At 56.1% G+C, this 141226-nt stretch overlaps 1 protein-coding gene and 1 pseudogene across 1 annotated transcript; one reads left to right on the top strand and one right to left on the bottom strand.

Annotated features, from left to right (window-relative positions):
* Positions 1-61460: 61460 nt before the first annotated feature.
* NECTIN1 (nectin cell adhesion molecule 1) lies at positions 61461-125127 on the top strand. Its single transcript, XM_025893648.2, has 6 exons — positions 61461-62078; positions 109041-109391; positions 109902-110204; positions 110755-110872; positions 112183-112334; positions 120846-125127. The coding sequence occupies exons 1-6, from the start codon at positions 62000-62002 to the stop codon at positions 121391-121393; spliced, it is 1551 nt and encodes a 516-aa protein (XP_025749433.1). The 5' UTR covers positions 61461-61999; the 3' UTR covers positions 121394-125127.
* Positions 125128-132563: 7436 nt separating this feature from the next.
* LOC112840319 (acyl-CoA-binding protein pseudogene) lies at positions 132564-133193 on the bottom strand (annotated as a pseudogene).
* Between the last annotated feature and the right edge of the window lie 8033 nt (positions 133194-141226).

Genomic DNA, 141226 nt, shown 5'->3' with positions numbered 1-141226 from the left:
CACTAAGTTGTGCACGCTCCTGCACACACTGACCCCAGCACCTTAACTCATGCACAGACACACTCCGTGCATCCCTACAGAGCTCAGTCAGAATCTCAAAATCCCTTTCACAAAGTCGCACACACACCCTCACACCCTACCTGGCACGCAGGTGCACGCCAGCATGCAGTCACACTCAAACACGGAGCCCACACTCCCAGACTCTCGGCAACAGCCAAGGGCTCCTCTGAGGAGCCTCCTCTTCTTATTCAGCGCAAATCCACATCTGAGCCGACACAGTCACACCCACATTCCGACATCCACCCCACCCCGAACACACTGCAGACATTGCCATCCCCGTGACTCACACCACTCCACACTTGGGACGCACGCAGGAAGGCTCGCTCTGCCTTTTCCCTCTATTCATTTAGAAACCCTGGAAAACTATGGATATGTTTTCTGGCCTCCAAAGCATTCATGTAGATTAGCTTACTTCTTCCCCGCCAGAGCCCTGAGAAGTGGCATTATTATTGTTGTTGTTACTGTTTGCTAGGAGATCTAATGGGTTGTGTGTAGCCCAGATGGGCCCGGATCCCAGCCTGTCTGACTCCAAATATTCGGCTTCTCTTCATAGACTTGTTACTAGTCTACGGGACACCTTCGAGCAAACTAGGAAAAGCTGCCCCCTCCAGGCAGACATAGCCTTGGGGGCAGGGTGTCTGAGCTGGCAACCAGGCGTGGGTTCAAGGTCAGGCCTCACTCACCCCCTGGCTGGGTGCCTGTGTGCTGATGGGCACCTGGACAACATACCGGGCAGCCCTGCTCTGCTCCCCGCCCCAGCCCTCTCTTTCCACTGCTCCCCCTCCCCAAACCACCTCTGACGTTCAGGTCCTCACTTGACTTTGACCCCAAACCACTGGCCCTGGCCCCCGGATGCTGAGGAAGCCCCCGGGGCCCCAAGGGCAGTTCCCGCAATCGGCCCCAAGACCCACCGGCCCTTCCCCGCCCCTCACACCGGCCTGGCTCCCTACTCCCCTTCCCACACGGCGCCAGTGTCGGCACACAGAGACAGCCTCACCCCTTCCAAGCCCCCCTAACTTCAACTCCCTCTCTCTTTCTGGGAGCTTTCTGGGGCTCTGCATGCTGTTTGGTAAATAAATCGAGAGCAGCGGGAATAATATACCTGTCAAACAGCATCCAGCTTCCAATTTCCGCTGTCAGCCCTGCCTGGCTGACACGCTGCCACAAGCAATACATTTCCCCAGGCCCCGCAGGCGGGGGGCAGGCCATTACCGGGGGACTCCCCACCAGTCAGTGTGTGCTGCAGGGCAGACCTGAAGAACTTCCCACGCGAGACCCGATGGGAAGAGGGGCTGAGATAAGGTGGGCTGTGTGGGAGGCGGGGGAGGCAGAGGAGAGAGGGGTATGAGAATGACCCTTGGGGCCCCTCTCCCCAGGAGGGGGTCAGGAAGGGCCGGCGTACCCCATCACTACAGGAATATCTCCCCAACACTGATCTTTCCTGAGATCAGGCAGGCTGAGGTCCTAGGACCTGGGGGATGGATAGGATCCCGGGGGAGGGGGAGGAAGAGGTCCTGGATTCCAGCCCCCGGCCCCTGGCTGAGCTGCCACTGCAGGTGTCTTCCTTCCAGAAAAAGCAGCACCCAGTTCGGCCACGAGGAGCATTTTAGTTAGGAAGTCCTTTCTCCTGTCTAAACTTGCTACTGTTGCCTCACACCACCTCCCCTGCTCTGATCTTGAGGAACTCGTCAGCGAAGACTTCACCTTCCGGGGGTTCCAAGCAAGGTGTCTCCCTCACTGCCCGCTCCCTCACTCCAGGTCAATTCAGGTAGAAGATGCCCTGGAAATTGGACTTGGGGGCTGCGGCTGGGAAGCAGAGATGCCCCAGGCAGGCAACACCCTGAAGAGTGCTCATCCCTCTGGGTCTAGAGCCCTAAAAGTTGGAGTCGGGACCCTCAGGGCGGATCGGTGATGTAGTATCCAGGATCAAATATGTCTACTTCTTCTCCTGGAGCACTCTGTTGTTAATCCAAGGATGACAGAACCTCCTCTGAGCCGCAGAGCCTGACCTCCGCCAAGGGCAAGCCACTGAGCCGTGTCCCAGACTCAAAACGCTGCTACCCTTTCCCTGCAGCCCCTCCTGTGCCCACTTCAATAGGCCAAGCACTGGGCATGTGTGTGTACCCCAGGGAAGTTCTCCCTCCAAATCCCACGCCCTCAGCCTAGACCACGAGGGATGGAAGGGCTTGGAGAGCCTCTAATCTAACTCCTCATCTCTACAGAGGAGGAAACTGAGGCCAACGAGGGTATAGGACCTGCTGAGCAAGTGAAGGGATCTCAGGCAAAGCACTGGCCCTTTCTGAGCCTCCCTTCCCTCATCTGTAAAATGGTGAAGGATTATGTATGTCATAGGGGCCAAAAGAAAAGTACACTCCATGGGGATAAGGATTTTTCTTTGCTGTTCCCGCGGTACTCCCAGTGCCAAGAATGAGAGTAGGTATTTTTTTAATTGAAATATATTTGACATATAACACTGCATAGATTTACATTTTATGGCATGGTAGTTTGATACATTTATATATTGTAACATGATTGCCATTGCAGTGATAATTAGCACTCCCATCATGTTATATGATTATCATTTTAGAGTAGGTATTTTTGATAGTAAAGGTATCTTTGAAGTGAAAGAACAGAAGTACTTAGTAGGTGCTCATTACCTGCTAGCCTTGTTATTCAAGATCACAGCCAAGTTAGCAGGAGACCCAGGTCTCCCGACTCCTGGCGCCAGGCGCTTTCCACTCCTTCTCTGCCCACCTATATGGCTTCTCTCCCCCTGCCACCCCTCAACCCTGCACCCCAGCCCCTGACCTTTCCTGCACTGGGGCAGGAGAGCGGGAACATCTCCACAAAGGAAGGGGCAGGCCTGAGCCAAGCTACCACCCCCACGTCCCCACCCCATGTCACCACCCCCCCATGTCACCACCCCATGAAGAACAGAGACAGAGCAGCAGGATCAAGCACATTTGTTTCCATGTTGTGCAGAGGAACCAAAATAAACACAAACAAATTTGGCAACACAAGCCCAGGGTGGGCCGGGCCCCCTCTACCCTCCCTGCTGAGCTGCTGCTGTTTGCTCTTGGTTATGAGGATGAGTAACTCCTAGCCACCCACTGAGCTGGGAAGCCATCCCAGCCCCAGCCTCCAGCGCAGACCCAGGGGGCCTGGGAGGCAGGAGACCCACACTCTTGCTCCTTGTTCTGGGCCATAAAGCCTCCAGGGGAAAGGCCTTCCCTGGCTGTGGCATGCAGGGTTTAGGTCAGCTCTGTGAAGGCCTCCTGGCCCCTCCGTTTGCTACCCATGCATCCGGAGAGGTTCTGGAGCATCTGTTGGTGGGCAACAGGAGTAGGGGCATCTGGTGGATTTTTTACCACTGGGGGATGGTCAAAAAGCTGTCCTGCTGGTGGCTATGGCTCTGAGTTAGCTTCTCGGGGCGAGGCTGAACCTGGGAGTGCAGCCAAGCAGAGCTCCCAAGCCCACCCAGTCTAGACCAGGGCAAGGGACAGGGAAAACAGGGGTGCTGGTCCAGCATCTATGTTGTCCGGTGCTTGCAACCAGGACGCTTCCCCCTGGAGCATCCCCCACACCCTTCCCATTTCCCTCTCCCTTTTGCAAGCACACACACACACATACAGAGACACAGCAGGATCAACTTCCCCAGAGCAGGAAGCTGGTTGCTGCCCAGGGAACAGGGGTGGGACCTGCTGGGGATCAAGAGTGCCCAGGGGGTCAGCTGGGCAGATGTTGGGACAGTGGCCTGCAATCTAGAGCTCCATGCACTGCCCCCACCACTGCCCCAGTGGGGGACATGAAAACTCTGGCTGTGAGAAGCCGGGGGGACCAAGCAGGGCGCTTCCAATGTTGTCCACACATATGTCCTTGAGCACCCCAAGGGTGGGAACCCCCGTGAACTTGGACGCCATAGTTCCCACACATGTGCCTGTCCTAACCCCAGGTCCTTCCCGCATGTGCACACACACCATGCCAAGGAAGAGGAGGAGCTGGATTAGACAAACAAGGAATCGAAGCTGGAAGAGAATCAAGCAGGGCCCAGAGCAGGGCTGTCCAAGATGCGCTTTTGTGTCATGCACACAAAGATGGGCTCTACTCAGCTGCAGCCCTGGGTATGGCAATCCTCTCCAATTCCTAGGGATCCTGCTGAAATGCTGCCTCCTCCAGGAAGCCTCCCTGGATCCCCCTCTCTCCCCCTCCGTGCAGGGCAAAGCTGAAGTACCACACATGGTATGGAATCTACTCGGAACCTCTTTCAGTCTTCAGGAGAATCATACACTCACAATACACACGTATGCAGACACGGACGCACGCCCGCGCTCGTGCATATTCTCACACACACCCACAGGGCGTGTTCTGCCTTCCCACTGAAGCCAGATCCGGTCTACTGACCTGTCAGCGTCCGCGTGAGGGCACTAGCTTGTGAGGTGACCAAGTGTGGCCTCGGTCATCCCCTGCTGTTCACACACAGGCTCCTGGGACCAGGTGTGATTAAGGGCAGAGATGGGAGAGCAGAAAGCCTGGGTCTCCTTTGCCCGACAACTTCTAGCTGTGAGATTTGGGGTCTGTCCCTGCATCTCTGGGCTTGGGATCCTCGTCTGTCTCTGGGACAGTAGCAGGAGTCACTGCAGAGCATGGTACAAGAATTAAATGAGATCATGGCGCCCAGCAAGATGACAGTTACTTTCATTATTGTCCCTTTGCAAAGGGATTCAGAAGATGATGCAGACAATGGCAGATTCCAGCTCAAGAAATCAGGAGGCGTTTTTGGTTTTGGGGTTTGTTTTTTTGTTTTGTTTTGTTTTGTTTTGTTTTGTTTTCATTTTTTTCAAAATATCCAGGCAAAGTCATCCTCTAACTCAGGGCGGGACAGGAGAAGCCTGGATAAGCTCTGTCTTGCCAAGACCTGGGACGTACCTAGGACAGTGACAGTCCCCACACCAGCGTGCTCCAGCTCCTGCAAAGAGCCCCTCCTCGTGCGGCGCACAGAGCAAACAGTTCCAGTAGGCCTCTGCTTGGCCTCGCCCCACAAATGCACACCATGTGGCCTGTGGGACATTTGGTGGGGCACTGGGAATGAGCGTGAGGGGGCTGGAGGGGGGTGTAGCTGTAAAGAGAGGCAGCCTGGGTGGCAGACGCCAGGGCCCCATAGCGTCAGGCCAGCCCAGCCCACAGTCACATGGATGACCTCAGCAAAAACAGGGCTGGGCTGGGGTCAGCCCAAGAGGCCCCCCAGCCCCAGACTCCTAGATGCTCAGGCCTCAGGCCGAAGCTCGGCTTTGTGGCACACACACGGTACTTACTTGTGTGATGGGACTAGAAGCCACATCACCCTTGGAGAGGGAGAGGGTCTGTTACCTTTATCAGATTTTCAAAAGATCTATAACCCCCAAAAAGCTAAGAACTGCTATCCTACATTATTGGTTCACTTTGCACTTGAGGGAAGTAGGAACCCCCCCCCCCACCAAAGGTCATCTCTAGGTCCTGGGGACAGGCTGAGTCCTCAGCTAGGGATGCAGAGAAGGCCAGTGGGCCTTGCCCAGGGGACTCACACAGGGCTGAGCTGGTCGCCGCTTCTCTCTGCCTTTCTGGAGAGCCAACTTCTCCTCCTGTCTTCCTCCTCCCCCCGCCACACCCTCGCGAACCCACCCCTCCAGGGAGCCGGCAGCTCCCCAACTCCAGCCCTCCTGCAGGCCTTTCGTGAAGGGCACAGGAGAAGGAAGGCCTCCTGGTAAGACCTCCACCCCGCCAGCCGCCAGGCGTGGGAGCAGGGCCAAGAGGTGGGCACACGCCTGTGGGGCTGCGCCCGCCCAGCACGCCTGCCTCGCCAGCCCCCCCAGCCTGCCGTGGAGAGTGATGAGTTTATCTCCACAGGACAGAGAAGTGAGGCTGACGGCAGAGATGACTCAGGCTGAACTCCTCTGTAAGCAGGCCCCGGGGGCAGGGCCGAGAGAGATGCTATCGCTCCTGCTTGTCAGTCAGTTGGTCAGGAAACGGGGCTCTGCGCAGGCCCCCTCCTGTCCCGTGCTCCCCGGGGCCCGTGAGCCCAACCTGGCCCCCCCTGCCACTGAGGAGGCTGTCAATATCCCACAGGCACCTGGGCACCACCGGGGATGAAAAATAACTCACCCAAACCAGCCCCAACGCTACCACCCCCAAGAAAAAGAAAAAAAAAAAAAAAAAGGAAGAAGAAGCAGCCAGCAATGCCCCCTGCACTGTTTCTGGATCCTAATGCTTGAACAGGTCTCGGAAGTTCAGGAAGTGCTGGCAGTTTGAGGGTGGAGGACACATCCTGGAGAGAAGGGACACATCTGGACCATGGCCTGTGGGTGTCCCAGGGGACCGAGTCCCCCGGCCCCTGCTACTGCACCCCCCTCCAGCCCCAGGAGCTGTCTGCTGCACACCTGCCCGGGCAGCAGGGCCCGTGGGCACGGCCTCTCAGCACGTCTGGGCTCCTGGGCCTTCTTCTGGAAAAGGGAAGATGAGGCCAAGGAGTGGGATGAGTTGGGGACCGAGGCCCGCGCCTTTGGACAGCCCAGCTGATCTGTTCAGTGACGTAGCTGTCATGAACTAGGGGCTGTGAGGCCATCTGGGCTTCTGAGGTGGGAAAACTGAAACCAGAGAGGTGGTGACCACAATCAGTGTCCGCTGACTTCCCATCCGGGGCGCCGGGCTCAGAAGGAAGAGGAGGTCTTCCTCAAATGTGCCTGTGGTGGAGGGGCCCCCAGGCTGAGACCTTCCCCAGTGAGGTGCCCTGAAGTACCTCCTGTGCCCTCTGGCTCTCTCCCTGGTGCCCCGTCTCCCCGCCCCTTGCACCAGGTGGGGGCCCTGGTCCCCCCTTTCTCCGTGCCCCTCTTCAGCCTGCCCAGCGAGCAGCCCACCGGGGGGAGGCAGCACCCGGCGCACAGGGCTGACCAGAGACCCTGGCAGCTTCCACCTGGGTCTGGGACATCCCAACCACCAGCCTGCCCTCCTCCAGCCCCCCGCCCCCACGCGGTCTCGCACAGCAGGAAGCTGTGTGTAGCGGGGCAAGGAGCAAGGTCTCTGTGGTACTTGCTGACTATGTGGAGCCGGGAACAACACTAACCATCTCTGAGCCTATTTCCTCATCCGTGAATGCAATGGAGGTGTCATGATCACCTTGTTTTGTCGTTATAAGAATTAGGGAGAGTGCACATAAAGATCCCGAAACACCCCCCTGGCCCCAACACTCCGTGAATGGTTACTACTATTATACTGTTGTTGTAAATCTCTGGGGAGAGAAAGCAGAATGTGCTCCCAGCCAGGCGCCCCGACACGGAGAGCCAGGGCTGCAGGGACAAAAGCCTTCAGAGAGGCTGGGACTCGTCATTCAGCCCAGGCAAACCCCCCATCGGCGCTGGACCCTGTGCCTCTGCCCAACTTCCTCCAGCAAGGCCCAACGTGAGGCAAGGGAAACCCACGCAGCCCAGGGACCACAGAGCTGGGGAGAGTCTCAGAAGCAGGCTGGCCCCGAAGAGCGCTTTTCCATCTTTCCCGGTCTAAACCACCGAAAGTGAGGTTGAGAGGGACCTCGGAGGCCACTCAGTCCTTGTCCCTCTCTTTAAACAGAGGAGGAAACTGAGGCTCACAGGAGATCAGAGTCTTGCCCAAGATATCATCCCACGGCTGAGACCAGAGCCCCTGGCTCCTGGTCCAGCGTTCCGCCCACCACTCAGAGCTGCCATGCTGACCCCACCCAAGGGCACACGACTACCTCCTCACTCACTTCCCCGGAAACCCTGGATTTTTCCAAACCAGAAGACCACCCGAAGAGATGCTTCTGGGAGAAGACAGAGTAAATCTGGAACTGCAACAGGAGGACACAGGTGTCTCCACCCCAAAGGCACACTGGGGGATGCGTGCCTGCTCCCCCTCCTCCTGCCCTCGGACCACCCCCCAATTCACAAACACAGCCAGGCCTCCTGATTCTCCCTACACGGGAGTCATCAGCAGGGAACCAAGGAGGCAGGTGTGCCTGGGCGCCGCAGATGCCCATCGAGTCTCGGGGCCTGCGGGATGGGGTAGGTACTCACACCACAAGGGGTGATGAGGGACTCTGAGAACACAAACCCTGAGCCAGGTGCTCTGAGAAGGCACCCAGAAACAGAAAGGGTCTCAGAGACCAGGCACATCTCACACACAGCCCCTGCCAGCCCCCCAAGGCCCTGAGCTTCTCTCCCAGCCCTGGCCCATCTCCAATGGCCCCAGGAAGGGTGCAGGCGCCAGAGGGACAGCCTGAGTCAGGCTCGGGGAGGCCTTCCTGGCCGCACCTGTGTCTTGGGGTCTGGGCCCCCTACAGCACCGACCCAATCAGGATTCCGAGTAGGGCCTCCCAGCCCTTTCCCCAGCCAGGCGCATTTTGGTAAGTTGGCCCCCTCCTGGGGGGAAATGAAAAAAGACCCGCCCAGCCCACCCTTGGAGGGGGCTGCTGACCATATCAGGACCAGATGTGGAAGCTTTGGTGCGAGACGGGTTCTGGTCCCTGCGGTGACCAAGTCATCCCTCTGGGTCTGTTTGGACCAAATAGGTCACCTTTAAACTTTCCTTTGTATTGGAACTCTTTAAAAAAAAAAAAGAATAGGGACCCCTGGGTGGCTCAGTTGGTTAAGCATCTGCCTCTGGCTCAGGTCATGATCCGGAGTCCCGGGATCGAGCCCCGCATCCGGCTCCCTGCTCGGCGGGGAGTCTGCTTCTCCCTCTGCCCCTCACCTCACTTGTGCTCTCGCTCTCTGTCTCAAATAGATAAATAAAAATACTTTATATAAATAAATAAAATAGGATTCTATTAGCTGTCTACCCATAATGAATTGCCACAAATTAGGTGGCTTACAATGGAAATGCATTCTCTCACAGTTCTTGAGGCCAGAAATCCAAAATGAGGGTGTCAGCAGACACACACTCCCTCCTAAGGCTCTAGGAGAGAATCCTTCCTGCTTCTTCCTGCTTCTGTGGTTCCAGGCTCTCCTTGGCTTGGGTCTGTGTGACTCCAGGCCCCACCTCAGCCTTCACAGAGCCTTCTCCATGCCCGTCCTTGGTGTGTCTCTTATAAGGACACTCGTCATTGGATTTAGGCCCCTTCCAAATAATCCAGGATGATTTCACTTTGAGAGCCTTTAACTTAATCACATCTGCAAAGACTCTTCTTCAAAATACGGTCACATTCATAGGTTCTGGTGCTTAAGACATGGACGTATCTTCTGGGGGGCCACCCATTCAAATCTTGTTCAAAACCCTATTATATTGTTCCTTAGCAAAGGAACAGAGTTTGAAACAAGGATGAAAGCTTGAGCATTAGCCCCCTTCCTCCCTCTCCCCAGCCCTTTGCTCCTGCTTTCTCCCTCAGGGCCTCTCCAAGGAAGCACGAGACACCCGGGTCCCCTTGGCCACTGCCGTGGTGCCTAGCACAGGGCTGGCCCAGGCTGAGCCTACTTGACAGAGAGTGGGTGGGACTTGAGCTGATCCACTCACCCGGAAGGTGCTAATTGAGCTGATTAATTGAGCCAATTACCTCAGCCTCCCAGGAGGGCTGCAAGGAGGCCTGGCTCCTGGGGACCAGGTGTGAGGCTGCAGGATGGGCTGAGAGAGGGAGCCAGGCCCCAGGGGCTGGAGGCTGCGGTCCACACCCCCAGGCCTGCCCGCCTGGCCCCGGCTCAGGATGGAGGATAGGCTGATGCCCACTGGAGCAAGGGGAGTTTCGACTGTCGGGCAGGTCCAGGGGAGCTGTTGGAAGGGGCAGCAGGGCTGGCGCAGACGCAGGGACCCCAGGACAGAAAAGGGGTGCAGGAAGCGAGTGAATGATTCCATGGAGAAACGAATTACCCTTTCCTGCCGCACCTTCTGCTAATTTTGGAGTGTGAACGGAAGTGAGCATGAACGTGAAATACAAATCATCATTGCGGAGCTTTTAGGACATGCGGGAACAGTGCAGACTGCCTTCCGTCCTTCAGCTGGGCTGGTCTTCACGGCCATCTCGAAAGCAGCCACTTTTGCTGTCACTGTTACCTCACCGGTGAGGACAACGAGCCCCCCGGGGCTGCCACTGGGCCGAGATCACACAGCTGACAAGTGAGGGAAGCAGGATTCAAACCCACATCCCCCAGGCTGCAAAAGCTCTGTGGTACGTGGGGCTTGAGTCCATGCGTGTGAGTCCGAATGTGAGTTCATGTGGCAACAGGAAAAACCTGAGGCCTGAGTGTCTGTGAGCTGTCCCGGCTGCCGTGCGCACAAGGGCGTGGGGGTCCTCGCACCGGGGACAAACGTCTCCGCCCCAGGGCTATGCCCCGCGACAGGCCGACACAGCCCATCGACCTTAGGCAGGAAGCACCATGGCCCAGCCTCTTGTGGGGGGGGGGGGCACGGTCTGCCCCTGTCTCCTGCTGCTCCCGGCCCCCCATCACCAGCACCCTGGTTGCCTGAACCCGAGCAGTAATTCCCCACTCCCTCGCCTGCTCCCCAGTTCTCCTTACAGAAGCTGGAGGGCTTTCAGAAACGCTCAAATCTAATCATCATAACCCATTTATTTCTTGTTTTGTTTGCACAAGTGGTGCGTTCCTTTATTTGGGTAATAGAAACCATACTCCTTTCAGGACCGAAAGCGCTTTCTTCAAAAACCAACTCTATTGACGCAGTTTACAATAAAACAAAATGCACCCATTTTAAGTGTCTAGATAATGAATTTTGACAAATATATACACCTGCGTAGCCCTCAGTGCATCATCCCAGAAAGTTCCCTCGCACCCCTACCCAGTCAACTCCCCGCACCCCCAGCCCCTACCGGAGCAATTACTGATCTGATTTCTGTCACTGTAAATTAGTTTTGCCCTTTCTAGAATTTCATGTAAATGGAATCATACAGTATGTACTCTCTGGGGTCTGGCTTCTTTCACTCAGAATAACAGTTTTGGAATTCAGTCCTATTGCTATGTACATCATGCACACATCTTTCAGCAGTCAGTTCTTTTTCACGGTTCTGTAGTATACACCATTATACAGACAGCACTGTTTGTTTTCCAAACACCAGATAATGGGTGGTTGGGTTGTTTCCAGTTTGGGGGCTACTATGAGTAGACAGGAATATCGTATACAAGTCTTGTTGTGCACATATATTTTTATTTCTTTTAAGTAGATACAGCAATTAAAGCAGAATTGCTGACTATGGTAAGCACACTGTTACCATTGTAAGAAACTGCCAAACTGGCCCTTAGGATAAATTTTGAGCTTCTTAGCCTGACCTTCAAGGCCCTACATGCTCTGGTCCCTCCTTTTCAGCCTCATTTTCCCTCCCTTCACCTGTGCTTACTGCATGTCAACCTCACTCTTTCTTGCTGTTTCTTTACTGCACCTTCTTTTGACCACAGGACCTTTGTATGTGCTGGTTCCTCTCCCTGAAAGTCTTTTCCTGCTCCATTCTTCAAGCCTCATCTCAAGTTTCATTCCTCAGGGAGGCTTCCTAGCCATCCCCCCCCACCCCAACTATATGTGGCGTTCCTCATCCTTCTAAACGCCCTCTGGGCTTTTTCTCTCATGACCACTATCACAGTGTTAATTACACAGGCTTACGTGTATGTTGCATGATTTCCTGTGTAACATTCCTCTCCTCCCCCCAACTCTGGGCCTGTGAGTACAGAAACCATGCCCCTGATCTCTTGTGTGCCTCCCACAGTACCTGACATGTAGAAGTTGCTCCACAGATATTTCAGAATATTAAATAAAGGAGGCTGAGCTCCAGGGCCCACAGGCCTAAGATGGGGCTCGCGTGCCCTGCTGAGGAGCCTGGGAGCCCACCCCTGGCAGAGAGGCCCCGGCAGCTAGGCTGGGCAGCATTTCTACCTCAGATCCAATGACTGACTGGGGTGGGAGAGGGAGGGAGGCGGGAAGCAGGGGAGGAAAGAGAATGACTCATCTTCAGAGACACATGGCAAGGAGAGAGGAAAATGCAATTCAGCAGCTTCTTGACCTTTCCTTTGTGTGGGGACAAATGCTCCAGCCCCAGTGAGCAGGGGATGGCAATTAGGTACTCCCAGAGCCAGGGAAAACATTTTGCTTTGGCCCGCGAGCAACAGGAGAGATTTCCCAGGCTGAGGGAGAAGACATGTTACCCACCCCTCCCTGCCCCCGGTCCCTGCCACTGCCCCCTTGTCCCCAAGCCCCCGTACAGTGGCTATCCTTACCCTATCCCAGGGGCTGTGTGCAGCTCTCAGGCTGGGAGAGAAGAGTGCCCAGGAGTGTGCATGGTTTTCCTCCGGAAGGACAACACAGAAGGAAAAGAACCTTCCTTTTCAAAAGGGCCAAAGGAACACGGACTCAATGACACAGCCCAAAGCACTAGAATGAGGCTGGAGGCAGGGGCACTTTGGTCCTGACTAAAGCATGCCTGGGAGAAATTCTCAGAAATCCTTTTTTATGCATGTGGAAGTCAGGCCTACACAGGGGAGAAAGGGTGGACACGGCAGCAGACGGTAAACAGGGGAGGGCTCCTTTAAGTGTGGGAGGTATGTGTATGGGGCTCACGGAGGCAGCATGGCCCCTTGGCTCTGGACCGTTACTTCAGTGGCCTGGCTCACTGAAGTAATTCCCCTGTCCCTAAATAAGAAACCTGGGGGGGGGGGGGGGGGGGCGGACAGGCTTTCAGCCTAATGGGGAAATGGTCTGAAGGCCTTGCAGGGCCACAAGTGCTAATGGATGTGGACCTCCCTCCGGGGTCATCACCCAGAGCTTATCTATAGCAAATCTGGCTTTTAACTTCTCACTGACCAAATCTCCCCCTGTGGTTCTATAACCTTTTCTCCTTCACACAGGGAGTACTTTATTGTTCTTGAGGGGATCAGAGTCAGCTTACTCCCAAGACCCCCAGCCCGCATCCCCCGAGTACATACCCAAGGAAAAGCACCTTAGGCAGGGTCATGTCATAAAGGAAGCTGTCAGGATCTTGACCTTCTGAGCTGCCAGAGCCTTTGAGGGGAAGCTGAGCAGAAGAACAAGGCAGCCAGAGGAACTCAGGGGCCAGAGCCAGGCCTATTTGTGGATCTCACCACATTTCTCTGAATTCTTCAGTGTGGATTCACATCAGGGTCCAGGTTAGGAACAGCAACAACACAGATGGCGGATGAGCGGATTTCCGGCCAGCCGGGTCCCCTCTCTGAGCGCCACTTTCCTGATCCCAAAATGGGGACAGGAATACCAACCTCGGGATTAAATAAGGTAAATATTCAGAAAATTGTAGCTCATCTTCTGGATAAATCCTCACATTTTTATCTGCACATTTGTAAAGTGTTTTATTGTGTAGGAAACACCATCCCATGTATCATCTCATTTCATCCTTATAACAGTCAGGACAAACACTTTTAGCCCCATTTTGCAGACGAGATAACAGAACCCCAAAAGGGTAAAAGAAGTTGTGCAAACCCCACAGGACTTCATGCGTATGCAAAACCAGAATTAAAACCTCCTGACTTGGAGACTGAAACTTCCCCCCCACTGGACTTCTGCTTTGTTGTTCAAATCCCTGCCACCTGGGACCCACTGGGTGTGCCCTAGCAGCCCAAGGAACTTCAAACACTTTGCGGAACTCACTTCTTCCAACTGAAGGAAAAGGCGTGGGGGGGACACAGCTGAAGGTCCTCAGACAATGCACAAGCCTGGGAGATGGGGGTGAGGCTGAAGCTGGTACTGGGTTGGAAGCAAAGAACATTCCCCCAAAGAAGTTTGGGAGGTGGGCTCACAGGAGTAGAGAGGAGGAAGATAACACCCACTGGAGGCAAGTTAGTAACACCAGGCCCGCCTCCCAGGCTCTCAGGTTGAGGGTCCTAATACAGCAGATGAATGGTGGAGGACCCAAGAGTGACCTTGGCCATTGGTTCTTCCCATAGCAGGACTAGGAAGATGAATTGAAGTTCTTCCTCAACATGTCAAACGCCTGAGGAAGACAAATACAGGGGTGCATCAGTTATCCATTGCCATGTAACAAATAATCCCCAAACTCAGTGGTTTAAACCCAGAAATATTTATTACATCACAGTTTGTGTGGGTCAGGGGGTTGAGAAAAGCTTGGTGGGGTAGTTCTGACTCTAGTTCCCTCAGGTGGTTACAGCCAACACATTTTAAGCCACCACAAAGGAGGAGAGACCCTCAGCCAGACACAATGTGCTCAGAACAGACCCAGGAGACAACCCACAGGTCAGGCCCAGCATGCTAGAGGCCCCTCAGCAACACCAGAGAGTCCCCCTCATCCCAGCCAGAGTCTCCCGCTCCCAGCCTCGGCCCACAAGGGCTTGGGCTACTGGGAATCGAGGGGAGCAGGTGCCTTGGGGCAGTAGCTGAGTTGGAGGAAGGGACAGGTCTGCCAGACTGTGGAGGAGGCTGCCTACACTCAAGCCCGAGCACATGCGGGAAGGAGAGATTGGGGTGTGCCGTACACCCCGGACACCGACCCCGGGCTATCCTGCCTGCCGCTGAGGGGGAGGAGGGCTCATGGGTCTGGAAAAGCAGCTGCCTTTCACTGGAGCCTGGCTGGCCATGGGGCAAAACCCAGGTTGTAAAGGTGTAAAGGTGCTTTGCCCAGCTTCCCCTTCTAACAAACTCACCCACTCACAATCCTGAGCAGGCAGCACCCGGTCCCACCGACCCCTGCCTGCCTGCGGGCCTCATACAATTGGGTCAAAAGTGGACACCTGACCCAGCAGGACACAAGTCATTGGCTGACCAACAGCCAATCCGATACTTCCTCGTAAGATTTTTGGCACCAAGGGGTCCAGCGTCTGGGAGTCAGGAGGGACTGGGTGCGGAGCTGGAGGTCCTGCGGTCCGAGCGGGCTGGGGGAGGGGGAACAGCTATTTTAGGCCCATGTGTTGATGAGCCAGCAAAGAAAGCTGATCTGCAGAGTAAGGCGGGAACGTGGGGCTGAGAGAGCAGCAGGGATGCGACCCAGCGTGGCGTCAAAGCAGGGAACCAGGCAGCAAGGGCAGTTCGCGGGGTTCCGGGGGCCTCTCGGCTCTCCCGAGGCCCGATGTTCTTCTGGCGGGGGTCCCGTGAGGCACCCTTGCATTCTCGTGATGAACCCCCTGTTCCTGAAGCCAGCGTGCATGGTTTCTTTCTAGGCAGTCAGACAATCTTGCCCAAGAGCTGAAGGTGAAGGAGGAGACAGAGGGGCCGTGTCCTCGTTGCAACACCACGAGGAAGAGCCTTTGGGCAAGACTGTCACATTCACACACATGCTGGTTAAGTCTGGGGAATCCAGAGAAACAAGACGAGACACTTACTCGACTTAGGCACTCTGATGTTTCCTTCTGCGCTGTCTTCTCTGTTCCTCCTTATGCTCCCTGTGGCTGGTGCCCAGCAGCAATGAGAACCAAAAGTCTGACACCACGGCAGATGATTGTTCTCTCGACCGCTCTGGGCAGAGGTGAGCAGGAAAGACAGCAGGTTCACAGAGCGGGGGGGGGGGGCCTGGTAGGCTGGTGCTGGTGCTGGCCTGCGCAGCGACACTAAAAGCAAGTGGGAAGGAGAGGGGCTGGGTGGACAGCCTGAGAACTCTCCTTCACTCGTTCCTGGGCTCCTCTTGGCCCCGAGACACTGCATCATTTGGCTTTAAAGCAACGTGAATTCCTATGACAGTAACCACATCCCCCCTTCCAATGCAAGTTCAGTAGAATGGACTTTTTAATTATTCATCAGTTCCTTCAACACACACTCATTGAGCCCTTTCTATATACCAGGCCCTGAACTGAAACCAGGCCCTAAACTTGAAACCAACCCAATCCCTGTCCTCGGGGAGCTTACCTAGACACAGGAAGGGGCCTTGAGCAGCTCATGGGAAAGATGAGCAGAATTTCCATGTGAGAGAAGGACATTCTGGATGAGGGAATGAAGGAGGCAGTAGGCTGTGGTGGGAAGACACTTGACAGGGATCCAGGAGGCCTGGGTTGAAGCTCTGATTCTGTCAGTAACTCAGAAGATCCCCTTCCCCTTGCTGGACCTCAGTTTCCTATCTGTCAACAAGGGAGGTTGACTTAGCAGCTTGGGCATTAGAGTCTATGGTGGCAGGTGCTGGGAGGAGGGGAGGGTTGGGGAGGGGAATTTTTACACAGTTTGGTATCGTTCAGTGGTTTCCCAAACAGCTTGCCTGGGCCAGATGGGCAACTGCCCCTAGACCAGGCCAGGGGAGCCCCATCTGGTGAGACTCAGTCTCACTCTCTATTTCTGTGAATGTGGTGTTCATCCTGGGTGCCAGCCTCTCAGGCAGGGGTCCAGGAGCGAAGTGATAACATGCTCTGTGACCAAGAACCTTAAATACGTTGGCAAGGTTTAAGGTGCCCTCAGGAAAGTTAGCCTTGTTTCCAGTGAGGTCCCTCAAATAGGTTTGAGAGCAAGAAGGCACCAGTAGGCTGCTTCACCGCATTCTGGCTGACCAGGCCCCCAGAACAGGCCCTACTGTTCTGTTCCAAAGCCTACTTCTCAGCAAAGGGGGCAATAAAGTTTATGATTATGTTCATCTGCAATTTCCCTGAAGTGGTTTGGTTTCAGCCTCCCACAGCCTGACCACCTTAGGGAAACACAGGCAAGATCACCCTGGGACTTATGCCAGGAATAGAGGAGAGGCCAGTGTGACTGGTACTGAGGGTGCCTTGGGGGGAAATAAGGCTGGAGGGACCCGTCGAGGTGAGACCATGGAGGATCTTACTTGCTGGGCCAAGACGTTAGGTTTCAGAGTGGAGGAGTGGTTGATGAGAGGTGAGCTTAGGAAGATCTCCTGACAGCAGTGAGTGACGTGACCCAGGGTAGGGGGCGAGAGGGGGCTCTTAGTGACCGGGAGAACACTTGGGCAGGGCCCTGACCCAAACAGAGAGAGTGGGGTTGGAAAGGAGCGGGAGCGGGCAGATGGGAAAGATGATGCAGGAGGAGGAGCCCACAGGACTGAGCGGAAGCAGGAAGCAAAGCAGAGGAAGGAAAGGGACAGAAGCCTGCGAAATTTCCAGCTTCCCTCCCTAGCGTAGATGCCGCAAATCACACACCTAAAATCACCAAACATCGTAAGACTCTGTCTACACAGCACAAAATACCTACCACTCAAAACATCAGAAAGCCCCCAGGTGCCATTTGGCCCCCGGATATCTGGAAAACCATTCTGCTTTCTGTCTAGATGCTTGCAAAGGGCACAGGAGTAATAGGGCTTCTCTGCCCCCAGGCTCCAGGGCCCCCGCAAAGCACCCCGCAGAAAGGCAGCCAAGAGCCAAGGTGCTGGGCGAAGGGGGAGCTGAGCCCCTGCTCTCAACAGAAGCCACGCAGGTATTTTTAGCACCGCAATCAACAGCGGGCCGCCCCTGGATTGGTTCGCGCCGCCTGGGCCGAGCGGGGCTGTGAGAAATGGAATGGCGCGCGCTGCAATCAGTTGTGGTGGACAAGGGGTGCCCAGAGGGGCAGCAGCTGTGGTATCTGAAGCTACTGGCCCTCAAACCGGCAGAGGGGAGCCTGGCAGGGGAATGGCGGGGGGAGCAGCTTCCCAGAGCATGCCGGGGCCCTGAGGTCGTGCCGTCCCAAACCCGTGCTGGCCCAGAAGCATCAGGCACCAGGCCCCTCCTCCAAAGCACTGCCTCTCTGCCGCCCATTCCTGTGCCAGAAAGCCCACCATCAGCAGCCCCCTCCCCCCTTCCCTCTTCCTGCAGGCCTCTCTGCAATGGCCAACTCCGGAAGCCAGGGAGAGGGGCGGCAGAGCCGTGCGGTGCAGGGCTGGAGGGTGCTGAGCACCAGGAAGCTGGCCAGAGCAGGACACAGACGGCCTACCCTGCCCGCTGGAGTCGGGGAGCCTACTGTCGCTGTCTCTGCTGTCCCCCGCGTCCCTGTGCTGGGAGGAAGCAGAGCTGCCTTGACGGGCACCCTGACAGGCCCCACGTCCCTTCCAGGGTGGGAGACGCCGTGGGCAACTGGGCAGTGCACACGAGTAAAAATGAAGCCATTTTTGCCATTCTGTGACAGTTCTAGGGCCTCCAGCAAGGCCTTCCCTCTCTGGCCTGGGTGGCTCTACGTGTAAAAGGACACCCACGGGGGAGCTGCAGGCCAGGTGCTGTGACACATGCTGCGGAGGCCCTGGCCACAGCTTCCCCCTCTCATCCCAGAGCAGAGGACTCCTGGCCGGGGCAGAACTGGGCCCCCAAAGAGGGCCTGCACTTGGGGTCCCGTTCCAGAACAGGAGCCCGGGGGATGGGCTGCTGGGGGAAGGTTTGGGCATCATCATCCTGCCCAACCAGGAGCAGCAAGTGCTCTGCTGGGGTGCAGAGAAGACAGGGAATGGGTAGGGAGATCGGGAACCCAGGGCACTTATGGAAGTAGAAGGAATCTAGAGGCCACGCTGTCCCACACCCTCACTTTACACCCACGGGCACTGAAGTGAGTGTCTTGGGCCCGTGTGGAAGCACGTGTGGGACCTCGGAAGGCAGGAGCCAATCCCCCTCCAGCCCACGTCCTAGGTCCTTCAAGTGCCCCTTCCATCAGGGGCTCCAGAACCCCGATTCACCCCAACGGAGCCCTCAGCCTCACAGATGGGCTGTGGGGCTCTGCAGCCATCTGCCAGCCCGCATGTGGGAGCATGGGGGCTGTGGAGTTTACTGAATTCGTGTAGGAGCATAAATCCGTGTCACCCTGCCTCAGAACAGCGTCGAGCGGGGAGATGTGCTGTCCTGGGAAGATGCCGAGCTGCTTGTCCCAGAACGCTCCGCTCCCCAGCAGGGCAAATTCAGGTCCGACCAGCCGGGTGCCTCACTTGAGGAGGCACCTTGACAGGTCATTCCTTCCATCCCCCTGCCTCACACCCAGCCCCTCTCCGCACCCCCCCCCCCGCCCCCGGCCACAGTCACGCCAAGTCAGCATCTCCTTACCAGCATGCCCTGGACAAATGCGCTCCATAGCTGGTTGGCCCTGCAGATGTTCAGCATCTGGATGAGTCCCCTGCTGGGCATGAGAAGTACTGCCTTCCCTGCCAGAACCAAGCTGCTCCCCAGGACAAAACGCTCCAGTTGTCCCCACCCACCTCTGGCTGCCCTGCGGGCATCACGTCCTCCCACCTGGAAGGTGGGTACCATCCCCAGGCTGCACAGACTAGAGCACCCCAGGGCTGGCATATGGCAGAGCCACGCTGGTCACCACCGTGTGCGCTGGTGGTGATCTCGTGTTTCCTCAACACCTCAGAAGGTGGGATGAGAACCTGCAGTCTGACAGCCTCGGGCCCCACCGCCTGCTGAGGGCTCAGTCACGCACCTAGCTCTGCAGATGTCTGTGCTGAGTCGGGGGCGGGTGGTCGGCTGCCCCTCAGTCTGGGAGACCCGGCGATGCCCACCTCCTGGAACAGCCAGAGAAGAGCCCGGCTGCCTCTGTGCCCCTGGCTGGCCTGCTGGATGGCGGCAGGCATGGCCACCGCCCTCTCTCAGTCTGGGGAGGCCCTCTGCTGAGGGCTCAAAGTGCCCCCAGAAAGCTGTTGGCTGTGGGGGACCAAGAGAAGGGCTGGCTGGGACTCAGCAGAGGGTAGAAAGGAAGCAAGTGCATGAAGAAGAGGAGCAAGAAGATGGGCGTCTCTCCACAAACAAGGGAACATGGCTTCTCCCAAGAGGCAGAAGCTGCCACCATGCTCCAAGCCAAGGAAGCATTCAGAGCTGAGAAAGAGGAGCCCCAGGAGGGACAGTGCAACAAAAAGGAAGGGGAAGGAGAGGGTGGGCGGGGGGAGTAATCCTGCCCCCCCTTTCCACAATGACATAGAAACCCCAAGCACTCTGACTTCGTCTCATTATTGTCCCCCTCCTGGGAGGAAAGAATTAGTATCTCTGCCTGATAGACGGGAAACTGAGGCTCAGAGAAGCTGAGCGACTGGTCCACCATCACACAACTAGCGCTCAGACCCAGAAGGAAATGCCATTCCTGATTTGGACGTGAAACCATCAGTCCCTCTAGTCTGAGAGTTCAGGCCATGTACTCCCCAAGAGCCCTGAACGGCAACCACCTTCAGCCTGGGCTCACAGACAGTGGGGTTAGCAGTCCTCTGTGGTTTGTGTGGATGAAGAATTGTCCCCTCTGTGCCCTTCCTCTGCAGTGAAATGTCCTGCAGGGTGGCCACCCCTCGGGCCACTAGTCCCAGTGTGAAGGCGTCTTGGAAAGTCTGTAGGAAAGATAGCAGGAGGAGATCCTGGGCCCCATGTGGAAGGGCCCCCCAAATAAACTCCACCCATGTAGGATCTTGCTCAGGACAGCACAAGGGAAAATCCCGCTGCATGGACCAGAGTCACTTCCCCGCCGAGCTTGTGGCTTCACCTCCAAAGTGAAGGGACGGGAGCAGGAGATCCCTGAGGCCTGTCCCAGCCCTGACTCTGTGAGTCTGGAGAGGAAGAACACTGGGCCATGACTCCATCCCCAACCTCTCCCTCCCCGCTCCCCTGTCTCGTGCACCATCCTTCAGTTTGCCTGTGAGACCCTGCCGATTTCTTAGTTTTCTCTGCCTTCCCCAGCATCTGCCCACTGGTACCTGCCTCTCTCCAGGGGCGTCGCTCCGACTGAGGGTCCTGTGTAGGGAAACCCTTCATGGATTCGAGGAAGGGAGCACCCACCATTCTGAAACACTGGCTAATAACTAGTAATCTCTTGAGTAGAGAGGACAAAGCTGGTCACTGGTGCCGTGCACAGTGATAGGGAGAAGAGAGAAGGGGATCTGCCTGCTAGCCGCAGGGACCTCCTTTTTTAATGGCTGGGACAAGAGCCATCCAGAAAGAGGAAACTCACCATGGCATCAGGCCCAGAGACAAGGCCCAGCAGCCGGGAAGAGGGAGGGCAGCCAGGCAGATGGGGGAGTCACCTGCCATAAAGACCTTGAGGGGACCAGGCAGACTCACGAGAACATCCCAAGGACCAGCCATCCCCGGGACAAGATCCATGAGGGATGTACAGCCTTCCAGCAAAGGCTTGGGGGCACAGGCAAAGGAAAGAGTCAGACCACCCCAGCCGAAGGGAAGGTGCTAGAACCTGGTCTGTTTTCTGACTGTCATGCCATCCCAGAGGCCGCTTCCTATTGGACACCATGTCCAGCCCAGTGGCATCAGATGCTCCTGAGCAGAAAGACATCATCCAAATGTCCAGCATGGGTACCCAGACCCCAAAAGGACCTGGACAGTCTGGGGCAGTAGTAGCTTGCACCTCCCATGGTAGCAGATAAGATGGGAAAGGGACGTTTCTGGTTTTAGTGGCAAAGTTTGGCTGCACAAGTACAAGATGGAGTAGAACCCACTTCTCAGTAGAATGTGGAAAACAGACTCAGGGTATAGCTGGAAACCAGCTTGAGATGCCCTAAGAACATGACGAGGCCACTGGACCATCTAAACGTAAGTATCTTGGGCCGAGCTGGACCAATGGGACAGTGGCCAGAGGAGGAGGGAGGTCAAGGTCTCATGCCCCTGACATTCTGTGCTCAGTCCTTGCTCTCCCATGGTGAAGAGACACTGACAACCAAGTCACCTCCACAGGAGGACAATCAGAGTGGGAGGTGGGGCATGGGGGAAGCCCTGTCACATAGTTAATTTTACAAACACTTCTGTAAGGCCATCCCACCAGCACGCTGCTAGCTCCTGGCATCCCCATGATGACCCTGTGTGGCAGGCACTATTTCCAGCCCGCTTGTGGGGATAAGGAAACCAAAGCACAGAGAGCTTAGTTAACTTGCTCAAGATCACCTGCCAAGTACATCGTGCAGTCAGGACTCAAACCCAGGAGATCTGGCTCCAGAATCCTTGCTCTAACCCCAACCCTCCATCACCTCCCTCATACAGACAGCTGAGAAGGAACGGGGGTCTTGGGCTTACAGAGGAGAAAACACCAGAGTGGCAGGCAGGGGGTGCCTGTGGTGCAGGCAGTGTGTGGGGGCAGCGCTGGGGGACCCAGACAGCAGCCTGGGCATCAGCAAGTGCTGTGGGGGCAACACTACACCTCACTCCTCACTCTCACCTCCACACTGTGCCCTTCCCAGGCCCCTCTGCTCTCCCACGGCCCAGTCCTCTAGGGCACGCGTACCAGGTATTTGATGGAATGGTGGAATCTCAGAGTGGGAAGTGACTCCCTGACATTCTCCTGCTTGACTTCTCCTTCATGCAGAATTCTCCTTTGCATCAGTCCAGCTGCAAGAGTGCATTAGTCTTGGTTACCTCTCCACTGACGTTGAGCTCAGTACCACTCAGGGCATCTATGCCAGCAGTAGGTGGGCAATTCCATTAGAATGAGAGCTTCTCAATATTCTAGGACAGCTTGTGGGGGACGGGACGAGGTGTGAAAGGAGGAAGAGGTGATACAAAGTAGGATGTAGGGACATATAGGCTGAAATCTTTCATGCAGAAGGAAATATAGCACCTTCTATTTGTGGGAAACCTGAGATAGCAAGTTATAGCCTTCTGGTGCTATAGAGAGGAAGCAGAAATTATCCCCACCTTTACAGGAGCAGGTGACAGAAGCACAGAGGACCAGCCCCAGCTGAGTAAAGAACAGGAGAGATGGAGCGGGAACCCAGATTCTGGTTTGCAGGGGCTTTCTATCCTGTTGACACCCAGCGACATGGCCGGGCTGGTGCTTTCTGCCACATGCACTCAGGGGGCCTGTCCTCAGCGCCAAAAGTTGTTGAAATGTGCCGTCCACTCTAGCTGGGACTACTGAGCACGGGAAATGCAGCTAGTGTGAAATGAGATTTGCTCACAGCATGAAACCCACCATGGGACTTGAAAAGAACATCTCATTAATAATTTTATAATATCAAACACGTGTGGAAATGATACTATTGGGTCACATAACATATATTATTAAATTTTTTTAAATGTTTAAATCATGGCACCCAAACATAGAACTAAGACACACAGACTTAGAATACAAAATCCTTCTTAGTGGTAGGGGTCCAGAGAGTCGGAGCCCTGGCAGTTCAGGAAGGGGGAAGCTCTCTGCTGTGGGAGGGAAGGGTCAGGGGTAGGGGGGTGGCCTTGGGAAAAGCACTGAAGGATAGGTCAGAAGTGGGCAAATATCAAGAGGGAAGAGGCTTACATGGTGTGGGGAAGCGGGGTGCCCTGGGGAGACTGGTGAGTTTGAGGAAGGAGCTTCTTGGTGAAAGCAATAGAAATGAATCAGGGCAGGGAAGATGTCTCCAAACAGAGGCCCCTCCAAGGTCCTGTCTGTATTCCTCTTGAGCTCCCACTCCAGACTTCACTCTCTGTGGCCTCTTTCCTTAAAATGCACTTAATAACTAATCACTGAATGGTGTCCACTGTGTGCCGGGCACCATGTGAGGTGTTGGGGGCATAGCAGAGAACAAGACCTACTTGGCTCCTGTCCTCGAGCTTGCAGTTGAGAAAGCAAACAGGCAAAATTTACCAGTGCTTGTGCATTGACCTCCACAAATCCAGTCCTAGCAACTACCATTCTGGCAGTAGGTCCATGAGCAATCCCCCTCATCCACCTGAAGGAACAGCCCAAACTCCCTGACTCCCTAGGCAGTCAAGTCTTCCGAGCGTTCAGTCACGAAAGCCAGTCTGCCCAAGAGCCCTGGGACCCAGACCTGGATCTACTGGGAAATGTGGGTGTTTGGTCCTGCAGGCCTAGTGGGGGCATCAAAGGTCATGAAGGACCTTCCTGCCTTCATAGACCCCATCATGAATCCTGTCCAAGGTGCTGAATTCACTGAGAGGACTGGCTTCTCCAAAGAGGGAAAATACCAGTTGACTCTACTACTCAACCACATACTTCTCAAGAAAACAGGGCCCATGGGATTTAGTTCGCGCTCTCAGATCTGCCAGACCTGAGCTCCCAGTCCTCTCTCCTCTGACCTAATTTCCCCCTCAGCCAAGTTCACCAAAGACCAGGCTGCAGACGGCAGAAAGATGGGGGCTGGGCCCAGCCCTCTCCCTGAACCTCCCAGCCTGACCTAGAGGAAGCCAACAGAATCAGGAAAAGCACCCCTGGGGCCTCCTGAGTTGTACTCTGTAACCCCTTTACATGACTGCTTAGGACATCCCAAAACATAAGGAGATGCCGAGACCCACTATCATATTACCCAAATCAGAAACTGGGCTTGGGGTTCTGTGTGTGTATTAGTACTATAGCCCTCCCTACACAGTCCGCAACCCTCCACCCACCCCCACACACACACACACATATACACACGGACACAATGGAAAGAACTAAGGACACAGAACATTGTGTGGAAGTTGCCTCAGTGTAAGAGGCTTGGTCAAATCCCAGGCCCTGTCAGTAGGCTGGCAGCCCATTCTCGTCACTATGACAACAAGACCCATCACTCCAGGAGGGAACTGGGTGAAGCTGCTCAGAGCTGGGTGTTGGAAGAGGCCATCCTCATGCATAAATATCCTTCACTAAAGACCTTTACTATTCTTCCCCCTTGACCCCACAGCTCTGAACATCTCAGGGACCATGTCTCTGCTTCCAAAGGAGAAGAAAAGCACAGCAGGAGAAATGAAGGCTGGATGTAAGAACAAACTCTGGGATGGGAATCAGGAAAGGCCAGCTTTGCATGACCTTGAGCAAGTCATTTTTCCTCTGGGCCTCCATCCTACCCTTCTAGGAAAGTGAGTGATTGCAAAGGTCCCTGACAGCTTTGACATTGAAGGCTCCAGGGTTACGTGGGCTTGTCCTCTGGAGCCTGGCACACTGACAACACGCACATCAGAGCCAACATGAGCAACATATGTGCCAAAAGGTGGCAAATGTGTCTACAGGAAATCAGCCTGGCACTGCCCTCTATGGGGACATGGGAAGAACACAGCCCTCCCCTGCAGCCCAGGAGACCCTGCAGCATCTCCCTGTGTACACTGTGAAATGAGAACAAACGAAAGAGCCTGGCACAGTGCCTGACCCAGAGCAGCTATTCCAGAAGGACCTAAATTCCCTCCCTTCCTCTCTCATACCTTAAATGTTTATCTCTTTTCTTAGAGGATGGTGGGTACAAGGGAAACCAGAAAGAGGAGGAGAAAGACAAGGTCATGGAGAGTGAGAGAGTAGGAGGGACCACAGCTGCCATCATTAATCACCTTCCCTGGTAACCTGTGTCCTGTGACTCAGCACCTGTGACACTGATAACGGCTGCTGGAGGGATGGAGGTGACACAGTCACAGGCAGGATGTGATGGCATGGGGGAGGAGGACGCAAGGTGGAGTCCTGCTTTCAGGGTTTCATCTCAGTTGGAGACACACACACACACACACACACACACACTGCCATTCTGCAGGCTGCAGAGCCCCCTCCTCCTGCTGCCACCCCATCTGTGCTCAGGCTGCAGCTCCCTCTGTCGACTCCCCATGGCCAACCAGGACAAGGAAGGCAACCGCTATTGAATATTTTACACATTAAGAATTCTATGAAGCCAGGTGCATTAGAGGGGCAGGGACTGTGTAATGAGGCAAACTGGTGTAGTGGAAAGGGCATGAGATGAACGAGGACCCATCTGCTCTCTCTCTCAATCCTCACACAAGACCTGCTTGCTGAATGCAAGGGCATCAATTGGTTCCTGGCTACCAACTAGCTGTGTGACCAAGCACAACTCACATCCCCTCTCTGGGCGTCAGTTCCGTCATCTATACAATGACTGGGTTGGATTACAAGATCCCCAAAGTCCGCTCTGGCTCCAACAGTCTGTGAACCTCTGAGTCTATGAGTTATCTGCACGTCCCCGCAGATGGCCAATAGCAATACTCATTGGTTGAGCTGGTTCCTACCAATTCCCTGTGAGAAATGAGCACACACAGCAAATGCTCTTTCTGGTTCTTATCCATGCAACAGCCACTGTTTATAATTAAAATTCTGAATTATCAACTGTTTTCATTATAAGCAAGGAAGGGGAGAACAGAGCACAGCAGAACAGAATTGCAGGTGGGCTCTTTACAACTCCTTTGTTCTGTACTCATCATTCCCTCTCATCTGTGAACATCTAAATACCTCTCTCTCTCCCTCTTCAGCACCCCCTCTCGTTAAATATTGCAAGAGGCAGAATTGTAAGGTGGCCCCGAGATTCCTGCCTCCTTGTGTATCTACCCTGTATAATTCCCTTCGGTGTGAGTGGGACTCAGGGATATCGTGAGATAATTAAGATTTCAAATAAGCTGATTTTTGAGTTAATTGAAAGGAAGGCTATCCTGGGTGGGCCTGACTTAATTAGGTGAAAGCACATAAAAGAGGGACTGGCCCTTCCTGGGGAGAGAGAGACCTCTTAGAGACCTTACAGAAGTAAGCCACTGTGAAGTGAGTGAGCCCATGTGAGTCCTACATGTCAAGAAACTGTGAGTTGCTTCTGGGAGTCCAGAGAGTCCTTTGGATGGCAGTCAGCAAGAGAATAGGACTTCAGTCCGACAACCAAAAGGAACTGAATTCTGCCACAAGCGCTTGGAAGAGGATCCTAGGCTCCAGAAAGGAATGCAGACCAGCCAACTCCTACATTTGAGCTTTGTTAAGACCCTGAGCAAAGGAGTCAACTAGGGTGGTTTGGACTCCTGACTCAGAAACTGCGAGATCATAAAACTCCATGTCATTTTAAGCTGGTGGGTTCATGGTAGTCTGTTACCCAGCAATAAAAAGTGACTAGAAATATCTAACCAGATAAAACATCACACCAGCACCTGGTAACAGGGCGCTGCCTATAGCCCACACTGATGCTGAGCACAAGTGGCCTGCCCCCCCCCACTGTCTGGGAATTGCTTAGGACCCCTCTCTCTGACCCCAGTCGCCGAGACGAGGCCACCAAGACAAGTGGCTACTCTACCCAGGGAGGTGCTGCATTCTCCCACATGACGGCAATGACATCTGTCCAGTCCGGTGCCAACATGGGATGGCAGAGACCACCCCAGGGGACAAGTGCCCTTCCGTTTCTCCCAGCCAATCTGGTAATGGCATGCAAATGACTCCATTCCCTTCCAGGCCAATTGACAGACAAGCCATGCATTATATAAATCGCCTCTGGGAGGGCACCCACTCTCACCCGCCATAACAGAACACCTTGGCGCCTAGTGCAGACACCTGCCCTCTGCCCTTCCTCCTTCTGTGCTCTGCCTGCCCCACGGGGCACCAGCCCTTACTGCCTCTGCCTGCCACTCCTGCCTTACTGCAGCAGAAGCCTCAGCCAACATGACACCAGAGGGCAGGGGGACAGGGAACCCAGCAGGGGCTTTGGAGTGTGCCATCCCAAGGCCTGGGGGATGAGGGTGGCAGTCAGGCCCTGTCCCCCTTACCCAGGCACCCCTCCCACCACAGGTACCACACTCCTTCCCTGACTCACACAGGTTGATGGGGAGCCAGGAGACCTGCTGGTGATGAGCAAATCCTATGGTGCATTCCAAGGGCCTAGAGTCTCTTCATCCATCCCACACCCTTCCCCTGAATCTGCCAAGAGGACAGCAATCCCCAAACCCTGTGAGAGGCAGGTGGCAATCAAATTTTTCCTAGTAAGCAGCCCAGGACTTCTCTGTTTCCCTGTCATCCTTCCCTGACATCCTTGTCCCAACTTCCCCATGCACCAGGCAAGAAGTGAGCAATGGGTCCAGACGGGCAGTGAGGTTTCTGGGACGGGCAGTGTGGTTTCTGGGACCTTATCCAAGAAGAGCCTGAAAGACCCTGTGGTTTATCCTTTTATAAAAACTAGAGTCATAGCACTGGCCCTATCTCTGGGCACTTGTGGAGTGGAGGGGAAAGGAATTGGGTCCTCAGCCCTGCAAAAGCACTTGCTGGGTTGATTCAGCACCTTTGTGGCTTGTTTGTAGGCACCTACAAATGCCCCGCCCTCCAAGACAGGGATCCTGAACACTCAGAGTCACAGCTACCCGCTCCAGTGCTCCCAGATCTCCACACCAAGCATCTCCTCCTTCTCTGAGCAGAGCAGACCTCACACTTGCCCTGCATTGGCACTGGCTGGGCCAGGGCCTCTCAAAGTGTGGCCTCCTGATGATGCACACCAGAATCACCTGGGGAGCTGGTGAAGATGCAGATTCCCTGACTCCTTTAATAAGTTCTTCAAGTGAATCTCATGTGCTCAGAAGTTTGAGATGTACCATCTAGTTTTTCTGCCAGACATGACTTTCCCACTTTGCTACCCAGTGAATACTTACCTAGAAAGAAAACCATCTAGGAGCAAGATCAGATGTTTCACCCACTTGTTAGGTGACGTGGTAGTTATGGGGCAATTTACTTAATGTCTTTAGCCTCGATTTCCACAGGTATAAAATGGGAACATCCACATTACAGTGTTCTTAGAAAGATTAAAATGAACCTCTATTCATTCCACAATTATTAATTGAGCTGATACTCTGCCAAATGCAAAAATAAAATCATAGTCTCTGTCCTCCTGGAGCTTAGTTTTGTAGGGGAAAAGCATAAACAAAATAAAAAATGAAGGAAAAAACAAGAGCGTATCATATAATGTAAAGGGCTGCATAAAGAATTAAAAAAATAGAGCAATGGCAAACTACCAAAGCCCATTCAAGAAGTAAACTGAATGGCCCTCTATCTATGAAAGAAATTGAAATTGTAGTTAAAAATCTTCCCACAAAGAAAACCCTGGGGCCAGTAGGCTTCACTGGTAAATTCTACCAAACTTTGGAGAAATAAATATTACCAAATCTATATAAACTCTGCCAAACAATTAAGAGTTCTAGTCAAAACTCATTTTACAAGGCCAGCATTACTCTGATACCAAAACCAGAGACACTATAAGAAAACTGCAGACCAAGATGCCTCATGATGATGGATTCAAAAATTCTGAACCAATTTTAGGAAACTTATCCCAACAATACAGTAAAAGGACAATCCCCAAAAAGTAAGGGGAGAATGTCTCAGGAATACAGAGTTGGTTTAAAATTTTAAAAATCAATGGATGTAACCCACCATGTTAATAGAAAAGCCATAATGATCATCTCAAAAGATGCAGAAAAAGGCATTTGACAAAAATCCCAACATCTGTTCTTGATCTAAAGTCTCAGTGAACTAGAGAGTAGGAAGGAACTTCCTCAAATGGATAAAGGGAAACTCCAAAAATGAATAATAATGCAGCGGACATCCTATTTAATGGTGAAAGGCAGGAGGGCTCAGACCGGGGCAGGAGCCCACACAGGCAGGAGGATGGAGACAGCGTCAAGAGCGCACGCTCGTGGGCAGGGTGTGGGGGGAGGCTGGCTCCTGCTTAGGTGGCAGCCACTGGCCCTCGGGACATGGTGGCTGTCTGATCTCCGCAGACCCCCTCCGTTGTCTCCGCCTGGCCAGCCCAGGCTGTCCACTACAAACGTGGTGTCACTCCAGCTCATCGTACTGTGGTTGGTTATGTCTGCCTCCCCTCTCGGGACAAAGACCTCTTCCTCCTACCCCAGCACCTAGTACTGTACCTGGCACAAGGCAGGCGTGCAATGAATGTGTGTTGAATAAATAAGTACATAAATAAATACATGGTGAATTTACTCATTAATTCATGAGTGTGGAGAAAGGGAAGCATTTCAACCTGCCCTAGCCTCAGTATCAGACCTTCTCCCCACCCCCACCCCCACCCCCAGCGGACCCCCAGCTCCCACCCTCCTTCTTCAGCAGCATCCCTGTCTGCTCTCTCTACCTGGAAGCTGCATCCACGTGGCCAGGCCACGGGGCAGTTGGTGCTGGCCAACTCCTGGCGGCCGGCAGCAGGGCCTGACCTAGTTTGGAGCGGGCCGAGGTTGACATTGCCACAGCAAATGCAGCTCCTCAGATGGGCTTCATGTGCCAGGTTCTGAAGCTGGATTCAGCTGTGCATGCCAGAAATTTGGGTAGAGCACTAGGGGCTCAGAGCCCTGTCTCCCCCTGTCCCCTGGGGAGGTGTGAGGGACATTGCGGAAGGAACAGGGAGCAGGGAGGACTCTTCGAGTCCATTGATTAGTTTACTAATTCATGCATTTTCCAAACATTTTTTGGTGCATTTTCCATTTATTAAATATCAGCAATGTAAGTTAAACACAGAGCTATTGCCAAGGGTCTTGAGGTGATTAAGACATTGTCTCAACCCTCAGTTACTCGCTATCAAGAGTCAGGGAGAAACATCAATGAACAACCAAAATAAAAGCAGATAATAGTTAAATGAAGATGTATACCCCACTGGGTGGCATTTCCGCGGAAGAAGAGGCCAAGGGAGACCTCATAGTGGAAGTGGATCTTGAGAGGAGACACAAAGGACAAGCAGCATCTTTCTAGGTGATGACGTTGGGTAACAATCGAACATGGCAGAGGGTCAGCACGTGCCAAGGTCCAAGATGTGAGAGCACGGTGTGTCTGGGGTTGTGCTGGTTCCCACCACCAGAGCACAGCCTAAAAGGAGGGAGTAGGGCAAAGCAGGGCTGAACCATGGATGGACCACAGGGACTGTGCTCAAAAGTTAGATGTGGTCCTGTTAGCAATGGGGAGTTATGGAAGGATTGGGAGCAGGGAGGAGACGTGGTCAGTATTAGCCTGGTGGATGTGATGCGGGGTGGGGCAGGATGTCAAGACTGTAGGCAGACAGAGCAGACTAGAGTCTGGATGAGCAATGACGAGGTCTGGGGTAGCGGAGCTGGAAAGGGGGGCTCAGGCCAGACCCCTAGGGCATAGTTAAGAAGGCCTTGGGAGGAGAGGAGCGCGTGCACCCAGGCCCTGCACCCTGGGGCTCAGCTTGCACCCAGCTCATGCTCTCCGCCCCCCACACTTCACTCCTTATTCTGGGTACCCCACAGAGCCATGTGCCCCCCAAAACCACTTTCTTCCACAGGGGTGTAGCTATGAGCCCTCTCTGCTACCCCTTTGTTTTCCAGCCCTGCCATCCTCAACCTCAGGCTGTACAGAGGGAAGCGGAGGGAGTTGCACGGACAAAGCTGAAGCCGAGCCAAGCAAAGGGAAACCATGCTGATGGGTGGGGGGCTACTAGGTGCCCCTATAGGACTAACAGGGTCTTCTTTCAGGAGGCAAAGTCTGAGTTCCTTCCCCATTGCAGTCTACCCTTGTGTCCAGGCTTCTGTTGGGCATCGCCTCTGAGCTGAGCTTACAGAAAGGGACTGATGGGTCCTCAAAGTTTGGACTCTCCCCACCAAACCATGAAATAGGAGCCTGGCCCCCTGGCAAAGCCAGATGGATGCGTGAAGGGGTCAAGGCTTCCATCCCCCAGTCAAACCCTCGGTCCCTAGGAAGTGGCACCTCCCAAAGGCTGGACACCCAGGAGGCCCTAACTGTATCCCCAGGGGTCAGGAATGCCACCGACTCTGGCATCCGGCAGGAGGAAGGGAGAGAAGGGCAGGCAGCTGATCTCTTGGCTGGAGGGAGTGGGCCCTGAATGCCACTTAATGCAGTATGACACCAGGGCCCTGTGGCAGCATAAATATTCCATATCATGGTAACTGAATCTGACATCTCCTCCCTGGCACCCCCAACGTGCGCCCTCCCTAGCCATCTCTACCCCCGGACCCAGGGGTCAGGACCAGGCAAGGGAGGCTCCAGCCCCACTGTCTCAGTAGGTTTCCATGGTGGGAGCAGGCCTGCCCCTGCACCAGCACGAGAGTGGAGACAGGGACTCTCCCAGGCCTGTGGGTCAGCTGGGACAGAGCCATACAGGTATGGGAGAGGGACCAGGAGAAGACAGGTCCGTTGATAACAACTGAGGCAGGTGAAGAAAGGCCATCTGATGTGATAGAGCCCTGGAAGTAAGAGACCCAGGCCTCATCCCAGCTGGGACACTCACTATGGGCAATCTCTTCACCTCCCTGAACCTCAGTATCTTCTTTATAAAGGGGGTAAATAATATCCCTACCAGGTAGGGTTCTTATAGAAGACAAAGTAGTTATCAAGGGGAGAGCTCATTGAAAGAAAATGCTAGGCAAACGTCAGTCAAGGTTATGAAGAGATGAAGCTAGATCCTGTGGCAGTATGAATGGCAGGGCAGAGGGCAGCCAGGCTAGGCAGGAGAGCCAAATTCTCTGCCCCAGTGAAGACAGGTGGGTATGGGGGCAGGGCTGAGACTGCTGTGCCGGTCTAGCTCCATCCCCTGCCCGGGGAATGGTCAGGGATCAAGACTCTAGGGATTCACCCTCCCCATGTCTTAATAGACTGTCCCTTCCCCCAGTCTTTCTCAGCCCTCCCAACTGAAGGAGCCAGCAGTGATGAGGCACAGGGTGCCCCAGGGCCACAGACACCCCATCACCGAGACCACTCCCCTGGGACAGCTTTAGAAGCACCGTGACCTTCAAGAACCCAACCATCCTTCTTAGGGAAACCATCCTATGAGTTAAAATATACCAAGCCGAACTAGGTAACATAGCTGAGTACCCATGACATGCCCAGTAGGAACAGTGGCAGTACTTACTAGCATGGGGACAGCCCTGCAGACGTCGCAAAGCACCTCCTCGGGTACCGACCACCTTCATCCTCACTGCAGCCCTAGCAAGTCGGTGCTAAGTTATCATGCCCATTTTTCAGGCGAGGAAACTGAGACTCAGAGACTCAACCTAGTGCCTAAATCTCACACAGCTGTGCAGCAACGGGAGCCCGGCTCGGAGCTCCCTCTCACGCCACCGCAACACCAGTCAGCCGAGACCACCTGAGCACCTGCTCGGTGCGGGCATCGGGGGGCTACCGGTGATACGGAGATGCATGCAACACCCGCCCGCGGGGACAGAGCAAGAACCGTGGAGCCCAGAATCACACCATTGCCCACCAGGAAGGGGCTTTGGCTGTATCTTAACTTGGGTCCCATGCTGCATAGGAGAGGAAAGCGAGGGGTCAGCAAACATTTTCTGTAAAACCCCAGAGAGTGACTATTTTAGGCTTTGCGGCCACATATGTCTCTGCAGCCTATTATTCTTTGATTATTTTTTATTTTTTACAACCCACCCCTTAAAAAATATAGAAACCTTTCTTAGCTTGAGGGCTATACAAAATAGGCTGGCTGCAGGCGGGATTAGGCCCACAGGCTGTAGTTCTACAACCCCTGTTCTAGGGGACCACACGTTCGGTTGCTTACTGAGCTGGGGTTCAATCAACCAACCAACCAGTTCTTCGAGCACCTGCTATGTTCCAAGCACTGTGCCGTGAGCCGGAGGGACAGAGAATGTCACAAAATCCATGGCCTAAGGTTGCCAACAGTTGGTGGGGAAGACAGACAGGTAAGGAATTCACGTCCCCTGCAGTATGATGGGAGGCTATGCCGGGCAGGACATCGGGAGCAGGGTCTCCTGCGTGCCGCCCCCGCATGGTGGCAGACGTTAGTATTTACTCTCCATGGCCCTCCCTGCCAGGTCTGTGTGTCGCATGGGGGCAGTGACCTATGTCCATGCTCTTCACGACACCGTCCCCAGCACCCAGGACAATGCCGGGCAGAGAGGAAGCCAGCAGTATTTGCTGAATGAATGAATGAATGAATGAGTAATGACAACCACAGAGCTATGGCTAGGGTGGGATGGCTGGTGAGAGCCACCAGAGGAATCCGAGAGACTCGAGGATTGTTCACCCTGTCCCCCTCAATTGTTGAACAGAGTGGACTGATTGAGCCTAGAAATACAGCCCCAGGCACCAGAAGCCTTCTGCTCCATTCTCTCTACACCCCCCTCTGCCCTCCCCCTTCCCTGGGCCTCCGCTGACTCACAGCAGCCGCTAATCACACCCCAGCCAAGCATGCTTAATTAAGCCCCAGTTACCCACAGCTTCCTAGCAAGAGGAAAGATGGGACTCCAGTCGCGTGCCAGTCCAGAGGGGGCTGGGCCGGGTGTGGGACTGGCGGGGAGACGCACGCAGAAGACAGCAAGTCATTCCCTGGGAACCTGCCGTAGAGATGGTAATAGTAATAAACAATAACGACAATGCAGCACCTGTTAATGCCAGGCGCGGTTCTAACGCTTTCTGTGTATTAACTGAAGCCTCTTCATAGCAAACTCGTGACATAGCTCCATTTTACAGGCGAGGGAAATGAGGCTCAGAGAAGCTACATGACTTGTCCAAGGTCACACACAGCAGGAAATAACAGAGGTGAAAGGACTCTCCTTTTCCCGTTTTCCATACTCAGAGACAGGAAGGGCTACCCAGTCCAGAGCCCTGACCCCACTGGCCTGGGCTCCTCCAGGTAGGAAAGCCATCCCGACTCATACGCAGGGATGCAATTCCATTTTTAACTCAACTCACACCTGTCATACGCTGACTATGTGCCACGCAGCCCTGGAGACAGCAGCTGAGGAGACAGAGTCCCTCCTGCAGGGAGCTCGCAGACGAGGGGGTCTCGCACACGGCCACCGTGGGAACAGCACTACAAATACAGCAGCAAATGCACACCCTGGCGCCTGGGACCGAGGCTGGGGTAGAAAAGTAACCTTTACGGAATACCTACTGGTACCAGACACTCCATACTTTGCCTTCATAACCTATAATTGCACACGTATTGGGGGGACCCTCTATCGCTAGTGCTACTGGTACTCATGATTACTCCCCACTAGACATAATACTCCGCAACACAAACCGAGGCTCCCGGAGTCTGGCACAGGGCCGGGCATAAAGTTCGTGCTCAGTAAGCATTTTTTAAATAAGTGAGTGTACAAAACCTACTTCCGGCCCTCAAGGAACTTGCAGCCCTGGAGGGGAAATAGAAGCGCAGACAGATGGTTGCAATTCAGTGTGATGAATGCAACAGGACCGAGAAGACACAGGGTGCCTGGGGGCAGGGAGCAGGCATCCACCTGGAGCAGGGGAGCTGGGCGCGGTTTCCCAGAGCGGTAGGTACTGCAGCTAGGTCCTGAAGAAAGAGTGGGAGCTTCCCGGGAAGATGGGGGTCCTCAGAGCTGAGAGCCCTGAAAAAGCGTGGAGATGTGACCCACCAGCTCTGTTAGAGACAATCAAAGTGGCTTCATGAGGCTGAATTATGGGTGGGGATGGGCGTGGGGAGGGACACCAGAGACACTGCTGGAGAGGAGCTGGACCAGATCTCAGAGAATGTGTGGAAGCAGGTGAGCTTGGGGCAAGCCGACCAAGTGGTGGGAGGCTGGTGCAGGATGCTGAGTATTCAAAGGGAGCAGAAACGGTGAGGATGGGCAGGTGGGCAAGAAAAAGGAGAAAAGCCACACTGAGTGCACACAGAATTGAGTGGCCGTGTCGCTGTGAAAGGAGAGATGCCACATGAGCTCGTAGAGTCCCAGGCTCCTCCCACCTGAGATGGGGATAAGATGGTCCCCCCAGCAGGGTCAACTGCTGGGATAGGAGCAGTCTCCTGGGCTTACAGCCGCACCTTCGTGCCCAAGACATGTGCCCTGGCAGTGGAGTGGGGCGTCCTGCCCCGAGCAAGGCTTCCCTGTCTGTAGGAATCCAGGTCCCAGGCAGATCAAACCTGCTCAAACCTGGCTGCTCGTACAGAGTCTCCTTTCTGAACCAGAAAAGCAGCACATCTACTCATTCATTCCACAGAGCCCACGGAGAAAACAGAAGCCACTCTAGGCCTTTCAACCAGAGGGACTTAAATCAGGGATTTGGTTGTAAAGTAACAGAAGAGGCAGGACACCCCAGAGATCAGCAACAGCGGGAAGCCACCCGCTCCCACCACCTTCTGCTGGAAGGGAAAGGCAGTGTCCCAGGAGCCGGGGAGCTGAGGCCACCACACAGAAGCTGGAACCGCCGCAGGCCTGCCAGAGGGAACTGGCCCCGTACGGGGCTGTTCAGCAGCAGCCAAAGAGGAGACACAGATGCTGCGGAGACCTGGCTGGAAACAGAGAGAGGGAAGAAATACCCTGGCTTATCCTCCATCTCCTTCCACCGCCCCTGATTGGCTGGACCTATCCAGAAGACAATTGGTGAGGGAGTCTGGGAAGCGTAGTTCTCTGTGCCACAAACAAGACAGAGAAAGGCAGGAGATGGATCTGGGAGCAACCGGCAAATGATCAACACACTCATTCATTCTTTCACTCACTCACCCATTCAGTAAACACTGGTTGAGCACCCAGGTGCTGGGGAGATCGTGACAAACGAGAAGTCTGAGGCCTGTCCCCACCGAGCTGAAAGTCCAGTGACACCTGGACTGTACCCCCTCCGTGCGCACGGCACCTGCTTAACTGGCCTTGGTAGGGGGATTGGTGTAGAGCTTCAGGGGGCCCCTGGGAAGCTTCTAGTGTGCGGAGTAGATGAAGCCGGGCTCTGCTTAGGCTGTGGATTTGGAGGAGCTGGAGCTCAGCGGCTGAATGAATCCCAGCTTTCCCCAGCTGAAAGCTCACAGCTCAGAATGAAATGTCTCCAAAAAGGGAAGAAAACCCTGAAATCCCACTGTTTGTCTTTGGAGCCTGGGAAGCGAGGATCTAATGAACATGAAACATGCGGGCTGCTCAGAAGTTGTCTTTGAAACCTCCCCAGGCCGGCTTTGTCAAGGAGCAGCATTGCCTTTCAAAGCTGCCTGGCCCCAACTTCCCTCTCCTCCTTCCTGGGTAGCAGGCAGCAGCTAATTAGCCAGAGATGTTAAACGCTCCCTAATTCCTCGGAGAAGTCCGACGGCTTCTGGGGGACTGGTAGCAGGGTTGGCAAGCTGAGTACTTCCACTTCTCCGATCCCCCAACCCCGTGCAGGCCCCTCCCCTGCCAGTATGCTCCCAGCCTGGGCCCTCCTGGCTCTCTTCCTCCTCCTCCCAAAGCCCTCAACACTGGCCTGTGCAAAAAGCACCACCTCTGCTTCCTGAAGTCTTATCGTCTGGAGTCCGAGGCCACCTCTTCCAAGAAGACTCCCTAGATGTACCACGCGAGTGACGACCAGCCACACCCTAAGTCTTTGCCCTCTTCGGGGTCCTCATGCACACCCCTCCTCATTCATACAGGCCCAGGGGGCTGCCCTCACTGCCCACCATTCAGTGCAGCCTCCCTGAAGAAAAAGGGCTCCAAGCTAGCCAGTCCCTGAGTATTCCTGCCAACCCAGGGGAAGGAGAGGTAACAGGCAGGAATATTCCAGAGCTTCATCATATAGATGTTTACAGACAGGTCACCCAGAGTTGTAGCCTGAGATCGTGGGTAAGACACGCCCCTCTCTGGGCCTCAGTTCCTCATCTGTTAGGCAAGAGGGTTCTACTAGCCCAGCGCTTCTCACCCCGGAACAGGCACCAGAATCACCTGGAGGCTTAAGCCTAGATCACCAGCAGCCCCCGACACCCCCACCCCCAGCTTTCCGATTCAGCGGGACTGGGGCGGGGCCTCTGGAAAATTTGCATTTCTAATAGGGCTGCTGGCGGTGCTGTGGCCTCGGGGACCATGCTGGAGAGCTCATGGGGAGCTGGATGGATTTTAAGCTGTATTTGTCAAAACTCCAAGGCTCCAAGGTATTGGAGCAAGCTCGCTCACTCAAGGGGCATGTGGGAGTAGTGGTGGGGGCTGGGGGATGCTGAGTAGGCCGGCCCCCAGCCCCCACCCACTGTACCCGGAGCACTTTGGCTTAATCAGTGTTATTTGTTTGCCGGCCCAGTTAAGAGTTGGTCAGAACCGAGGTTCCACCCTTTAAGTGAAGTGTTTTAAAAACTGTCAACTAGATTAGCAGTCAGGGCACTCCCTTCCAGCGCTGACATTCCAGGGTCCCCCGCTCATCTCATATCCCCTCTTAGGCTTCTCCTACTTCCCATTTCTTCTTACGTTCAAGGATGGGGGCAGCAAGAATAAGGCTGAGGATTCAGGTCTTGACTCTTAGGAGACGGGGTGTGGGAATGGTGGGGGGGCTGGTGAGTGCCCAGGTCACTGTCATTGGAAGGCACATTTCAACCCAGAGATGCACCTCAAAGTGGTGGTGGTGTGTGTGTGTGTGTGTGTGTGTGTGTGTGCCCATGCTTGTGGACCCCACTCAGCAATAGGCCCCAGGGCCCAGATGAGTTGGAGAAGTTCCTGGAAAACATACAGTAGCTAAGCTGCATTTAGATGTGTGCATGTGTGTGTGTCTTCATGTTTGCATGTATGATGTCAGTGCATACAAATGAGTTAACTGAAAGGGATTTTAATTGAAATGATCAGGGTGTAGACAGATTCTAAATAGAGCAGAAGTCTCCTAGAATCTCAGCATTTTGGAACGAAACCAAAGACCATCAGTTCCAAACCCCTCACACATCTGATGAGAAATGGAGACTCCTCTGGAGTGAGCACCAGGGCTCCCTGACTCCTTGGTCAGTGCTCACCCCCCACCATGTGGGTGTCAAAGCCTCTTCCACGTACCAGAATGACGTCAGCTGAAATCAATGAAACATCATGGCAAATGGACAAAAATGTTCACAGAAAAGAATCCAAGGCAAATAAATCCCTTCCCAGCCCTGCCTGCCCCCACCCACATTGCCATTTTTCGGCCAGCGGCTCCTGGGGATGCCACTTGCAGGAGGGGCCTGCCCAGCCCTGCAGCCCAGCTGGGGGAGCCTGCAAAGAGAGTGATGAGGAGAAAGAGCCCAGACCCATTAAAGATCAGTGGGGTTCTCTGGGACCCAGAGATGTACAGGGATTGGAGAGAAAAAAAGACCAGCTGAGAAGCAGGGGGACAGACAGAAGGGTCTGTGTGTGTGTGTGTGTGTGTGTGTGTGTGTGTGTGTGTGTGTGAAGGAGACACACAACAGACCGACCATCACCCTGGGCGTGTGTTTGTGCAAACCCAAGAGAAGGCAACAGAGAGCAGAGCTCCTATGAAAGCTGAGGAGGAACACACACACACACACACACACACACACACACACACACACACAGACTGGATGAGGGTGGGGCTGGGAACAGGAGAGCCAAGGTGAGTGCCAGGAAGTGAAGCCCGTCAGAGCGAGCCAGGGTGCAGGCCTGTTTGTGTCTGATGGGCTGTGTGCAAAGGACGACAGCGTGTCTGTGCATGTATGCACTGGGGGCATGCCCCGGGGACCTGGAGGGACAACAAGGAGGACAGGCCACGGCATCCCACAGTCAGCAGCCCACCGGACTGGACGCCACTGACCGAGGTGCTCTGGGCCCCCAGCGTCCCCTTCCCCTGGACAGCCTCCCCCCTTGCGGCTGCTCAGGCCCTCTCCTGCCTTCACCTCCCACGCTCGCCTCCCCACCCCTCTGCCAGGGAGTCTCCTCCTTTCTCCCCAGGTGTGAATGTCCCTGGCATAGGACAGTCTCCCAGCCTGGGACAAGTCTCTCTGCTCTCCGTACAGCAACCACCAAATACCTGTCCACCCCCCACACCCACTTCTGTCTCCCAGCACCAAACACAGGCCTTGAGTTACACAACCCACCTTCAGATTCTGTCTCTCCCTCTTCTATTGTGTGTCCTTGGACAAGTTACTTAGGCCTTTCTAAGCCCTACTTTCTCTGGTTTAAGAAAAAAAAAACACAACACAACAGAGTTCCTATGAGAAACAAAGGAGATAACATACGTGAAGCCCCTGGCACTGTGCCAACCACGGAGTGGTTACTAGTACTTTCCAGTGTCTCTGGCTCATGCCCCCAGGGGTAGGTTTTTGTCTGAGCCGCCCAAATTGCCCCACCTTCTTGAAATGCTCAAACTGGAAGTACCTTAGAAGTCACGAGGTCCAAGCGCCACCTCATGCCCACAACACTCACAGAAATGTAATGTGTATTAATAATGGAGCTAAGACCAGATTACAGATCTCCTGCCTCAGTACCAAGAGCCTTCGGTGTTCTGCCGTCAGCCAGAGCCAGAGGATTTCACAGTAGTATTCTTGGAAGATTGGTTCCCATGGGTCTGGAGGTGACATGGAGCCCCAAGGTGTGGGCAGGGCAGAGGGCAGAGGAGGACAGAGCCGTGCCTCCCTCCAGAGTCCTGAACAATTCAGCTCTGGCCCCCGATCTGCATTCCCACTTAGCAAAGCCAAAGCTCTGCAGAGAAGAGGATCCCCTCCCAGATTCCCCCCGCCACCAGCACTTGAAGGCAATTTAGTGCCCATCCATGGTCCCTCTCATATGTCCCTTGGGGGGACACCAATAGTAAGGGATCAAAGGATTTCCCCGAACCGCACACTGTCCTCTCCCTGAAAGAAAGGATCCCAAGTTATTACAGCCTTGTCCATCTCATGGTATTTCTGTAGCACAGACTGGTGCCAAGGAGCCTATAAACCTGGCCCTCTACCCCAGCTCCATGTCCTTATCACACCTCAATCATGGCCAACAGGATCAACAGTGCTAGGGCTGGTAGGACTGTGCCCAAACATGCCCTCCTCCCTGGAGGACAGGAATCCCAGGGGAAGAGTTAAGCTGGCTGCCAAAAGGACACCAGAGGTCACATCCCTCGTGTTTGTTTATCAGGGTCCCTGGGACAGGAAGTCTAGTGCATGGGCAGGAGATGACCATGGCAGGGGCAGGTCTGGCCAGAAGAGAGAGCAGGACATGCCAGGAACCCCGCAGTTGGGAAGAGAAATGCTGAGGGGATGCAGGAATATCAGGCAAGAAGTGGGCATGGCTGGGGGCTGATGAGTAGAAGCATTTCCACACTCACCTTCTTCGCCTCCTCCCTGCAGCGACAAAACAGTCCCCAGACCCCCACCCCGCCGGCAGGGCTTCCGGGGATAGAGGAGGCCTGGGAGGAGGCAGAGACCAGGGCAGGGAATTCAGGGATTCGGGTGCCCATTGCACTTCCTTAATCCTAGACAGAGGGAACCAGGAACCATGGCAAGCTAGAGGGCCCTGCAAGCACGGGAGCCCCCATTGTGTCTGATGGGCTGTGTGCAAAGGACGACAGCGTGTCTGTGCATGTATGCATTGGGGGCATGCCCCGGGGACCTGGAGGGACAACAAGGAGGACAGGCCACGGCATCCCACAGTCAGCAGCCCACCGGACTGGACGCCACTGACCGACGCCACTGGACGCCAGCACCTGACTGGGGAGGGGGCAGACGATGGGAGGGGACTTCCTCCAAAAAGCTCTTCACGGATCTCCTGTTGCTCTGCAGATAAACAGGGGCCCGTCATGTCCTGCTCATGGGGACCATGTGGCCAAATCTACAGGAGTCACACCATTCACTCCCTCCCCCAAAACCCATTTGTCCAAATGCAGAATACATTACAGATGTGTAACATCGTTCACTCATTCATTCCTTCAGAGAACCAGTATAGCACCACAGCTAAGAGCGTGGAATCTGGAGCCAAACCAGATGGCGTGAACCCCGGCTCCACCAGCTGTTGGCTCTGTGACCTTGGGCAAGTCACTTAAGCTCTCTGTACCTCAGTTTCCTGACCTGTAAAATAGGGATAATATTAATAACTACCTCATAGGAGTATTGTGAGGTTTAAATGGGTTAACATGTCAAGTGCTTTGAATAATGGCTGGCCCACAATAAAAACTAAATAAGGGCTTGGTGTGCTTATTATTTATTGAGTCATCAAAATGTTACTGAGCACTGACTGAGTGGTAGGTGCTATTTCAAACCCTAGGATCCCATGGTGAGCCATCCCGACATGGTCTCCACTCGCATGGAGCTTACATTTTAGTGAGGGAGACAAACATTCAATAATCACTAAAAAAAAAAAAAAAATTGGGGGGGGGCGCCTGGGTGGCTCGGTAGGTGGAGTGTCCAACTCTCGGTTTCAGCTCAGGTCACGATCTCAGGATTGTGAGATCAAGGCCCACCTTGGGCTCCACATTCAGCGTGGAGTCTGCTTGAGATTCTCTCTCTCCCTCTGCCTCTGCCCCCCACTTGTTCTCTCTGTAAATAAATAAATAAGTAAACAAACAAAATCTTTTTTTAAAAAAAATGAATATTTACAAATCGTAATAAGAGATATAAAGGCAAAGAATAGAGAATTCTGAGAACACGTAACAGGGGACCCAACAGATTTGAGGGTCAGGGAAGGCTCTTCCAGGTGTGAGGTTTATTTCGCTCTTCCCCTCTGAGCCTGACCACCCTGCAGGCGCCACTGACCATCAGCAGGCACCCACCAAGGACAGAGTCCGTCTGCACCTTCACGGGTCTGGCTGTGGTGGAGACTCTGCTGGCCCTCCGTCTAAGAAGCCCAGGCAGGACCGAGGCCCCATCACCTGCTCCCACCACCACCCCACTTCTGGATCTGCGGTGACCTGGGAACAGAACCACAAGTCCTGCTCTGATTCCTCACATTGTCCAGCCGAGAGCAGACACTCTACCTACGGGATTTCCTGGCATACTCTGGCCATTCTGAAGGTCATGGCCATTTGTCAGGAGGCCTCCTCTTGCCCTTAGAGACTGTCCCAAATCTGATCTTCAGCCAGGAAGACAAAGCCACGTACTGGGCCGGATCCCTTACAGCTCATCTCGCAAATGTGTTCAGCTGTCTCATGCAATCATCACGGCATCTTTAGGAAGTCGGTATTGAGATTATTGGCGTACCTATTTTGTAGATAAAGAAATCGAGGCTCCCAAAGTTTAAGCCACTTCTCCGAAGTCATACATTATTCTTAGTGGAAGAGCTAGGACTCCAACTGAGGCCCTCTTGACTCCAGACCCTGCAGTCTTAAAACAACATAATATGGTCTTTCTAATAACATGAGTAATAATAATTTATGCAATAGCTAATATTTAGAGAACACTGACTATGTGGCAGGTATCACTGTAAACTGAAATCACCCAGCGCCCATGATAACCCTCTGAGGTAGGTGTTATTGTTAATCTCCTGTTACAGGTCAGGAAACTGAGGCACGCCCAAGGCCAGTTAGGTGAGTCCTGAGGCAGAGATACCAAGTTGAGAGTCACAGAATGGTGGAGATGGGAGTAGCCTTAGCAGCCCCAGGCTGAAGGCCCAGAGGAAGGGACAGACAGTGAGTCACAGTGGAGCCACCCTGTGCCTGGGCAGAGCCCGTGCCGCTCCCTGCGCTGCCTCTCTCACGCATCTGTCTCCAGGTATCCAGGCTCAGCTTCCCTTGGGACATTGCCCCCCAACGACCCCCACCTGGCTCCCCCGTGCGAGCCAGGGCCTGAGCACGGCCTTGTCCGGCTCTGTCTCCCATCAGCGCTGGACATAGCACCAGGCCCTTTGACCCTGTCGCCAGCCCCCCTCTGCAGCCGAGTCAGTGAACGAAGAGGGCCAGCTGATGGCCAGCTCAGAAGCCTTGGGGCAAGGTGGCCCCTCCTTTCCACTTGGGTCTTTCTCCAGAAGGTGACTTCAACCCAGCACACTGGGCCTATCTTAAAAAAAAAAAAAAAAAAAAAAAAAACAGACCCTGGGGCAGAGCGGGGGCAAGGGGTGCCCCTTGCAGTGTTGCCTCTGTCCTGGATACTCCTGTCCCCCTACCAGAGAAGTCTCTGTCCTCCCAGGGTCCCTTCAAGGCCAGCCCTCTCTCCACGGTGCCCAGGCCCGTCTCGACCTTCCTCACGGGGCACGGGGTGAAGGACGAGGGCTAGGGGGCAACAATTAAAGCCCGCCAAGGACCCAAGAAGCTGGAGAATTATTTTTGCTCTCGTCCATGTGCCCACAGCACCAACCTGCCGCTGCCCCCGGAACGCCATGGGGTCCTTACTACTTTGGTCTGCACCCTTTCAGAGGGCTTAGTCCCTTTGTCCCTGAGGACAAAACCAGGGGAAGGGTTTGTTCAGGAGTTGCCCGTGGAGGCGAAATGGGAAGCCCTTGCCTCTGGGTGACGCAGGAACACAGAGGGAGAGGAGGTGCGCACAGGCAGGGGTAGGCCCAGCAGCCTGCTGTCTGGCCCGCAAGGTGACCTGCCATTGTCGCTCTCCCTTCCCCGGCCCCCCTGGGGCTTGATATCTCCAGAGGCCTCCTGTGGAGGACAGAGCCAAGTAGGAAGAGAAAGGAGCCTGGTGTGCAGCTAGAAAGACCCCACCGACCAGATGCTAGCTCTAGCGTCCCTGGGGATGGAAAAGCAAGGTCTGTGGGGAGTGGGAGAGGGGGCCATGGATCCTGTTGAGGTGATGCCCTCCCTCCCAGTTGCTCAGAAGCATCTAGACCAGGTCTTGTGCTGAGCTGGCATGTTTCTGCCTCCCAGAGGCAGAAGGAAACATCTATAAAGTTCCTGAGCCACCTCTGTGGCCAGAAGCCCTGCCAAGGGGCTGCTGGTTGCCCCTCTAGTTGGTCTTCATTTCCATGATTTGCAGGTCCCAGGCTCACTGAGGGCCCATTCCCCATCGTGATGGATGGGCAGGAATAGTCAGCCTGGTGAACCAGCCCCCGTGGGCTCTGGGTTGATCTAGCAGGGTCCTATGGGGTGCAGCGCAACCCAGTCCTCCACCCAGACTCACCCAGGGCCCCGGGCCCTAAGCCCACTAGAGCACGATTAACCTCTGCGGGACAGGGCCCCTCCCTTCCCACACACAGCGATAGGATATGGAAAGAGAACAGGCTTAGAACCGGGGCTCAGACTAGAGATCTGTCACATCCTCCTGAGAGCCCCTCCCAGGCAGGGCCCAGCACATAGCAGACACTCAATAAACACATGTTGCTCCATGGCTTGGCTGATCTAGGGGGACTTGACCTTACACCATGTCAAACTTGGATGTCTTCTGCCACCTGCTCTCTGGTTCTGCTTTTGTCACAGTGACTAAAGTCTAACTCTGGAGTCAGTCTGCCTTAGTCTGAATCCCAAATATATTAGTCCTGGCAAGGTAATCTGGGGCAATTACTTAGCTTCTCTGTGCCTCAGGTTTCTTATCTTTAAAATGGGGGTAATAGCACTACCTACTTCACTGGTCCATTATATAAAAAAGTATGCTCTGGGAGCAGAATAATGGATCCCAAAGATGTGCATGCCCTAATCCCCGGGACCTGTGACTATGTTACATTACATGGCAAAGGGATTTTGTGGAGGTGTTTAAAGTAGGCCCCTTGAGATGGAGAGATTATCCTGAATTATCCAGGTGGACTCAACCTAATCATGTGAGTCCTAAAGAGCAGAGTCTTTCCTGGCTGGGTTAGGGAGAGACGCGTCAGAGGAGGAAGCACCAGGGAGATGCAGTTGTTCCTGGATTTGAAGACGGAAGAAGGGGACACAAACCAAGGAACACAGTCCTGTGGAAGATTTAAAAGGAAAGAAAAAGGGGGCACCTGGGTGGCTCCATCAGTTAAGTGGCTGCCTTTGGCTTGGGTCATGAGCTCGGGGTCTTGAGATCAAGCCCTGCACTGGGCTCCCTACTCAGTGGGGAGTCTGTTTCTCCCTCTCCCTCTACTGCTCCCCCTGCTTGTGTGCTCTCTCTCATGCTCTCTCTCAAATAAATGCATAAAATCTGAGAAAAAAAAAAGGTAAGAAAATGGGATCACCCTTAGAATCACCAGAAAGGACTGCAGCCCTTCCTGCACCTTAATTTTTAGCCCAGTGAGACCTGTGTCAGACTTCTAACCTACAGAACTACAAGCTAAATCTGTGTTGCTTTAAAGCACTAAGTCTGTGGGCATGTGTTACAGCAGCAACAGGAAGCTTATACATCCTAGTTTGTAAGCACCCAGAACCGTGTCTGGCAGGTAGTCAGAGCTCAGTGTCAGCTCTGTACTGTGTCATTGTCACCATTGTCACCACTGTTCTAATACGGGCCAGAGGACACACTGTGGCTTCCTTCCATCCCGGGGGCAGCTGCCTATCCAGCGAAAGCCTCTCAGAAGTGGGATCGCACTCAGCTAAGCCTCGGAGAGTAAATGCAAGGCTGCCAGGGAGCAAGGAACATTCTCAAAACACAATGTCACTTGGCACAGCCGTCCTGTGAGCAAGAGACAGATGATTGGCCCCCCTGTGTTCCCTTTCTTTTAAAGAACAGCAGTGGCGCCCCGCCCCACCCCTGCCCCAGGAGAGTGGGGAGGGGCTGCCTGGCCCGGGCACGAGGGCACACCTGCGGTCATCACAGCAGAGACGACCATTCTGGCGCCCGTTGCACCCCAACACACTGGGACAGGCCTGGCCACTCTAATGGTGTGGCATCCCAAACTTGTCCCTGGCTGGAGGTGGGATGGCCGAGGGAGACGGATGGTCTCCAGAGGCTTGGTCTGTGATCAGCGGTGGGTTCCCCCCACGGAACAAGCTCCACTCAGGGCTCACTCCCACGTCCCCTCATTCCCAGCCGCATCCCCGGCCAAGTGAAAGGGAGGCTTGCCCCTTCCCCAATCCCCCCAAGCCTGCATACCTACCTCCCCTTCCACCTCACCCCCAGTTTTCTTCCTTGGCAACACCCCACATTCTCCCAGGGCACTGAGAGGCCTCAGAAGTCTGTCCCTACTAGATCTCCTTCTTCTCAAGAGTCAGTGAGGCCCAAATTGGTACCGGGCATAGTCTTCAGCCCCGGACCAAACTAAACCCAGGGCAGGCACCAGACTGCCCAACAATGTCCACAGAACGCCCCACCTCGGAGCAAGAGGACAGGGAGGGCCACCACTCCCAGGGATACCCTGACCTCACCCCCAGGGCCCATCCCATATTGTTGCCCACTGCCCGCTGAGACCTGCCCCCCTACACGCCACCTCCGAAACCTCCCTTTCTGTCTGCAGGTCAGCTTCCTGCAGGCGTTTTCCCACTGCTCCCTATTCAGCATTTGCTGGCAGCCCATGGGCCACGGGACCTCCCTTTGTTCCTCCCTCCAGCCCCCAACCTACAATCTCACTTTCTGATAAAGAAATTCCCTTTAGCACCACCACCCCAACTCTGACCAACCATAGGGAGCCAATCTGAGTGGACACCTTGCAGGGTCACTACTGACCCATGTGGCTCCTCTGCACAAATTAGGAAAACGTGCCCCTTTCCCCAGATGGACACAGGCCCTGCCAGTGCATGGCCTGGTGAGAAGAGCATAGGCCGGGTTTTACCTCTTGGTAAAGTGTCCTTGCCCAATGCACAACCTGCCCACCATCTACCTCTTGGCCAAGTGTCCTTGCACAATGCACAACCTACCCACCTGTGCACAGCTGCCCTGTTTGATAGACCACAGAGACTATACCCACTGAAGGGGCCCAATAGATCCCCAAGTCTTAACCCCTCATTTGAGATGAGAAAGTGGACACCCAGAAGGGCAGGGTAATTCATCCAAGGTCACACATCAAGCTGGGGGCAGACCCAAGGCCAAAGATCCAGGTGTCCTGATTCCCAATCTAGTGCCTATTCCCTCAGCTACTCTCCCCCATGCCTCACTCTTGGGGACAGATGGCAAAGCCAAGACAGCAGGAGAGCTCCTGAAAGCAGTGCCCAGGGAAGCCCACCTGCACTAATTAGAAGAGAAGTGATAACCTCATCCCAAATTCTGCCTAGACATAAAATTGAACATAAAACCCTCTGAACCATGTACCACCTAACCCTTGGCTGGTGTGGAACATAAATAGAGATCATCCCTACTCATTTCCCATCCACCAATCATATTTATCCTACGTTACTTCACTGTGAGTATGTCCCCTATGTCCATCTAGGCTTGATGTCTTAATTTCTTGTCCAGAGTTCCCACTAACCTTTAACATCACCGAGCCAGAAAAGCTGGGGAAGACACACACACACACACACACACACACACACACACACACACACACACACACCTTCTCTCTGTCTCTGTCTCTCTCTCTCTCTGGGTGGTGCCTGCGATTACAGTGTGGCGATTAAGCTCAGGCAGAACCAGACCTCCTGGTTTTGAGAACTGCCTTTGCCACTTCTTGGCGGTGAGATTGCAGGCAAGTGCTTTAACTACTCTGTGCCTCAGTTTCCTCTTTAATACCATTAGATAACATCAGGCATGACTTCATAGAGGTTTATGAAGATCATGAGAGTGGATATTTGTGCCACACTTAGCACAGTGCCTGGCTAATAGCCAGCACCCAGCAAATACTGGCTGTAACTATATTGGGTTGCTGTTTCTTGACACCTTGTCCTGGCCCTGTTTCCCTGCAGTCTGGGGAGGGGGTGGGGGAGGGCATTGTCTAGGCTGCCTGGCACAGTCTCCATCTCAGTATTCCAACTGACAGAGCAGGGCTGGACTGCCTTGGTAAGTAGTGAGCTCCCTGTCACTGGGCGCAATCAAGCAGAATCTGGATGAACATTTGGCATAGATGTGGCAGAATGGGGTAGGAAGTGGGGCAGAGAGGTCTCTTCCAAAGTCCCTTCAAACTCAGATAGACTGAATAAGTGAATAAATCCACATCTCTAGGCACCCATGTGGGCACAGACTTGCCCACAAATGGGGACACACGTACAAAGGCACACTCTCCACATCAGCTCTGGGGACTAGAAGGGAGTGTTTCCAGGCAAGCCAGCAGCCCAGCCCAGCCCCTGCCCCAGCCAATTTCTGTGCACACATGGGTATCCAGGTGGCAAGCAGGAGCTTTGAGGGAGGTACCAAGTGGGATGTCAAAGAGCCTGTTTCCTGCCACTCCCAGTTCTCTATTTACAGGCACCAACTGCCAACCCCCCACCCCATCTCCACTGCTGCCCAGCTCTGAGACTCTCAGACAGGATGGGGGGCAGGGAGCAGGAGTTAGGCAAGGTAGGGCACCTGGGGCAGTCCTGGCAGCCCTGGCCTCTAAAGGGTCAGGGTGCCCAGAATTCAGATGCTATGAGGGGTAAGGATTTCCTTATCAGAGAAGTGATGAAGCAGGAGGTTGTAGAAGGGTCAGGAGCCCTGCCTCCAGCCAAGGCTCAAATCCAATTCCACCCTCTAGGAGTAGGCTGAGAGACTCAGGGAATCCTCGCTAGCAGAACTATTCCTGCCCCTGCCTTCTCCCGTCTCCCACCCCACCGCGCTCGGCCCCCCAACACTTCCTCTGGGTGCTGTGTGCCATCTATTAGCCATTCTACAGAGAGCACTGATAATCCAGAGCGGCAACCTAGTCAAACCTTCCTATCAGCCCGGGATGCATTACTGCATGTTATTTGTCTTTGCAGCAGCTGCGACAGCAGTTCTTCGTTCCTAACAATATTAGGTATTAAAAAGGGCCCCTAAGTGCCACGTACATCTTTGCTGAGAGAGGACAGCACACTTGGGGGGCGGGGCGGGGGAGGCCAGCCTCTAGAACGAACCATTCGCTGAAGATTCCTCCAGAGGTGGATGGTGGTTGCAGAAATTAGGTGGGCTGGGGGGGGGGGGGGGGGGGGAGGGGGGCGAAGCGCAGATCTTTCCCCTGGCCTCCGCCCTCCACCCCCCAAGAGTGCTGGGTGCTGCAGGAGGCGGGATGTGTGTGTGTGTGTGTGTGTGTGTGTGTGTCCGTGTGCATCCCCTCCAGCTTTCCTACCACAGCCCGGCTACTCTTCCCAATCAATGTCCTCTTTGTGGCTGTGGAAGACAGGAACGACGACACGAAGTGCAGGGGGAGGGGTAGGAGGCCGCCTCGAGGGCGCCGGGGCGCGCACGACCCCGACTGCTGCCGTCGGGGCCAGGGCTCCCCGGAACCTGGGAGAAGCGCGTTTCCCCGGGGGAGCCTGCACACTCTCTGGAGGTAGAGAAAGGGGCCTCCCCACTCTGCGTTGTAGGGCAGTCACCGTCCCGCGGGCCTGGGAAGATAGGGATGCACTCTCCCCCGGCCCCAGGCCCGCTAGGTGGCGCTGGGCAGTCGTGCTCCTGCAACCTGCGGGCAGCCCCTGCAGCCTGGAGGCCACGGGCGCACGTGGAGGTGGGCTGGGACGGCAGGCAGGTGCCTAGGCAAGGACCCGCAGAGGTGGGGGAGGGAGATAGGAGCAGCATCCCTCCCTCATTTAGGCATGTCTGTCGGATTTCTTCTGCGCCCAGTTGCATGTCCTTTTGAATCTTGAAGGTCTATACCCCCAGTCCCCCAGAAACTTGCAACCTCAGAGAAACAAGAGATACTCCCAGGAATAGTTATTCCAAAGGCCAAATGAGAAGTACAGCCAGTGCTCTGAATTCAAAACAAGCATGGAATAAGGCACCACAGACCCCTAAGAGGGGTTATCTTGACCACTGTGCTCTGAACGAAATCAGGCAGGTGAGAGTCAGCCATTCCTTCTGGTGTCAGGCACTGGGCTAGGCTCCGAACATTCAGTTGTGGCCAGGCAACAATCCCTGCCCTCAGAGAGTTTGGGGACTGGTGAGGGAGAAAGACATCAGGCAGATAACTAAACAAATAACTAACTTCAGCTGTCCTAAGTGCACAGGTATATAAAGATGTAGGGTCACCTAACCAGTCCCAACCACGGTTAGAGGTAGGGAAGTTGCATTACGAAAAACATAAGCCCACTTCCCCTTAGTCCAAAGTAAACATAAGAAAGTTGCCTAACCTCCAAAGTGCAATCAAGGCTAGGGTTCCTTTTTTCCTCCAGGAAAATTGGGGAAAGAATCAACACTCACTGAGTGCCGAGTTCTATGTGCCAGGCATGATGGGTCAATCTTCACTCTGTGGAGTGTATGTGAAGCCCATTTACAGAGGAGGAGCATGAGTCTTGGGGAGGTTTAGGGACTGGCCCAAAGTGCCAAGAGTTAGCCCGTGGCACAGCTAAGATTCGAACCCACAACTGCCTGAGTCCAAATCCCACACCTCTTCTGCTGTAAAGCCCTGCCCATGGGACCCTGTCTGGATGCCCGGCTGGCAGCCAAAGCAGGGAACATAGAGGAAGAGAGAAAGAGAAAGAGAAAGGGGCAGAGCAGGCTAAGAAGTCACCAGACCGGGCCCCCCATCACCACCTCCCGTTCTTCACATCCAGCCCTTTCTCAGCAGCTCCTGACCAAACCTCCACCCGCTTAGCATTCCGCTCAGTTTCCACTCCGCTCCAACTCCAAATGTTTATCAACACATGCTGTAATGTAATCAGCTCCTGGGAAAATACACACCAGGTAACGGATGCTGACAAGAGTGTCAAACAGATGTCCCCTCCCTGCCCCTCCCTCCCTCCCACCCGGAGCCGGCATACCCAGGAGGCTGGGGGAGCGTCTCTTGCCATGCCAGCCCTCCCGCCCTGGCGGTGGAGGCCATCCTCGGGAGACCGACACCCTTGGAGCCCAGGGGCGCACGGTGCAGGGGGCTTCACACTCCTCATCTCACCTGGCCCTCACTGTGGCAGCATAAGGGTGGTCTTCACATCCCCATTTGGCAGATAGAGGAACTAAGTCACCGGTGATGATAAAACCAAGAGTGAAGCAGCAGTGGAAGCAGCAAAAGAAGGATGATCCCGCTGATCGTCCTTCTAGCATCAAGCCACCTCCCCACAGAGCACGGGCCTTTGAAGAAAGCTGTCCTTGTCCCCTTTCAAAGTTGTTGGATCTCATGCCTAAGGGCCTGGCCTCCATGGAGGTGGCAGGCCAGGTGTTAGGGGACTGGCAGCGTGTTCCCCATTTCTGCCCCAGCCAATAGGAGGCAGAGTCTTGGGTGTCTTTCAGGCTCAGAACTGAGCGCAGAGGAAGGGTTCCGCTGCGGGAGGAGAGAGGAGCTCTGGGGGAGGGGGAGACCCTTCTTTCTCCTTCTCTCCCCCTTCTCCAAGAACCAGAGCTCCTGGACCCCGAGGCCCGCCCAGACAGAGGGGAGAGGAAGTGCACAGAGTTGGGGAGCAGGCAGATGGGACAGGCGCTCGCCACCCGGGGACCTCCTGCCCTCCCGGGATCAGCTGTCTTGGAAGCGGCAGTCTTAAAGGAGATCAGTATTTGCTTTTCCCTCCAACACGGTCAATTGCTCCTTTCATCTGACTGGAGTTGTAAATGAGACTTTATGGCATTCCTAATGATGGCAGTTTCCCTTTATCAGCCTCCAATTCCCACTTCTCAGCCAGGGTTGACTCCGGGAAATGTTTTGACCAGAAATCTAGAATCCAGCAGCAAGCCAATGGCTTGCTTGCTGCTTTCTCTAATGTGAGCTGGACGTTGTCAAACAGCCACCCCCCCCCCCCCCCCCCCCACTCCCCGCCCCGGGGAAGCTCCCTGCAGAGAAGTCAGATCTGGGTTCGAGGCCGCCTCCCAAATGGTGTATTTCACCTCTCTGGCTTCTGCTTCTTCAACCATAAACCCGGGGTAATAACGCCTGCTCCACACACCTACCTCACTGGGCTGCTGTGAGACTCAAATGAGATTATAGACCTGAAAGCCCTTTGAAAAATGTAAAGCAATCACCCAACCTGGTTTTGCTATTATTATTATTATTATTGCTGTTATGATTTTTGTGTAGGTGCAACTGGGAGGGCAAATTAGAGCAAACTGTACATCTACGAGAGAGTTAGCCTGTTTTTGTACACGAGAGTGTATGTACCAGTTTTGCGGAAGGAGGGAGTTCTTGTGTTTGCACCTGCCTTTAAAGGAGTGTCTGGGGCAATGTATGGGGGTCTACGAGTATCTGGGGCCATGGGCACACATCCCAGTGTCTTAATATAATATCCTATTAACACATAACGGTATAATAATCCTGTATGCCAGGCCTTGTGCTAAGCACTTGATAGAGCGGTGCGGGTCAGCATAGGCACCTCCGTGAGGCTGTATATGGAGCATTTGCCACATACGTGTGTCGGTGTTGGATGAATGCAATGTAACGTGGGCCTATTCCTCTCTCAGGCAGCAGGGAATCTCTCCGCGTGCTTGCCTGAGCTCCAGTGATAGCGTGGGCATAAATGTCAGTGAATCTGAGTGTGTGCACACACACGCATATGGGTGCACACCCACTTCCCTGGTCTTGGACGGATGGGTGTAATTGTTCGTTATTTATCAGCTGCCTGGGCTACGTGAGCCCCCCGCATGCCCTGAGCTCATTGTCACGCAGCCAACAAGCCCACACACGCATTGTGGTGACAGCAGCATGCTTGAGAAGGGGGCACCACTCTGCCCTATGGAGCCATGGTCTTGTGCCAGGCAGCGGGGCCCCTGCTGGGGGGATGCACAGACTGACTACACCAGACTTGGAGCCGCAGGAGCCCTCAGCAGATGGGCCAGGCTCAGGGGCCTTGGGAGCAGGACAGACCTAACTGGCACCTTTAGGTCCAGAGGACCTGGCTACTAGAACAAGCTAAACCTCAGAATGCCATGCTAGCAGAATACCAGTTGGGGCTTAGCATTAGACCGGTTGACTTCCACGTGGCATGAAACACCCTTGCTCCACACGCCCACACGACCTGGTACACACCTCCTGGCCCCTTCTCCTCCGCCCCTGCACCGCACCCGGCGGACCCAACTACTCACAGTCCTACAATGCACTTGGACCCTGGGGCTTTTCGCTGCCTTTCCCATATGACTTCTCCATATAGTATCCCTGGCTAGCCCGTCCTTGCCCCTCAGGGTTCAACCCACCTCCACAGGAATGCTTTCCTCACCCGTCCTGACCACCTAGAGTAGAGAAGGGTCCCCACAACCCTGACATTCCTATAGGCCCCTAGATTCCCCTATTATCTCACTTCCTTATAGACCTCTTCTTTCCCTTTGGGCCCCAGGAAGGGAGACAGCACGTCTTAGTAGTTCATGGCTTTATTCCAATGCGTAGCATGGTACCTGGCCATAGGTGGTCTATAAATATTTGTTAATGAATCATTGTTAAAGCCTTTTGTGGGAGAGTGTTTGCCTTGAGTCCTCCATCTTAAATCATGGCGTGCACCTGTATGGGTTCTTGGCCTCTCAGATGTCTGCCCCCTTTCCCCCAACCTCTCCTCCATCCCATCCCTCAGTAAGAAACCTCATCCCCCACCTTTACAAATGGAAGTCATCAAGGCCATCTTACAAATGAGAAAAGCTGAGGCACAGAGAAGTAGAGGGGCTTATGAATAGGATGACCATCTCCCAACTTGCCCAGAAGTTCCATGTCCTGGGAACCCCCTCAGTCCCCAGCAGACTGGGACAGCTGGTCACCCTTCTTGTCCACACTTAGTAAATGGCCAATCCAGGATGCAAACCTGGGACTCCTGACTCTAACTCATATACTCCCTCTCTGCTGAGCTGCCCCCTAAGGTGCCTTCAAGTTCAAGGACCTGCAAGGGCATTGTCTACCCTTTGGATGTCGCATCCAGGCCACTTGACATCCTCCTGGAGCAGCTGTCCCCAGAAGCATGTACTCAAGGAGTGCAGGACATTAATATTAACCAAAATCAAATATAATTCAGAAGCTCATTTCTGGAGGAAAAGCACTTTACATAATATAGAGAAAAAGTAAATCTGGTATTAAAGCAACTTCATAATGATGCTAAAGTAAATTTCAAAATAGACAAAAAAATTTTACCTGCAAATTGTTTTCATTTCCCCACGCTGCCTTCCCATTTTTCTATAGGTACATCTTTTTTTACAGAGTTGCAAAGCAATATATAGTTCACACTATAGAAATATGGCTTAGATTTTCCTCATTCTGGATCCACCATGTCACTAACATCCCTCATGAGCCCAGATCATAGCGAGTCTGGGCTCAGGGCTGCCTCCTTCCCCAAGGACTCCTTCCTCAGCAGAACTTCCTAACTCAGGGCCCCAGCTGAGCTCCTGGGCGGTTGCCACATGAATACTATCCTGTGCATGTGTGCTGTTTGCAGGCCAGAGGGGGATAAGTTTCATCGGATCCTGAAAAGGCCTAAGGCCCAAAGAGGTCAAGACCCACAGTTCCACAGTGCCCCAGAGAAGGTGCAGTGGCATCCCCACGCTCCCAGGGCAAGCGTCCACCACGCGCTTTCTCCGCAAGGCTTGGGCTGACCCCGGATCTCTGTTCCTCCCTTATGATCAATTCCATTTCTTGACTTCCACGCGGCTCTCAAAAAAAAAAAAAAAAAAAAAAATCTGGTTCCTCTAGACAAGTAGTGCATCCTGATAATTATCCTGGCCACAACACCCGCCCACCCCCTATCTGAAGGCACCAGCGAAGGGAAGGGAGTGTGGGTGGGACGCCAAGCGTCTTCTTCCTCTCTCTCCTCCCTTTCACCTTTCCCATCAGGTACACTGCAGGCAGAAGCCTCCCCAGCCCCTTGCCATGTCTTAGTCTAAGTTCCCCGGTCCATGCAGGTCCTCAGTAGAACCCTCTTCCCAGGAGCACTGTTGAGTTTTTAACAGTCTCAAATCAGGAATGCTGCCCCCCGCCCCCACTCACATCCAGAAATCCCGAGGGTTGTGGATGTGGTGATTCGCAGGAATGCACTGAGCACCTTCTGATCAGAGGCGGGGTGTAGACTAGTTTGCCTTCTGGGTCCTTTCTTTCTGGAGAATTGGTTGGTTCAAGGTGGAACTGGGGCCTTCTATCATCGCTCAGAGCTGCCACCCCCAGAGCCATGGAGATCCCTGGGACACCATGGTCCACAAGGGAGAGACTAGCTGCCTGTTAGCCATCTTGGTACCACTTTGACATGGTGGACCATTGTGCCTGGGGTGCAGCTGTGTGCAGCTGACCCATCGTCCCCAAGAGCAATGGCGGCCAGGGCCATAGGGAGGCTCTACAGTGATCACTGTTAAGAATAACAATAATTAAATGTTGCCAAGCACTGTGGGATACACAGGTGCCATCATAATCACCACAGCTACCAAGGTGATGATAACAGTAATTAGGTGTTGTGGTTTCCCACTACCTGGGGTGAGGTTAGCCTGTCAGTTTAGGGAAAGGGGCACCCATGCCAGTGGGTCCTCTCTGGGGCTGGCTAGGGCTTGCCCATACTTCCTCTAGGGGGTTCCGCTCCTCTCCCCTTGCCCTCGGCCTCCACTGACCCCAGACTGGGGACCAGGGTCATAGGAAAGTGTGACCCCCCCCATTCGGCATACCACTCTAATATATGTTCAAGTTTATCTTCTATGAGCAGATTTCTGGGTATTGGGGGGATCTTGGGTACTTCTTAATAGGGCTCCCCCTCACATCAAAGTGAGCTTTATTAGCCAATTACTAAATGACATAGAGGGGCCTGGACTATGGCCGGGAGGGGAAGTCACTATTGTATTGACTTTGGGTCCAGTCCAAACCCAACAGCTGCCTCTCTGAAAGAGCCCATGGAAGCTGAGGGAGGGCTCTGGGACAGTTTCCTGGGGATGGCACCTTCCTCAGGGCTGATCTCTGTCTGGTCACGGCCCCCAGCCGCGGAGTAGGTGACAAAGGTGAGTCCCCGTGCCTGTCCTTTGAGTGGGCTGCTGTTCTTGCAGTCATCAAGCCTCAGAGCCAGGAGGGAATGTGGGATTCCTGCGGGCCACACTTCACACCAGGGCAAGAATCCCATGGCCAGCAATGCCCATTCGTGGCCCCGGGGCCTCAGTCTCAAAGGAGACAGGGATTTCATTCCATTGCCGGTTCCCTCAACAGTCTTCCCAGACTCAACCAAAACCGACTTCCCCCACACGGATGCCCACTGGTGCTGATTCTCCTCGAGGAAGGCACACAGACTAGGCTTGCTCCTTTTCCCTTCAGGTTTTGGAAGATTGCTAATCCTACCTCCTTCCCACTTCCTTTGGCCTCTCCTTTACGAGGTCTGAAACCACCTCTCATCTCTGTGCAGGTAACTTCAGCTCCTACCTCATGCAAGGACCTAATCATTAACTTCCCTGATTTCCACCCCAAAACTTCCCTCTTCACTGCTCTCCTTACATTGCCTCCAGGCTCAAAGAAAGGTAAGGCCTTTCTTTTCCAAGGCTGACCTCCACCCCAGGGCCACCACCCTCGTCTCCTCCCGGAGGGCACCCTCTTTTACGGCTCACACTTGCTTCTCCAGATTGCACTGTTCACTAGCCCCTTTCCCTCTGCCTGTAAGATGCTCAGTAGCTTTGGATTTCCCAGCAAAAAGAGGGGAAAGAAGCCCCTTGGTCTCTGTCATGCTAAACCTCTCCAAGATTCTGAGACATGTTACTCATTCTGTCCACCACCAAACTTCTCCAGAGCAGGGTGGACACCTGCTGCCTCTGCTGGGCCACCTTCCATTTGCCTCTCCTGCCACTCTGATCCCTGGTTCTGTCCTGACCTTACCACCAACACCACTCTCACAGGTCACTGGTATTTCTGCCACCATTTCCAAAGACCCCCCTTTTTTTTAATTAATTAATTTATTTGACAGAGAGAGAGAACAAGCAGGGGGAGGGAGGGGGGAGAAGCAGACTCCCTGCTGAGTAGGGAGCCCAACACCGGGCTCCATCCCAAGACCCTGGGATCATGACCTGAGCCACCAAGGCACCCCCAATGACCCTCTTCTGATCCCCACCCGCTTTCTGCAGCATCAGATACTATTGGGAACCTCCTCCTGCAAGAAATTCTCTCCTCGCTTGGCTCCCACCACAACTCTTTCTCCGCGCTCCCCCACTCCCTCCCTGACCAGTCCTCCGTCCGTCCTACCCACGATATTGCCAGATTCATCTCTGGAAAGCACAGCTCCAGCAGCCCCCAATAAGTGCTTCTCTGTTCAGAGACCTTCCATGGCTCACTGCGGCCTGCAGAAAAAATAAATCACAGAATTCTGAAATAATGCAACTACAGTCGACCCTTGAAAATCATGTTTGAACTACACAGGTCCACTTACACATGGATTTTTTTCAATAAATACAGTCCAGGGCTGTAAATGTAGCTCCTCTTCTTTATGATTTTCTTAATAACATTTTCTCTTCTCTACTTGATCGTAAGAATCCAGCATATGATACATAGAACTTACAAAATGTGTTAACCGACCACTTACGTTATCCATAAGGCTTCTGGTCAACAGTAGGCTATCAGTAGTTAAATCTGGGGGGAGTCAAAAGCCATATGCAGATTTTCAACCATGCGGGAAGTTGGTGCCCCTAACCTCCGATCAAGGGTCAACTATATATGCAGTGCAGAATATATAATGAAATGATGTGTCGGGGGCGGGGGGGATCAAACTTTTTAAGCAGCAGAATCCATTAAAAAGAACCTTCCTCAAAAGCCGCACATTGAAAGAGCATGAAAACAAGGTGCTTTTAAACACGGCTCCTAATGAGGCAGGGAGTGGAGAACCCAGGAAATTGCTAGGGCTTTCGAAACACAATTTGAAAGCCGCTGAACAGATTAACCTCCTTGGTCTGAGATGAGACGACTGAAGCCCAGAGAGGAAAGCGATTGGTAGAAAGTGGCCCAGGATGTGAGGTTGGCAATCCACACATTTTCGCTGAGTGCCCACCAAGTGTCAGGCACATTCGAGGTGCTAGGGAGAGAGCAGACAAGACCCACATGGTCTGCCCTGGAGGGGCTGAGAGCCCGGGAGGGAAAGAATCAAGTATTATAAGCAATGACAGAAGGGTTATAGCATGCAAGGGAGCTGTGAGAGCATATAGGAGGGGACTTGCCTGGTCTAAAGGGCGGAGGGCGCTGCTCTGGGGAAGTGACACAGGTAAACTGAGCCCTCAAAAATAAGTGGCTGGCCAAAAGGAGGAGGAAGAGCACATCAGTGCAGATGGAACAGCATGGGCAAAGGCCAAGAATGCAAGTCTGATAGCCTCACGGAACCTCAGGAAAGCCCGTGGCTCCTACTCTATGCCCTGGCGCTGGATAAGATGAGGCCCCACAGACCTCGAGGAGGACTGGACACAGGCCTCACCGGCTGACAGGCCAAGGAAGTGTTCTCGGGCACAGGGACCTGCTCATTTGCAATAGAACACAATCCACTGCTAAATGCAATGTGATGCTGTGGATTGGATCCCTGCACATAGAGCAGAGATCGGTAGAAAAATGAGAAATCCAATAAATTCTGTAGTTCAATGCATAGTATTATACCAATGCTAATTTCCTAGTTTCGACAAATATACTGTGGACATAGAAGACATTGACATCACAAGAAGCTGGGTGAAGGACACATGGAAACTTGGTTCTGTCTTTGCCACTCTTTGGTAAATCCAAAATTACTTCAAAATAAAGGTTTTAAAGATTCATATATCCCCCTGGCACCATGGCAGAGAAGAGCAAAATTGGATGTGGGGAGAGAGATTACAGTTTTAACAATGACTAACACTTAAACAGTTCTGTATATACACCAGGCACTCTCCCAAATGCTTCATGTTGTTCAACTCATTGAATCCTCACAACCCCATGATGTAGGGGCTACACTTCCCTTCATTTTACAGATGAGGAACCTGAGCACAGAGAGGTTAAGTGACTTGCCCAAGGACACACAGCTACTGGGTGGCGGGGGGGGGTGGTCTAAGGAATCAAATCCTGGCAATCTAGCTCCAGAGTCCCAAGTGCTTGACCATTACGTTTTACCCCCTCCCCTCAGTGTGTTCTGGCTCCACAGCATCTACGTTGGTGCTTTGCATTTTGGGGGCTTGTTTAAAAGCGATGAGTGAATGATCATACTCTCTCATTTATTTGCCTTCATGTTCTCCATCCAACCTATCCCCAGGCAGCCATGCCTACCCCCAGACACATCCTCTCTGGAAGCTCATTTAAGAGCAGATCAGAGAAGCCTCACCCAAGGATGAAGAGGTAGGAGAACATGAGCAGCGAAGTAGTGGGTACTGGTGCATCTGGATTTGCCCCCTCAAACCCATCCATTCAGCTCCTACAACGCACCAGGAAGAGTCTCAGACACAGCAATGAACCAACTTGGCCATGGCCCTTACAAGTACCCAAGGACCAGAGGGGAGGTGCCTGGCCGCTGGACCGGGCTACCACAAATCAAAATTGATAAGACATTCCCCAGCATAAAACCCTCCTGGGGGCTCCCAGGCATTCACAGATCCACAGGCCTCTCCTTTTCCCAAGTCTCAGGCTAGAACCAGTGTGTGTGTGTCCCACTCACCCAGCTGTTGCTGGTCTTTGTGCCTTTCCTTCTACAGACCTCCCCCCATCCGAAATCCAGTCTCCTGAATGCCTCCTCACTCCAGCACACATCTGTCTGTTAGATGACTCACCCAGCCCCTTCTGTGTCCCTTCTCCCCAGAAGCCTTCCCTGATCCCCATTCCCCCCCGCCCCCAGGCTGCACGGGGCACTTTCTCCGAAACCCACCAAATCCTGGGTGCTCACCTCTGGACACACCACACACAGGAAATACTTATTTATAATATGTTTCTTTATCTGTCTTCCCTCTTTGCCCCCCAAACTAGACTGTGTGCCTTTAGGGCAATGAGGGTGTCTCGACATCCCCAAGCCTGGCACGGTGCTTGGTACAAAGAAAGCTCGATCGTATTTGTTAAATGTAAAAGACGTGCACATGAGGGCACAAACATCCATGTGAGTGACAAATTAGACCACTTCAGCAGGAAAAGGAGAGACGCTCCAGGGCCAGATCCCCAATAGTGAGAAAGTGGTGCCACCCAGGAACTGGAATTTATATATTATCAGATATAAATTGCCTTCATCTTCTCCATCCAACCCCACTGCTCCTGCCAGCTGGACAAACGGCAGCAATGGGCAAAGGGCGCATTATCTGGTCAGGCATCTGGGGAGAACTTGTTCCTCCCTAGTGGGAAACTGTGTGCCTGTCTGCCTCCTCCCAGGGTGGAGGATGAGGGTAGGAGATCCAGAGGGAAGGCGCAGAGGGCAGGCTTCGTGCTGCCAAGGGCCCCAAAGGGCCCAGCCGCCTTGGCACGAAGCCAACCACACCCGGATGTGGTGGGTGGTGAACGGGATGCGGCGGAGAGTCCCTGGCCTGCCTCGGACACTGACCAGATGGGTCACTTTCCCGGGATTCCTGCAAATCGCCCAAAACAAAGGTTCTGGCAAAGGGAGCTGAGCTCGGTTTCCCGCTGGTTTCAGGAGGGGAGGGGGCTTCAGTTTCAGGAAAGGAAACCCTGCAAAGGGAGGGGAGATTAGAAAAGACCAGAAACCTCAGTGGCAACCATCTCACCCACGGTTGCCCACCAACGACTTCTCTGGCAGCTTCCCGTCGGTCCCCGCATAGCTGCCTCTCCATTCAGCGTTCAGGTGATGCAGAGGAGAGGGGAGCTCTGGCTGTGGTGTTCAGTCCAAGTCGGCCACTTTCTGCCCTTGTGCCCCTGAGCGAGTGGCATTCCCTTCCTCTGGGCCTTTGTTTCCGCATCTGTAAAATGGGGCCAAGGTTGGAGTAGAGGGCCTGTAGATTCCCTTTCAGCTGGACTTTGCCAGATCCAGTAGTCTCCATACTGCACGCTCCCTCCTCCATGGCCCATTCCCCCCCTCCCCGCCTCTCCGCCCGCCGCATCTTAACTCCACCTCCACCGAGCAGCTTCTCCCCCCCACGCCGGCCGCTAGGGGTCACTGCCTCCCTTTGTCAGCGAGGAGGAGGGCGGCTAGCCCTCCAGCCCTCCCGGGGCGGGAAGGCGACCGAAGGGGCACCTCCCGAGCCAGTGGGCCTCGGCGGACCCCGCAGCCCTCGCGGGGGACCCGCCTCCGCCGGGGGTCGGAAGGTGCGCGCGGCCGGGCCGGGGCCGGGGCCGGGGCCGGGGCAGGGCGGGCGCGGGCCGCGCGTCGGGAGCCAGGAGGGGGTTAACGCTAACCCCTCCCCCTCGGTCTGACATCACGGGGAGAGCGGCTGAGAGGCTGGAGCTCGGCGAGTGAGAGAAAGAGCGAGAGCGGCGAGCGCGGCGCGGCTCGGCGCCCAGGCAGCTCCACATTGTTGCGGATCGCCGGGACCCGGCAGCGCGAGCAGCGGCGGCGGCGCGGGGTGGGTGGGGGGGACGCGCGGCGCACCCGGCTCGCCCTCCGCCCGCGGAGCCGCACCGCCCGAGCCGCCGAGCCGCGCGGCCGCCCGCCGCCTGGGCCCCGAGCCCACCGCGCCTCCCGCCCGCCGCCCTCGGAGGACGGCCGGCCATGGACGCCTGCAAGTTGGAGCCGAGCGGGAGGGTGTGAGCGCGCCGGGGGCCGGGAGCCCGCGCAGCGCAGCGGGGCAGCCGGGCGCGCCGGGGGTGGGTCCCTCTCCCCAGCCGGGCTCTGCGTGGAAGAAGAGGGCGGGGACCGGCGCCGGGAGGAGAGCGGAGGAGGAGAAGGGGGCATGACTCGTGCAACTTGCGGCGGGCATCCACCGAGCCTCTGAGCCGCCGGCGGCCCGGGGCCGGGATTGCGGCCGCGCCGATCGCACCCAGCCCACCCCGCCCCGGACGACGGCTGCGGCTGACCTGGATCCTCGGAGCGCCCGCCGGCCGGCAGCGATCGGCCTTCGTCTTCCGGGCTGGTTTCTGGAGCGCGGGGAGCGCTCTCCTCGCGGCCCCTCTCGCCGGACCCCCGGACCCCGATGGCTCGGATGGGGCTTGCGGGCGCCGCTGGACGCTGGTGGGGACTCGCTCTCGGCTTGACCGCATTCTTCCTCCCAGGTAAGCGCGTTCCGCCTCTGCCTTTTTTACCGCTCCCCCCCCCGCCATTCCAATGCCTTCCCGGAGCTGGGAGCTGGATGGCGGGCACGTCTGGGTTATAGGCAGCGAAAGGAGCCAGAAAAGTTGGGTCACGGCTTAGGTAAGGGGGGTGCGGGTGGCACGGCGGAGAGAGAGGATGAGAAGCCCAACAGCCTGCCCTGCAGGGAAGCGGTCGGATGCACGTCTCTGTATGGCAAGAAAGCACTTTACCGCTCAGTTTTTCACAAAAATAACAATATGTAATAGCGTTCTATTTATTTAATAACCAGCTCTCAGCTCGGGAAGCAGTTTGGAAACACTGTATGTTACATAAATGCAAAATAATCACCGTAATCTCCGTCTCAGGGTATGAGACAACAGCCCCAGGGGGAGGGCGTCAGTCTCTCGGAGGCGGTGGGCTGTGGGTCTGGAGGATGGCAGGGGGGCTTCGTCTCTGTCCCCGGCCCCTTTGCCAGACGGCTCCGCGCGCTCGCGCCTCCTCCCGCCCCACGCAGCCCCACGCGGGCGCCGAGAGCCGGCTCCTGCGTCAGAGGCAGCTTCTCGCTCACCTGCGGTTCCTCTCCCGGTGGGTGAGGCCCGGGCCGCGCGGGCTCGCAACCTCCCGGCCTTGCGCGGGCTGGACTTAACCTCGGAACTCCACTCCCAGTTTGCAACCCCCCCCCCCAGCCCAGGAAGCGCCGCGGGCTTGGTGCCAGCCAGGTGGCTGCATGACCCACTTTCCCGAGATGCCCCTTCGTGTCCTTCCCCGAGGTGCCGGCGGCCGAGGGGTTAACCCGACGCCCGACCCTGGGGTGGCCCGCGGTGGCCCATCTGACGGGTGCGGTGGGGGCGGAGGCTGGGACCGGCCGGCGGCGTATTGTGCTGGGGAATGAACTGGAAAATGCGTTTAGGAGGCAAATCCGACCGAGTCCCCTCGCCTGGATTTAACCCTTTGTGTCCCTGGGGAAGCTACCCAGCTCCCACGGTGGCTGGTGACACCAGCGGGGGTCGGGGTGGGGGTGGGGGTTCCTCCACCCCTCTGGGAAGAAATGTGAGCCGATCTCCCGCTCCCTTCCCGCCTGGGCTAGATGGGGTTTTGGCGGGGGGAGGGAGGGGGCTTGGCTGGAGCACGTGGTCTGGGCTTAGGGTGGCAGAATAAGGGGTCGGAGTACAGAGAGACCAGCTCCGATGGGGTGAGAATACCGGATCGCTGGCAGCGGCCCGTTGGAGATGCCCGCGATGCCGCAGACTTTTGGGCTGGTGTGTTACCCAGAGGCCAACCCGGCTGCCGAGTTGCAGGCCGGGGTGCACCCCTGGGAGGCAGGAACCTGGCCTCATTCAGTTCTGTACCCTTTCTGCCACTAGCCTACCGCCAAGGCTCCACAGATCTCGCTGAGTGGCTGATGGCATCGAAAGCACTTTGTAGAAGCCAGCACAACGGTTCCCCCGCCCCTACAGCCTGTGGGGTGCTGCCCTGCTAGGTGTGGGGGGGGAGGGGGCACTGCCCATTTCCAGGGGCCTGACTAGTCCCATCCCTGGCAGGGTGGTCATGGGGAGTGAGAGGTCTTCCTCTCACACGGGACCTCCTGGGAATCCAGCTGGAGCTCAGGCCCTACCTAAGACTCCCCTGACCACTGGGGGTTTGGGCTTCTGGGAACCCTTAACTGCATAGTGTCCATACCAGGATTCTAGAGAAAGGAGAGCTTTGGGAGAGCTCTAGTTGGTTTGGCACACCAGGGGTTAACCTAATTCTGGTCGGACAAAGAGTGGGAAGGTTTGGGGGAAAAGAATGAACTCACCCCCATCCTCCCCTCCTTTTGTTGTTGTCTTTCCCCCAGCTTTGTGATACACAGTGGGTAATTATTTCTTGGGGGGGGGTGCCTGCTGGAAGCCTGCTCACTCAAGGAGTGGGACCAGGGAGATGGCACTCCCACCTAGCTCAAGTGTAGACGCTACCCCCACCCAAAATCCAGATTGAGGGGTAGGATGCAGACCTAGAACCCCAGCTCAGACAGGCATTTCATAAGCACTCCTTGATTGACTGTCATTGTCATGGCTGGCCGGCATCATGGGCAGCCAGAATTCCCCGATCGGCCAAGCTCCTGTACCCTGAGCCGGTGCCCCTGGTCCCCTGCAAAGGGAGGCAGGGGGTATGGTGGTGCCCATCTGACACTTGGATGGAGGCTGGTAGGCTCAGAAGTTGCCTGCCCACACCCCACTTTCTACACACACACACACCCGGCTCCCTCCTGAGTGCTCACTGCTGCTCCTCTCTGGGGACTTGCCAGCCTGATGCTCTTTTCTGGGTTCTCCTGGGCTGTGTCAGGGAGCACCGACACAGGACCTCTCTGGGGGAAAGCAGGTGGGGGCAGCCCCCAGAGTGTATGATGACCCCCTGACTAAAAAACAAACAAACAAAAAAAACCCCACAACATTCCCAGTCTGGCTATTGACGTGTAAACACAGAAGTATGTTTTTACAACACAGACTTTACCAGGCTGGGCGGTGAAGCCCCACAAGCTTCTGAGATAACAGTTCCTACAGGTCAGCTCCAAGGAGAGGGCCAGTAGGGCCTGGGGACTGCACCCTAAAGAGGGCCCGGAGGAGCCCTGGAGGGAGACAGAGAACCTACCTTTGAAGCAGGTGCGGAGAGCTGGTGTCCCACCTACACCACACCCTCCCTAATTGGCTTCCCCAAACCTTTTGTCTAGAGAGAGCACACACACCCCAGGTGTCATGCACACCCTCGGAAGACCTGTCGGGCCGCCACCGCACACCCCTTCTCTGCAGTCTGTACAGAGCTCCCAGAAGGTGGTTTCCTGCGAAACTCAGAGTGTCAGAGCAGCTGGGCCCTTTCCCTCTCTCCCCATTTCTCACAGACAGCGATGTGCTCAGGCTTGCTGGGCAGGACATTATGGCAAAACCAATTCTGCTGGCCTGGGGATTACAGCGTGTGTGAACAGCAGTCTCGTGCCCGTTCTGGAGGCTGCGCTATAGAGAGTGTCTCGGAATCAGATTCAGGGCCTAATAGCCAAAGCTGGAGGGGAGGAGAAGATATTGCAGAGTCTGGGCCCAGCAACCCCAGCAGAGCAGCTGAGAAGGCATCTCTGAGCCTGAATATCTGTGGCTCGGGGGCAGGGGGGCCCCTTGTGGTCCCACGCGGGCTGAAAGAATGGTATTAGTTCCCTCCTCGGCCACCCGGCTTTACACAGTGAATCCACCTCGGTGGCCACTTCCTGACCCAGGACCCAGTTGAATGCTGCCAGGATGGTGGCACCAGCCAACAGGCCCCTAGTGCTGACGGCTGAGCCAGTGGGCCGGCATGAGGGGGTGGGGGTTCGGGCAGAGGGTCTGCCCCAGCTGCTGTGTCTAGATACTGCCATTGTTTAGCATTGACTAATGTTCATTGTTCGGCACAAACAGAAAACACCCAAGGGAGGTGTGAATATACCTTGGATTTTCCTGATCTTACCTTTCCTGGTTAACCTGGTAACTTGAATGGCTCCTACCTGGGGGAGAGACAGAGAGGGGGCCTGTGTATTCACCTGCTTTACTGTTGTTGTGTTGTCCGTTTGGTTGTTTTTGTTTTTGTTTTTTTAACTTTGCATGTTGGCCAGGGTGCCAGGCTGGGATGGACAGTAGCCAGCTATGGGAGTTAGGCTGTAGCGGTTCTGACAGTCTGCATATTGTCTCGCCATCAGTGTCGAGTGGGTACTCGCACACACGTGTGTGCAAGGCTTTGTGTGCTTGTGTTGGTTATCTACAATGCCTTGTGCCCCTGCAGAGCCATGGGCACGAGGGCAAGGAGGTGTTGTTCACTGGCATGTGTGGGTCACTGCAGGCCTGGGGCCATCAATAGATAGCAGGTGGATAGTCACATGTAACTGATTTCTTAAGTCTTTCCAACTAGGATTTTGTGAGTAGCTTTGAGCCTTGATAATGCTTGTGTTGATGTCAGAGTGTCCGGGAGGCGGTTTTGGGAAGAGACCTAGGATTTGCCCTTAGCCAGCTCCTTCCAAGATGGGCTGTCGGGTCCTTTGGGGGGTGGGCAGCCTCTACACCGGTTGCTATTCCTATTCTGTCCTTGGCTTTAGACCGGACCTCCACATGCTCACAGGGAGGTGCTCAGCTGGAGAGACTTTACTCTCTTGTCTCGCTGGCAAACAGCGTCTGGAACCTGCTGCTCACTGGGGCCTGGCTTGTCCCACAGCTTCTTGAGACCCCTGCAAGGCTGGGAGGGTCCCTGAGAGATAGGTTTTCAGCTACTGATTTGGCATCTTTGCTTCCTGTATGAATACTTGGGGAACAAGGGGATCATCTGGGGGGCGAAGGTGGCATACTCTGAGCATTTAAAAAGGGCCACGAGTGTGGGTTTTGGTCCTCCATAAATAGCCCTGCAGAACCATATGTGTGCCCGGGTCAGCAACATACATGTGCCTGGAGACACCTGGCTTGTGCAGCAGAACTTGGGAGCCCCCTTGATGGAAGGGGAAGAGGGCTCATCCTGGGAGCCCAGGACCCTGTGCCCCAGGCTGGCGGGCAGTTGCTTCTCCCCTGTGGTGCCCGCCCCTCTCCATAGAGACCAGGTCTGGGAAGCCAACAGCAGATGTGCTGGCTGGGCCAGGAGGTAACTTAAGATCTGAGCAGGTTTCACCTTGCAGAGGGAATGCCCTGAGTTGGAGATAACACCCTTTAGTCCAGTTAACCCTTGAAGCTCTGGATTCTATGTGCTGATTTGGGAGATGGGGAAAGAGAAAACGTAGATGGAAAGAAGACACATCAAGCCTAACATCTGAACCCTGACCCATTCCACAAGGAGAGGTGAACTTGGTATAACAGGAGAGACCCAATAAGGGCACAAAGAAAGTCTTCCTGACGGCAGGCTGTAGGCTCTTTAGGGCAATGGATAATCCCAAGGTTTATCCTTGGATGGCGAAGTGGGGCAGTGATATGTATTCTCAGGAGCTCATGGGATCTGTGCCTCTCTAGAGCACGGCCCTAGGGCAGGGCAGCAGCAGTGACCCCAGGCCCTAGTCAACAGATAATGGCATACAGCTTGCTTGCTCTCCCTGCAGCCTGGGGAGCACCCCATCTTGGCCGCCCAGCAAAGTACAGCCAGGTCAACTGGGTTTGAATCCCAGCTCGACAAATTGCTAGCTGAGTAGACTTGGTTAAGTTTACTTCATAGGCCTCAGTTTTCTCCATCTGTACAATGGGTTTCTGTGAGTACAGCTTTCAAAGGAGGTTGTAAAGATTAAACTGACAGTAAGGTATGAAAAGTGCTGAGCGCGTTGCAGGCATGTGATAAAATGGGCAGTGAAGTGGCAGCTGCTTCCGTGCTCCGTGCCTTTCCTCTGAGTGGTCACGGCCCCCTCTGCATCTGCCGGCGGGGCAGTGCCACCTCTGTACTCCCCTGAGGAAGAGCCACTCAGCTGCCTGCCCGGTGCTGACCTCACTGCCCTGGTTGCCAGCCAGGAGCTGTTCAGGGAGCCCCCCGCCCCAACCTGGAAACAATGGCGGAGGCTACAGCAGCCCTAGGGGCTCAGGGGGCCTGGTGGGCTCCAGGGGCCTGGTGGGCTCCAGGCACCTGTATGAGCCCGACCCTGGTGGTCGTGGACTCGCACACACAGCAGGGTGCTCTGTGGCCTTTGTTCTGCAGCGCAGCACCAGGGGCTCTCCCGGGCACCCGCCTCACTCCCTGGCTACGCCGCAGCGAGGCTCCGTTGTCCATCTGGAGCTCTGGCTGGGGTAGAAGCCGGGGCTGGCAGAGAGGGCCTGGGACTCAGCCCCTGCCCTCCTTCAGAATTCTGCATTTGGGGGAAGGGTGGGCCACTAGACCCTGTCTCCAGCAGTCCACTCATCTGGCAGGATGGTACAGCCAGATCGAGAATCCCTCCTGGCGTCACCCCCTTCTCGCTGGCAGAAAAGCCTCTTCCGGTTTATCCTGTTGCAGATAGAATCCTTTCGCCACTAAAAATAAAAATGTCTGTGGCCCTCTTGACAGCTCATGGTTCCAGCTGATCCTCCCAGTAACCCCATGTGAACGGTATTCCTGGTCCTTCCATTTTACAGATGAGGAAAGTGAGTCAGCTTAGTAATTTGCTGACCACCTCCAGCTAATGTGGCCAAGTCGGGTGCTGGGTCCTCTGACCCCCAATAGATCTCCCAGTAGATGAGGGAGCTGAAACAGGCTGAGATGGACACATTACAGCAGAGGTTGAGCCAGGCCATGATAGGGCGAGTCCAGTGAGATGGTCATGCACTTCGCCAGCCACCACTACTCTCCCCCTACCACAAGCCAGAGCTCCCTAGGGAAGTGAGGGATAAGTGAGGACATGGGTCGGAGGGTGGCCCAGCCAGAGCTGACCATGGATCCCAGGTCCCCACCACAGTACAGGACACCCAGCAACCGAACGGCTGGAGTTGCAGGGAAGGCAGGGGAGGGAAGGGTGTCTTTCTAGAAGCTAGAGCATCACCCCCTGGAGATCTGGCCTGAGACGAGGGCAGGGCTCTGGGGTATGAGCACGGAGCCCCAGGGCGCAGGCAGTCACGGGGGGCAGAGAGTGGTCCTCCGAGAGCTTGTGGACTGGCCTGGGGCCGCAGAGGGGAAGGGGCTGAGATTTGGCAGGCAGAGCCAACTCCTTCTCCCAGGCCACTCCCCACCCGGCTCTGGTCTGTGCAGACCCCAGTTTCATTTCCAGTTTATGAGGAGTCTCATTACCAAGCCACAGACAATAAAACCCGCCCGGCCACTCTGGCCCGGATCTCATTAGAGGACATTAGTTCCACTGGCTGGTAGCTCCGCTGGGACACAGCTGCAGGCGTGGCCCAGGAAGCAAAACAGGCCAGTGGCCACGGGCACAAGAACGTCCCATTGGGAGTTTGAGTTTGATCTATGGGCTTAAGTGGAATGCCTCCTGGAATGTGTGTTCCCCAAGGCTGCAAACACTCCTTTCCGCCCCCTTGGGCCCCCCAATTCTATCCCCTGCCTGAAGGGGAGAAGTACACAGCTCTCCGCCAGGGCTGTTCCTAGGAGTCCGCTTTGTCTGGCAGGACCTGGCCCAGAAGCTCAGCAAACCACCATTCTGGGGCAGAGGGCCTTTGCGGGACAGGGCAGCAGCCCACCCTTACCCCTAAGTCTGAGAGACACGTGCTAGCAGCAGAGAGGGAGTCTGGATTCCTCACAGCCACTTCGGCCTGAATCCTGGCCCATCTTTCTGCCCAGAAGGTGGGGTGGAGACCTGGGGACCCCACAATAGAAATTTCTTTCCTCCCCTAAAGATGCACTTGTGGCAGCTGACAGCCTTGGCAGGAGCTTGCTGGTCTCACATCCCTCCCGGAGGTGGAGTAACTTGCCCACGGTCACTGTGATGGAGCCATGGGTCCCCTCTTGGGGTTCTCCTCACCAAAGCCGGGATTATTCCTTGCTTTGCAGATTCTAGTCCCTGTTGACAGCCCCTCTCCTCTCCATCTGCACCTTCTCCTCCTGCTTTATCTTGATGTCTTTCCCCTGCAATCCTGCATACCTGCTGGTCACCAGAATACCACCAGGGCTCAGGCACCATGAAAACAAGACCAGAGCAAAGGGAACCCTGCCCTGTCTCAGGAGCTCAGTCTTGTGGAGAGGAAAGTGAGCAGCAGGCCCAGAGAACTAGTTCTTAGCACACACGAGCTCACTTGTGTGCTCCCATGGAGGGTCACACAGGCCAGCCCACGCTTTGGCACATGAACTGGTGTGCCCGCCAAGTGAGTCAGCCGAGATAGGAGGGCCGGTCTGTTTGGGCAGACGCGAGTCAGCCTGGCTCTGGAGGCAAGGGGAGTGGAGACCTATACGGGGTCTTGGAGCTCCCCGGTAAGGCCCTAGGCTACCGCTGGTCTGGAGTGCAGGCCCCAAGTGGGACTGCTGAGGCTGCTTCCATGCCCTCGACTCTCCGGGCCCTGAGCAGGGAGTATCCCAAGCAACCCCTCCCTTAGTCCTGGTGGGTTGCGGGCAATTGCTGTCAGCTGCCAGGACAGAGGAAGTTCGAGAAGGTGCCTCAGAGCCAAGCCAGCCTTGTAACCACTTGTGGGCCCCACCTCGGGAGGGGCTGCTTGCAACGCCCTTGCTCCCAGGACTGTGGCAGGGGCCCATGACTCCTGGCTCTCTGGCTCCCATCTGGCCACACGGCTTCTTGGATGGATGGACCTAAAGCCTACGTGACAAAGACACTCACAGGCCCGGAGAATCTGCTCGCTGCCCCCTCCCTGGCTCATCTCTCACTGCCCTCCCCTGAAGGCCAGGCCCGCCCAGCCACACACCCCTGTATTCACGCCCCAGGTTTCCCCGCCTTACTTCCCGTATCTAAATACTGACCTAAGAGCCACTTCCACCATGAAGCCTCCTGACCCACCCCCCGCCCCCAGCTGGGGATAACCTCTCCCATCTCAAAGCCCTCTCGCACCTCATCCGGGCCACTCCATGCCACTAACCACTCCGCGTCTTGCTATGTGGTCATTCAGGCCTGGGACTTACCATCTCCCCAAGACCGAGAGCTCCAAAGGGACAACGTCCGTTACTGATGGATCTCAGTGTCCCCAGGGCCTAGTACAGGTTGGCCACATCAGGGGCTGCTACTAGATGCCAGCTGGATACATGGTTGGTCGTTTGGACAGTTGATGACAATGATAGTAATAACGAACTTTTATTGAAGAGTACTTGGGTGGCAGACACTGTCGTCAACTTCTTACATGTAATAACTTCTTTAATTTTCATAACAACTCATGTGGAAGGTACATCTGTTCTCTCTTTTTTTTTTTTAACATGAGGAAAGATGAGGCCCAGCAGAGGTTAGGTAACCTGCCAATGGTCACACAAGTGACTTACTAACTAGTTAAGTGGCAGAGCCAAGAAGTCAGGCCCGATGTCCATGATCATACCACTTAGCTAAGCGGGTGGACTGGCGATGGAGAGAGACAGCTTACCAAGCCTGGGAGAAACACAGGACCTTGCATCCAGAATGCCCACCACTCCTGCATAGTGCTCACCCCCCTGTTCCCTTTGATGGTGCGGGGGTAACCTGATGGGGAGTTATCAGTGCTTATCATCAGAGTCTCGGTGGTCATCACTACTGTATCCTTTAGATACCTTACAGGTACTAGAAGCACAGTCATTACACTCCTGGTGGATCCTCCTGCAGTCACTGTTACGTCTTGGGAGTGTTGATGTGGCTATGCTGGAGAGAAGTGTCTCGATATCATCACTCTTTCATCCCCTGAGCTTTGGGGCATCACTGCCGCCACATGGGGGCCTCCTCCCATGCTGCACCGTGAGACTAGAGCCAGGGGGTACTAGCTTCTCCCAAAGAAGCCACTGGGAACTACCCCCAGCCGGTGTTCCCAGGCTGTCCCCGGGCCCTGGGTGGGTCCACAGCTCAGCAAGCTGATCCTATGTCAGAGCCCATCCGAAGCTTCTGGGAGGTTCTGGTCTCCCTTGCCCTCACCCAGAGATTCCCAAAAAATGGCAAGGGAGGAGTCCCTGCCTGGAGTGATGGGGAGGATTTAGGGTGTTCACCTGTACTGGCTGCTTGGATCCCCTGGGATGAAAGGGCTGGTGCTTCCTCTGCCCCAGGCAGGTTCAGAACAGGGGGCTGGGCACAGAGGCATGGAGCCTCGCGGTCTCGCGGCAGGGGTAGAGAACTATCCCAGGGAAGAGGGTCATGGGAGCAGAAAGATCAAAACGCCTTCCAGGGTCGTGGCCGAGGACCGAGTGACCTCCAGATAGCTCACACGCGGACTGTCCTCTCGATGGTGACCCGGGGCCGATGCTCCCCTCAGCACACCCTGACCCCTGCAGGTCACCATGTGGGCTCAGGCCTCACAAACTTGCTTAATTAGGAAGGTAACTGGGCTGCCAAACAGTCACCTGATATGTTTCGATGCCAAAGAGAAATTCCTCCTAGACCCTCTGCTGTTCTAGATTATCCATGCTCCGTTAGCTTGAATTACGGCAGAGCCTCTGTGGCCCAGACACAGGCCAAAGCTCTGCGATTGGTTCCTGAGGCTGGAGTCTGCCCTGTGCCCAGGAAATGCTTGGAAGCAATAGTAGGATGGAGGCCTGAGACCCACCTGACGCCCATCCAAACCCTTAGTGCATGTCAGGGCCCAGGGCCTACAGATGCCCACCTGTGTCTTGAGCCAAGCCACCTCTTTGCCCTTCTTCTCTACCCTGTGGGTCAGGCGTCCTTCGAGAGTTTTGAGTCAATGGCATAAGCCTTTGGCGGTGGCTCCTGGGTAAAAATTGGAGCAGAGGCAGGGCCAGGCTTCTCTCGGGTGTAAATAAGATCAGAGCAGAACAGCCGCACTGCACTGGATTATTTTATTATGATTGCCCACCTCCCCCACCCCCCGAACTGTCCTCACCTCATTGGCCTAGATAGCTACATCTCGCAGAATGATGGATGGGCCTCCTCTCCCTTCTCAGGCAGGGGGGTGGCCAGCCCTGCTGCCGAGACGCCCTCCTACCCGGCCCCTTCCCAGATTTATTCTCTGTGTTTATGGTGCCCAGAGAGTAATCAGTGTCCTGGGCCGGCTGAGCACTCTGATTATCTCCGCTCGATTGATGGATGGGCCTTTGGGGAACTTGGGCAATGGCCCCCTGCCTGCCCTTGCCCACCCAGCACCCTTCCCACCCTGAGTCACCTCCCAGGGGTCAGATGAGGGGCCTCCCTGTGGGTACGGGGGGAGGGGGGCGATGGGGGAGGGAGCCCGCAACATCCCTCCCTAGCACCCACATCTTGGCCCTGCAGTGGGGGCGAGAACTGGGGAAGGGTCTCTGTGGCTCCCCCTTCCCTCCAGGGAGCCCAGAGCAGGGGCACACAGGGCCACCAGGCGGCTTGCCTGGGGACCAGCACCCCCTGCTCTGCCCAGGAAGATGGCTCGATTCCCCCCTCCCTTCCTCTCACTCCATCACTCCTGCCCCCTTGGCCCTTGTGTACACAGCTCAAGCTGTAATGATAATTTGTGCAGCTTTATGTGTTTCTTTACAAGTGTTTTTATGTCCTCTGTGTGTGTATGAGAGAGGTTTATGGTGTGTGTGTGTGTGTGCGCGTGCGCGCTTGCGCGCCTGCGCATGCATGAGGTCGCATGCCCTGTGTGTGCATGAGGTCCTGTGCTGTGTGTGTGTGTGTGTGTGTGTGTGTGTCTGTGTGTCAGTGTGTGTCTGTGTCTGCTCCTGATTATAGACACGGATTGCCATCTTTTCACCCACAGAGGTGGGGGGTTCTCCCCCAGCTGGAGGGGGGTAGGAAGTGGGGGGAAAGAGGCAGGCAATCAGATGATGACTGTCCCTGGCAGGGTCCACACTGCCCCCCAGCCGCCAGTTAGAGAATGCAGAAGGTCAATCTGAGATAATTGTTTTGTCTATAGGATCACCAACAACTGGTTGGACTCTCCCCCCCGCCCCCGCAAATTGAACCCACTGTTCGTTTTGGAGCCAAGTGGTCTCCGTCTCTTATTACTTACGTGTGCCCACATGTGGATCTGTGTCTTGTCTTCTCTGAACTTGAGTTCCCTCCACTGGGAAGTGCGTATGCGAGAACGAGAGGCTTAGAAGAGGTAGATAGTGCGTGTGGTGGGATGAGTGCAGTGCCTGGTACAGAGTGAATCTTCACACCACTTGGTTATTAATAGCTGCTGCTTGCCCAGGGAGGCGACATCTAGGGGAGGGTCAGTTCCCTGGGGCTGGGACGCCTCTCAGCTGAGTTCCTCTCCACTTGGGCAGGGTACATCACCTGCACAGGCGCCTGGGCTCCTGGAAAATCACCCCCACCCCCAGATGGTCCCCGGAAGATGCCCGGTGACGGCTCTTTGGAGCCATCCTGTGCTCCCTTCTTAAAGAGTAGTTGGAAGCAAGAGTTATATGCCCTCAACCAACAAACCCCACACACAGGCTTCTGGCCGCACAGTGTGCTGGGTGCCAGCACTTGTGGGCATCCCTCTGCCCTGGGTGTGTGGTGGCAGGACGGGGTACACAGGTCCATTCCTGCATTCCCTCGACGTTGTGGGCACTGACGCCTCCCATGGACCCCACACTGAGCAGGGAGCAGGGGCTGAGCAGCAAACATAACTTCGCCGCCCTCCTGGAGCTGCCCACCCACAGGGGATGGTATCTGCCCTCTGGCCTCACACAGCAGGGGACACCCGAGGGTGCCATCTCTTAATGCCCGCAGGCCACAGGCCTGGCTGGGAGATGGGGAGGAGGAGCTGGGGCCTTGTGGGCTAATGCCCAAGTAAACCTGTCACTCTTCCTAAGGCTTTCCTGCTTGGCTCTGAAGGGGCAGGTGTGATGCCCCTTCTGAAAGGGACCACCTTCTTAAAGCAGGCTACGCTTCTGAGCCCATTCGGTCCCCTCCTGCCCCCAGGTCTGGAAAGAACCTCCCAGCTGGGCTATCAGCTGAGGGTAACTCCCTTCCCTGCAGGATAGACAGGGGAAGTTGGATAGATAGGGGAAGTTGGGAGAATCCTGGCACTGGAAGGAGAGCAGATAATGTAACACCCATTCACTTCTTAAAACCCCTCAGCCCCGTTCCTACTGGTTGGTTGAACATCCAGCTTCAGCATGAATACCCCCAGTAACGGGAGACTCAGCACCCTACATGGAAGCCCCTACAGCTCTGAGTGCCCCAGATGCTTCCTTGCACTGAGCTGAGATCTGCATGCCTGAAGCCCCTACCCGTGAATCCTGTCTCAGCCTCCTTGGGATCGGTGTGGAGCACATCTGATCTGGCACGGGATGTCCTTCCAGAGGGTCTCCTGCTCTCAGTCTTTTCTCCCCTGTGCTTTTGGCCAACTCTGACCTACCTGGCCATCTTTGGGGCTCTCCATGGAACCAGGTCATCAAGATCCCTAGCAGCAGGTGTGGGGCCCCGAATGGGGACTGACCTGCCCCAGGAGTTTGGCCCAGGATCCCGCAGCCACTACAGCCATCCAGGGATCCGGGAAGAGGCAGAGCAGGTTGGCTGCCTTCACGCTTCCCCACCTCCACGTCACCCCTTCCGAACCTGTTTTCCTTTGGATTAACAATAAATTGCAGTGAAAGATCCGCTTATCTCCAGTGGGAATTAAGGAATTAAGTTGGTGATGGGGAGAGAAGGGCCTGAGAAAGGGAGCATATTGCACAGATTCAGGGCATGGAGAGGACAGTGGGGAGGGGCTGAGGAGCAGGACCCTCCGCCTGCAATCTCCGCCCTGGAGACAGCGGGGAGCAGCCCCTCGTTCTCCCAGCAGCCTGTGCCCTAATGGGGACGGGTGGGGGCCTGTTGGAATGGGTGGGGTCCCCCGTGGGAGGCAGGGCACAGCAGGGACGCCCACGTGGCATGACCCTCTGGCAGCCTCTCCTATCACCCATTAGTGCTTCGCCGCACAGGGTGGCCTGTCGCGGCCCTAGGAGGGCGAGCCAGGGCATGTGGCAGGGTGAGGCACCCCGCTGTGGGACATGTGGTACGGACGCTGCGATACCATCCGCCACCCTGCAGGCAGCTCATCAGTACCATCCAGCCACTAAAATTACCCGGGGGCAGCAGACCCCTGTGACCCACTCTGCTTCTCTGATGGATTCCCGTGGCCAGTGCTTAAAGGAGTCTTTCGCCCCTGGAGAGTCTGGGCTTTTCTTTATCCTAAAGTTAAACCCAGAAGCCTCCTTCTGGAGTCCCAGCATTGCCTCTGCCCTGCTCAGCTCCAGAGCCCCTTCTCCCACATCCCCCAGGATTGCCCACTCCTTGCCACCCTCCCCATCATCAGACCCCTCCATAGCAGCAGATTTGGGAGCGCCCCTTGCCAAACCCTGAGGCTAAACAGGGAGAGATAAGAGGCTGAGCTACTCTCGGGAGAGTGGGGTGGGCGTGGGCGTTGGGATTGTGAAGTGAAGAGGGCACGGATCCAGCCAAGGACAAGGCTGCCTTCGGGTCATCCAGACCAACCCCACATCTAGTTTCAATCACTGTGATCCCGGTCTCCACCAACACCCTCCCGGGGGCTGGGAGTAGGGGTTGATGTTCGCCAGCACAGGCAGCCACTGGGAGGGGCACGGGAAGATAAAGAGCAAGGCCTGGCTGGAGATAGTGGGGGGAGGTGGGGCGGGGCGCAGAGTCCTAGGGATGCTTGGGATTCAACACTGAAGGGGTGAAGCCAGAAATGGGGCTCTCAAGTCCAAGAGTCTAGCTGGTTAATAATTAGTAGCTCTGGTTAATCATTGGTGGTTTTCCTCCAATTTCAGCTCCCCCTCCCCTGCCCTGGGCTACCCCGTCTCCCCACCCGCCCCTCCCCCAGCTGGTTTCTGGCCTCCAGAGCCAGTGTGGTATTTAATCTTCAAGAGAGATTAGTGGCCTGCTTTAGCTGGCCTCCCCCCACAGGCTGTTTGGATGCCCCTGGATATTTCCGGCTGGAAGGACAGGCCCTGTGACCACCCCAGAAGGCAGCTCCAGCTACTCTTCTGGGCCCTGCCACTGACCCCTATTGACTCACTTGGCTGACCTTGTAGGGTCCTGGGGTGACCCTGTGGGTAATGCTTCCCTAATCCTTTAGGTGAGGTCAAGTTAGTCAACATGTTTATCTGCATGTGCCAGGTACTTTGTGTCGAGAAAAAGTACTTTAAGCAGCTCAAACTAAGGCTAAAGACTTTATTCAAAGGCTAATGTGCCTCAGGGGGCACTTGAAGACCAGGTAACTCCCCAAGTGGAAACAGTATTGGAGGTGCGAGGGTGAGGAGGAGAGGGGAGCCGTGTGTCCTTGAGTTTGGGCTTTTTGGTGACATTTTCATCTCCAGCTGCTAGAAAACTTGCTCTTGGGTTGTGCAAACTTCGTGCCTCTCCCTCAGGATCCTGGGTGCTGTCCCACCCTGATGGCTGCCCAGACAGTCCCTTCTAGACCTGTTTTTATAAGTCAAGTGGTCAGGGAATGGGGAGGTGGGAAAGGAGGCAGGGCCTTAGCCAGGGACACAGGGAGCCTCTCCTGCCTATTTTAATCCTTTGCACGAGCTGGTGGTGATGCACTGTTGTACCCCCAAACAGGTGTCACCCTGCTGGCTGGACTGATGCACAGAGCGGTCCAGAGAATTTTCCAAGCAATTCAAGTATGTACAGGGCTATGAAGGGGACACCGAGGCCCTAACCTGGGAGAGGCTTCCCTGGGGAAGTGACCTTGAGGCTGGGGCCCAGAGTCTTGAGTGGGAGTGCTGAAGTGGCAGAGAATTACCAGGCCAGCCTGAGGGAGGCCACCCAGGGACACCCACGAAAGAATACTGGTGACTTCTAGATGGGGATCAGGAGCCGGTCGCCATGGGAGGGCCTGGGAGGTTCCTGTGGAGGGTTTTGGACTTAAGGGAACAATCCCCCAATCTGTTCTGTCCAGTTTCAGCCTGACCTGCACCCCAGGCCAGCCTTCCTGATGGCCAGCTGGACGTTCCCACTTCATGCTGTGTGCAGCCCAAAGCCACCTGTGGCCTTCTCCCTGCCCCCACCCCCGGGACACAGTCCTTGCTGGGCTCAGAACCCCAGTTCTGCCATTCGCTGGAGCTGGGACTCCTCCTTCATTCCCTGTATCTGGTTTGTTGTCAGTTCTTAGTGGTTCCATTTCTGCAGGACCCCTCCCCGGTCCCACGACCCCCACCTCTGAGACATCGTGGGGGCCTCTCCCCATTCCTGTGTAGCCTGCCCGCCCCTACTCTGTCTCAAGCTCTCGCAAGCTGCCTGGTGCTGCTGACTTAAGTACAGACTCCATGATCTACGCCAGGTTTCTCAACCCCAGCCAGCACCATTGACATTTGGGGCCAGAAAATTCTTTTCTATGCGGGGCTGTCTTGTGCGCTGCAGGATGTTTGGCTTCTACCCAGTAGATGCCAGCAGCGTCCTCCCCCATCCCCCACCGTGTGACAATAAAAGATGTCTTCAGACATTACTCAATGTCCCCTGGGAGGCAGAGTTACCCCCAGTTGAGAATCACTGGTCTAGGGCCTCACTGTAGCCAGAACCTACTGTGTTGTCTAGTACTTTCTCTCCTCCCTTCACCCCAGACACAGCTCTTTGAAGGAGAGGACTCAGCCTTAAGATCTCTGCAGCCTCTAGCTCAGTGCCTTGTACACAGTAGGCGCTCCATAAATGCACAGCAAACTTATGAGAGCTGGCCGGCTTCCCTCCTTCTCAGTCCCTAGCAAACTATGAGGTTTCTTCTTCTGCACACCTATCTGTTTTCTTGGCACTCTGTGTAACCCCCGAAGCCAAGATGTGCAAACTTCTGATGCTTCCCTTTCTCCCGACACCTCCCTTACCCACCTCATGGTGTTTGCAGCAAACAAAAGCATCTTTTCTCATGGAGTTAACATTTACGAATGCATCAAGGCTGGGGGCGGGGGGGGGGTGCCTCGGTGGCTGCGTGTGTGAAGTTGTGCATGGGTGTGTGGTTTCCACAGGCAGGTGTGTATGCTGGCACGCCTCTGTGTGTGGCATCCAGACCCCACTTGCACGCTGTTTCTCACTTTTCCGCCCACCCGGCCTTTGTTCCTGTTGCCCCTCGGCTTGGTGGGCCCTGCCTCATGGCCCGGCAAGCTTCCTCTCATCCTTCAAGACCCTTCCTTCTCTAATCCCCTGCCCCAAATTCATCATTTCCTCCCCAGTATTTTCATGGCACTTGTGAGCCTTCCTGCCGTAGCGCAGTGATCATGTTATTAGTTAATGTACGCTGTGTCCTTGAGCCTGGGACCGTATGGCGTGCGTGTCTGTGTGTGTGTGTGTGTGTGTTTGTGTTTGTGTTTCTAGTTCCTATTTTCTTAATACGTGTTTATTAAATAAATTGAAATAAATTGCTTACTCTATTTTCCAAAGCATTTTCTTTGTATTGTTCTAAGAGCGTGATTCATGGCTCTGCCTAACCTTTCTGCACATGCCCTCATGCGTTTCCGAGCCTGCAGATGGGCACATAACGTACACATGTATACACATACAGCACGATTGCGTTGCACATGTGTGCTTGGGTGTACATGGATGCACGCATGTGTCTCTCTTCCAGTGTTTCTGTAGACTTAAATGTGTGTCCCCCAATACTGCTCCTCTCCAAGGTGGCATGCCCTCAACCTGCAGCCCCCCCCCACCTTTGAGAAAGGGTAAGGACAGAGGGGACAGAGTGGTGACTCTCCTGGGCGGCTGTCTCCACCCGTCTCCCAGGATGTCCTTCAGACCCCAGCCCCTGGTCTGCCGGAAGGGACCAGGGGCTTCCTGTTCATCCTGGGGTAGCCCGGGGTGGGCAGGCTGGGTTTGGGGGCAGAGCCCTCTCTGCCCTAGTCACAACACACCCCCTTCTCGATCCATCTCTGCCCTGTTTAATTGGAATTTGGCTAGTGGAGACCATCTGTTCTATTCCGCCTGTTTCCATGACAACCAAGTGGCTTGAGACTGAGGTTTGTGGTGAGAGAAGTGGCCTGGGGGATGCTGGGAAAAATCAGTGAGGTCCTCCCCCTCCAACCTGCTCCACGTCGCCTTCTCCTCTCTGCCCTGCCCTGGTCCCCAAGCCCGGAGGAAGAATACAGCTTTTGCCCACGAGGGAGGAGGCAGCCCCTGCATCGCCCTCCTGTCCCAGCTTTTGCTCCCCTAGGCTACTTTGGGCTTCCTCCAGCTTGCATCCATAAGCACCTGCCGCCTGTAGGGACCGGGGAGCCGGCCCTACCCTCTGCCCACCCCAAGACTGGAAGGGGAACCGGGGGGCATCAAAGCCTGCGGTGTTTGCCTATACTTTCAAGCCTCAGTCACCCCTGCCTCCAAACGTCTTCCTCACCCTATCCTGGCATCTCAGATCTCCTTCAACCAGGGACCACACACACACACACACACACACACACACACACACACACACACACCCCACTGTACAAGCTTCAGAAATTTCAACCCACTTGTGATCGCTGATGCACCCCCCCCCCCACAATCCGGGTGTCCAGGGAACTTCAGTCCCCAGACCTTCCAGGTGACAGGGCTTTGAGAATGGGGTCCTTGGGAATGAGTACTCCCTCACAGCCCTGCTGTGGACGCTCAGGACCCCCTCCCAATGTGCCTGGCACATAGAAGAGCTCGGAACCCAGCAGAGAAACTGGGGGTCCCTACAGTGGGATGGTCCCTGAACACCCAGGAGCTCAGACAGGCCTTCACACATTGGGGTGTGAGCAAGCCTCTGTCTCTCCTATTTCTGGACACTTCTGTTTTCACGGTGTTATTTTCTGCCCTAATTTTCCCCATCTATGGCAAAGCCTCTTCCCTGCCTGCTCTATTACCAGGGGACCTGCCTGTCTTCAGAATGGCGTGCCCTGTCAGGTGACCTCTCTGTCACTCAGGTCCCAGGCACAGGGTGCCAGCCACGCCTCTTGTTGTGGCGGGGGGGGGGGGGGGGGGGGGGGGGGGGGGGGGGAGACTGCCCCAGGTGGGGAGGTGGTCCCAGGATCTCTGATGCGCTCCAGCCCAGCAGAATGGGAGGAAGATGACAGGCTGGGACCATAGCGGGTCATTGCTCGGAGCAGCTGTGCTGAGTGGGGACCTCTCCACCTGGGGGTGCCACAGCCTTGCAGGGGCCTCCTGCTGGCCAGCCTGCCTCCATCAGGGTAGGGTGGGCTCTGGCTCCCCACCATCCGTCCTTCTCCTTGGCCTCTGCTTTTCTTCTCGAGGTAGAATTCACCCACCATAAAAGTCACCCTCTTAAAAGTATACAGTGCAGTGGGTTTAGTATATTATCAGAGTTGGGTGACCATCGCCACTTGCTGACACAGAACGTTTTCATCACCCCAAAAAGAAACGCTGTACACCTTTGTGGCCACTCCCCATTCTTCCCTTGCCCGCCCCGCCCCGACCCCCCAACAATCACTAATCTACTTCTGCGTCTCTGGATTGGCCTGTTCTGAACATTTCTTATCAGTGGAATCACACCTTGTGGCCTTTTTGTGGCCGGAACCTTTCACGGAGTATTCCATGAGCCTCTCCCGTGTCGCCACCCTGCTGAAAGAGTGTCAGTCCAGTCGCTACAGGGCGACACGCAGACCCTTGTCGCAGACTGAGCCCTTCTTAAACTGACACGCGTCTCTCCCTTGCATTCACCGCTACACCAGTAAGGCAATGCTTAGCGCGCTTTAAGAGACACTTTTCTCTCTCTGAGGGGCCCCTGCTCGTCCTGTCAGACCCAGCTAAAAACCTCACTCCTCCGATCCACCATCACCCTCAGGATCGCTTCTCCTTTTGGACTCCCATCGCTTTCGGTTCATATTTTTACAAAACAAAAGGAAACACAGTGCTTAACTCAGTAATTATTTGTTTTCATGTCTGAGTTCCCTGCTAGACAGAGCTTCTGGAGGAAAAGAAAATGCCTTATTCTTTCTTAGCCCTCTGCCTCCCACCTCTTGCCGCCACCACAATCACCTCTTCCCGAGAAAGCTGGCACAGTGCTTGACTCGGAGTATTGGCAGGGGTGGCCGTGATCCTACCGTCCTCAACAAACAGAAACTACAGGAAGGTGAACGACGGATTCTAAAACCCTCCCCTTCCTCAGCCAGCCCCCTGGGGAGGGCCAGGGGAGGATTGGGGTTGCCTGCCACATACTAGCTTTGTGCCCTTGGACAACCTGCTCCACCTCTCTGACCCTCAGTTTCTGCTTCTATGAATATTGAGCAACTGAGCATAAAAGCAGGGTGATAAGTACCCACTCTGAGGATTCGATGAGATGGGACCTAGATGCTCTGAAGGGGCTGCATGCGCCACCAGCACAGTTCACCAAGAAGCCCAGGCCCCTTCTCTCGTCTTTTATGTCATTTCCAATAGATTGGAGACCCTGATGGGGACAGGTCGATGCTGTCTCTGAAATAGACTTGAAAGCGATCAGTACTATATTTTCGGGGAGGGGGGGTTCCTTTCTGCCACTGGGGGCTGGGCTGGGGGTGGGACCCAGGCCAGGCCAGCAGCCTTCACAGGGAGTCACCGGAGCTGCTGGCCCTCCCCACAGTGGGATCCAGTTCCCAAGAAGGGTGCCAAGCAGACCTTTAGGCCCTGCAAAAACAAAGCTGCCTAATTGCCTTTTAATCTGGGGATGTCGGTCTGCTGGTGTTGGTACTGAATTGTAAGGGGAGATAGTATCTTTCCCTTTGAGTGAAAAGTTATTTGATCTCTGTGTGTCAGAGGAAAGCCTGTGCCCAGAGAAGAGGTGGGGATGGAAGGGAAAGGTGGAGGGGTGGGGGCGGGGAGGGCTGGCTTTATGTCTCCAAACAAGTCTCATAAATAAAGGGAGACAAGCAGCTCTCCTGTCTTGGCTCAAGGCCATAGTTTTGTGCAGGGCTTCCTCCTTCCCCCCTGCCCCTCCCCCCTCCCCTTCAGGCCCAGGATGGGAGGACAGCTTGTCTGCAGGACTAGGGAGTGAGCACCAGCTGTCTCACCTGGAGAGGGGGGAGAGGGGGGAGAGGGGGGCTCCTGAGACCTGGATGCACTCCCCGCCCCGCCCCGCCCCGCCCCGCCCCATGGGGCCTTGGCTCTCCCTCCCCACCTTTGCTGAGGCTGCTGAGATGTCCCAGATGATTGCAGGAGGCTCCCTGCTAGCACCCCGCCTCCTGTCCCAACAGTGTCTCTCAAGAGCTGTCAGCAGGCTCACTCAAACCTAGCCTGGACCATGCTCCCCCGGTGCGCACTCTCCAACGGCTCTGCTCACGTCCTGCTCAGAGGACCCTGGGCTCTCGCCCTCTAGTCCCTGCATCCGTCCCCTCCAGCCACACCAGCCAGACTTCCAGGCACACTGCCACCTCAGGCCTCGGCACCTGGAATGTTCTGCTCCAAGACGGACACGTGGTTGGCATTTGGTTCTTGGCTCAAACATCCCCTCTCAGGAAGGCCACCCTTCATCTTAAATGGTCCTCTGCAAACACACACGCACGCACGCAGACACACAGTCTCCTTGAGAATCTTGCTCACCACAGCCTGCTCCAGGAGCTGAGCCTGACCAGCCCCCTGTCCCCTGATGGTGCCCCCCTTCCTGCAGGACTTGATAGCATCTACGGAGTGGTCACCTCACCCCCTTGCAGCCTCCAGAGGTCAGGGTGGTTATCCCTATCTTACATCCGAGGAAAGTTCAGGGAGAGTCCCACTTGGAGTGGCAGGCTCTCAGCCAGAGCTGTCCACATTTGCCACAGAAACTCCCCGCCAGGCTGTGAGGGGAAGGATGTCTGAGCCCTGCCCAGCCTTGGGCCTGACACCGGGCCAGGGATGCATGCTGTCTTGTCCTGGGAGTAGCTCTCCTGCTGACCGCCTACCGCCCATGTCCCAGCTCCACTGGGCCCCCTCCCACCCCCTCACCTCCCTCCCCGGCATGCACACAAACACAGCTGAATCCACAGCCCTGTTTCTGCATCCATCCACCTGGCTGGGCGTGGGACAGGGCGTTCTCAGCACCTCCAGGGCCTGCCCTTACTCCGGGGAGTACTCAGACCTGCTCTGCGCCCTCACAAGGCTTTAGTAAACCAAATTATGGATGGGAGGTGGAAGAAGAAGGACCCAGGGGACCTCTTTTTACACTGATGACGGCCCTCTATCCCTGGAAGCCCTTCTTTCCTGTATCTGGGCTCTCTCCATCTCCATCTTCAGAAACACTGGGGTGGTCCCAGGAAAGATCCAGAAGGAAGAGGGAGACCGCTCTGCCCTCCAGCACGTGTGCAGAACCATGATGGCAACCAGGAACACCAGCCGTGTGCCCTTGAGTTGAGCCACTCTTTCCAGTGGGTGCTAAGGCAGAGTCCCCGAGCCAGGAGCTGGTGGCACTCCCAAGGGCCGGCTTCCTGAAGGAGCAGAGTCTGGGAAGTTTGGAGGGAGCAGGGACCAGTCTCAGACAAGAGGCGTGGATGCAGTGGAGTGGACAGTCTCGAAGAGCCAAGCACACCTTGGCTTTAACCTGGCACCTTGCACTGTATGTGACTGATCCTTTTGGGACCTCACTGGGAGCACGGAATGGGGCAGTTACTTTAACAGAAATCCAGGGTGATGGGACTCAAATGTGGGAATCGGACAGAAAGTGGATTTGCTACTGTGAGCCAAGGTGCTTTCAGGGAAAGAGCATCAGCCTCAAGAGTTAGGAGCCCTGCCTCAGCCACCTCTTGGCTAAGTCACCCAAGGCAGTGTCTGACCCCAGTTATGCTTGCTTATACAGCAAGAGGGTCAGATTGGTTGTTCCTGTGCAGTCTCTTCTGGCCCATCCTTGGTGCATGGTGGATTTGTGCAGGACCCGTGGCTGCTGTGTGCAGGACCCATGGCTGTCCTCCATCACTTGGTCAAGTCCAAGGCACTCTGAGAGCAGGAAGGGCACCAAATGGGGTGATGTGACTTCCCAGGAGCCAGCTGGGCTCTGAGATCTAGAGATGTCTAACTGCCTTTGCTGTGAGACATTTCTCTGTCCCTTTGGCATCCAGCAGGAAAGCCCTTCCCAACTACTTTTGGGGCCTCTGGCATGTGGGACCCAGAAAGGAGCCAGGCAGGAGAAGCTTGTGGTCAGAACCTCCCCCCTCTATCCCTGCCAGGAGCATTTCTCAAAGCCACTTCTGTCCCAGACCCTTTCTACTGGGGCAGAAGAAGCCGTGATGCCCCCTGGCCTCCCAGTCATGCCGCTTTATCAATCGACTTTGAGTGATGGCTGAGCTGTGGGGGATGCCGCAGGGTGCTAGGATCCAGCTTGAGCGGGAGAGCGCCGCCAGTGTTCTCGTGGAGCTGTGGTCTGGTAGGGGACAGACAGTGAGCGAGTTCTTACAGATGTAGCAATGGCCAAAGGGGATGGCCTGGTGGGAACACACAGCAAGGAGCTTTGACGCTCCCCCCCCCTGCCCCAGTCTAGGGGGACTTAAAGGATGAGGGGTGCTGGAGCAAGAGGAAAAAGAAGAAGGAAGAGCAGGTGTGGTGGCCCGGCCTCAAGAGGAGCCGTGGTGCTTCGAGGGGCCTGGAAGGCACGGTGCGTGTCAGCTCCGTGAGCTAATGTTTGCTGAGCACTTCCTCTACGAGCTAATGTTTGCTGAGCACTTCCTCTATGCCAGGTTCTGCTCTTGATGCTCTGCTCACAGAAGTCTATTTCATCTCCCCAGCAAGCTATGAGGAAGTTACTACTCTTGTTCCATTTTTATACACGAGGAAACAGAAACAAAGTCTAAAGTCACACAGCAAGCCAGTGGCTGAGCTGGGATTTGAACCGAGGAGCCTGGAGCTAGGGCCTCGCTGCTGTACAACTAGAGAGAACAGGAGTCTCCAGCAAATGCCACTGATGAGGTAGAACCAGGCAGGGCCAAGCCCAGCCCCGCCCAAATCAAGAAGGAAGACCCACTGTTTTCCAGCACCAGAGCTGGCTTGCCAGCACCTGGACAGCCTCTTTCCCCAACACTCGCCTGGCCTGGAGGTGTGCGGCCGCAGCTGGCCCTCTCCCCGGTTCTGTATCAAAAGGCCTGGGGACATGCACTTGCGTTTCAGCAGAAGGGATTGAGATTAAACAGCGGGAAGAATTTCCAAGCTGTCATGACCATACGCTATTAAAACGGGCGGCCAAGGGAGGTGGAGGCCCTTGCAGAGAAGGTCAATGCCTTGGTTGCTCAGCGCGGCAGAAGAGGTGAGTAGAGGCAGGGGAAGCTGTCGGATGACCCCCCCCTCCTGCTGGTATTTGACTGAGCACCGAAGATGAGTTACTATTAGACAGATCGAGGACCCTGTCCCGCAGAAAGGGGACACGATCCGCCATCCCCAAGCTAGTGCCACCCTCTTCCTCGGACCCCATCTGCCCCAGCCCTGCCTTCGGACTTCATTCAATTGCATTTTCCCAAGCAGGGCAGGCCGGTGACAGAATGAGTCAACGCCGGCTGGGCACAACTGTCGCCCCGGAGCCGGCAGGCATAGAGGGAGATAATTGGGAGTGGTTTGACAGCTTAGTGTCTGGGGCCGGCTTTCCGGAGCACCGGAGGGGAGGGGCAGGTGGCGAGGGTAGCCAGCCAGGAGGGGACAGCTTGATCTGGGCCGGACCCGTCTTCGGATGACCCCACCGCTGCCACCACCACCCTTTCCCTCCGTTTCCCAAGCAAGCAGCTTGTTGGGCAGGAAAATAAAGCGCGGGGAAGGAAATTAGATCCAGAGAATAAATTAGGCTTTCTTTATTAATTTGTCAGAACTAATTAACATCTCCCCCAGATTCGTCTCCTCTGCAGATGCCCCCCTGAGCAGGAGGAAGGGAGGAGTCTGCAAGAGTCAGACTTCGGGCCTCAAGGTCCCATTCTAGCGACTGCCCGCTGAGGGGGTGCCCCACAGAGTCATCGTGTCTGCTTCCCTGTGGTGCTGGGTCCCCTCATGGATGGCACTGAGTGGGGCTGGAGTCCTGAAAGCCCCAGGACCACGTGTCTGTTACTCACTTGTCGGAGCTTCAAGCCCTTCATCGGTGAGACGGAGTCAGTGCCTGCTTCCTCCAGGGCCGGGGGGTTAGGGGGACCACAGGTACCTGCCCCGCGCGGTCAGCCCTCAGTGCTCCTGGGGGAGATGGAACTCCAGCACTGGAAAGGTGTCTGGGTTCCTGCACGGTCAGAGGTCATTTTGGTTTGACCCTACTAATCATCCCAGGAGGCGTTAAGAGCAGTCATTGGTATTCCGGTATCACGGGTGACAAAAAGGAAGCCCAGAGCGGGCAGGTCCCTTACTGAGACCACACAGTGAATCACTGCAGAAACAGGATCAGAACTCAGCTGGCTGCACAAGTGCTCCATTCCCTGGCATGTCCCCCCCTCCCTGCCCCGGGCTCTGCAGGGACCTGACACCTGACTCACTGCCGGAGTCTCACTTACTAACACACGCCTCACTTCCTGGGCGTGAGTTCAAGGTCTCCAGCCCAGGAGCCTCCCAGCTACCAAAGCTCGGGCACTTGTGCAGGCTGCCCCTGGACTTGGGCAAGAGCCTGGATTCATTGTGTGGAGTTGGTGGCTTCCCCAGTGCACCCACCCTCACCCTAGAACAGGGCCCAGCCCTGCCATTTCAGCGAATAACCAGCTCTGAGAAACACCCCTCCACAGCAGGCACATGAGAAGCCCTTGAGAACCAGCCACACCTTGTTTGCAGTGCCTCAGAGTTGCAAAATCCAACCTGTTCTCTGTCCTGTTGTGCAGTGGTAGCGTCCCAGAGGTTCCCCTGTCTGCCAACCGGCAGCTCCCGGGCCCCTGGGAACACGTGGAGGTGAACACCCCCCTCCCAGCAGCATCCCCTTGAGGCCCCAGAGCCTGTTGCCTTCTGCACCTGCAGCCTGCCTGGGGCTGGCTACAGAGCAGAGACTCCCAGGCCGGCCAAGCTAGAGGGAACCTGAAGGAGAAGCATGACTGGACTAGCTCCTGTATTTAAATGAGGACACTGAGGCCTAGACAGAGCGAGTCGCATGCTTCACTGGCTCACGGCAGCGTCAGGATTAGAACCTAGGTCTCCTGACTCCCAGTCCAGGCCCTTTCCATGAAGGAACTCCTGGCAGCCGGACAGTGAGGTGTCCCTGCGGGCTGGTACATGCGCCAGCAGGGCCAGACCACAGGGCCCAGGTCCAGGGGCAAGTCGTTACCCCCACCCCCTCTAGGCCTCCTGGCAAAGCTCTTGACGGGCCTTGCCCCCACGGGGGACACAGTCCGGTCCCGTGTCCCCCCACCATGGAACAGTAGTAACGCTAGGCACCTCTCATCTGTCCACATGGCCCTCTTTGCCCAGCCTGCCCTCGTCGATGTTCCCAAAAAGCCTGCAAGAGCAGGTGGGCTGGTGGCTGCAGTTCCCACTGTACAGGCAGGGGACAGGTCCAGAGCTGCTCCGGGTTCCTCCAAAAAGCAGTCTCATTCTGGAGACCTTGCCCAGGAGGGGTGAGCCAGGGGGGCAGACCTGGGTTTTCACTCTGACTCCAGCACCGACTGACCGTGGCAGGCCCGAGTGCCGCCAAGCCTCCACTCCGCTCCAGAAGGTCGTGCTAAGGACTCCTGAGCCAGGCGAGCCAGTGCCCAGTGAGTCTGCCCAGCGTCTTTCAAAAGGCCCTGGCCCCAGGCTCCTGCCACACTCCCTCGCACGTTCGTGGGTGACGAGCAAGCAGGGAGAGCCGCTGGAATGGGGCCCTCCTGGCCATCCTGTGATCCAGCCAGGCCCAGAGGCCCGGCCGTGCCGGCCTGCCAGAGGTGCTAGGGTGCGGGGGTGTGGCGGGCAGCTGAGATAGGGGCCCCTGCTCTCCAGGACTTGGGCTGGGCACTGACGGAGCTGGGTGTGGCTGGCCTGGGGTGGTGGTAAGAAGGACACAGGGGAGGGAGGTACTGGCGTAGTTGGCATCTGCTGGCCGGGTATGTGAAGGAGCCCCGGCGTTCCCATAGGGACACTCAGAACTTTCTTAGGCTCCCAGAACCAGGGAAGGAGGTTGGAAGAAGCCCCTGGGCCCTCATCAAACCTCTGGCACTCTGGTCTTGCCTTTCTCTGCCTCCTCAGGGCCCATGATGTGAATAAGGGGGTCTGTGTGGGCACCCACCCAGGAGGCTGGCTGGTAGAGGCACATGGGCACCACCACTAACCCTCTGCGGGGAGCACTCCTGGGTCCCCACTTGCCATAGGGCTCCAGGACCAGGCCAGGCACGATAGGCCAGAGTGAGGCTGCTGACTGGGGAGGGAAAAGCAATTGAGCTGAGATTTGATGTGGAGCTTTAAGGCCACTCATCCTTCTGCGGGAGGGCACAAGGCAGCTTCCGGAATCCAGACAAATGGGCGTGGCCATGGTCTTTGGTGTGCTGGAAAGGGTCTGCTCCAGTCTTAGGCAGGGATCTCAGCTTGTTGGCTCTGTCCATTACCTCGGAGTATCGACATACCAGCTGTCACCTCCTGATCACCTTCTCTATGTCCCCCTCACCGTGTCCATACATGATTTCATTAAATCCTTATAGCCATTTGTTGATAATATATGAAGTCCGTTTCACAGATGAGGAAATAGGCTCACTGGGGCCCAACTCCCAGTGAGTGGAAGAGCCCAGACCAGTTATGTCCCCTCCCTCCTCTCATATTCGCTCCTTAAGAGGAGGACCTGCCCGATCTCCAGCTCTGGTACCTGACCCAGTAGGGCCCGAGCTCACCACAGGACAGAGTGTGCTTCCATTGCATCAGGAGGAATTGAAGACAGACATCAGGAAGAACTTTTGTCAGGGAAGGGTGTAGAACATTTTGGCGGTTTCCCAGGTAGGATCGCCTACTATGAAGACCTTGAAAGGTGGAAAGATTTATTTAGCCACCTAGGTGAAGTTGTTTAGGGTAAAACCTTGCCAGGGGCAGAGGATAATATATGACAGCCCCTCTCTCTAACTTCTGCTTGGGCAGTTCAGAGGCTCAGGCGCCCACTTTGGCTGGGCATGCCTCTGCTACTGCCCCCTGGCCCAGAGGGTCAAGCACAATGTCGCCTTTCCAAGTACATGCTTTCTTGCCCAAGTCCATTTGGTAGCCCTTGCCAGCTGGTGCCTGGGGCAGCGTGATGGGCCGGGCAGGGCAGGGCCGGGCCTGGGCAGGTGTGGTCCCCAGCTACCTGTCCAGGCAGCAGCTGGCTCCGCACTCCCGCACTCCCAGTCTTTGCTCCCTTTCCCTTTCCCGCTCCCAGAATGCGCTGGGAGGAGACCCAGACTGAGCAGGTCTCTTCCACCTGTGATGCCTACCCTGTCCTCCAGGGAAACTTCCTATTCTCTTAGGCAAATCTGCAGAGAACCTATGAATGTCAGCCAGCAAGGCCCTGAGTTAGATACTGCATGCGTAGAAAGTTGGAATCTGGTCGGAGAGGTGACAGCTCAGCAGACAGAAAAACAAGGGGCATTCTTGTTTTGAAAGGAAGTATAGTGTACAAAAGGCAGAAGACTGCAGCTCAAGTTCGGATCGACCACTTTTTAGCTATGCAACCAGGGAGCTTTCTCAACTGCTGGGCCTCAGTTTCCTCCTCTGTGAAATGGGAATATCAGGAGTTGCTCCTGAGGATGGAAGGGAGAATCCCATGAGACCCTAAGCAGGAGACACTTCCCAGGGCCTAGTACAGAGGAGGTGTTCAGTCAACAGGGGTGGAAATAATATAACTTGCTGCTAGAATTCTGAGAGGCAGGAAGCACAAATATTGTCCACCCGTGTTTGTTTTTAGGGATGAGGGAACCTACAGAGGAGGGGGGGCTGAGCCTTGTAAAAACTTGGGGACACACTCTGTCAGTCTAATCGCTTTGAAGATGAAAGGTGACTGGAATGCCAGCCATTCTGAGGGGACCGGAGCTAGATAGAGCAAAGATGAAGAGACACAGCAGGGCAGATTGTGTAAAATAAAATGCGTATTTTTAATTGCTTGAGTTCACATCTCATAAAAGAAAAAAAACAAAAGCAAAACAGCACAAGCCCTGGCCATCCCCCCTGCCTTTCTCTGCCTTGAGTCAGGAACCAGTTCCCACCAGGCTTTCTTGGGTTCAAAGCATCTCCCCGCCCTAATTCCCACCCCAGCCTCCCCACCTCCCACCTCCACTGTGGGCACCGGCCCTCCCCAGGCCTACGGCCTCTGCGCACTGTGGTGGGCAGCACCCAGAGTCAGCAGGCCTGGTGGGAGGCAGGGCGGGGGCTGGGAGATCAGGCAGCTCCCCCCCCACACACACACACCTCTGCCTGCCAGGCCCCCTGTTGATTGTGGCTCATTGTCCAGGTTCTTACCCAGACGATGAGCCTAGATACTACGTCTCACCTTGCCCCTCTCTGTAGCCCCAGCCCGGCTTCCCGGACCTGTCTGAGCCTGTGAGCAGGGAGGCGGGGGCCTTGGGCCAAAGACCCGCTGAGCCAACACTGCTTCCTCCTCATCCCCCCACCCCCTAGAACCCACCCTTTCCCTGGCTCCTGCCAGCCCTGCTCCCCATGCCCCTTGAGGTGGCACAGACCACCCAGCCCCCTGCCTGCCCCTCTCTGTCCTCCTGCATCTTCTCAGCCCCCCACCCCACCCCGTGGCCTCACTCCCTCACTTCCCAGTCAGGCTGCTCCCCAGGACGTGTCAGGACAGGGTGCCTGGGTTCTGGTCCTACAGGCTCCGGCTCTGCCCGCCCTCAGTGGGGGTGGGGCACATGGGGAGGATTTGCTTTGACCTGCTTATTTAGGCTTCCCTCCCTCCTCCACCCCCCTCCCCAAGGGAGCAGGCTGGGGTGAACCCCGGAGCACCTCCTGATTGCACCCACCAAGGTTGCCCAGCCTGGGGCTGCTGAGGCCTCATGGGGGGGGGGGGGGCGGGGAGGGGGCATGGGGGAAGGGTGGTGCCCATTTGCCTCCATCTAGGCCAGCCTGGTCTCTGAGCACTAGACATGGGACACCAGCCTACCCTCCAGAGACTCCAACCCAGAAGCCTTCACTCAGCCAGGAGCGGTTTCTAACCCGTCCTTCTTCCTCATCCCTTTGGACCAGGAAAGTAAAAGAAGGGGCAAGAGACTTAGATTCTGTCCTTGGCTTTTCAGTTAACTGATTGCGTAGCCTCAAGTCAGTCACCTCACCCTTCTGGGTCTCATTTCAACATCTAAGAAATGGGCGGCCCCTTTCTTAAATCATTCCAGAATCTAGGATCATCAGGGTAAAGGGGGCTGGAAGAGCTGAGCGACGGGGTTAGCCCTGGCTGGCCAGACTGGGGAGCAGAGGAAGGGGGCCTCCCGCCTCCCCCGGGGGAAGTGGAGCTGGATGCTTCTCCCACATGTGGGGCCTCTCAGCCTTTCTCTTAGAGAGAAGCCTGCCTTTGCACAGAGAGTCACGACATTCTCCAGGGAGTCTGTTCCTCCTTTGATCCTGAGCTTCCTGAGAAGTCTTGATTAAAGAATCCCAATGACTGGAGAAGTTGACAGAGCCCCATGTCCACGATTGTGCTCTCTGAGCTCTCACCCTAGCCTGGCTCGCAGGTTGCTGAGCAGACATGGGTTGGGGGTCCTACCCCATGCGGGGCGCTGGGGCTTCAGAGATGGTGTGTCTCCCAGAGCCCAGCACTGTGCCCCCCCCCTCCCCCGAGAGCTGGTGCTCTGGGAACCTGAGCGTAGAGCTGGTGGCTGGCATGAAGGGTGGGGACCTGGGAGGGATGGGAGCAGAAGCTGGGAACATAGGCAGGGACTGATGGTGAAGGCTGATGGGTAGCTCAGATCCACCTCAGACTTAGCCCCGGGCAGCGGAGAACTAGAGTGATGAGTTCGGGTTTGCCTTCAGACCCACTGGGCGGTGCAGCACGGACCGACGCTCGGCCAGCCTGGGTCTGTTTCCCAGCAGCAACAGTAAGACCTCTCTCGGAGGATTTTTGGGAGGATGAGAGGAGTTGCGGGGCCTCACAGTAATACCACTTAGAGAGTGAGTGCTCCTTAAAAGTTCACTCCTCTTAGTGTAATTGGTGCCAGGATTCCGGATAGAAGATGGTGCGGGTCTAACCTCCCAGTCAGGCTGCAGTAAGGATGGGGAGGCCAAGGGCTGGGTTCCAGAAACTCAGAGGAGGGAGTCCACGGGATGGCAAGAGGGAACCCCGATGTAGCTCGGCCCTGGGAGGGAAGGGGATGAGGGAGGAGCAGGAAGGAGAAGAGCTCAGTGGGGCACGGGGAGGGTGAGGTGCCCAGCTGGCCGCCGGACAGCCTGGATTCAGGGCCCTCGCCACAGAGGCATGCTTGAGGCCGTGGGGCACGCGGACGCACCCTACAGCCAGGCAGCCAGTCCTCTCCCGCCTCCGTCTTCTCCCTCCCCAGAATGGCGCCAAACCTACAGGTCACCGTGAAATTCAAGGGGCAGATGTCTCCTCCATCTCTCCCTCCTCCCCAGCGCTTCAGGATCAGGCTCGTGGGTGTGAGCCAAGCAGGAAAGATACAGGTGGTCCCTCAAGAGGCGCCCCATCCGGCTCTTTCCCTTAGGAGCAGAGAGGAGAAAGATCCACAGCGGGAGGTGGTATAGAGGCCGTGGCCTTCCAGGGCCTCTCACCACCTGCCCACCACTATTCCTTTCTACACCTGGCTGCCTCCTGGTTTGGTGAGTTATTAGCTTATCTACTGACCCAGAGGCAGGGCCTTTGTAAACCACAACAAGAGAAACCACCACAGTACCTTTCTACAGGCTGGTCTGACTGATAGCTGTTCCCCAGGTGCGCTCACGTCCATTATCACGTTATTGAACCATCGAAGGCTGAAGTCACACACTCCCACTCCTGTTCTTCCGTGGCCCAGCTCTGCCAGCTCCTTGTCCCCGTCCCCACCGACCTCTTGGCAACCCTTGGTTGTCCTGCTTTTCTCTGCACCTCTGTTTCCCCATCTATAAACGGGGAGCTCTTAGGCCCCCACCTCAGGGACCCATCAGCTGAAAGAGTCTCAGGCTGGCCTTTCCTCCAACCCAGTCTCTCCCAAGGCCTCATTCTGGGTTCTCTAGCCCTTTGACTTTCCTATCTATTTATACACAGAATTCACCCACAACATTTCAGTTTTCCAATAGAATCATTAATTACCCCAGGAATTAAACCCAATTAGCATTGTAGGGGCCTTTCTGAGCCAGGAGCCATTAGCCAGGGTGAAAATGCACAGGCGTGAGGAAGAAAACCCACCCTTTCCCAGCATTAAAAATGAAAGCAGGAGACAGCACTGCAAAGCAGAGGGCCCCAATTAAAGCTGGGGCCTCTCTCATTAAGCTAATTTGACATGCTATCCCGGCAGCCTCTGGTGGGAAGCCCGCTGGTGGAGCTGGCTGGGAGCTGTCTATCTGAACTCTCTGCTCACCTTGGGCACTGAGAGGGCCCCAAAGTACCCGCTCCAGGCCTCCGGTCCCCTGTTCAGGGAGGGGTGTGAAGAGTCTCGGCCGATTTTTCATTAGCACCTGCTGCCCACTTCCTGGGCTTCCGGGCAGCTAATAGCCCAGAGTAGGTGGGACTGGGCTGGGGGTTCGGGGTGGTGCATGCTAGGTGGGAGGAGCAGGGATGAAAATTGAGAATAACAAAACCTTACATTTCTGAGGCTTAGGGAAAGGACAGAGGTTGGCCATCACCTCTTTGGCCCTGGGGCTGAGGGGACTCCCCTCATGGGATGGTCGTAAAGACTAAGTGAGATTATATAATTAAATGCCTGACGCACCGTAGCTGCTTAGTCAATGGTAGCCATCGTTTGCAATTCCGGACCTTTGGCATACCTGGTCCTCCCAAGGACCCAGAGGCAATGGGCGAAGATGTGACCACCAGCGTCTCCCAGGTGGAGAATCCCAGGGACAGAGAGGAAGATGCACAGCCAGAGATTGGCAGAGTTCAGACTAGGAGTCAAGATTTATAACTCCTGGACTGGGAGGCAAAGGGAACAAGGAAAGAATGGAGGTTTTATGTACTTGAAGTGCCCTGGCCGCAGCCAGGCCTGTTGTCCTGACAGGAGTGGGGATCGGGGGCTCAGCCTCACCCAGAGCCAGAGTGAGGGGATGGCGTCTGCCCTCCCAACAAAGAACCCGATCCAGCCCCCACCACCGGGGCTGCCAACAGGCAAGGGTCCCGTGTATCAAGTCCCACCCTTACCTGTGATTCTGGGGCTTGGTGGGAGCGTGCCAGGCGCTCATCTCCCATAGGAAGGTGAGAAAGGGAGGCCACGGGCAGCCCATGCGGTGGTCAAGAGCATAGCCTCTCCCCGAAAGAAGCCTCATGGAGACTGCGTGTGTTGAATCTGCTTCATAGACTGTGTGACCCTCCATCCCTGAGATGGAGACAGTGATGCTACCTAGCTCCGGGAGTTGCTGTGAGGATTAAGGGAGTTAATATAAGTAAACATTCAGGCCTGGGCCTGGGCCTGGCACAGATAAGTTATACCCATGTGTTAACTGTTCTTGCCATCCGTTGGCAAGGGTCTCTCAAGGAACGTCATCCTTCTGTACGTTCTCCTCTTGGGAGGCAGGGGAGCCGGTGAGACCCTCGGCTTCTGCTGCTAAGCGGATAGACCCAATCTTGGGCCAGTTGAAGGTGGCAGGCAACACCCTCCTCAGACATGGCAGAACATGCGGGTCCCCCCACACACACGCACACCCCCCTCTGCCACCAGCCACTCCTGGGCTTTCAGGGGCCATGATGAGCAGTGCGGTGGGCAGGGCAAAGGGGGCATGAGAATGGGAAGGAGAGGGGAGGGGAGAGGGGCAACAGGTGGCCCGGAGGTTGGGCTGCATCCCTGCAGCTGGGCGCTGTGCCCCGCTGCCTACGTGCGCACGCTGTCTGTACGGCAGGACAGGAAACAGGTCCTGGCATGCCGGGCCCCTACCCAGTGACTCCTGAAACCCCAACAAGTCTGAGCTGGAAGCGGGCCTGGGTGCGGCTCCTGACAGATTCATGTTGGGCAAAGGGATGGCAGGGAGAAGGGGGTGGAGAGTAGGGGAAAGACTCCCCCCCACACACACACTCGAAACTGACAGGGGAGCCAGGGGAAGAGCAGGCAGGGCTGCGAGCAATGGCCGGGGCTTGGGGTTTTCACCTCCTGCCTCTTGCGTCTGCTCATCCCCTGTGCCCCTGCCCCGGGGGGCAGGAAGAAGGCAGGCTGTGGCAAGGGCAGGGACCTGCTCCCCTCAGCATTTTGCCAAGACGAGGGTGATGATTTCAGTGCTGAGAAAGGAGACAAGGGAGGGGAGGAGGGCGAGGTGACAGCCTGAGGCTGGGAGCACAGTGAGGCCAGGCAGGACGCGTCCCCAAGGACCCCAGGACCACGGAAGTCATTTTACACAGACGCCCTCCCTCCATCCTCACCCCAGCCAAACGAGGTGGCCTCGCTTTAGGCCCATTTTATGGGTGAGAAGGCCGGGTTTCGGGAAGGTTGTGGGACTTGTTCCTGGGTCCTACTGCTGAAGCTGGAATTAGCAGCAGGACAAGCTACAAAGTATGGGCCCACCCACCGCCCCTTTCAGCCTTCCGGGTGCCGGGGAAAGGCACAGCCCAGGGCAGGCTTTCCAGGGACCGCACATGTCCACACGGCCCTGCCGTAGGTGGCTTGGGGCGGGGGAGAGCAGGGTGGTGTGGGAAGCCCGGTGCCCTTGACAGGCAGACCCACCCACACAGGGGAGGCCTGCAAGCTGAACTGGCCTCTCCCGGCAACATGATGTCAGGCCCCTTTGGAGACCCTCTTCCTGTGGCCACCCCAAGGGGGAGGATTATCGGGTAGAAAAAAAAAAAACTGAGCCAGACTGCCTTCCTCCTGGGGTGCCACCGAGCTGAGGCTGAGTTCAGACCTGGGGTGAGCTGAGATTAGGACGGAAATGATGGCCACACGTAGGGTTCTGCTTCTTCCTGTGATTCAAGCCAGGAGGAGGTTGGCACTAGGGGTAGAGTCATAACCCCCATCTTGTGGTCTAGGTTGGCATTGACATTGAGGTTGGGCTGGGGCTGGTGTTGGGGTTGACACTGTGGTTGGGGAGGATGCTTCTCGGGGTTAACACGGGTGGGTACAGTGAGCGGGCGGTGTTACAGCTAAAGCCGGTGTCATCCGAGAGGTTGGAGGTGCTTGAGGGATTCAGCACCTTTGGCTCCATTTGGAAGAGAAATGCCCATTTTCGCTTGAGCCTTGGACTGGGGAGAGCATCGGGATGGAGGTGGCAACCAAGCCAGAGCAGGCTGAGTGTGGGGGGTCTGAAAAAGAGGTAGGTCCTGAAGGTGACAGAAGGGCCATGGAAAGACTCTCCCGTCCCTTTTCCCTAAACTCCTGCTCACCTCTGTTGTGATGCTACCCAGATGTCGCCTGAATTTGTGAGACACAGGGAGGTGCTCTCCTCTGCAGGGCTTGGGTTCGCCTTCCCCGGCCCACCTCCAGCCCCCTGCTGGAGACCCTGCAGGTGAGGCTTCTGGGGCAGCACTGGCTGAAGAAGGTCGAAGAGGAAATGTGACCGACCCCAAGCCTTGGCCAGTTCCATGTCGGGAAGAAGCCTGCCTCTTCCCCTTGTCTGTTCCCCAGGCCGTGCCCAGTGAAGAGGTTGAATCCTGCCTGGAGTGCATCAGAGAAAGCCTGAAGCCCAGAGCAGAGCTCAGAGGGTGGCAAGAAAGGCTTTCTGGGGGGACGGAGATGGCCCGGAAGCGGGAGGTGTGACCTGCTGGAGGCTGGCACCAGGTCATGGCAACTGAGACATTCAGGGAGGGGCTTCATGGAGGAGGGGGCACGGGGCCAGGGGAGGGGCTCCTGCCTCATCTCGGCCCTCACTGCTGGCTTTCCCAGTACCTCCTGAGCCCAGGCCCCAAGCCCCCTCTCCCCGTGGCGGCTGCAGAGTCTGCAGAGAGAGTCCCAGGAGCTCAGTTCCGGCCTGCTGCAGGTCTTGTATCATCTGTGCAGCAAAGGGATGCCGCAGAAGACCCGGCCCTTCCTGCCCGGCCTGGGAATGTTCTGTCTAACCTAAACCTAAAGTTCAGCTGCGGTGCCCAGACCCGTGAGTGCCGCCCAGAAATGAAACAGGTAGAGAGGACCAGAGGTGGCTTCAGACGCAGGTGGAAAGGAGGTTGTCTTGGGCCCTGATCATGGGCGACCCGCCCTCCTGTCTAAGAGCCAGCGTCACCACTGTGCTGTGGCTGCAGGGCGTCTTCACAGAGGTCCTGCACTTCAGCCCCAGGGACTGCTGAGACCCAGGCTTTCTGGGGGACAGGTTGGGGGGACACTCCAGAGGCAGTCTCCGCCCCTCCATCCCAGTATCCCTGTTGGGATGTGTAAATGCAGCCTCCTGAGTGACACAGTCGCTTCCCATTGTCCCACCAGCGGCAGTTCCCTGGCCCAAACCCGAAGCCTGGACGGGCCCCTGCCAGGGCAGCCGTAGGGGGAGCCCCCCAGAGGCAGGAACAGAGCTGCCGGCCCACACGGAGGAGCCTAGCGTGGGGACGGGGTGCTAGGAGCGACACCTGCCAGCCCAGGGTGGGACGGGCACAAGGGCTGATTGTTGTAGGGGCCGAGTGCCACAGGGAGGGGTGGTGTGTGTGTGCCTGTGCGCACGCGCCTCCTGAGGCCGAGAGGCTGAACCACCTGCAACAGGCCGCCTGCGTTAAAAGGAAAAAGACAGAAGAGAGCTAGGCCCGGGGTGAGAAGAGCAAACGGCAAAACTTAATGACTTTAATATGAAAGAATTTGCCACTAATTAAGCACAAACACTCCACTAATGCAGGGAACACATGTTGTGGATTTCACTTAAGCAGGAACCAAATGAGGTGCAAACCTTCCGAAATGATCGCGGTTTACCAGCCGGAGGAAGATGCTGTCTGGCCTCGTTTCTGCTCTTAGAAGCAGAGGGCCTTGTCTTCGCGGCCTCCCCGCCTCCCTGTCCCAGGCTCCCAGCCATGCTCCCCCTGGGCTGTGTCTCTCCTGCCCTTCTGTCCTCTGGGGACACGGGCACCGCTCCGTAACCTGCTTTCTGGCAACGCGGGGCAGTCGGCTGCAGACTCCCCAGGGCCTCTGGTCCACTCCACCTGCCTTTCCCAAGCACATACCTCATGTCCCTCCTATAGAGCTGACAGCGGGCTCTGCAGCAGGGAAGACCTGCACCCCTGCTCTGGCCCGCCTCTGGGCCCTCTGCCCCAGAACCCAGGACAGTCCCCCTCTTGAGAGCCCCCAGCCACTTCCCTCCTGCACCGAGCTTGTAGGATCTGCCCTGTGCATCCCTCACACACACCAGCACCCCTGCCTGAGCTCCCTGCCCTCTCCTCTGGGCCAGTGGAGGCAGTTTTGCCCCGCAGGGAACTTTTGGCAATTTCTAGAGATATTTTTGGTTGTCACAATGGAGGAAGGATGGGCAGAGGCCAGCGATGCCGCTAAACGCCCTGTGGCACACAGGACAGCCCCCACTACCAAGACTCATCAGGCCCTAAATGTCAGTAGCGTCAAGGTTGAGGACCTCTGATCCGGGACAGCGGCCTCCTCAGAGCGAGGGCTTGCGCAAGATGACACGGTGGCTGGCAGAGCCGGAATGGAAACCAGCTTGCCTGATTTCTAGGCAGCTTCTTTCCCTGAGACTGTAATAACAATTTTTTTTTTAAAGATTTTATTTATTTGACAGAGACACAGGGAGAGAGGGAACACAAGCAGGGGGAGTGGGAGAGGGAGAAGCAGGCTTCCCCTGGAGCAAGGAGCCCGATGCGGGGCTCGATCCCAGGACCGTGGGATCACGACCTGAGCCGAAGGCAGACACTTAACGACTGAGCCCCCCAGGCGCCCCCGGAATAACAATTATACAACCCATCATGTAGCATACCTATGCGCCAGGCACTGCGCTAAGAGCTTATAGGACCCACCTCAGTTAATCCTCAAATCATCTCTAGGCCACAGCACTGTAATTGTGCCCATTTCGTGCCTGACAAAACTGAGGCACAGAGAGATTGATGGAGCTTGCTCAGTCACCCAGCCAGTAAGCAGCACATAGCGGCCCAGGCCCATCTGACCTCCAAGTCAGTGCTCGTGGGTGAGTTATTGTCTTCTACACCCCCACCATTGCAACCTTCAGTCTCCCACCCAACCTTCCCCTGTTAGAATGAGCCTCCCCGGAAACAGGCAGGCTATCCCTGCCCGATGCCCTCCCCTCCTCTTCCCTCCCCGCACAGGCCTACCCCCTCAGGTACAGACAGCTGCCTGGAGCCGGACAGGGCGTGGGCAGAGCTGGGCCCTGGGGTGGTCTGACAAGTCCCTTCTGGGACAAGGCAGATCTAGAGACTTCCAAACAGGTGGTGACCATTGGCATAGAACCCACAGGACTGAGACAATGCATATGTTGATACTCAGCTTTTAAGAGGGGCTCCTGGGGAGGCCGAGGGGATCTCCCTGTTTTCGGGGCAGCCCCCAGCCTCGACCACCCACGCACCAGCTCTCTGAAGAGGCTGCTCCCTACACTCCCCGAAATGTGTCATTGAGGACGCACCCTTGCTGAGGGGAGCCCTGGCCGTCGTGGGTGTCTGCTGGGAGACGTGTCATCTGTGCTGGTGGGGTGGACAGGGTTGGCGTGGGCTGCAGAGCAGGGACCTGTGTCAACCCCAGGCTTAGAGCCAGGCGCTTCGAGGCCTCAGAGGGCTCGGCCAGGAGAAACCCGGGCTGTGTTGAGAGGGGTGTGGCACTGGGGGGTGTGCAGGCTTCGCAGGGCTAAGACCTGGGGAGCAGGGCCTCCAGCTGCAGCTTGCTTGGGTGAGAAGAATATTTTTCACCTCTGGTCTAGAGTGAGGAAGGAGGCAGGGCTGTGTGCTAGGAACTGGGGCAGAGGAGAGAAGAAAGGAACCAAGAAGCGGCAAGTGGGAAGCAAGCAGAGGATGTGGGGCTGTGGGGCAGCAAGAGGTATACCTTTTAGGGGGCAGCTTCCTGGTTTCAGTCAGGAGAGGGTTCCGGCCCTGACCTGCGTGCCTTGGGTGCAGATGTGAGGCTCCCCTTCCAGCGCTGTCCTCCTGCCCTGCCTGCTGACACCGAGCAGTGAGCGGTGTCCTCCCGTGTCCGCCCTGCCCTTGACCGATGTGCGGTATCCAGGAAGCTGTTATCACACCCGGGAAATGGCTGAGCCTGGCCTGGAACCCCAACTGGCTCGTAGCCTTCTCCACCCACCACTGGGGGCCCCCTTACGCCTACTGTATGCCAGGCACTGGCCTTTGCCTTCGCGAGGGGAGATGCTGTGACAGATGTGTGCTCCTGGGTCCCTCGGGGTGCTGGATACCCCACTCAGGGGAGGAGGTGTGCTCTAGGAAGCCTCCTCCTCAAAAATCAAGGCTAAGGTCACTCAGGAAGGATGAAGGGGACTGGGGCAGATAACGGGGTATGGGTTTTTCACAGAGGGAGTAACTGCAGGGAATGGATGGTGGTGTTCCATGGGGCAGAAGAGAGAGGAGAAGGCCTCAGCCTCGGATTAGCTCCATGGCGGGCAGGGCAGGCAGGCCGGGCCCTGGGGAGCAGGGGAGGAGGTGGCTGCAGGCTCTGGCGCCCAAGATGAGGTCCCGAGCCCAAAACGACTTTGCACTTGATCCTGAGGGCTGCAGGAAACCCATGGAAGGATTTTAAATAGAAAATGATTAATGTTTTAGAAAGTGGTGAATGGGTTGGGGGGAGAGCCTGGAGGCAGGTATGTGGCCTCGGCGTTACGCTCCAGCGGGGCTGGGGTAAGTGATGACTGTGGCCTGCCGAGGGGACACGGAGGGGACAGAGGCAGGAATGAGATGCTGAGTGCGAAGGCTCAGGATTTACTTAAAGGGGTGGGGTGGGGAGGCGTGTAGAGTCCTGGCCTGGGAGTGTTGAGAAAATAAGGAAGTGAGACTCTGCTGGAGGTGGGCGGCGGGGAAGGGACTGCGCTGGTGGGAGGGGGCTTAGGGGGAGTCTGGAAGGGGGCCAGTGGGGATGGAGAACAAAGATGAATTCAAAAGCATACAGGAGCTAGCATCTGTCACACTCTGCGACTGCGTGGATAGAAGAGCCCTGAGCGTGGGGCGCCTGGGTGGCTCAGTTGGTTAAGCGACTGCCTTCGGCTCAGGTCATGATCCCAGAGTCCCGGGATCGAGTCCCACATCGGACTCCCAGCTCAGTGGGGAGCCTGCTTCTCCCTCTGACCCTCTCCCCTCTCATGCTGTTTCTCTCTCTCTCTCTCTCTCTCTCTCTCTCTCTCTCTCTCGTGCACGTGCGCGCATGCGCGCTCTCTAATAAAATCTTTAAAAAAAAAAAAAAAAAGAACAGCCCTGAGCGCCCCAGCTCTGCTGCCTGGCATTCCGCTTAATCTGGGAGGTCTTCCTGGAGGAGCCAGGCAGTATTCAGAGGTGGAGCGGCCACTTGGTGGAAAAGTTCTAGAGTGTGATCCAGGGAAGGTGCAGAGCTAGGGCAGAGAGAGAACCACACAGGTGATGTCCAAAGTATCGTCTTCCAGGGTCATGGGATCCAACACTCTGGTTTTGCAGAAAAGGACAGTGAGGCCAGGGAGGGGAACTGCCTACCTTAGGCCATATAGAAAAACGTGACCAAGGAATGGGGGACCAGAGACTTCCTCTCCTGGTCGCCAGTACATACCCCTCTTCCCCACCACCTGGCCAAAGGAAATGTGGCAGGTGCAGGGTGAGCAGTCCAGAGACAACCAACAGGTAGAGATGGAGAGGGGCAGCACTGAGAGGGGCTGTCTGTTCCTAGGATGTCCAGGTGGAGTCAGGGGCTGCTCAGGACTGGCCCTGCCCTTGGCCTTGGGGATGGGGCAGCCAAGAGGCAGCAGACCTGTAGGAGAGATCCAGGTGTCCCCGGCCACTGGTTCCTCAGCGGGAGAGGGTAAAACCCCTCTCCCTGATTGATCCCCGTCCCCCAACCTGTCCTGCTAGGTTTCACAGAGAGAGATGGGACCTGCCAGAGCAGCCCCCACTGCCACCACCACAACCCCGCGCTTCCACGCCGCTGGGGAGCGGGCCGGCCCAGCCTGTCTGGAAGATCCCAGGCACCTTCTCGGAGCTTTTCCCAGGCTGCCGCGCCCCCTCTTCTCCCACGCTCTGCGCTCACCTGCCCAAGGCTCCGGCGCCAGCCCCACAGCCCATCATTAACCAGCTCTGTGTCGGGAGTTGGGGGGGGGGCACCAGCCAAGAAGAAAACATCGGCAGTTTCTGTGACCCCAAATAAGGGGTGGAGGCGCCTGGGTTTGGACAGTAGCAATTAGCCCCTGACTGTGGGATCATGGGATGTTATCACCTCTGCTGGCAAGGTGGATGCAGCAGGGACTCAAGGCCCCAGGACTCCTGGAGCCATCCCAGCAGGCACTGCTCCCAGAGAGAGTCCCCAGGGCCCACTCCCACCGGGCAGAGCACCTGCAGTGTGGGGGGTGGGGGGCTGCTCAGCCTCAGTGAGGGGTGACTTAGGGGTATGGGGGTAAGGATTGGGTCAGCTGCTGCTTCTGGGTCCTCACTGAGCCCTCTGACCTGGGTCACCCTGGACCCCGTCCTGGGCGGGGAGGAGAGTCTGGAGGGTAGATTGGGAGCTCCTGAATAATGGGGAAATCTGCCTGGGGCATGGATACGAGATGGGACAAGTTCAAAGGACCTCAGTGAGAACCCTGCTTATGTGGGTTCTTGCTGGCACAACGATTGGGTCTGGGTAACACTGACTGGCAAAACCTTCCCAGAGGAGGGGCCCTAGAAAGGGGATTCCCTCCTGATCATACCGCCTTCCTTGCCAGTCTGTCCCCCAGGTGGATCGGCCTTGGCATCGGAAAGTGAGGAGCTGGCCAGCCCTGGGAGTTGACATTTGGGGAAGTGGCTTGCACTGGGAGGAGGGGCCCTATAACCTTTAGGTCACTGTGCTGACTCAGCAGGGTTTCGGCTGGAGGCCCTATTCCCCGCCCCCCATAGGTGAGTCATTCCCACTTACCACTAAGCTGGTTTCTAACCGGATGTCCTCTTCCCTTCTGCCAGTTTTGGGGTGATGGTGGGGAAGGAGATCCCTGGAAATCCCTAGAGATGGATCCCAAAGGATTTGGGTGTCAGAGAGGCCCTGGGTGGGGAGCCCAGTGCTCCTCCCCCAGTGTGCCCCAGTTTCCTCCGGGCCAGGTCTGCCCCTGCTGTCTACCCAACTGAGGGCACCCAGGCAGAGTCTCCGGAAATGGGTGGGGGGCAGAAGAAGAGGTGGCCTGTGCCAAAAATCCCAGAACCCCCTCTTTGCCTATTCCCTCCCCTTTCACCCGCCCACATGGGCCCAGTCCCAGCCTGCCTGGCCAGGGAGAGAGGGGTCTGAAGTTTCAAAGGGTGGGAAGAGAAACTGCTCGAGGTAGGTACGGGGAGCAGAGTGCCCCACCATTCTGGGCCACACCCCACTGCGTGGGAACCCATGGCCTCAGCCTCGGATTAGCTCCATGGCGGGCAGGGCAGGCAGGCCGGGCCCTGGGGAGCAGGTTTGTCGGCCACAACTGAGGAGCCTTTGTGTTTTGTTGCTGAGCTCGGGGCTTTTACAGGTCTGTGACGTCTCGGGGGGCCGGCCCGACGCCTGCCTTGTTGGCTCAGCACTTCTGGGAAGCCACGAAGGCAGTCCCAGCTGCCCAGCCTGAGCTCTAATGGGGAAACTGAGGTACTTGTGCACGGGCCCCAGACCATGGAGCTCATAGGGTAGTCAGAGAGAATATAGGCAGTGCTTGAGGTCAGGAAAAGAAAAACACATTGCTTGATAACCCTGGGATACGCGAGCCTCTCTACTGAGGGCAGGGGTTCCCGGGATCTCTCCCCTTCACTCCCACCTCTCTGGCTCCTTCCTGCTCTGTACGTCCTGCAGGTACCCCCACCCGGGCTCCCACTGGGCTTCACCCCTGGCCCCCAGCCTCTTGCCCCCCACCCCCACCCACCAAGCCCAGTGGAGAGTGGCCTGCAAGCACTGTGACTGCATTTTGTAACTGGTATTCCTGTCATTTATCAAAAGGCGCAAGAGAGGCTCTGAGATCACATCCTGGGAGGGACACCAGCCAGAATGATGCCCTGCGGAGTTGGACTGAGATTGGGAGTCCCTTATAAAAAGGCAGGGTGGGAAGAACACCGGGCTGGATTATGCTCGTCTGCGTCCCCGAGCAAGTGAACCAACCCCTCTGGACCCTGGACTCCTCCGCTGTAAAATGATGCATTACATGGTCCATTGAGCCTCCAGGATGCTACCATTCTAGTGGTCCCGGTTCCCACATCTGGGACAGCCCCCACTTCTCACGTAAGAGCGGGCCTGTGAGGAAGGACAGACAGTGCCTTGTGTGGAGCAGCCCTGACGGCCTGGGGAACCAGAGAAAGTCAGCGGGCTAGTCTCCGAGCCCTGGATCCCGCCAGCGAGCCGTGGTGTGGTCAGCTCAACCCGAGGTCAAACCTGTGCCTTCCCTCTCACACAGGGATTCGCAGTCTGCCGGGAGCCGGTGGGGACGCACACCGGGAAACGCCCTAGACACATATGCCAGGAAAGCGGAAAGGATACAGATGTGATGGTGGTGGTGATGAGGTCCTCTAACATTTACTGCACGTTTAATTCTGTCCTAAGTGTGCTAAGCTCTCCAGTTTCACATGTACTCGCTGAATTCCTGAGAACAACTGCACGGGGTGGGGACCACTGTTAGGCCCATCTTACAGATGTGCAGCCTCAGTGCAAACTGAGGCACAGAGAGATCAAGTCATTTGCCCAAGGTTTCACAGCTCGGACGTGACAGAGGGAGAACGCAAAGCCCCACTGTCTGACTCTTCAGGAGCCCACCTACTGCCCGAAGCGGGGAGGAGATGGAACAACCCTTTAGAGGGTGGGAGGAGCTCAGGCAGTGTCGGGAGACAGGAGCACCAGCTTCCAGGTCATCGAGACCAGAGCGGTTGGTGGAGAAGCTTAGACAGGCCTGTCCTCCTGTTTGCACCTCCTCTCCCGAGCCTTCCAGACGAGGCTGATGTTCCCTCTCTTCCGGCACGGAGGAGGGCCCTCTTCCTGGGTCACTGCCCTGATCCAGCCCTTTCTCTGCCTTTTCAGTGGAGATCCCCACTGCCCCATTCACTGCAGCACTCTGACCCTGCTGCCCAACCACTGGGGGTGCGCCCCCCTCTCTGAAAGCCTCCCAGTCTGCCCATTCTAAAGAACGAGGGGCATCTCCCCAACCGTGCATCCTCGGGCCAAGACTGACAGCCCCAAGCCAGAAGCTGGGGTTCTGGGTCCCTAAGCCTGGAGTGGGGTGGAGGGCGAAGGGAGGGTCTTCAGACCTTGCCAGTGTCCCCAGCCCCTCCCAGTTCCAGAACTCTGGGAGCAGGGAGTGACCCCAAACCCTGTACCCAAAGAGCTCCCTTGTGCCCAGTGGACTGTGGACAGAGAGGCTAACATCACACTAAGTCGGCCTGCTCCTTAGAGGTCCTCCCGCACTCTGGCTTGGCCACTCATCAGTAGGGCAGAAGGGGCAAGGGCCAGGACAACCGGCTTTGTGCGCAGTGAGTGGGCGGTGCCAGGCACTCTCCTCACTGGCCCCCCATGGGGCTGCCTCTGGAGAGGAGAGGGGGCCTTAACCCCAAAACAGACATTAGCGTGGGAAGGGCTGCCTTGGTCTGGTTAGGTATTGCCAGACAAGACAGGGCCGCTGGGGCGCCCGAGCCCCTTGCAGCGCCCGCCCCGCCCCCACGCCCAGGCCGCTGTCAGCGGTCTTCCCTCCTGGTATTCACAGCTCTGAAGGGTGAGGTCACTGCTGAAGACACAGCAAATGAATGGTTAGCATGTATGCCAGGCGCTGAACTCTGCCTGTCCTCACACCTGCGGAGGAGTGACAGGAGATGGGGTCAAGGCAGGCTTGGTGGGCTGTGTCCCGCTATAGGCCCCACCGTGCCTGGACACCAATCCCTAGATGGTTCCTGGTGCCCCCACCCCCAACCTATGGCCCAAGCCCTCCCAACTGGCTTTTCCTGTTTTCTGGCTTTGTGTGGTGAAAGTTCCCCAATTATACCCACATTATCTCAGCGGCTGGGCAACCTCCAGCAGGTTGGTGAGTGAAGGCTGGGGAGTGGGGGAGGGAGCCCCCGCTTACCCTGCTGGGAGGGCCTAGGGCCTAGCTGCTTGCCAGCTAGCCAGTCAGCAGGAGCACTGGCTGGCCCACTGACCTCACCGTGGGACTCTCTCTGGGGTGGGGCCCCAGCGGGGCCGGGCTGCAGTTCAGGGACTCAGACTCAGGGCCAGAAGGGGCTGGACTGGGGGACTCCAGCCTGCTCCTTATAGAGGAGGAAAATAGGGCTCAGGAGGGGTAAGTGACTGGCCCAGGTCCCACGGCCAGCTCAAGATGGAGCCGAGCAGAACCCAACTCTCCTGACTCCCTGATGGATGCTTCCTCCATTGGACCCCAGCCAGCCCGCAGTGCTCTCTGCCCAGGGACATGTCAGAACCCCACAGACTGGCCAAGAAGACAGAGGGAGGGGACGGAGAGGGGTACCCCGGGGGGGGCCTTGAAGGGTCTGTGTGGTCGTGAACAGGCATGTGATACGGGAACATCAGGGAAGCTTCCAGAGCATGGCAAGGGCCTGGCTCGAAGGGGCCAAAGACCTATTTATTCAGCAAGCATTTTTGAATGCATTTTTATATATCAAACACAGAGGATACTGCAGGGACCTAGGAGACATGCCTGTTCCCTCCTGAGGGAAGGAGCTTTCACCTGCCATGGTCTCCCAAGCCCTCAGACGAGTGTGCCCTGCTTTTGTGTCTCCCATCATGCAAGGGCAAATAGGAGCCCCAAGTTTCCAGTCTTGAACCCCAGGCTCCCTTGGGGGACCATTGAGGCCATCCCCCTGCCTCTGGGTCAGTCCAGGGCCTGGCATTGATAGTACTGATGGGGGGCGCCTGGGTGGCTCAGTCGTTAAGCGTCCGCCTTCGGCTCAGGTCCTGATCCCTGGGTCCTGGAATCAAGCCCCGCATCGGGCTCCCCGCTCCGTGGGAAGCCTGCTTCTCCCTCTCCCACTCCCCCTGCTTGTGTTCCCTGGCTCGCTGTGTCTCTCTCTCTGTCAAATAAATAAAATCTTTAAAAAAAAAAAAAAAAGATAGTACTGATGGTGCTCAATAAGTGGAGTGCAGTAAGGATGTGACAACACAAAGTGTACAGAGGCACAGCCAGTAACAGAGCTCAGGAATGAGCCCTGGAGAGACCCACCAGAGGGGATGGCTGCCCCGAGTTCAGGGTTAGGGCAAAGCTCAAACAAGCCCTTCTAGTGGGAATAAAACAATCTGTGAGGAGACTGGAGGGAATTGATTCATTCATCCAATGCCACTGATCACTCCCTCCTCCTTGCAAATCTCTATTCTCGTGGGTTCCGTTGCAATTTGGCAACAAATACTTACTGAGCACCTACCGTGTGCCAGGCCCTGGGCTGGGCACTGGAGATGTGGTGATGGGAAAGGACAGATTCCACTGTGGTGGAGAAGTCAGAGGCGTGAACGACCACGTTCCAAGGCAGAAAAGATCTGTAACAGAGGGGGCTCGGGGAAGGTCTGTGAAGCTTCCCAAAGGGGGTGGCCTGAGTGGGAGATCCATCGGTGGAGAAGGAGAAGAGTCTTCTAGGGCCTGCTAGGGAAGTGCAAGAGCAAGAGTCTAGGAATGTTAGGAGGAGGAAGAGAGGGAGGAAGGGACCATAGAAACATGGCGTGTTCTGAGGAGGGGCCCAGGCTGACATGGTTGGAGGGCATCACGTATGGAGAGATGTGGACAACAAGGCAGGATATAGATCAGGGGGATGTCAAATGCCAAGACATTTAGACTAGGGGCAGCCGGGAGCCAGGGGAGGCCGCGCCTTGTGCAGTACCTGCTTCTCCCCGCCTGGCTGGGTGAGGGGATGGAGCCGTGTCCCCCCAGGGCGTGGGCACTCAGCCTTAAGGGAGAAGACCTAATGGGGATGGCCATCATGGTGGCCACCGTGAGCCATGTGGGCAGCGCTTCCTGTCTCCTGACACACTTTCTCCTTAGTCCCATTTGGTTCTCCTAGCAACCCCGTGAGGTGGAGGCCTGGATTTTATGCCCCATTTGCCAGAAGGGGACTGAGGCCCAGGAAGGTGATATGGTTGGTGGCTCCCAGCAGAACAGTGCACTCGACCCTCCTCATCAAAAACAAGGGTGGGGGCGTGTATTTACTGCCGTGAGGCGGTACCCACAATGTATCGCCAAGTGAAAAGGCAGCTTGCGGAACAATACGTACAGTGTGTGATTCTCCCTCGGTGTGAGGAAAAGAAAAGATGGTCATGCGGAGAAATATAGGGAAATAATGTAAAGAGAAGAAAGTAAAAGAGGATATTTCCTGCAAGATTATCAGTGATATTTCTGAGTGGCGGGATCCCGAGTGGTGCCATTTTCTTCTCAGTATTTTTCAGTATCGCCCAGAGTGCTTTTATTACAAGCAATTACTATTTTTATGATCAGCTTCGGAAGAGTAATACTGCTAGAGAGGAAGGAGCAGCGCCCCTGGAGTCCGGGCGGGGGGCCGCGCCTGTCGCTGACCACCGCCCGCGTCTCCTTTGCCCAGGCCCCCACGCCCAGGTGGTCCAGGTGAACGACTCCATGTACGGTTTCATCGGTACGGATGTGGTGCTGCACTGCAGCTTTGCCAACCCGCTGCCCGGTGTGAAGATCACCCAGGTCACGTGGCAGAAGGCCACCAATGGCTCCAAGCAGAATGTGGCCATCTACAACCCAGCCATGGGCGTCTCCGTGCTGGTCCCCTACCGCGAGCGCGTGGAATTTCTGCGGCCCTCCTTCACCGACGGCACCATCCGCCTCTCCCGCCTGGAGCTGGACGACGAGGGAGTCTACATCTGCGAGTTCGCCACCTTCCCCGCCGGCAATCGAGAAAGCCAGCTCAACCTCACCGTGATGGGTAAGCTGGCCCAACCCCCTCCCTCCCTGCTCGTGCAGAGGCCTGGGGCCTGGGGCTTGGCCATTCTCGACGCGTGCCTCGATGGCCCCGTCGTTCTGCTTGGGTTCGCATGGCGCTTCCAGTCCCTTCCAGCCGGGCTGGGCCACAGTTCACTAGGGATTGGGGGCAGGGCCTTAGCTGTTGGACAGAGCTGAAGATCAGGATTCAGGTTGGAGCGCCCCCCCCCACCAAGGTGCTTTGTGAGTGACCAAGAAGCAAGCAGAAGCTTTAGACACCACGGTAAGGAGAAGAGCCGCATGAGCCACTGTCCTTGAGCAGGCCGAGGCTCCAAGAAGGCCTCTGCTTGACAGAAGCGGGTACCAGCCATAGAGCAGGGAGGACGTAGGTCAGGTGTGAAACAGTCCCGGGAGAAGTGCACAGCTGAGAGGTTGGCCAGGGGTACGTCCTGGACCCGCACACCTTGGGCGAGGCAGGAGAGCTGGTCCCATGGCGCTCTCCACTTCCCCGCAGCCAAACCCACCAACTGGGTAGAGGGTACCCAGGCAGTGCTTCGAGCCAAGAAGGGGCAGGACGACAAGGTCCTGGTGGCCACCTGCACCTCGGCCAATGGGAAGCCTCCCAGCGTGGTGTCCTGGGAAACACGCCTGAAGGGCGAAGCGGAGTACCAGGAGATCCGGAACCCCAACGGCACGGTGACTGTCATCAGCCGCTACCGCCTGGTGCCCAGCCGGGAAGCCCACCAGCAGTCCCTGGCCTGCATCGTCAACTACCACATGGACCGCTTCCGGGAGAGCCTCACCCTCAACGTGCAGTGTGAGCAGGGCACGGTGTGGGCCGGCTTCCTGGGGTGGGCACCGCTGTCCCCCCCCCCGACTACCCACCCACACCAGCCCTCCCTCCTCCTCTGCTTCTATCTCCCGCCGCTCTCCCCCGCCCCTTCTCTGGCCCCTCTAGCCTCCCCCTCCCTCTCTCTCCCTGGGGGTGCTTCGGCCTCCCTCCTCTCCTCCCCCATCTCCTCCCCCCTCTCCTCCCCTCCCCCACCTCCTCCCCCCTCTCTCCCCCATCTCATCTCCTCCCCTCTCTCCTCCCCATCTCCTCTCCTCCCCCCCCCCCCCCCTCCTCCCCCCCCCCTTGCCTCCCCCCCCCTCTCCTCCCTTGGCTCGTCTGTCCTCATACCTCCTCAGTCCCCTTGCTTCTGCTGCCCTGAGGGTCCATGAACCCCTCCCTCCCCCTTTCTCTCTCCGTCTTCCAGCTGGTTCCATGTCACTGCTCTCCCCCCTCCCTTCCCTGTCCGAGGCTCCCTCACCCCAAGTCCTGCTCTCCTGACCTCCCCCTTCTCAAAACATCATCCCTTGCCCCACAGATGAGCCCGAGGTGACCATCGAGGGGTTTGATGGGAACTGGTACCTACAGCGAATGGACGTGAAGCTCACGTGCAGAGCCGATGCTAACCCCCCAGCCACCGAGTACCACTGGACCACGTAAGTGCTCTGGGGCTGGCCGGTAGCCCGGCAGGGTACCTGGCTGGTCACAGGGAGTTGCCCCACCCCACTGGGGAGGAAAGTAGGGTCTACGGTCAGGTTTCTCAGCGACAAGGGGAGGGGCCGCGAGGGGCCACACACAGCACCCCCACATCTGACAGCAGCAGGGTCAGCGGGACAAACCATTCTGCCAAAGGGGGATTCCCTCATAATCTCTCTGCTTTCTTCTCCCTAATAAAAGAATTTTGTCGTTTTCCTTTGGTGATTCAGTCTTGAGTGAGTCACTCCCACCCCAGCCCCCGGTATTTATTTTTATCAAGGTGTCCCCAGGGAAGCTGGCTTTCTGGAGCATCCCATCTTTCTTTGTTCCTGTTCCTTCTCTCCAGCACCCCCAGATTCTCAAGGAGAGGGCAGCCGTCAGCCCAGCCTGCCTGTGTTCATGGCGTGCTTGTCCCATACCCCATCCTCTGGTTCTTGGCTTCCCAGTCTTTGAGCCTGGCCCTCAAAGGGTCCGGTCCGCCCCTCCCGCCGACGCTGATGGCCTGAGCCAAGGTTCTTCCCAGAGAAGAGCCGGATGGAACACGTAGAAAGACGGGCGTGGGGAAGCCAAGAAGCAGGTTGACGCGGATGGCCAGGAGATGGCTGCCCACATTGTGTCTACTCTTTCTCTGGAGGTAGCAGGCGCCAGCATGCCCCAGCCAGTTCTCACCTTCCTTCCACTTCCTGGAACCAGAAGTGCTTCTGGAAGGTGCAAGTGGCCGGGGCCGGCTTGCCAGTTTCAGCTGTGTGCGCCTGGGAGCTGCTGGGTCCAACAGAATCGTAGCTCCGTGGGTCAGGAGGAAGTCACCCTGTGTTTCCCCAGGAAAAAGGCCTGTGATGTGTCCAGCGAGACAATGAGATAGTGAAATGGAACACGATTCCTCCACATGGGGGTTACCTGAGCAGCTTGTTAAACCAGCAACCCAAGAAACCAGGAGTAGCCGGAAGAGCACTGTGCCAGGAGTCAAAGACCTGGCTAGGACTCCAGTTCTGTCACTTACAGCTGTGTTCCTTGACCTCGAACTTAGAGTTGCTCATCTGTTCCGTGGGACCAAGTACCTTCCTGTCCTGTCTGCGTTTCAGTGCTGGGACCATCGAGTGTGAAACGCAAGAGATTATTGTTGTGGTTGTTTGTCCTCCTTCCAAGACAGACCCTGCCCATTATTCGCTCAGCAAAAGGGCTGGGAGTCTTGGAGGCAGGTGGGTGACACCCAGGCAGCTTCTGGGCTGGAGAGTCCTAACCCTCTGCCCTGTCTCCCCATCCCCCCCAGGCTGAATGGCTCTCTCCCCAAGGGCGTGGAGGCCCAGAACAGAACCCTCTTCTTCAGGGGGCCCATCAACTATAGCCTGGCAGGGACCTACGTGTGTGAGGCCACCAACCCCATCGGCACGCGCTCGGGCCAGGTGGAGGTCAACATCACAGGTAGGAAGCTGCCCCCTGCCCGGCCACTCTGCCCCACCCACTGCTTCCTCCACTGCCGACGTCCCCCACCTTTGGCTCGTGTCATGCAGGGAGTTTGTGTCTTCTCTTTTCTCCTCCGGTTCCCCCTTGAGCTCTGGCCATTGGCCTTGCTTTGCTTTTCTCTTTTCTCTGTTACAAGGCCGTGTGTGAGACAGGGTGACCCCCGATCAAAGAGGGGTCAGAGGGAGGCTCCGGCAGGGAAGAAGTAAGTGCCATTTGCAGCAATGCTTCTGGGGGTCGGGGGACAGTGGGGAGCGGTGGTAGAGCCTGCCCATGTCCTGTGATGCTGGCAGGTGGAGCTCATCTGTTCCTGGAGCTCAGGAAGCCCACGGGGGCAGCAGGGACACAGGAGGGAAAACACGGAGGTGGCCCGGAGCCCTGGTGGCCGTGTGCCCTCGACCGAATTGCTGTTTTTCCTGCACTTTTCTCTGTGTCAGTGCGGATGAGGAGATTCGGCCCCCTGACCTCTCGGGGCCAAGGGAGGAAGCACGGGAGCTAGGATGTTCTGGGGGAGGCCTCCCATGGGCCACAACAGGAGCCACGGACGTCAGTGTCCGACAGCTGGGACGCGGACGGTGCTCTGGATATGGGGATAAGACGAGGTGCCTGGAAGGCCGCTTGTCAGAATTTACAAAATGCGGGCCGAGTACCTAGCACAGACCAGCAGTCTGTCAATAAATGGCCCATGCTCTGTGATTATGATCTCGATCTCTATCATTATCATGATTAATGGAAGGATCAAAACAAGCCAACAGAGGGGTACAGTTGCCATCACGAGTTCACAGCCGGAAGAGGGGGTGGCTTTAATATTGTAGCTGAGCTGGTCGCAGGATAAGAAAGTGACAGAAAGAACTGCCCAGGACAGGAAGTGGTGTCATGCTGCTGCCGAGATGGACAGGAAGTGACGCCGGGGGTGCGCATCGTGCGCAGGAAGTGACTTCAGAGAGATGTTGAGCCAGGCTGGGGAGTGTAGGAAGTTGAGCCGTGCTTACTGGATGGCAGGCACAGGACCTGGGCACGCCCTGGAGAGGCCTTAGCTCTGGGCCTGTGTCTCAGACGTCGGAGACCTCGTTTGTGGGTACGTTCCAGGTACAGCTGCCTAAGGAGCAGCCTGACGGTGTCCGGGGTCTGCACCGACCTGCTGTAGGGGCCGTTCCGTCACGCCCTCACTGGGGAAGGGGGAGTCACTGGTCGTTTGCCGCTCTCTTCAACCCCCTGCCCTTGGCTCTCTGACTGGTTGAGGTAGTAGCAGCATCTGAGGTGGAGCTGGGCAAAGCTAAGGCAGCCCATCCTCCAGGCTAAGGTTTAAGGAGGGGGGGGCGGAGGGAAGGGCAGAATCACACACTTCTCCCCTCCTGGAGCAAATGTGGGCCAAGCTCAGTGGGAGCCTCACAGGGGCCCGAGCCCTGGCCGACAGGCCGAGGGGCAGGCGGGGATGAGGAGTATTGGTAAGGGAGCGTGACCATGCCCCAGCGAGGCGTGTCCTTGGAGGGACAACACAGACGGACCTCAGCGTGTGGCTCTTCTCTCAGACTGTAATACAGAGATCATCACCCTTACCTCTGGCCAGATGCGTGCTCCAGTAGCTCGCACACACCGAGCCCTCCCTGGGTTGGGGGTACCTTGCCCAGAGGTGGACCACAGACACCACTACTCCATCGCCCTCCACTACTCAGGCTCTTTGGGGAAACAGCAGACTGGGAAATCACGGGAGGAGGCCAAGAAACCTGGGCGCAGCGATCGCCCGGTACCCCTGGCATGAGTGGACCAGTCAGAGGCCCTTCTAGGCTTATGGGGCCAAGTGGTGCTACCCAGCCCCAGAGGCAGGGCTGGGACAGCAAAGTCAGGGCATCCCTTCTCCCAGTGCTCAGTAGGATGCAGCATGCCCAGGAGTGCAGGGCTGCTCATCAGGGAGTCACACCAGGTCCAGGAGCAGGGAGGAAGGGAAGGGGGCACTTCCCAGGCCTGGGCTACAGAACAAAGAGGAAAGAAGCCCGCTGTGGAGGCGGGCCGTCTCCTGGGGGCTGATGGCTGCAGTGGTTCCTCTCATGGGATCTGTGGTCAGGCCTCGCTGGCCTTGTGGGCGGGGAGGGGGGGCCAAGCTGCCCAGGGCTCCAACTGGAAGAGGCACACAGCCTATCCTCCTGTGCTCCCCAGAGGCACAGAGCGGGGCAGGGGTGGCAACCAAAGTCACATACGTGGGTGGTGAGAAGGGCCTTGTGTAAGGACACTCCTCTTGCCAGCCCAGTTAGGCAGAAGCCAGGGAAGCATGACACTCACTGAATCATTGATGGGCCCAGGAGCTGTTCCGCCGGCCATCCCGAGGGAAGGAGGGACGATCTCGCAGCCCCTCTGGAGGGCTCAGCCAGAAAGCCTGAGCCTTTTCAGAGCTGTGTGTTCCTGTGCTCACGGACAATTTCCGAGCAGCCACCAACGCCACCAGCCCTCATCCTGCATCAGCTAGTGTCTGTCGCGTTCTCTGGGGGCCCAGTCCGAGGGACACAGCCATGCCCTGGGCTCCAAGCCCCGCTAGCCAGGAGGGAATGCATGAGTGAGACGGATAAGTGGAAATTTAATTTTTCATCCTGGCCATCCGTTCGGGTAATAGCTTTGCCCTGGGCGCATCTGGAGAGGAAAATGAAGAACAGCTGGGGCAGGAGGGGGAGGGGGCGGGCAGCAGGGTGTGTGCCAAAGGCACGTGCGTGTGCGGGGCACTGCACCCGCACAGATACACGGTAGCTCGGGCTTCTCGGGGCCCCGGGTGGTGGGGAAGGGGAAGGTGGGGAAGGTGGCATTTGAGTTGTTCCGACAAGGATGAGTGGGCAGTGATGGAGGGTGGGGGTTCGCCGGCAGGGGAAGCTTGTGGGAGGAAAATGGTGGGAGCCAAGTGGGCAGGAACGGAAGGAGTGGGGCTTTCTCTGTTTTGTCAAAGGGGAGTCTCTGAAGGGTTCTCGGCAGAGAAGCAGCGTGGTGAGGCAGGGGGCTTAGAACAAGCATTTGAGAGGCTGTGTGGATGGCAGCAGGGGCCAGTTAGGGGCTGTACAGTGAGGGGGTCCCTAGTGGGAAGCAGCAGGCCTGGGCCACGGCCATGGGGATAGGGAGACACACTCACCAGGATTTGTGCGTACATGTCCACGGGGCCGGCGGCCCTCACCCGGGCCCATGAGGAGCATTTCCTGGGGTTAGCCCAGGAGTCCCCAACAAACCAGTGAGCTCCCCTCCCTTCTCCCTCTGGGGGTAATGCAGAGAGTAGGGAGAGGTGCTCAGGGTGTGGCCTTGACCAGACTCAAGAGGCCAAATGGGGCAGCATCTATCCCTGGGACTGGGCTTGTCAGGAGGAGCAGAGAGGGAGGGGTCTGCCCCAGTCCCTGCTTTCGGTGAAGTCCCGGGCGCATCCACTGGGCATGACCGCTGGAGGGTGAAGGTAATAGGTCTCCCTCTTAGACTGGGAGTTCTTGTCACCAAGTGTTGGTGGGGCTTCGGGGTCCATCTGGAACGGAGAGTGTGTGTGAACCTGCAAGGGAGCGTGCCTCTGAGCGTGTAAACGTGTGCTGGCAAGCCGGTGGGCACCTGTCCACATGCTGCGTGTGCAGACGGGTGGGTGGCTGTGCCGTGGGCAGTCGTGCCTCTCTGCAGGCTGACGAATGGCAGTGCGCTGGGCTGTCAGTGCGCAGGCAGCTGCATCCGGGCTCCTGGGAGGACTGGCTTCTGCTCCAGCCTGATGGGTCCCTGCCCGGTGGCCTGCCAGCAGCCGCTCCAGAAGCAGAGGGCCACCCAGAGCCTGACGTCAGGCCTGCGGCCACCGCCCTACACCCTGGCAGGTGTAGTGCACCCAGCTTGCCGGCCCCCTCGCGGGGCCAGAGCACTCCTGCCTGCCTGCCGAAGCTCCAGCCTCGGGTCCGAAGCAAGCCCCTACCTTCTCTTCCACCCCAAACCTCCTCCGGGGCCTGGCTCCAGACGAAAACCCTGGCCTCCCCTCCACCCCAGCCCCGTCCCCAGCCCCCCTACCGGCCCACCCACCTCAGTCAGGAAAGCACAGTGGCAAAGGGATGCCGAGCCGCCGCCGCCCCCAGGGGCCCGGCCCACCCACCAGCCCAGAGGGGAGGCTGCAGTCCTTGGGGAATGGGGGCGCCCCCACACAGAGGGGGAGTGCCCCCTCTGTAAGACGATGTGAGGGAGGCCGGGAGGGACCCCACGCCCCAGCTGCTCTCTCCCCGGTCGGCCAAGGCCCCTGAGGCTCTGCTGCTGGTGCTGAGCATGACCGTTGGAAGGACAGAGAGGACCAGTGCTCCACTCCACACAAGTAGCCGCCTCTGCTCGCCAGTGAGCCAGGCCCTCCTGTCTCCTCCCTCTGCACCCTCACCCGGCGTCTGCACTCTGAAGTCCGCCATCCTCTACCTCTAGGCAGACCTGGACGCACCAGGGTTCCCCTTGGTCCCAAAAGTTCCCCAGGGAAGAGTAAACCTCCTTCGGGCTTAGGGGGGAGGAAAGTGAAACAGAAGGACCTAAAGGGGAAAGACACACAGAGGCTCACCTCTAAGACAAGCCTTGCCTCGACAGAATTCATTCAACAAATATTCCTGAGCTCCAGCTACCTGCCAGGCAGGCGAGGTGCTTGGGAATACATCAATGAGCCAGAGTCCCTGTCCCTCTGCAGTGAGTGTTTTAGTACAGAAGGACACAGAGCAGACGACAGAGGAAATACATCGGAAGCATCACGTGGTCATTTTGAAAGTGACATGGAGCAAAGAAGAGCAGGACCAAGGGAGGGGTCACAAGGGCTGGGGCGGGGTTCGTGAGCTGCGCTTTGGAATAGGGCAGTCAGGGAAGGAAGGCCTCGGCGAGAAGGGGATCTCGGTGAGAAGTTTGAGTCAGGCCTTGACAGAGGTGAGGGGGCGGCCATGGGACACCTAGGGGAAGTGTCTGCCGGGGTGCAGGGCGGCCTGTGCAAAGGCCCTGAGGAAGCCTGGAGAAGAATGAACCAGGAGGAAAGCGAGGGATGAAATCAGAGGTGGGGAGCAGAGGCACAGGTCATGTGGCCATTTTAAACTGATTTAACAGGTTCTCTGGCTATTATGTTCAAAGTCATCTCTAGAAGGAAAAGGTAGAATCAGGGAAGCCAGTTAGACAGCTGTTGCAATAATGCAGGTGACAGGGGCGCCTGGGCGGCTCAGTCGTTAAGCGTCTGCCTTCGGCTCAGGTCATGACCCCGGTGTCCTGGGATCGAGGCTGCATCGGGCTCCCTGCTGGGTGGGGAGCCTGCTTCTCCCTCTGCCCCTCCTCCCACACGTTCTCTCAATCTCTCTCTCTTTCTTTCTCTCTCTCAAATAAATAAGTAAAATCTTAAAAAAAATTAATGCAGGTGACAGGTGATGGAGTAGGCACAGAGCAATGGTAGAAAGTGGTCAGATTCTAGATTTACTCTGAATTCGATTTACAGACTTAATGTGGGACATAAGCCGCTCTCATGAAACAGGTAATACAGCAAACTCTACCATACTGGGATTAGTGGGGCCCAAAAAATTCAGTCTAGTCCAGTAAAATGTTGGAGAGCTTTATTTTTTCGTTGGGTCTCTGCTGTCACAGAAAGCATAAAAATAAGTATAACGGAACTTAGACTGCACACAACTGCAACGCGCCTGAATAGAAACAGTCCCAGATTATCATGAGGCTGCCACTTCCCCAACCCCTCTCCTCGTTCCTAAAAAAAAAAGAATTGTAGCCATTCAAAAACTTGAAGGAACAGAAATGGGCACAAGGGAATGAGGAAGGGCATTCCTGGAAGGGCCAACAGCACCAGCAAAGGCTTGCGGTAAAGAATCAACGTGGACAGCGAGGATGGTGAGTTAGCCAAAGCCAAGATCAAGTGGCATGATGGGAGTTCTGGAGCCCAGACTGGCACGGTCCAGCGGGCATTGGGGACATCATTGCTACTCTTTGAGAAAGGGAATGGTAGTGTCTACACAGTGGAAATTAACCTGGTGACTCTGGACAGAGTGAATAAAAGGGGACAGAGACCAAATGGAGGTGGGAGATTCAGGACTCTACTACCGTAAAACCTGGCATGAAGTGATAAAATATTGAATAGGAAGAGTCAGCAAGATTTGATGGGAAGATTTGAAAGGAAAGGTAGGTCCCTCCATGTGGATGCCTTTCTTACTCTCTTGGCCTCTCCAAGTTCTCACCATTCTTCAAGAATCCAGGCCACAGTGTTCTCCCTCCCCTGCACTCCTGAGGCACTTCTCTGCCAGTGCCCTTGAGTGTCTGCATGCTGCTTTGTCCCTAAGGGTGTCCTTTGGTTCCCTAGATAGGCTGTGAGTTTCTTGTATCCTGTGACTAGCAAAATAGATGCTCCATAAATGTTTGTTAATTGGGGAGGTGGCTGGATGGGTAAATCGGTGGGTAGGTGGACGGATGGATAGATAAGTAGAGGGATGGGTGGGTGGCTTGGTGGATGGGTAGGTGGATGAATGGATGGATGGTGGATAGGTGGATGGATGGATTGGTGGATGGATAGATCAGTAGATGGATGGGTGGATGGGCGAAGTGAGAGGCAGGTTAGAAAAGAGAGAGAGCACTCAGATCTAGAGTGAGAACGGAGGAGGTAGCCAGCAGGGTGAAAGTACAGAGGAGGCTGGGTTCCCGATAGCTGCCTTTTGGCCACGCCTTGTGGAGGCAGCTCCCACTTCGTGGTGAGCAGGTGTGCAGCCCTTTTAAAGGCAGTAAACAGATGGGACCTGGTGAAGCAGGAGAAGCTTGAGGTTCCAGGGAAACTGTTCTGGAAACAGGCGGTGAGGACAAATACTCAGTAAATACTTACTGGGCAGTCAGTCACTCGGTGACCTCCGCTGAGGACACAGTGATGACAAGTGGTTGTGCCCTCTCCCTGCCAACTCCTTCCTGCATGTGGAGAGGCCAGGAACAGGAGCATCTGGGTGGTCCCTGCTCAGCCACATGACTGCAGGCACATCGCCTCCCCTTCTTTGGGCCTCTGTGTTTTCATTAGCCCCTTCCAGCCTAGACTCCCAGGAGTCCTTTCCCCTTCTAGAGCCTCTGCCCTGCTCCGGCCTGCTGCAGGCAGCACCCCACCCACTCCCACACAGGGGCTGGCTTCCTCTCGGGAGGAGGGAACGGGCTCACCGGAGGAGCAGAATTCCCTTGGAGCGGGTGATGCTCATTCAAGGGATCAAGCTGGCAGGAACCAATTCCCAGAGACCAGAAAAATAAATACCCAAACCCTACACCTTTACCTGGGCCTGAGAGAAGAGCACCTAGAACAGCCGGGCAGCCTTCGCCCTGAACCTGCCCACCAGCCCACCAGCACCTCCTGACCACGGCCAGCCGTGGTCTCCGGTGCCACCCTGTGGTGGTGCTGGGTACCGCCTCCCCCAGCCTCACCTCCCCCCACTCTGGCCTCTGGCAAGGGAGTCCCCCTGTAAGGAGAAAGAGAGGGTAGGGGCAGCACTGACCAGAGCACAGGTGCTCCCTCACCCGGCCTTCCCTCCCTCCCCCCCTCCCCGCTTCCTTTCTCTTCTCTCCACCTTTCCTGCCTCCTGGTCTCCACCCTGTCGTCAGGGTGCACGTTTGTACACACGCATTCGGCACATCAGCACAGGCATGCGGGCTGGCCACGAGGGCCAGGGTGTGCTCCGGCACGAGCTCCCTCGTGCGTTCGCGTGATCATGGCCATGTACTCACGTGCGCTCGCGCCTCCTTCCTGCACAGCTGTGCCGAGCATCTCCCGCTCCTAGCCCAGGCTGCCAGCACCCTTGGCACCCACCTTACCCTCCGGGGCCAGACCGCAGCCAAGAACCACAGCCCTGGTTTCTGGCACTCCCAGGGCATCACTGAGACCAGCCTGGGAGCCTGTCCTCTTCCCTGTACCCCGGGGAGCAGGTGAAATCAGACGTGGGGCGCCCAGTGACCCGCAGGTGTCCGGCACAGGGTTACCACGTTCGCACGGGCTCTCCCTGCAAAAGAACCGATGTTGCGTCATTGGCTGGTGGTCTCGGGCAAGTTGTTCAACTTCTCTAAGCCTCGTCCTGTCGTGCGTTGAATGGAAAGTAATAGCACACTTATGTCATGGGGTGCCAGGACGGTGACTGGCAGCTAGGGGACACTGGGTCGGGGGTGGGCTGGCACCACAGCCAAGGAGAAGGCCGGCATGGAGGCTCTGGGGCTCCAGCACTCTCTGCCTCTCCTCTCGCTCCACCTACAACACCGTGGTGCGCTGGGCTCCTGGAGGGTTGCCGGCTCCCAGAGGGGTGAGGGCCCCCGGAGGGGTGGGGCGCCGAGGGGTGGCAGCTCCCAGAGGGCGGGGCGCCGAGGAGCCTGTGGAACCTGAGCTGCCCTTGGGCCTTGGACCCGCTTCCTGGCCTTTCCATCCCCTGCCTCCCTCCCTGCCTCCCCTGCCGAGTCCCCCTTAGGAGCAGACACTGACACTGTCCCCCTCCATGTCTTTTCCTCCCCCAGAATTCCCCTACACCCCGTCTCCTCCCGAACATGGGCGGCGCGCAGGGCCGGTGCCCACGGCCATCATTGGGGGCGTGGCGGGGAGCATCCTGCTGGTGGTGATCGTGGTCGGAGGGATCGTGGTGGCCCTGCGCCGGCGCCGGCACACCTTCAAGGGCGACTACAGCACCAAGAAGCATGTGTACGGCAATGGCTACAGCAAGGCGGGCATCCCCCAGCACCACCCGCCCATGGCCCAGAACCTGCAGTACCCGGACGACTCGGATGATGAGAAGAAGCCCGGGCCCCTGGGCGGGAGCAGCTATGAGGAAGAGGAGGAGGAGGAGGGCGGCGGGGGGGGCGAGCGCAAGGTGGGCGGCCCCCACCCCAAATACGACGAGGACGCCAAGCGGCCCTACTTCACCGTGGATGAGGCGGAGGCCCGTCAGGACGGCTACGGGGACCGGACTCTGGGCTACCAGTATGACCCCGAGCAGCTGGACTTGGCCGAGAACATGGTTTCTCAGAACGACGGGTCTTTCATTTCCAAGAAGGAGTGGTACGTGTAGCCGCCTCCCTCCAGAGCCTCTGTCTGCGCCCCTTTCTCCCCAGCCCCCACCCGCACGCCCCCTGCCCATCCCCGTGCCCGCTCCTGCAGGAGCTCCACAGAGACTCACCCAGCTTCCCAAAGCCAGCCCCACACTCCTGGGGAGCGGGGAGCCCAGGACAGATGCGACCTGGCTTGGTTTTGATTTCCTCCCCGTCCCTGGCCCTCCCCATGCTGTTGTGTTCACTGTGGGCTTTGGTGTTGCTGTACCTTTCCTCCCTTGGCCCTCCGCCTGCCCTCTGTGCGGGGAGCCCTGTTCTCGTCTTGTGTACCTGGGCACCCCTCCAGGGTTTGGGGAGCCAGCCCTCCCCCACTTCCCAACACTGGAATCTGTTTGTGTCCTTTCCGGGGTGGAGGGCTGAGGGGGCTCCCAGGGGAAAAGCCCCACCCCATCCCCAGATGCTGCTCTTTTCCCAGGGAGAGGGAACCCAGTCCTCCCTGCCACGAGCAGCCGGGAGCTCGGACCCCCGGTCTAGACAGCCATTGCACCCGAGAGGCAGGGAGATGCTTCTCCAAAGCACCCAGGGTCGTCTTGTTACGTGAATGGAGTTGAGGTCCCCACCCAGGGCCTTGGGCAGTGTGTTTTCCCGGTGAGGTTGGTTTTACATTTTTTTTCCTCATTGGCCAACAGAGAGTGAAGTTGGCCCAGCTCTGGTGTGTCTCTCCTCTTGACCCCTATCTGCTCCCCACACACTGGGGCTCCGGGTGGACTCTGGCCCACGCTTCCCATATGCCTCTCCCGACACATGACGCAGACACCTACATGCACTCACCACTCATGTCCACCCCTCGTTCCCCTGGGGTCACATGCCCTTGCAGGCTGGACACCGCCGGGGCCCACCCCTCTCTGCTCCACCTCTCCCCCTCCCAGATGAGGATGGGGACACCTTCAGAAGTTTCCGGGGACAGCTGAGACCAGGGCCCCCTGGAGCCTCTATCCTAGGAGCTCAGGCTGGCCCTAAAATGCTTCTTTCGGCAGGGGAGTTTCTCAGACTTCTCCCTTATCTGTCAAGTGCTAGCTTGATTCTCCTGGGGAGTCAGGGCTGGGGTCCCTAGGATGTCCTGGTGTCAGAGGTGACTGAGTACCACCACCACAGAGAGCAATGCGGAAGGGAGTCTACGGTAGAAGTTTTGCAAACACAGATGCTGAAGAGTGCAGCTGGTACCCCACCCCCCAAGGCCAATGCAGATGTTCTGGGCTTGCCAGAAAGCACAGGGGCAGTAGGGTAGCCAGGAATCCTGATTCAGAAGCCCTTGCCCGCCACTCTCCACTCCTGGCTCAGCTATACCTGGTCTCCATTCTGGGAGGGGGAGGGAGTGGGGGATCCTTGGGAAAGCTTTCCCTTTGAGTTACAGATTCCCTCCTTGAATGGGGCTCTGGATTCCCATCAGTCACCCAGGACGAGGGCTTCCTGTCTGTACAGTGGGGGAAAGGCCCCTCCCAGCCCTCTCCAGTCCCCCCAGTTCAAAGTGCCTCAGTTCCTCCATCTGCTCACCCTGGTCCCCCCAGCTCTCTAGATAGGAAAGACCCTGGGATGGGAGAGGCAGGCTTATGCCTGCCCATTAGGGTTCCAGTTAACTCAGCCCAGGCTGTCAGGGGCTCTGTGGGATGGCAAGTGTTGGGGGGGGGAAGGGAAGCAGACCACTCTGTGCCCCACGGGCACTGACCTACCTGCCATAGGCTTCCCAAGGGAGCCCCAGCCCCCAGCCACCACCACCCCGCTCCCCTCCCTGGTGCTGCTATTGAACCCCCGGCCAGCCCTGTCTCTGCCCTGGCGACCCTGGGCCCACCAGCTGGGCCACCCTCACCCGGCCCCCACTGCCCTCGCCCCAGCCCTGGCTGCCCAGTAGCCACGTAGCAGAAGTCTGAAGCCATGCCAGCCCTGGGGCAGCTCTCCTCTCTTGGCATTAGGGATGCTAGATGGGGTGGAGTTGGGGAAGAACATGCTGGGGTCTTTCTTGCTGCAGGGCAGAGGGGGGCAGAGGAGTTGGGCTGCTTCTCCTAGCAGTATTAGTGTTCCCCCAGGGCAGAGGACCTTTTCCATGTTACATCACTGCCCCATCCCATCTCACGGCACTCTGGCCCTTCTGTCCGGTCTCCTGGCCCCCAGGCAGGAGGAAATCCCAGAGGCATTCTCTGTCTTCTTGAAACCATGAAACTGAAAGAACTCTTCCCCGTGTCTCCCTTATCCTACACTACCACCCCCTATTCCTCATTATATGATGTACTTAGGAGGGCCCCTGGGCCCAGCCAAAGCACTGAGTCCCCCTTAAGACACCTCCATACCCTTCCCCCAAGCAAAGCACAAACTGGGACCCATGCCACATGCATGGGCCATGTGGGAGGCTCCTGCCTGTCCGAGAACCCTGCAGCACACCCAGCAGGGCAGTTGCTACTCGGGGGCCGAAGGTAGGCATGAGGCAGGCAGGGGTCCACACTCAGGCCTGGAAAGGTGGGGTTTTCCGTGCCCCGAGTCTGCAGGAAGGTGGGCCCTGCTGCTGGGCCCCCCCATAGCCCACTGGCAAAGGGGAGGTCTGACCCAGCAGAGAGATGAGGACGTTCCGCTTCTCCTTCATGCCCCCAGCCTGAGCTGAGCTTCTGCCTTTGCTGGAAATGAAATAAACTTGGTATTCCTTGTGCCAAGGCATCCCCCAGTTGTCACCCTGCCTCTTGTTACCCTCCCTGTTCTTGCCCCCCTTCCCCTAACCTCCCCCATTTCTCTAAGATTTTGATAATGTTCTAATGTGTAAACAAACCATCTGAGTCCCCTTCCATCAGAAGGAGCTGAAAAGCAGCAGTGTGGGATCGGTGATCACGAGCAGGCACGCACAGCCACGTCAGGCCCAGTCCACACGCACACGGGGCACACGCCCCTCCAACAGACCCAAGCACAGGTGCCCCGGCGCACGCACAGGTGCGCACGCGCAGCCTCGGGAGGGGGCTGGGCTGGTCCTGCTGAAAGCCCCACGGGGAGAGGTGAATTCCCAGCACTCAGGCCATTAGAGAGACTCACGGAGGCCTCGTTTCCCCGGGCGTGTGCCCCCTCTGCCAGCCCCCTCCCACGTGCCCCAGCCACTGGTGCAATAATTTTTTCTGCCATCCTCCAAGCAGAGGAATCGGGAATCGGGAATCGTGTTAGGTGGATGAGGCCCGGGAGGAGGAGGGTGCTCACAGGCCTCCAGGGCCCCAGACGGACCTCTCCACCAGGAGCCCGCGCCCACCAAGGAGCAGGCGGGACCCTCCCAGGCCCCCGTGCCTACAGAGAGCCCTTCTCTGGCCTCGGGCGCCCCGGGGGGGAGCAGGCCCTGAGAGGGCCCCTGGGGCCTCTCGCTGCTACTGTGCCACTGGAAGGCCAGAGGCACCCCTGCTCCAGGTGCTACTGCTCTCCGACTCCTGCTGTGAGGAACAGGATTCTGGGCCGGAAAACAGTGGTTTCCTCTTTTTGTATAAAACGGTAACAAAATTCAGGAGAAGCTGCCACCCCTCACCTCTGAGTGCGCCGCGCTACCTTGCCTTCGGTTTCTTCGTCATGGTTTCGTCTTTGGTCCCAGGGACGGCCCAGCAGGTTCTCCTGGTTCGGAACCGGGGGGTGTTTGCATCACCCCCTTTTACTTGTATAAAAAAAAAAATGATGGGTTGAAAAATGTACTGAGGAAAAAAAATGTACTTTTTTATAAATAAAGTGTTTAAAACAACCCTGGTTGCCTCTGCCACTCACTCCCCGCCTCCCCGCGGTGGCCACGCCGTGGGCGCAGGGACAGGGTCAGGCTGGAGACCGGTCGGCACAGTAGGGAAGGGCAAGGAGCCTCCAGCCGGCGCCCGGGGTGGCTCCGGGACAGTGAGGACGCAGACCCCTGCAGGAGCCCGGCCTGGGGCGTGGGGAGCCTGCCTGAGACCTCACCCCAGCTCCCAAGCTGCCCCGAAGCCCCACCCACGGGACCACGGTGGGCAGCAGTGGCAGGCACAGGCGGGGAGGCCTTGCGGACGCTGGCTGAGGCAGCCCCCCCGCCCCCGCCAGCTGGCCCGAGCCCCTGCCTTCCTGCCCCACAGCCTCGGAGCACAGCTCAGGCTGCTCCCATTTCCCCCTTCTCGCCCGCTGTCCCGCTCCCTCCTGCCAGGTCCCTTCCTGCGGTCGTTTGGAGGGGGAAAGCAGCAGTGCCACACCTGTCGTGTCAGACACACTGGGGACAGGGGCGAGATGGGGAGCTTGATCCTTTCATCTTCTGTTTCAAGGAGACTGCCAGGACCTGTCCCCTACCAGCTCTCTCCCAGAGATCCCTCCGGCGGCGGGGGTGGGGGGGGGGTGCCGCTGGTTGCAGGGAAGGGCTCCTCCTTCCTTGGTCACCTCCCCCCCCCCCCAAACTCCAGCACCATCTGCTTCCCATCTCCTGAGCTGGAATGCAGGACAAATCGGTAGTGGGTGGGAGTGGCAGGGGCTTCACCCCCCGCCCCGCCCTGTTACCACCAGTAGCATCTCCTTCCGCTGAAATCCACACCGTACGCCCCTGAGGAAAGGGGGGAGGGATGCTGGAGGCCAAGGCGGCCACTTAGCAGAAAGCCCTCCTGCTCATCTGGGGTGAAGCCCATCCTCCACACCTAGGATGCGGTGGGGTGGGGAGGCCGGGGCAGGCGGAATCGGGGAATCAGGCGTGGAGAAGAAGCCAGCAGCTGTTGGTAGCTGGCTGGGCCCCTCGCTGGGAGGCCAGACCAGCACCCTAGACTGTTTAGATGCTGATTCTCGAATGAGATGCAAATTGGTTGTTTAAGTGGTCACTTCCTCAGTTTTCCAGGCTGTCCGTTTAAGTTAAATTTTAATTTGTGCAGGCAATAAATGCTTAATTACATTATTAATATATTGGAAGAGAGCAGTGGACAGAACGTCCTAATTGGCATTTAACTAGAGCGTTCCGGCAAATTAGCCAAGACTTTCCCCGGCAGTGGAAGGAGGGCCAGCCAATTAGTCCCAGGCACAGGCTCTCCAGGCCAGAGAAGCCAGATCCGGCCCCTTACCCCAGGGTCCCAGGAGTCCAGGGCACACCTTGCTCTCTAGTTGCTAGTTGAGCTAGACTCAGGAAGAACTTTGCTCATTAGGCTCCTTCTGCCCAAACCTCAACCCTCAGCCCTGTCCCCACATCTCCGCCCTCGGCACGGCAGAGGACCAAACGCTGGGTGGCCTGGGACAGGATCCGCCTGTGTGGCTAAGGTCCCCCTGGGGTGTGCGCACCACTGCCCTCCCTCAGCTGTGGGCCCGGGACTAAGATAGCTGGGCAACCAGAGCTCCTTTCTGGATACCATGGATGCCTCTCTCCCTTCCTCCTTACCTTGACCACTCTGATTGCAGATGGTGAAGAGAAGAAACTTGATGAATTGAGGGATTCATATTTTTTTTACTCACACATTCATTCATTCATTCCTTTGGCCACCCTGGGCCAGGCCACTCCTGAGCTCCTGTGATGGCCCCGCCCAGAGTCCTTGCTTTCAAAGAATTCCGAGCCTCCAGGGGTCCCAAATTCCAAAACAGCCAGGGCCTGCTAGCCACAAGTTGAAGCAGAGCTGTGTGTAAAGCCCTCTATGGGAGCACAGAACAGGAATGGCTAATTTTGCTTGGGAAGGTCTGAAAGGCTTGTGACGTTTCCCCTGGGCCTGAAGGATGTGTAGGAGTTCTCCAGACCAGGAGTGTTTAAGAGTAACCCAAGCTAACTTGAGAGTTTAGCCTTTTATATTAGTTGTTCTAAAAGAGATCATTCTAGTCCAACATGCTCATTCGGCCCAGTGAGAACTGAAGCCAGGAGAGGAAGCTAAGGCTTGACGACCAGACCATCAGAACGCATGCGCTAAACATGCTCAGAGGGCCAGAGCCAGGTCTTGGGGCAGGGGGAAGCCCGGAAGGGGCCGGCACCAGCCTAACTCTGGAGAATGCCAGACCCGACACCGGTTTCGATTCACCCATGGGGCAGTGTGAACCCCCGTGGGTTATAAACTGGGTTTGTGGGAACCACTTTTGGTGTTGAGCAGAAAAGATGGTAGGATTCTGACGCCACTTCCAACGTGCATTTTGTGCCACGCCACCAAGCAATAAACTCAATCTGAACGCTGTCGACCTGGAGGAAGCATCAGATCCCACAGGCTAGAGGCTCAGTCCCAAAAGACTGTCCCCCACCCCAAACGCCAGGGTCACGCCCAGCTTGTCACCTGTACTTCCGACCCATGAACTAGAAATCAGAGGTTCCTTGGGTTCCATTAATTTGCTAGAGTGGCTCACAGAACTTAGGAAACCAGTTAACTCAGTAGATCACCTGTTCATTATTAAAGGCTATAACTCCTAGAAGAGCCACATAGGGCAAGGCACGTGGGAAGGGGCTGGAGCTTCTCTTCCCGCACCTGCGTGGGGTCACCAAGCCAGAAGCTCTCCGAACCCTGTCCCTTTGGGCTTTTATGGCGGCCTCAGGACACAGGCGTGATTGACTAAGTTATTGGCCACTGATAACTGAACTCAATCTCCAGCCCCTCGATTCTCCCTGGAGGTCAGAGGTGGGGCGGAAAGTTCCAACCTTCTAATCACACGGTTGGTTCCCCTGGCAGCCAGCCCCCATTCTTAGGTATTTTCCAAATTTCATTAACTTAAACCCAGGTGTGGTTGAAAGGATTTCTTATGACTATCAAGCCACCTTTATGGCGCTTATCACTTAGGAAATTCCAAGGGTTTTAGGAGCTCTGTGCCAGGAACCAGGACAAAGACCAAACACATGCTTCTTATTATAAATCTCAATTATCACAGGTGGTATCTGCCATGCTTTTGAAGAAGGGGAGGTGGGTGGGTGAGAGGGAAAGGTGCAGGAGGAAAGGCTTCTGTGAAAGCTGGAGGGGAGACCTTGCTCCTGGAGGCTCCTCTGCCCTGCCCCCATGGCCAGACACTTCGGGGGAGCAATCCTTGGGCTCTACCTTGGTACTGGCTTCAGTGGCCCCGAAGCCCTATTTTCTCCCCCTGGTTTACAGCCTTGATGGCAGAACCAGGCCAATCCCACTCTACTGGCACACCATCAACTCGCAGATGAGAAGCTGCGGCACGGCCCTCTTCCCTCCCCTCTGCCAACCACACCCTCCCCAGCACACACACTCCACTGCCTGGGGCCTCATCTGAGCCAGCCAGCCCCTCGGGCCTGGCGCATCCAAGCTCATTTTGAGCTCCTCTAGGAAGGGCTCAGGAATAGCCTTGTTGGAGAACCAGCTCCAGGGCATCATCAACACACATCACAGGCTCCATTGAGTCAGAGAACTGAACCCTGGACACACACGCCTTAGTCTTGGGACTTAAAAAAATAAAATATCCAGGCCCCACCCCACATTAACAGAGTCAGAGCCTCTGGGTGCATTCTCAACAAGCCACCCAGGAGATGCTAATGGTGTGGAGGCAGAGGTCATCCCAGGTGTCAATGAGGAAGAAGCAGGGCCTGAGATAGGAAACTGGACTGAGGGGTGGCTAGGTGGATGTTTTGGTGGGTTAAGCATATAAGAGCTGGGGCGCCAAACATGCTGTTTATTGGGATTACCATCAATCACCTTTATCATTGCCATCGCCCTTGGCTCCGACACCTGGGCCCTGGCGGCTAGTGAGAGCAGGGGAGGCCAGTAGGGAGCCAGGATGGAGCCGCACCTGTGATCCGCATGAGGCAGGCTCTCTGCTTGTAGACTCTTCCTGGGCACCTGGTATCTGAGGACACACCAGAAGGCAAAGCGGGATTCTGAGTTAAAAGCCCGGGCAGGGGGTCCAACAGGCCCTCCTTGAATGGAGACTCTAGCTCCATAGTGTCACCACCTTGGAGGAAGTGGGTGTGGTTTTTTTTTTTTATTTTATTTTATATTTTTATGAAGGCCAGTAACAGTCCTCTTAGATGAAGGAGGACCTGCTGGGAGAGGCAGAGGGGAGGATGGCAGGCCTGTGTCCAGAGAGCCCTCTGTCTGAGGACCAGCCCCAAGGAGCCCTAGGGGTCTTCCCTGAGGAGGGTATTCTGTTCCATAGGGAGCAGGCCTTAGGGGATGGCTGACTCAGAGACCACACACTGGGGTCCCCTCAGGCTGAACTCACACCCGCTCTCCCCTCACTTAGTGGCCAGCGCCTTTCCCTTGTGCAATGCTCCCGGGACCCTCAGCCCCGAGAGAGCCTCCATGGCCAAAAAGAGTCAGCAAGGACTAGAACCACACAAGCTGCCTTCCCCACCGTGCTGTAAGCCCCTTCAAGGGAAGGCCTGGAGCAGGTCTAATTCATCCCCAGCACCTAGCCCAGGGTAGGCACACACTGGGAGCCCAATAGTGGTTGAACCAAATTGAACTTATCAAAGTGAGAGTCAAGAGACCTTGCAGGTGGAATGGCCCAACCTCCCTCAAGGCGGGGCTTTCCTTCAAGCATCCCAGGTACTTCTGATGATGGGCAGCTCACTACCTCTCAAGTTAAGCCCTACCATCATAGGGCAACTCCTCTATTCAGATAAAATTTCCCTCCACTAAGTTTCACCCACTGGTTTGGGTAATTCCTTGACCTCCCTAGGACAGTCCTTCAGTATTTGGAGATGGTTAGTCCTGGCCAAACCTCACGAATATATTTATTCCTCTACTCTAATCACCAGGCCACTTAGCCACACTTCTGTTAGGAGCCTGAACTTGAAAGTCAGGCAAACCTGGCTTCAAGGCTTGGCTCAGTGGACCAGTAGTTATGGAAAAGCATTATCACAATGACCAGCACAGAGCAAGCTCCCAAAGCCACATCAAAAATCCCAGTTACCTGTAGACTTTGGCTTTTTTCTCTTTTTTAAAGTTTTTCTTTTAATTCCAGTTACTTAACAGAGTGCGATATTAGTTTCAGATGTACAATATAGTGATTCAACACTTCCATACATCATCCGGTGCTCATCATGACAAGTGCACTCCTTCATCCCCAACCCCTATTTCACCCTTCCCCCAACCCCCCTCTAACTATGGACTTTGGGTGGTCATAATGTATCAACAGAAGTTTGTTGATTATAACAAAATGGATTGTAACAAATGTACCACTCTGCAGGATTTTGGTAGAAGGGTAGGCTGTGCATAATGGGGTCACGGGGTATATGGGAAATATCTATACCTTCCACTCAATTTTGCTGTGAACCTGAAACTGCTCTTAAAAACTGTCTTAAAAAAAAAAAAAAGAAGTCCCTGATACTCCAGCTGTTTGGAAAAACAACAACACATTACCAGCTCCCTCTCATTCTGAGGACCAGGGATAAAATACTGTTCTCTGGAACTGATCTGACCAGTAGGGGATGGGAGACAGAGGGGTGGGGGGATTATCTGCATGTCCTCCCTGAACCTGGCCTATTCGCTCTTACACAGTGGATACAGCCAACCCAGCTGACTGCAGTAATGGTAGTGATGCAGAACACCTGGTGGCAGGGGCTCAATGCAGGTGGTTAAATTTCTGGGTGGATGGATGGATGAGTGGATGGAAGGATAGGTGGATGGATGGGTGGATGGGTGATAGATGGATGGATGGATGCTTGAAAGGATGGATGAGTGAATGGAAGTATAGGTGGATAGGTGGATGGGTGTGTGGATGGATGGGTGGGTAGATGGATGGATAGATGAGAATGGATGAGTTGGGTGGGTAGATGAGTGGATGGAAGGATGGATGGGTGGGTGGGTGGATGAGTGGATGGGTGGCTGGATGGATGAGTGGATGGAAGGATGGATGGGTGGGTGGGTGGATGAGTGGATGGGTGGCTGGATGGATGAGTGGATGGAAGGATGGACGGGTGGGTGGATGAGTGGATGGAAGGATGGACGGGTGGGTGGATGAGTGGATGGGTGGCTGGCTGGATGGGTGGATGGATGAGTAAACCTTTGAATCTTTTTCATGTGTGCTACTTCTAAGCAGGTCTCTCTCACCCAGTACTTGGGCTATTTTTTCCCCTAAATGTGGTAATTTTCACGTTTCTCTGCTATCCATTTATCTTAACGATTGGGGACAGTATTTCAGCCTGTTGCAGTCCTTTTAGATGATTCTATCACTAGTTCAGTTCACAGCAGACATTTGTTGAAACCCTGGTGAAAGGAAAGAGGCAGGCTTTAGGGTCCAACTGACCTTGATTCCATCCCTAGTTGTACCATTTATCAGCTAGCTGTGTGTACCTAGGGCAAGTTGCTTGCCTTTCCTGAGCTTTATAACTCAACCTATGAGAATAGACTGCTGAGATGAATAAAAACAGTTGTATATATATAGAGAGAAAGTTATTTGTAAAGCAGATAACAGTGGCATCTACCACAGAAGGCTGCTGTAGGGATTAAAGGAGAATCATCCCTTTGTAAAGTACTTAACACAATGCCTGGAACAGCACAATGCCTGTGCTCAGTCAGGTTAAGTTAGGCTGGAATTATCTCCTACTATTATTTTCCCCACTGCCTAACTGCCCTAAGCAGCCAGCTGCGGCAGAGAAACGGAACCTGTCACGGAAATGTTTTAGGACACTTGCCAAGTCCCAGGTAGGAGCCCAGCTCTGTGCCCTCCTGGCTACATGGTGACCACCATGATTTGCATCATCCCACAGGACCCACCGTCTCCTGGGAGGGACACAGGCAAGGAGGAGCTGGGATGTGTCCCTCCAAGGCCTGGCCCTGCTTGAGATCCCCGAGGCCATGTTTACTCCAGGGGAAAGTCTCCCAGTGGGTCCTCCGGAGTGGCATCTGCTGAAATGCGCAGGAGGCTCCCGAGGTAGGAAGCAAGACGATGGGTCTCAGCTTCCGTCTGTTTTACATACCAGGATTCCGTGTAAGGTTTTAGTACTTTGTTGCTTTTAACTTTACATATTTTTTTAAATTTTATTTATTTATTTATTTATTTATTTATTTGAGAGACAGACAGAAAGAGAACGGGGGTCGGGGGGCAGAGGGAGAGGGAGAAGCAGGCCCCCACCAAGCAGGGAGCCCAATGTGAGGCTCGATCCCAGGACTTTGGGATCATGACCTGAGCCAAAGGCAGATGCTTAACCGACTGAGCCACCCAGGCATCCCACATATTTTTTTTTTTTAAGTAACAAATGTGCTTTTAATAGATCTATAGATAAAAACTACTCAGCACAGGTCAGTAACCATGGCAGGCCCTACTCTGTTGGAGCCATGTCCTGTGCGGTCTTCAGGACCTAAGTTAACAGGCTATTTGCATTATTTCATGTCATCCACAGTATTAGAAAAGCAAGGCATTAGATCAGTTTAGATGAAATGCAATGTTGGCAGCCAAATCCAGTCTGTTATATTCCATATTTTTTCTTTAGTTCTTCGACTTCGTTGACGTAAGCTTTCATGGCATCTTCCTTGGAAGTCCCTTACAGATGATTCCAGGCATCCCACTTGGCCTTGCCTTTGAGATCCAACAGCCCAGGCCGTTCTGTGTTTTTGTCACCTACAGTTGCTTGTTTGTGGCTATAGATGAACAACATCTCATCATCTGCTGGCTTGGTCTTGAGGTGCTTAACATCCTCAGCAGCTTTGTCAAGCTCAGCCTGAGACATGCTGGCGGGGTTGTGAAGATCCGGAGAACCCGCAGAAGCGGTGAAGAGCAGGCCCACGTATTTTTTTTTTTAAGCTTTTTATTTATTTATTTGACAGAGAGAGACATAGCGAGAGCGGGAACACAAGCAGGGGGAGTGGGAGAGAGGGAGAAGCAGGCCTCCTGCCGAACAGGGAGCCCGATGCAGGGCTCAATCCCAGGACCCCGGGATCACGACCTGAGCCAAAGGCAGCCGCTTAACAGACTGAGCCATCCAGGCGCCCCCCATGTACTTTTTTTTCATTAAGAAATACTGTACAAACAACAGAGTGTACCAATCTTAAGGGTACAGCTGCACACATATACATCCATGTCACTCCCCCTGCCACCCAGATCAAGACACAGATGTTCTCTCAAGCCCCCTCCCAGACAATACCCCCATTTTGGAACTTCAGGGGAATAGAATCATACAAAGTATACATTTCCTTGTGCATCTGGCTTCTTTCACCCCACAGGATGCCGGTGAGATGCATCCATGACGCGTCTTTTTGCTTGCTGTATAACATTGCGTTGTGTGATTCTGCTACAGTGTATTACTTCTATTCTGTCATCAGCGTTTCCAGTTGCGGCCAATTATCAATAAAGTTGCCACAACATTCTTGTATGTAACTGTGGGGCACGCCACACTCGTTTCTGTTCGGCATGTACCTGGGAGTGGGATAAGCATTTGCAGATACAGCCACGCCATCTTCCGAAGTGGCTGTGCCCACTTCTGCCCCCACCAGGGGTCCATGAGGGTTCCAGCGACTCCACTTCCTTGCCTGTGCCTGGTGTCCTGTGTGCTTTCAGGGTTGGCCACTCTGGCAAGGGCATAGTGACATCCCATTATGATTTTCGTGTGCCTTTCCCTGGTGACTAAGGATGGCAAGCCCGTTTTCCTATGACTAGCTGAGATTTGGGGTTTTAAAAGGACCCTAGACGTTAAAACCCATTGTTGTGCACTCCCAGGAAGAGGGGTTAGTGTCCAACCAGCCATGCCGTGGTCCTCCTCAGACAGGTCCCTGTTCTGGGGGCCGAGGATGCACTGAGGAGGCAGGACGGGGATGGGGAGAGCCAGAGGAGGAGGGAGGACGGGGTGTGCTCGGGAGGAGTCCCAGAGTAGCAGGAAGGGCCAGCAATCAGGCAACTCCAATCCTGACACAACACAGAGATGCCCAGTGGTACGATGACGCATGGAGCGCCGCAGTGGCCGCGCTGGGTGAGGCTGGCTGGGAAACCTTCCCCTGCGGCCTGGACTGAGTCTTAAGCAAGCAGTTTTCCTGCAGTTTCACAAGAAGGGCGTGGGAGCCACACCCCGATGCAGTTTCCACTGATGACTGTGATGGGTTGGAGGGGAAGGGCTGGGCTGGTGGGCAGAGCCGGATGGCAGGCAAGAGGCAGGTAGGCGCTGGGAAGCGGCCAGACTTGGAATTGGGCTCTATTTCCATCATGGTCACTTCTCAAGCAAGGCTCTTCCCCTTTGAGTCCATGCCTATCTGCATGCAGGACAAAGAGCCTGGAAGATAGGAGCTTGGTGGCCTCTCCCAGGCTGCTCCCAGACACCAAGTGGGGCTGAGCTAGCAGGTCCCCTGAAGCTCCTCGGCAACCCCGACAGTGATGAGTCACCACACCCCATCCATCACCTCGATCTCTTGCAATCAATCCTGAGAGCAGGTGTCCGGAGTGATAGTGGTCAAGGCAGCTTCCAGAGGAGTCTGGCTTGCTGCGGGGGAGGGTGGGCAGAGGCCTGTTGGGCCTTTCTCACTGGTGAGAAACCCCCACTCTGCCCTCCTCTGCATAGAAGTGAAGAATCTGTCCTGCTAACAAAGGTCCAAGGCCCTACATGAGCTGAGTAGAGAAGGGGGCCTCAGCAGGCAAGATCACAATGAGAATGGTGAGAATGTCCCTTCTGACAGCCCCCTGGGGGAGCCCCAGGGTGGGGGGGGCCGGCCCCCCAAGAAAGACTGTGGCCGCTATCTGTCTCCAGGATTTTCCTCCAGAGATAGGAAAATTGGGGATTTTGATCCATGGAATGTGTTGGTCCCTTACATACAGCTCTCTTAGGCCTCCCGGCCCCCTATGAGAACTGGGGCCCCCACCTGGGGGGTACTGGCCTTCCTAGGGGCTCTGGATAGAGACAGCACACAGGGCCACCCCAGTCGGGAAGGCTCACCATCCAGCATCTGCCCCTCCTCTTGCATGCTTTCTGCCATCACCTTCCAGCAACTGGGTTCTCCCTCCCCAAGCCTGGGCCCTTGGGTGTCACCCCAGGCCCTATGCTTTTGGCCCTAAACCGCCACACAATCAGGTCCCGAGCAAGACATTCACCAGCCTGTTTTAGAATTATGAATCATCAAAACCAGAGGAACCTCAAAGATTGTGTGCCCCAACCCTCAAACGGGGAAACTGAGTCCTAGAAGGCTAATAACAGTAAGAATTTCCTTACATTTATATAATGTTTGGAAATTACAAAATGATCCAAGATCTTTTACTAAGAGCTCAGACTTAACAATATTACTAAGTGGCAGGCACTGTTCAAAGCACTTGATGATATTAAATCCTCACCTCAGTCTTGGGAGGTAGGCAGCATTATGATCATCATCCCAAGATACAGAAATGAAGAAATGAAGAGAGCTATCCAAGTCACAGAATTAGCTCACTGGGGGCGGGGGGGGGGGCCTCAGAAGTTGTGTCTCTAACCACTGTACCCCCTGCCCACTGTATGCCCTGCCTACTGCCTGCAACCATAGAGACTCTAAAGAGCAGAGCCATATCCTGAAGGCAGGCCTGGAGGAGAGCCAGGGCGGGGGCGGGGGGGGCACACCAGCCTCACTCCTTGGGGGGAGGGGGTGAATCCTGGGCCTGAAGCACGATTCAGTATGCCCACAAAGCAGCAAGAGCTCCAGGCAGTAGACGACTGAGCTTGTGGGAACCACGTTTTGGTATCAGAAGGAGTCATCTGAGACAGGCGGCGCTCATGGGGGGGGGGGGGGGGGGAGGTTTTCTGGAAAAGATGGTATCAAAGATGACTTGGTAAAACGGATGTGATCTGGAAAAGCCTGTTGAAAACCCAGCACCGGGAGGACCTCCGTGTAAATGTTTACAGCAGGAACCGACTAGACCAGGCCAGGCACCCTGGGGCTGCAGGAAGGGAAGCTCAGTGCCCCGGGATTCTCACGAGCAGCTGGGGAGGGAAGGAGACAGGTCTTCCCGGCCCCATTTAGCTGATGATTAACCAGAGGCTCAGGAAGTTCAATGTCTTGCCCAAAGTCACACAGGTGGTGAGGAGTAGACTCATAACTTGGACCCGGGCCTCCTGACTGCAAGCCAAGTGCTCTTTGCAACGTACCGAACTTCACATTAAAAAGAACCAAAATGCCACCGCGGCTCACAGTTTCACAATGTTTCATAACTTGCAAAACACACTGAACACACACAGTCCCGTGTGAGGTAGTGCTCCGGGGTCTTGAAGCGGAGCCCAGACACCCGCGAATGCTGGTGGGCGGGCCCACTTTGGGAGCGCCACAGGCCTGGGTGCAGCCGCCAAATCTGTCTCTTGTTAGCTTGGTGATGTGGGGCCAGGAGGGTAAAATGGAGGCGGTAACCCCTACTTCGAGCGCTGCAGGGAGGGGCAGGTAGGGCGCAATCAAGGAGCCTGTGCGCAGAACACACCATCTCCACACCACCCCCACACCGCCCCACACGTCCGCCCAAACGCTCAGCCTCGGTCCACATCAGACCCCCTCCAGCACTTCATCCACGGAGGACCTGGAGCCCAGGTGTCCCCATTTCTCTTCTTGAGATTGTTTTCCCCTGAGGGGAAAACAGATGAATCAAATCATCTCTCTCCGAGGCTTCCCATGGTGCTGCTCATAGAACTTGCCAGAACTAAACTGCCCCACTCCTCACCTCCCTAAATGTGTCCAGGACTTGAAGTCTTCCAGAATTCTTGAGTCTTCTGCACCCCCCTCAGGTTTTGAAGCTTATTGCCAACCCGCCCCCACACACCCCATCTGAGAACCAGAGCCGCTCCTGAGTGGAGAGGATTTGCACCTGCCACCTTGGCAAGGCCCCCGAGAAAAGCCATCAAGTTTCATTACAGTTTAACATAAGCATTTTCATATCGAAATCCCCTCTCATTCAATAACTCCAAACTGTGCTGTGATTACTCTCAATATATATTTGACTTGGGAGATTTCCTACAAGGAGAAGCCATGATGTGGGGTCCTGGGATGATGGAGGGCCCCTTGCCCAGGATGGACAGACAGCTGGGCCATCAACATTCACCATTCCCAGGGAGACAGACAGCCCCTCAGCTTCTTGCCTTTGTTTTAGGATTTCTACCCCTTCTGGTCCCCTGCCCTCCTAGTCCCTCCTGGAAGCCTCGAGGCCCCCACCTCAGTCTGTCATGCTAATGTGTCCTTGCAGAGATGATACTTCCAGGGTCCCTGCTGAGGGCCCATCAACTCTAGAATCACCTCTGGCCACCTCCTAAGTACCTTGCAAACGTGGGCCAAACTTACTTCCAGCTTGGTGGGGGCAGAACCACGGGTGCCCTGAAGCAGAAGCAGCTCTGCCCCAGGGGGCTCAGAATGTGAATCCCCAGCGAGGGCAGTCACCACCTCGAGGAGCCTTGGGAAAAGCCACTTTGCTCTGGTGCCTCAGTTTTTTTTACCTGTAAAAAGGGCATTGATCCATATTCTGCCTGCTTTCTATGATTATACCAAAGACAGAACACAAGTGAAAGCCCTTTGTACGCCCTGCCCTTCTGTGACTGTAAAGAATCATCACTATGTAATGACCTTTCAAAATCATGGACCACCAAGGAGCCGTCAAGGCCCTGCTAGCATACCTCCCATGACAGGGACCTCATTCCCTTCCAGGGAAGCCCAAGCTTTCTGCCAGCAGCGCTGACCTTCAGAGATTTCTAGTGAGTCTGTGACTGGATGACAAATTACATTAGGAAAAGAAATAGGTTCTCCATGAACTTGGCTACTCCTGTGTTTTTATATTGTCTGTTCTTATTTTCATTTTGAAAAATGCTCAGCTTGTCCAGCAAAATAAAGTGGAAGAATGACTTGGCCCTATGGGCAGTGACTGATGTGGCAAGCAGACCAGGCTGCCAGGGTCACATCCTTGGGGGGAGGGGGGGCTTTGAGGGGCAGTTTGACAGCCAGAGCCTGTTGAGCGGGGCACCAGGAGGAGAAGAGACTGTAAGAGCTGGAGGTGCAACCCCTTGCAGGCCATCCTCAAACCATGCAGGGGAAGCCCTGGCCTTTGTGGGGTGGGTGAGGGTCTCCTTGAGCACCACCAAGATGGGGAGGGAGGGATGGGTCCCCCTGAATGGGCAGCAGCGGGGCTCAGAGAACAGGCTGTTCCTGAAACCTGGGGCAGTGTGAACGTCGGAGTCGGGGGTGGCAGTTAGACCCCTTACACCCCCACTACTTACACCCCAGACTTTGCCCTGTGGGGTAGAGGCAGATAAATGGCTTCCCCATGCCCCCAGCCCTATCCCCCAGCTGGATACCCCTCGCTCATCCCCTCCCTCAGAGAGGACTGGGGGTCAAGTCCCTGCCTGGCAGGATCCCCATCGGAGAGACAGTCCCTCTCCCCCCAGGAATGTGCGTGAAATCCCAGTAACTCTCCCCAGCTGGGCCTGACCTCTGGAGGGGGCTCTGAGACAAACCCATGGCAGGGGTGAGCTTCTGGGAAAGTTGGCCTCTTCTGTGCATGATCCTTTCTTCTCCTAACGACAACTCAAGGTGTGCAGAGCAGGTGGGAGGGGCTGGGAGGCCTGGTGACATTGGGGAGAGCATTCCAGATGGCCAGAACACCTTGTGCAAAGTAGAGGGTCATAACCTCTCACACTGTGCACGTGCACGCACGCGCGCACACACACACACACACACTGGGAGTCCACATAGGCCCAGACAAGTTGGGGGTTTGTGGATCACAACTGGCAAAGAATAAGGGAAAGCTGAGGGCAAGGCTGAGAGGCCAACAGGCAGGATTAGAGCTGGGGCCCCAGACCCAGCCACCTGGATTCGCCCAAGGAGCAGACATGTCCCTGCCCTACTAGAAATATTTACTAAGCACTGACTAGGCAAAGACACTATGCTAAAGGCCTGAACCTCATTTACACCTGACAACAGCCCTGTTGTTAGTCCCATTTTACAGATGAGGACACTGAGGCTCAGAGGGTTTGAGTGAGTTGCCCAAGATTATACAGCTGAGTAAATGGCAAGCTCAAGACTGAGCTGGCCTGTCTTCCTTGGCAGATGAACCTAAAACCAAAGGCAGCAGGGGGCATGAAACCCCCCCAGGCAGGGTCCTCAGGGGGGCCACTCAGAGCACCTCACTGAGGACCTGTATGCCTGGTTTCCATCACCAGTAAGCCGTGTGACCCTGAACGTTTTACTGAGCTTCTCTGAGCCTCCACTTATCCATCTGACAACAGAGGCAAAGGGGTGGAAGCATCAAATGAGATAATTTGGGTAACAGTACATGTACTATATAAATGATACCATGACAACATGGCCCCAGGTGTACCTTGGCCCAGAGTTTAGGGAAAGACGCCAGACCTCCAGGGACCAACATCACTACCATTAATTTACATTTATTGTGTAGTGATGACAAAAGGAGTGACCATTCATTACACGAGCTATGTGCCCATCACCGTGCTAGGCCCCTTCCATAATGTATATCTACAAATAGAACGGACGTCTAGGGCTCGGGAGAAAAGAGGGATGGCTGCCCATCCGGAGCCTCCCGTCTCCATCTAGGAGATGGAGGTCTGAACAAGGTGACCGCAAAGTGACCCCCACCTGAGGTCAGAACCTAAGCAAAATTGGTGGCTAAAGAGAAAAGGCTGTTTGCATTAATGCTGATGCTGCAGGGCAGACACAGGGCTGAAGCACAACCCAGTCCGGCAGCTTCAGCCCCAGCACCAGCCTGGGGCCACGTCAGGCTGTAGGCTAGAGGGTCAGGCCTCCTAGTCTCTAGCCGAAGGGAAAGAGAAGGCAGAGGCCTGGCTGAGTCCAAGCCATGCTGGCCAGGTAGCCACAGGCTGGCTGCATCCATTCCTGGCCTCTGCGTGGGTTCCCTCACCACCCAGGCTCAGGGGAAGGTGCCTCCTGCAGGGGCTGAACTGGAGAAGAGAGGGACCTGTCCACTCCTGGGCAAGGGGAGAGGAGATTTCTACAACCTCCAACGTGAAAGCCAGGCAAGGAGTTCGTGCGGGGCTGGCTGGGAGCTTCGTCTTGATACTGAGGCCACAGGTCTCCTGGGCTACCACTGCTGGTTCCCCAGCACAGGGGCTGAGCCCCATCCCCTGCCGCCCTGCCCTGCCCCCAGCCACAGCCTCACTGGTGCCCTGGCCTAGGCGGTCAGAAGCTCCCTATCACCTGCCGATCCAGACCTGCCTTCTCGCAGTTGAACATCCCTATAATGACAAGATTAAAACGGGTCTCGGGAGACCTGCCTCCATTTGGTACTTAGAGATGCCGGCGGTGGGGGGGGGTGGGGGGAAGCGGTGGTAACCGTGAGACTGCTAGGCCGTCTTCAGACCTACCCGAGAGAGGAGAGTGGTCCAGAACACCCCCACTCAAGCCCTTGCCACCTGCCTCTGGCTAGCAGGAAGGAGCCACTCCTGCACACCTGGTCTGGGGAAAGGGCCGGGTGGCCTTTGACCCACTGGGTGGGCCCTAGGCGATGTAACCAGCCCCTCCCCGACCCAGCCTGTCCTACCTCCCGGCATTGGGGCCACATCCAGACATCCAGCCTCCTCTGAGCTCCTGGTCCCCCAGAAACACCTGTCTGCCTGCATCACTAGATGCAGGCATAAGGCAGACCAACCCAGGACAGCTTTGTGAGCAGAAGGGCCAAGTGCTGCCCCAAGGGGCTCAGAAAGAGGCGGCTACAGGGGCGCTCTGGTCAGTCAATCTCCTGAGAAAGCAGTGTCTCTGTCCCCAGGCAGGGGTAGCAGGACAGAGGGTATCACATTACCTATGGATAAAAGCTAAACCTCTGAGCGGGGTCTGCCTCCTCCCCTGCCCTAGATTCCTACCCTGTCCATCTCCCCTTGCATCCCATTTCCCAGCCACATCCCAAACTTGCAACTTCCCTCATAAAGCGCACATTTCACACGTGGTCCTTGCCATACTCCTCACCTTGTCTACAATGTTCTTCTCCCTAGCCTTTCAAAACCCTGCTCAGAAGTCTCCTCCTGTGTGAAGCCATGA

Source organism: Callorhinus ursinus, unplaced genomic scaffold, assembly GCF_003265705.2.
Source record: "Callorhinus ursinus isolate GAN/ISIS: 27379988/994484 unplaced genomic scaffold, GSC_fseal_2.0 scaffold19, whole genome shotgun sequence".
Lineage (NCBI taxonomy): Eukaryota > Metazoa > Chordata > Mammalia > Carnivora > Otariidae > Callorhinus > Callorhinus ursinus.
Note: the sequence above shows the minus strand (reverse complement) of the source record. Positions and strands in the feature narration are given on the sequence as shown.

Coding starts and splice junctions, on each gene's coding strand:
- NECTIN1 (XM_025893648.2), top strand. CDS start 62,000: ATGGCTCGGATGGGGCTTGCGGGCGCCGCTGGACGCTGGTGGGGACTC. Junction 110,205..110,754: donor CCTCACCCTCAACGTGCAGT/GTGAGCAGGGCA, acceptor CTTGCCCCACAG/ATGAGCCCGAGGTGACCATC. Junction 110,873..112,182: donor ACCGAGTACCACTGGACCAC/GTAAGTGCTCTG, acceptor CATCCCCCCCAG/GCTGAATGGCTCTCTCCCCA.